The following is a 125995-nucleotide window of genomic DNA, read 5'->3' on the forward strand; positions in this document are numbered from 1 at the left end:
TATTATCTCCATACTTTTTTCTTCCAGTATAGGAAAGTTCCACAAAGACACCTAGAAAAATTAAAAATTTGGTAAAGAATTGTTTTAGTGAGAATTCTCAATCTTTAATTTTGTTTTAGAATGGACTATAACAAATGTTGCAAATATTTCAAGGACTGGAGACTAGGTATAATTAATCCAAATGTTATTTTCAAAATACTTTTAACTAATTGGATTATTATTGCACTACATCCACAATAAGCTGACGTAAAACAATCTTTTATATATAAAATGATAAAAATAGTCTTATATTAAAAAGGAAACAAGCATCTAGACTTTATCTAAGTTTTTTTTTTCTTATATAAACAAATCATTAGATTTAAGAATTAAATAAATATTATAAAATATTAGACTATAAAATTTTATAATGGATAGATGAAAGAAATGTGTATAATAGATAGACAATATTTATAACTCTGGTAATAGTAAGATTTAGACTTTTAAAGAGGTGATATATATATATATATATATATATATATATATATAGGAGTTTAAAAAGTATTATTTGAATACTTTACAACTTTTATTTCACTATTATGATATAATATTATGGATACAAGATTGATAGCACCCAAGAAAGAAGAATTAGTAGATCTATATGACACAATAAACAACACACAATCAATGGTTATCTTTCAGTTCTATAAACCAAGTTTAATTCCAAAAATAAGAACATGACAGTTAATCTTTATTGAATGGAAACCCAACCATAATTAAAATAAGACTTAAATAGAAATATTGGACAGAATATTTATAAATTAGAAGGATTCTTATACATATTAAGGATTATTTTGAAAAATAATTAAGAAAATTCAAAAGCTTTAAAATTATTCTATACCCAAGGTAATGTCATTGATTTTAACCTCCTAAGTAGTGGCAGAAAACTAAGAATAAATTAACAAGATATATATATATATATATATATATATATATAGCAAGAAATTACTAAACTTTGAGAACAAAGAATAGAATCTAGCAAAAGAAAAATAGAATTGCATTATAGAACAAGATCATGAGTTTGATTTGTTCAAATTTTGATCTAAAATTATTTAAAAAGAAGTAAGTTGTGCTTATGTGGCTAATTTGATATAAGGGCTTGGTATTTAATACATAGAGGGTTTAAAGTCACCATTTTTATTTTTTTATTTTTTAAGCCAAGTTTGCTTCTCCAAATCCTTAAAAATAATATTCATTTGTTTTTAGAAATACAATCAAATTAGCAAAATATTGAATAATCTCTCTTTTGCACAAATTGAATTTTGAATATAGGTGTTGAAGGCCTTCAAAGATAATCACAAGAAACTGGACTATCTTTGCAAGATCTCTCCCACCTTAATTCAATTGTTTTAACTTTATTTGATATCTATCAAAGGATCTAATTTGTGGTATATTTGGATCCAATAAAATTCAAAAGAATTTAGATGGAAAGAATAGAATGATATCTAAGTTAAGAAAATAATTTGGACAAGTATCATAAAATATAAGAAATTGTCATAGAAAAAAATAAAAATGAAAATACAGATGAAAAACAACCAAACCATAATTTAATCTCTTCAAATAAAATAATAAAAAAATGGAATAGGTTATGGATAACAAAGAAAATACTAGGATATAGAAAAAATGGTGTAATTAAATGAAATGATGGGATTACACTTAGTGGGATCATAGTCCATTTCAAACTTCACTTGCTATTTTAGTAACATAATTAATTTTGTATATTTTACCACTCTATTATCTACTTAATAGAGCAACTATTTACATGTAAAAAATAAAATAATGATTAAAAATTATTTATTTAAATCAATGATTCTTTGATACCATATTGTTAAAATTAAATATTCTTAAAACAAGTTTTATATGCAATGTACTACAAATAGTATTTGTAGGTTTTCAAATTTTATTTTATTTTGTTATATAAAGACACCAAATTTCTTAATATTACAACTTTGATATGTTTGATTGTTTTCTTTTTTCTTCTTTTAAATTTTTATTATCTCGTGTTTAATATATTCATTGAGAAGATTTTAAATGATTTTGAAACAATGAAATATTTGCGGCAAGGACTTCTAACACTTTAATGGAAAGGCATACATTCAGAAATAACTGTCAAATAAACCAATTATCCCTATTATTATTATTATTATTATTATTATTAAATGCATAAAATCATTTCACTTGACCAAAAAGATAACAATTAACCAATTTTGTTTTTTTTAAAAAAAGCTATACATTCAAACAAAGTTATGAAGAGCCTCTAGTGTATATATATATATATATATATATATATATATGTATAATTGCAAGGTCTAAAATTAGTGTGATAGTTGTTCAACTAAAAAAATGACTAGTTTTTTTTATTAAAAAATAATGATAATAAAATATATGGTTTTTATTTCCTTGTATAATTTAAAAGCACTTTTGTAACGGATTCCTTGACAACACTTTCACTTGCTACTAATAACAATCGTTTCTATGTGAGTATCATTATTTTGTGAAGCATCCAGAGTGTTTTTCTATATGTATATGTAAATATATATATGCTCACACACAAGTAAACGCTTAAACCATTTCTATATCTCTTGCTGATCTACACCTGAAATAAATGCAACTTTAATCTCCTACATAGAAAGTAAGGATTCAGTACTGGTCATTTACAAAATATATGGAAATTTTACTTGTGCATGAGTATGTGTTAGATTCAGGGCTCTCTTCAAGAAGTCTACCGATACAACCACAGACCGCAACGTTATGACTAAAACGCTTGCCAGTGTCGGGCTTGCATATTGTAGTCTACAGTAACGCTCGACCAAAAGATAATGTAGGAGTAGGAATTCAGGAAAAATCAGAAAATTCCGATTCTTTTGAGTGATGAATGAGAATCTAGCAGCGTATTTGAGAATTTCGGGACTGGTGCCAAACCTTATCTTCCACTAATTGATATAATTATGCTCAACGTTACATTTCCTTGACGCTGATAAAGAACGTTGAAGTTGCCAGATTCTGCAAGAAAAACGTCTTTGTAACCACTGTAATTAAGTTGCAATAAATTCAGTCACAGACTTGTATACCAGATTTTTGTAGAAAAGACTTGTCAACCATAATCTTGAAGGTGGGCGAACATCTACACCATCACCTAAACCTACTTAATAAAGCTATGTCTGCATGATAAGAGTGCCACTAATAAAATATGAACTGCGAATCAAAAGTCGGTATGATATAGACACACTAATTGAGGGTGCGTTACAGGCGACCGACAAAGAGGACATTCAGGCTTCTCGTTGCACCACTCTGCCACGCAATTCCTGCATCATGAAATGCGTCTCGTTAAGAGCATGTAAGCAGTTAAATATTGACATCGACTTAAGCATGGAGATCCTATAGGTTGGGATTAAGTTGGACGTATTGAACTTTCTAGTATATCAATCCGTTCTGATCATCTGCTAGGTTAACACAAGTTCGACAATAAGGCAAACTATAAAGTTGAAAAAAAACCAACCAACAGAAAACATGACCACACGGTGTTGCAGTGGGATGTTGACGTGGGCTAAGACAAAGCGGACATTTTCTCCTTCCACCTCCCTGCGCACCAAATCAACTAGACCACTGCTGAGTATAGAGTAGCTCATTCCAAGTCGTACGAAGTTGACAGATTAATCCATCCGGATTAATTTATCCAGAATAGTAGGTTAGGCACAATCATAATCAACCCCTCTGGGGATCCCAACACCAGGTTAGCAAACAGCCAAATGAAACTGACCCAGGCTCATCTATTATGGTAACTAATTAATGTGCATAAAGTCGTAATTTCAGAAAGGAAGCACTCGAAAACTAACCTCAGCATCTCCGGTATTGGCAGCTAATGTCCAGTCATCTCCCACTGATTTCATCTCTTTCTTGAAAGTATTGGTTCCATCAACATCTAAAATTGCTATACTTTGTCGTCCTGCACAGAAAAAGTACCAGACATACATCTGAATATTTATTCCACACACACATACACCATGTCAACATGCAATTTGTGTCGCTACTTCACCTGAGGACACTGCTGAAGGATCCCTTATTCGAGATCTCATAGACGTAGCCAGAGCAGGCAGAACACTGCGGCGCAGCCAGTCTCCACCTACAATGCTAAGCTGTATTAGCAGAAACATACCAAGCATATGATACCTGCAGCACAGCCCAGAATCAATGAACAAATAGGGAACGCCAGCCTGGAAAATTCAAAAGCTAATAAACCGCCAATAAAATAAAATTTCAAAAGATTTGTGCGATAGTATACAATGTCTTTCTATTCCACACTCAATACATATTTGAAAAGCATCCTAAACAAATGACACTCAATAGACTCCGAACATGTATACTGTCATACTCAGATATTTCAGATGGCCCGTATCTATAAGTAAGACCTCGTAAGGCGATGTGTCACCTGTTCATGACGAGCACACAGAAAGTGAATAAGCAACTAACCTTGGCCTCTGTTGTGCAGGTTTACCCATGAATATGTATTGTATGCCAGCAAAACGTTTCGCCAAATGGTAATAAACCCCTGCATATTACTCAAAAGAAAGCTGTCAAGACTCTGCATCAAGTCAAATACAATGTGTGGAAAGATCAGCCGACCAATATCTACTAAGCATCTTTAGACAAGGTATGCTTGCCAGATGTATACAATTTCGTCATCCTTAATGAATAAATAAGCACATTACATTTACAAACGGTCCAAAACCGCAAGATGACAGCATGCATCACATGAATCCAGTGTGCAATGACGACACCTAAGACCTCACAAACACCAAAAATCCACTGTACTAACATACCTTCAAAGTAGAAAAGCATGAGATGGGCCCTCAAAACAAGCAGAAGGGCTTCTTTTACGGACGGAAGAATCTGTGAAAAAAGAGTCCAGAAACGCTTGAATAAGCCTCACATTTCCAATTATGCAAATGCTCATGAGAATACAGATGAACCACCCCCTCAAACCCGTAACTCCTCAGAAGCTCGACTGCTACAGAAACCAGTTCACTTACAGTGGGCCATTGTTGAAGAGCTGCATTGTAACGTTGACTCATTCTTTGAGACCAGGATTGCCATATTTGAATGATACTCCGTCTTTGACTCAAGACAATATCCTCGCCACCTATCTCTGACGTCGATTCTTGAGTAAAACCGATTCCTCGAAGCTCTTCAGCATTTGCAAGTGCATTACCTCTTGCAGCAGCCCGAGCACTAGCACAACATCCACCAAGATGGCAAGTTAAATCATATTTACATCTAGTTCCAAAGGCACGCATCGTTCTGCTCGAGACAAATACGCTAGGAGATAATGAAAAGTGAGGCAATTATAGACCATGTACCCCTTGCAAAGAAAAAAAAAAGAAAAGGGGGGGGGGGGTGTCAACCGTGTCTTTTAGTGAAATTCATTTACAAACTCGCCAACAATCACCCATCCTCCAGGGTAGCAACAGGAATAAATATGCCGTAACTTTGTCATGGTTTAGACAACCTCAACCAATTACCAGAGTTTTTCATCAATCATAAAGAGGCGAGCATAACATAACTAAAAACTACGTGGTGCATACTAATGCTCGCCCACCCAGGGTCACAAGAGAATGTTGGAGTTGATTATTGTCCGTCTTCACATTTCTCACCTAAGACGTTCTGTCAGATACGGCAGCACAGTCTGGTAGAAAACAAGAAGTGTCCTGCGAGCCGGAGTAGCTGGAAGTTTTGAATTCACCGCCACCTACCAAAGAATGAAAAAAAATGACAAGATGAAATAGAAAAAGAATATGGAGATTATAACAATACCACTCATCAATCATTTGAACCCCAACTGCCAATGAATTCCCTTATTAAAAAAAGGGAAACTACGGTGATTGTGATTAAAAATAATTCAATCTCGTACATTACGAAACAACTCACCTGTGATATATCGCAATATTCCTCCCCAAGAGTCTGGAGACCTGCGCCAGTAGTTAATAGATAATATAGCACCCGACCTGCAAGTTTTGTCTGCAAGCATAAAGAGCTGTGACTCATCAACTCAATCTTTATCCCCTGAAGTATCACCAAAATGAATAACAAAAATGTACTCCTGCACCCGCCTAATTTGGATAAAGACGATGCTCAAGATCTGGGTGCTACATCTCAATTTCCAAATCCAAATGCTACCAAGACCACGAGAAGAACCACGGATCAAAGTAATGACACCAACCTCGTTTTGATAGGCCACAGCAAGTCGTGTTCCTGTTAAAAAAATAACAATTCACTTCAATCATGAAAAGGATGTTCAAACAATCTTGGCAGGCACGCCCATATTAGACGCTAAAACACTTGGAGCTGAGACAATCACTATGAAGCTTTCATACCAATCTTAGCAGTTGCTGAATTTTGCTACAACTTCCAGGAAAGAATTTGCAAGCCACGGGGGGTCAAAGCTCCATTCAAATCCAAACGCTCAAGCAAAAAAATTGGGAGGCGAATAAAATGAACACGATGCCTACACGATTTCCACAAATTGGACGGACAATTAACTTGGTTTGCACTTCAGAATCCAACAAACCCTTTCAAGGATCCCCGAACCTGAAGCGCCTGTACCAAAACCTCAAATCCCATCCAAATTCGCTCCAAACATTGCAAAATCCCAAAATAGTGAAATGTTGGCTAACCGAGTGCATGGCGAAACGCTTCATGAGCAGCATCGCTCAAGCTAGCAACATAGTGCTCATCTTTCTCCGCAGCTCGCATCACTTCCGGTTGCGCAGCTGGCGGAAAGAAGAAGCTCGGCAGGGAGCCACTTCGGCCGTTGCCGCTTCCTGCCGAAGCAGCAGAGGAGCTCTCCGCGATATCCATCAAACCACCTCAACCAAAATTCACCTGATTTCAAGCTTTAAAATCCGTCCACCAACCAACCGACCAGCCGAATTGGAACCTACTCCTTTCATACGAATTAAGAACCCTAACAGTGGAATATGGCATTAAACCCTGAACAACACCGCAACTCGGCAAATCTCCTCACATGAAACGCATCACTGAGAATCCCGCTGCCTCCAAGTTCGAGGCCACAAATCTCAGCATGGCGTCAACAGTGCAGTCAACAATTGGCAAACTCCGCAGCTAATTAAACACTAACAATTCGTGTCACAAGCTTGGGAAGATGATCTCCAGCACGTTGCGAAGGCCCTGCTGCAACCGAAATGCTTCCCCCTCCCCCTGCTACAATCTCGAGCCCCTATTCCTCAGGGAGTTCACGGGAACCGATGCCCGTGACTGAAGACCTGTTTCCGACCCAATTTGTCATGTCTGGATGTGGGCTACCACCTCATCTCTATTTCGCTTGGTCTGTTCGCCACGTGGGCGCCGGGATGGTCGTCACTGTTATTCTCTACTCTTAATTGCCACGCTGGACAGTTCCTGAAATCTTTGCCCTATTTTTTCATTCTGCACTTTGACTCGCCCTTTTGTGGGTAAAATGATTCTTAATAGACCTTGGTCGTTGTATTATGAGCAGAGCATTTGTGATGTAAACAATGAAAATTACTTATTCAATCAACCTTTATTCCCAAGATTCAATATTAAAAAATGAATAAAGTTTCTATTGGTATTGAAAAAATATTAATTGCAGAAATTATTCCTTTCCCCGTATTAATCCAAAGTCCAAGTAAAAATTAGAATTTGGGTTTTAAGGAGTTCAATCATAATTGCAGATGAGTTTATAAGGTTTTACTTAAAGTTAAGAAATGCTACATATTGTGTATTTTATGTATAAATATTTAAGAACATATATATATATATATATATATATTCATAACTTGCAATGTTGATAAACATGTAATGTAAGCATACATATATATATATATATATATATATATATATATTTCTTAGTATGGTCATTATTTTGAATTAGATATTTCACAATTTTTGAGAACCAACAATCTACAAATTCAAAGTTTCTCAACCAATATTAGAGATGCAAGTGATCAAAAAATATTTTTTCAAATAAGCTCTTGACATGAGTGAGACAAGATATGAGACATTTGTCATAAAGAAGGAATGCCTTTGATTTTGAATTAGAAGTAAAATATTTTTTCTCTAAAGAAACGAAAAATCAACTGCTCCCATGAGAGATTAGACACTCAAAAGTACTACTTCAAAGCCAATTATAATATTAATGATTATTTCAAAATGTGTAAACATCTTTTAAGATATGTCTTAATTTAATTTAATTTAATTTTTATTTCTTTTTGAAGACTTGAAAAAACAAATGATGATATTTAGAAGAAGATATTCATCACTACCTTGTATTAGAAATTAGTATCCAGAGATATTTGAGGAAATTTATATAATTCCATGAAAGATATGACAGAGAAAATTTTAAATATTTTACAGATTAACACAATTATGATATTCATAAGTGTTTATATGACTTAGAATAAAAATTAGAAAATATACACCGAGAAAGAAAAAATAAATAAAAAAGGAAAAGAAAAAGAAAAATTATATTAATGATTGATGCAACTATAATAAAACCAAACATTAATGTTAAGTAAATTATTCCACAGGAAACATTATTTTTGAAATTAAAAATAAATTTAACAATATGATTTACGATTATAACACAACAACATGAAAATTTCTAGTGATGTTTACAGTTTAGAAATTAAAGCATATAGATATTGAGACAAAAGATCTCAACTTTGAGAATCGATTTTGTTAAGAACTGTTAATTTTTAATCTTTAAAAAAATAATAAAATAAAATAAAAATCTTTAGAATGAGAAGATAAAAGTTTAATTAAACATATTCGAAATAAAAATAATTAATCTTGGTTGTCTTTAGTAGATCCAAAAAACAACTCAACTCTATATACCACACTTCTAAATTCATACCTTCTCTTCTTTCTTCTCCATTCCACATCTTTATCAATTTTTTGAAACTTTATATCTTTCTAATATGGAAGCTAATATTTTTAAGATAATAATGTTGTTGTCTAATTTGTCTTCTTTTGGAACCACATGCTTTTCCTATCAATAAAAGTAATACCAAATAAATTTTTATAGTTGTTAATCTTCAAATTATTGCTAATATAGACCCTATTAGGAATCAAATGTTAAATGAATTTATTTTGTGAATAACAAAACATCATAATTGATTGGTTTTTATTATTTTTTTATATATAAAAAATAATTCAACAATGACTTCAATTTAAACCTCTTATATATTGTTATTATTTTCTTTGAGTAGAATGATGGATGCAATATTTAACAAAAATATTTGCAATAATAATAATAAAGTATATTATATGATAATGATAGTAAGATTAATAGGCATGTATATTTACAAGAAGTATGGTGGTTGTACAATGATGTCATATCTCATTCTCTTGTTGCAATTATTGTTATTTATTTATTTAGATTAAAGTTGTGTATATTATTGTTTTCTTAAATTGATATTTTTAAGATAAAATATTTAGAATTGTTTGTGATATTGTATGAGTTTTTTGTAGTTATTTTTATGATTAAAATTGGAGCAACAAATAATGTGTAGGATTTGCTAAGGCAACCAATTCAATGGCTTTTGCCAAAGTAAACTTAGGCTTACTTTCTGTTAATAAGGTTTGTAAGATTGCTGTGTAGAATAAGTATATACTAAATTAAACATATGCATGGATTTAAAAAAAAAGAATTCTCTATTGTTTTGCAAGAAGTCATTTGATTAGTTTCCCATTAAGAGTTTTCTTTTAGACTATTGAATTGGTTTATGTTTTAACATTGGTTGAAGGTTTGGAAATTTAGAACAATTGCTATGCTTACAAAAAAAAAGGTGATATCATAATTAGCAATTCTTATTATAAGAACAGCAATATTTATATTTTAGAATGTCTGTAAAAGAATTTGTTATTGGTATAGGTTTTTGATAATTTTACATACTTATAAATTTAGTTTATTGACTTGATAATGGTAGATTATCTTGTAAATATATCTATTATGTTAAACTTAAATTTTGAAAAAAACATAATATTTTTAAAAAAACTTCTGTACTTTCAAATATACCAAACATGTTTATCAACTTGTTGGAAGTAATAAACACAACAGTTTTGCCAAGATATGTGAAAGATATTAGCAAGTTAAAAAGACCTTTAATTCAAAAAAATTGTCATTTTCAAACTAATCAATAGAATCTTATATAAATCACAAATCTCCTAACAATGGCAAGTGGATAGTGAAGAACCTGGATAATACATCAAAAAACAAAATGCACGATCTTGTCGTAATACACCAAGATTGGCAACAGTAAAGCTTGTTCATTATGGAGGAATAATCTCAAGTTCTACATCAATTTTTTACTAAGATATCAACTTCCTAGGGATATTGATGATTTTGCTCCAACATTTGATGAGGACAAAGCCCTCACAAAGAACTTGAGTTTGGGGTTTTTGCATGGTGGTCATATATTGAAAGAAAATCTGCGGGAATTCAAGCTCTTTTGTAGGGCTTAAATGAACTTACGAAAGTTTTTCCTATTCGAAGGTAGTGCGACTTGAAATGCAAAACTGCAGAGAATTCCAAGAGCCCCACTTCAAGCTCTCTTTTTAAGCAGACAAAAGGAAACTGGGATTGCTTCTCTAACGTAATGAGCAGGTATATACAGTATTAAAAGAACAACGGTGGCCAGATTTGAAGCCACTGTTGGAAATGCCAGAGGGAAGAATCTAACGTTGAATCGACAGAATGACACCCATCACCAGACCGGAGCTAGCCGATTGCTAGCTCGGAAAGAAGTAAGAGAGGAGAAAGGAAAAAAGAAGAGCAGAAAAAAAAAAGCGATACACATCTTCAATGTTCGCATGCAATCAATCTGCTAAAAGAATTTCTCACCGTGGCATCATGATGCGATCACGAAAGCATAAGGTGAAAGATGCCGAACAAACGCACCCCAGCTATGGAACCCACACTGCGCAAGCGGGGCAGTGGCGTCACCGAACCCCGCCAAACCCGCAGCCCCGATCGCTCACACAAATCTCCGTATAATCCATGCTGAAAACTGCACACAGGCGGAGTAACATAGTTGATTGCGGTGGAGATCACGAAATCGGAATTACCCACAATTTCAAACGATGGAATTGGAGGTGCAAGGGTGTGGAGAATGGCGGGAGGGCCGGGGCGGGAGAGCGAGGGACGGGAGGAACGGGATGGATAAGGTAGCCAGGAGAGAAGAGGCGAGGGGAAGAGTGAGTCTGTCCACATAAGCGTGACACTCGCATTGCAGCTACCTCCACGGACATTCCTTACAGATCGGTTTGGAGCTGCGGGGCTTCCTCGCGCGGTGTCTGACGAGGCAAGCCTTTTGGTCCAGTCACCGGAATCTTAAACACGAGGTGCGGACTTTCAAAGAAGAATTTGAGAAGCCCACACACCCCTCCCCTACTTTTTTGATTTTTTTATTAATTTACATTTACATTTTGTGAGGAGATTGATATTTTTGAAAAGTTTCAGGACAAGCTCGATACATTGCATGCTTACCCTCCGAACTTTAATCGGAACCGGGGCATCAGCAACTCGATTTTTAATATTTTTAGTATGAAACCGTATGCTATATTCGGAGACACAGAAGAGAATATGCGTTTCGATGAATTCCAACTTGCTCAAGTCAGCAGAGCTTCGAACGCCATCTTTCTCAACCATGACTGCACAACGAGTGTATAATAAGGATTGGAAATGTTCACAAGAGTATTTCGAGACTCCGAAATTCTGTGATAAAATATCTCCATCAATTCAGTTACTTATTTTTGGGTGCACATACCAGATTCCATCGCAGGTTGTTGCTCATCAAGTGATACAGGAGTTCGCCTCGGGACACTGCACAAGCTTCATGCCTCCACACGAAGCACAGTGTTTTTCTTTTGTTATATATATATATATATATGTATATATATTTTTTTTCTCTTCTTGGGGTGGCGAAATTGTTGTTGAGCAGCGCCACAGACCCAATGAAGAGGGAACCGCAAGAGGACGAATCAACCAAGCCACCTTGACCCAAAGGAGAATTCACTGTTGCGGTCCCCAAAAGAAGGGCCTACATTCACGCTCCGGGTACAGCACCAGAATCATGCGGAGGAGAGCTGGCGCGGGCACGGACGACGACTTGCAGGAAGGCAGGCAGGCAGGCAGGCAGGTAGCAGGTGTGCAGGGGCCAGCAGCACCACCACCGCGACAGAAAGGCCACCCTCCCCCAGCGAAATCACTCACCCCCAGCACCCTCCCCGGCATCCAAGCCAACTGGACGGCACCCAGCTGCAGCACCCTCCACCCCGGCCCCTTAGGGTGGGGTAGCGTAATTTAAGAATAAAGTCCAGATGATATGGGAAGCTTGCGTAACCTCGGGGAGAACCTCATTGGCAGTTGTGATACAGGCTAATCCCCCCCCCCCCCAACCCCCTCCATCCTCCAAACGAGGACCAGTAGTGGGGTGAGCGTTACGGTGACGTGCCGCGTGATCGTTGGATGTGTGACATGCCCATAGTCGACGCATCAATTTCGCTATCGGCAGCAGCACAGCGCTACAGAGTGCGTGACACAGTCGCAGGCAAGGAAGGGCAGGCAGCAGGAGCGTCGAATTCGACGGTCGTGTAGTCGTCACGAATATTGGTATTGGTTGGGGCGGGGTGGGTGGCAATAGTACCTAGAAAACTGCAACCAGACCGGTGGTGTGTAGCTTAAGTTAGCCCCTCCCCATCCCCCAAGATCGCAGGGTAGGAAGCATCTGACGAATCTGCCTGATATTGTGGTGTGGCGCTTCTTGTGGGTGTTGTGCAATGCCACTTCCCCACCCCCTACGACTTTTCAACTCAGATGGACCTACGGCACTGTTCCAGGAGTAACTGCTCCCCCTTGATGAGCTACGAATTTATCAACACCCCCCCCCTCCCCCCGTCTCTCGCAGAGGCTGCCAGTTGAGACCCCTGGAAATAATAAAAATCGATAGTACCTGACTGTATGTACGATCCAGTATGTGTGAAGGGTGGGTAAACCTCAGTCAACGACCACGCAGGAACTCGTTTCAAAAGCGGTTCTGGTGGTGCTGTACGACGCGCACTTAGAACGGAAAAAATACCAAGCAGATAAAACAAATACGCTGATTCGTAAGGGGGGGGGGAGAGGCTTTTTGTAGAGGTAAAAGAACGCAAAACGCATTCACTGACTAGAAGCGGCAGCAGTTCGACGTTGCAGCATCGCTGCAATGGGCGGCGAAGTGGCGGAGGGATGGCGGTGATGATGGTTCGATGAACGGTGTGGGTTGAGCGGATCAGCGCGATCTAGAGTCGCCGAGGAGTGGGGAGGACGCAGCAGGGGAGAGGTGGTCCGACGATGATGGTTGGAACTTGGGGTGGGGTGGAGTTGGGGAATGGGTAATAATGATGGTGGGAGGTTACCAATGGCGTAATGTAGTGCGCATGGCAGGGCGGGGAAAAGGGGGGAAGAGAGTATGATAGACCCACGGAGCTGCAGCTTTCAAGCTCGGGAATGGGGGGATCCCACGTGGGACCAAGGGCTAACAACAAGCTAACACTGCTGCTGCCTCCTTCCTTTCGGATCGGCAGAAAGAAGGTCCCCCCCAGGGACCAGGTGTAGAATTGTAGTTGTCACGATTACTGACCGGCGTCACATCCGAGTGGTGGGATGGGACGGCTGGACTGACGACGCTGCCCCATGTTCTGGTCCTTTCCGGTTGTGCAGCAGGAGTCATGCCACGGCATCACACCACCCACTCCTTTCACGCCAACCCACCGAGCACCCCGAGAAGCACCACTACTACCATACCCTGTCGCCTTTCTCTCGCTTCACCTATTTTCCGTGAAAGCCAACCACCATTCCTCTTTCATTTCGTTTCATGTAGTTTATGGGCCATCAATAATATTCACACCTGTGGTTGTAGGTTGACGATACCGTAAGACCCGTGCTGCTGCCCCCTTGTTACGAGCTTAGTTGTGGTTTTTGCGCCCGTTTAGTACCCGTGATTTTAGTAGTTTTCTAGGCAGTTCGCAGAGTTGGAAAAGGGTACCTTAATTGTTGAAACCCCCTTCCCTCTCCCGTATAGTGCGAAAGTTACGCCAAACACATCCATGGAAATGCGAGGCTGTTGGTGCGGGAAAGATCAATTGCGCTATAGTATGCGGTGTTAGAGAAGTTCCTTCGGGTGCGCCAGGGGAGTTGGTTTCGCCTTCTTCGACGCTCCTCTTGTTACGGTATCTCCCCCCCGCTCCCCAGAGACTTTAATGATGTCTGTTTTTTGTGGAGGCTTTTGTCATGTGGTTACTTGGCCCGGCTTTGAGGAGGTCAACCAAGGGCTATTGTTATCAGGTGCAGCAAATTAGGGTTACGGGGTTAGCGGGGAAAGAGAGAAACATGACTTCGACATACTCCTCTTATGTTCAGGTTGTGCACTCGATGGTTGTGGCTGTCCTCTGTTACTTGGCACGAACCGCAGTGAGGGTTTTCATGGCTTTGTAGGAGTGACTTCACAACATTTTTTGAAGGATTTGAAGTACAACTCATGACAGCATGATTCATGGCATTGTATACTGTACCTTAGGCTTCTTACGTTGCTGTCTGTTCTCAAATGGCTTTTAAGGAATGATCTGTGTCGTTGCCCCTCAGCCTTTCGTGTAATTTGTCACGGGTCGTCAGATGCTTCAGTTTTTTCCAATTATTACGGACAATTGAAACCTTTGCAAGTATCGGGATTGAAATCCCTCTCTCTCTCTCTCCCTCTTCTCTCTCTCCATTTTTAGGAACTTATGTTTTAATATCAGAAAAGAAGGAAGACCGCTCCAATTTGAAGCTGTCTGACCTGCAAATATGGCTGTTAAGGAAATCGAATTGTACGGACAATTATAACTACACAACAGGATGACTATGAGAGGGTTTTTTTTCAGTGACATGAGACTGGGTGCTTCAGTGGTTTTATTTGAATTTTTTATTTTTCCAGTGTAGTAAACTTTTTCTGCGTCGCCGTTGACATTGGATGACAGCTAAGCATCCATAACGCTCACAAACTGCTTCTCGTAACTACAGGTCCAGTATCAGCTGAAGAGAAATCGACAAGTCTTAGGAATTCAATTTTACGAGCACTTAAGTAGGTTATTTCCATGGTGAGACTTTTGAATCTTGAATTTTATGAAGGATTGCTGGTTTTTTGATCGAGGCTTTGCGTTACAAGCAGGATATTACACGAAATGGAAATTGGGAAAAGTAGTGGTGGGGGTTGTTTGTGACATGTCAGCGCAAGGGATCAAGGAATTCTAGCTTAGAAGTTTACGCTCCTTCTGTGGCTGGGATGGATATTCTAAGACGCCGAAAGTGCATTCTATGGTTGCTTAATATGGAGCTTTTGGCGAGATCATGCTTGGTCAGCCTCGCGACTTGAAATAATGTGTGCATTGTGCTCATTAATTTACTGGGCAATCACAGGAGTGGTTGCCTTCAAAGATAGTGAAATGACCTGTGCATTTGGAAAAGGAAAACTCAGTAACATATATTTCGAGATACATGTAGCTTTGGCCCATACATTTGGGCTTGGGTAATGGGGGCATTTGAGAATCGAGACTTTTTCAGGGGCTGCTCTACTTCATTAGAGAGTGGAGTCACACGTCGGAAAGATAGCTTGTTGGAAGCGCTGTTGGTGTAATCGTATTTGGCGTTATTAGGATTATTATCGAATTGCAGCATGCATCTTTAATGATTTCATGATCAGCCTGCGCCGTTGTATTAGCTCTGAAAGAGGATGACCTGAATATCCTCATGGACCTCGTTTTAGCCATCACTCTATGTCCTGATCGACTTGTGTGTAATTCGACTTGGTCGAAAACTATCTGAAGCTTATGTGTAACTCATTCACGAGAGTGATGGATGGTACAATGTCTAGGAGTTGATTGAATTTGTGAGATTGGTTTTTCGAATACATGGTATCAAGTTTGATGAATGCGCGTGTCGGGTCTGTGGTTTGAGTTAAGTCTTGATGTCTTTTGTTGTGGGCTGATGAATCATAATTTAATAGCGCTTAGAACTTGCAGGTGTGCGAGGGTCTAAACTTTTTGACTACATTGTAATGTAGTTAACTTGTTTAATTTACGGTGATTGATTTGTGGAATTTCTCCATTTTCCTGTTTCCGTTGACGTAAATTACTTATATCAGAGAATGTGTCGACCAGTTCTGGACATAGATGGAGGCGCTTGAGAAGCCCAAGGAAAAGCGGACGAAGTCTGGTGGACCTCATGGGATAAAAAGTAAATCTGCTACGGTGGATCATGCTGCTACTCATCAGCATGTAAGACTGCGCATCAAACTCCCAGTCTCGCCCGCAAGAAACTTGGCTGGGTCTACGAAGGGTGCAAAGTCCTCAACTGGTGCATCTGTGGCTACCAACCATGAACCGGCTACTTCAGATCCCAGTGATCACAAGTCGGGTGACACCGAGCCTACTTCACCTGCCCCTGAGTATCAGGACTTCTCAAATACATCTTTGAAAGAACTTCGGGTAACGTTAGATTTCACTCTTTCAATGCGCATCTTGAATAGAAGTTTATGCATGGTTTCTGTATATGAAAAAGTGTCTAAGCAATGGATTTTCATGAAAAGGTCCGGGGTTTTATTGTTATGGCTAACGTTGTCTAATGAGGAGGTACGCATTCAAGTTTTAGTTGCTAGGATTGTTCGCAACTGATTTGTGAAGTTTTCTACTTCTCATGTGTATATCGTGTGTTCCTTTAAGCAATGTTCACAAGAGCGGAACCACTTTGTTGCATTTCTTGGTTTGTTTGTTTTTGTTTTAATTTAATTTTAAAGATTTTTTTTTCCTTGTTTAATCATTAAAGCTAGGAAAACTGTATTGTCTTTTGTTATCACAACAATCAGTTTGTATTATGTGAAACATTTGAATTTTGGTACTTCATGTAGTATTTATATCTTACCCCTGAAAAGTAGTTTCATTTTGTGCAATATAATAAACGAAGGTATTGATTTTGCCCTTTTGGGTTCAGAGACGATACGAGGCTAAGTTTGGGACAGCTACACTTTCCAACAATAGTGATTATCTCAAAAGGAAGCTGGCGGGTCAATGCGGTGGGTATTGTTACGTACTCACGATGTTTTGCAGTTTTTACTGCTGTTCCCAGTTAGTTTTTTGCAGTTTATGATTGTCTTTACTTTGCATTGCTCTGAAAGTTCCTGTAGGTGTAAGAAGCTTCTTAAGTTAGTCAGTGGGGTTTTATGTGTACAGGTCCCCCTCGCTTACGGAGAACAAATGTGGAACATGACGTGACAGTCGAAAAATCTCCAAAGAAATCCCCGACGTCTAGGAGACGGTAATTCCATTTATCACGGGCACGATTTGCTTTTCGTTTTGTGAAACATGAATTTGGTTTTTGGTTTTTAAATGTATGCTCCTTTTTAGACAGTCAGTGCTATGTTCTTTGTCTGTCCTTCGATGACCGCTTGTCGACACCGTTCATCCGCTTTTATGGATTTGACCATCGTAATATTCGGAGTGTTTGCTTTTCGGTTAGTTGTGGTTGTAGGAGTGCCTGTTCTGTCTTGAAGTGGATTTGCGCAAGTTTTTTTTGTACCATGTCTTCTAACTGAGACATGGTTGTATTGATATTTTGTTGCAGGAAGGTGGAAGACATTTTAGAACCAGAAGCTCGAGTGGTGGGAGCTGAGGAAGATATAGACGTAGATGTAGAAGTTGCCGATGGCGAAGACGAAGATTCAGATCCAGACTGTGGTGTGCAAGATGGAGACGCCTCTACTCCTTTGAAGAAGCAACGAAGTGGTCGGAAAGATGGAGGTGCTAATCAGTGGACAAGCCAAGCTGAAGAGATCCGGCGGATAGTGCGAAAGAAACGGCGCAATAGAGCATTTCCTCCACAGACACTTGTTTGGGCTAAACTTGAGGAACGTCCATGGTGGCCAGCAAGGGTATGTCCATGGTTTAGAATGTTACAAAGTTCAAATTTATGATATAGATGCAGTTCTCTAGCTCATTGTAACGTCCTTAGCTAAATTATCAGAGTATGCCCTCACATTACGTTACTTGTTTTCTGGGTCTGCATATATGTTTTTTCCAACAAGAATTACATCACACTTTTTCTTAGGTTCTCTTAAATCCTTGCGTATTGTTGCTTGCTTTAGTGCAATCAAGATCGCAGCATAGCTGTATACTTTCTACCGCATCACCTGGAATGGTTGGGTATCAGCTAGTCCTAAGCTTTTACGGTATTTTGAGCTATAGGCCAACCTGGTGACATTTATATTGGTGATGCTATCTTGGACTTGAGTAGTAGGAATGTGGGGACTTTGCGGTTTCTGTGATTTTACTGTATCTTTCAAATATTGTCGTCGCCGTGTTTATATTTACAATTAAGGTATTGTAGCCATCTTTCAGGCAGTTTACTGAGGACTATGTAAATGAATGTGTTTGTTACTGTGACTTACAGGTGGTTAATCTTGAGGAGTTGCCAGAATCTGTGCTAGAGTAAGTTAACTTCTGGGTATTGGTTCTTTGAATTGTACGTGTTATGTAGCATGTACGGATAAGAATCGTTGTAAGTGTGATTGGTTTGACCATATTTGATTCATTTTTTGGCTGAGCTGTCTATTAATTTTTTCTACACGTGGTAATTTGTAGGAAGAAACTGGTGGGATGGACATGCGTCGAACTCTATGGTTTACCTACTGATGAGCAGCGATTGTATGTCACGTACTCCTTAATAAACTATTTTCTTTTAGATTGTTTTTCTTTTCTAAGTCAATGTGCAAGGAATGAAGGATTTATCTTTGAATCCCTTGAATCTTCTGCAGCGCTTGGTTGCAAAGGGAGAACTTGGCCTCGTACAAAAAGTTTCGAAAGGATTTCAATGAGCAGGTTGAATATCCCGTTCACATTTCATTATTAATGTCTTTTTTGTGCTGTTAATCGCGACTCTTGTTCTTGATACGCTCAAGTGAGTGTAAAGTTAACTTTACTAGAATTAAATCGTCGTGTTCTTATTTTTTAGTCTGTAATTTTAGTTTTGCTACATTATTTGAGCTGATGCTGATGTTTTTTTCATGCATCTGCAGAAGTTTCCTGAGCGTTTTGAAGATGGTAATTTTCAGTTAGCACTCAAAGATATTTCCGATGAAGCGAAACGCAGACGAACTGCAGATAATACAGCAGTAGGTACCAAGTCTTTGAGAGAAGAGAGGGATTCATCCATGGAGGTGCGTTCTTCCAACAGTTCTTCCAGTGATGAGGATGAGTCAGAAGCTCCTTTACGTTTGGGTAAAGAGACCCTCGACACTGGGAAGAAACACTTAAAACATAGGACGGAGATTGGCCAAGGGAAGTTGAAGCAGATGCGAATGAAGAAAGTTCATGGTTTGCAGGTTGAGGACATGAAGCAAGCAAGATCTATGTGTTTAAGCAAAGGGGAGGAGGATGCAACGATTTCGAAACTGAAGAAGACAAAAGATAATGGTGGAGATATGACCAGGAAGAGAAAAAGGCTTGTTGCAGATGAGCAAATGAAGGATGATTCACAGGGTTCCTCCGATGAGGCCGAGGACGTTACGATCCCTGAATCCCCACCGACAAAGGCAGTGAGTGACTCCAAGTTGAATCGGCAGAGCATTGGGAAGAAGCTGAGTAGGAGCCTTTCAAATGCTGGAGATTCAGTCAAGGTCGACAAGGATGGGTCTCGGAAACCCAAGAGGACTGGTGAAGACGGGGTGAGCCACAATTTTTTTCAGCCAGCATTGGTAAACAAAGCAGACAGTACCTTCTGGTTGACCACACCCATGTTTTAAAAAAGTTCACCTACTTTCATTCTTACGTGTCTCTTTTTGTTGTCGGAGTGTGATTATGGGCAGAATGTGGACAAAATTACTTCTTGATCACTGGTCGACATTAAATTTTCAGTGGCAATATGAATCCTAGCGAATTTAGCGACGATTCGTGTAATTTTTATAATATTCATGAGTCTTTGTAGGTATTGATTGGTTTAGTGGATGCTTTGTGGACAGTATTACTATGACTGTGAAGTTTGCGGTATTGGTGGTGAATTACTTTGCTGCGATCTTTGTCCTCGTGTCTACCATCTGGAGTGTTTGACGCCTCCTCTTAAGGTACCATTCTATCACTACTTTTTACTTTCTGTTGCAGAGGGTAACGCATGAATAGGCAGTTCCAGCCGAATTTAGTAATGTCACAAACTTCACTATGGATAAGTATTGACTCAAAGGGTGTGATGAATTTGATTTTTGTGTGTGAAGCGCACTCCTCCAGGCAAGTGGGTATGCCCTACATGTCGTGACCGATCAGGGGTTGTGAGAGCAGCTGGCAATTCCTTTGCAGACGCAAGGCAGCAATCTAAGGTCAAGGGTGTTGAGGATCCTTCAGCACGTGCTGGCAATAAGGTGTTTTTGTTATCTAGGATCTTTGTTCACCATATGTTGATCATGACGAGAAGCGCACGAATTCATATTCCTACTTGAATTTTATTCTTATTATGAATTTTGTGTTTATAGTTGGAGGTGTAACTTGCATATCATGGTATTGACAGGTTTGGCGGAAAGAGAAGTCCATAGGCCCCCCTGTCGTGTCGTCCGAAAAAATTTCTAAGAGAAGGAGGGAGGATGCGGATTCAAAAAGGCGGAGGAAACGTGCTAAATCCAAAGGAGAAGAAGATAGTGGTCAGAGAAAGCTCAACTGTGGTTATTGTGGCGTTGAAACTTTTTCATTACGAAGCTCTGGTTTGTGTGACAAGTGCCATCCTGAAATCAGGGCGGGCACTGTTGATGATAATCCTTCTAATAGCACCCCTGCAGAATGCGTGGAAACGATCCAACTCGAGAAAGACGAACTGGTAAGTGTCACAACTTAAATTTTACAACTGTAAGGGCATTTGCTATGTTTTTCTGGCTTAAATGTCAAATTTTTTACGTTTTGTTTAGTCTTTTTTTATGCCTCGTAAGCTTATAACTAGATTGGATCTAAGATAGTTGCCTCAGTTTAGAATTTAAAACAAACTCGGCAGCACTTGAGTGATTTGAGTGAGATAAAATACCAGTGTAAACCAACATTGTGGTGTGATAATTGATTGTGGTTTTTTAGCCATACATGCTGTGTTGTGATGAGGTTCGGCTCTGCGTTGAAGCGCTCAGAAGTTGTATACTGTCATTTAATTCCTCTATCATTTTGTTCAGAAGTCCGGAAGATGTCATTCATGTGGAGAGCGAGGTGTTGACTTCAATTGTGGGAACTGTTCTTGTGCGTTTCACAAGGATTGTGTTGTTCCTCCTCTACGGGTACAACATGACTTTCATTTATTTGTTTTTATTGTTCTCATTGGGTTTCTTATTATTCAGTTGGTGAATTGTTTTTTGGTTAGGATTTACCATGTCAAGTCTCAGTTAGATATGTGCTTTTGAGTGGTGACTGAAAGCTCAAAGAAACTTTTATTGGCGTATTTTCAGAGTTACTGATGAAGGAAGATGTGCACTGCACTTTCCTAAATTAGTCTATATTATGATGTATCTTCGTTCACGTTGTGCAGAGGATGCCCAAAAACCCATGGTTCTGTTCTAGTTGCAGTTCAGGAGGCGATCATGACCTTGGGGATGAGCAACCTTTTGATGCTTTATCTGCTGAGGTTGGCGTTTTACCTGTGCCGTAATTTGACTACATTGTTGCGTTTATTAGTTGCGTTTGCCAATAACTTCATTTATCTGTCACCTATTTAAAAATTCAGAGATTAGAGTAGTGCATTGAACACTCATCACTGATGTGGATATTTGGGAATGATTTAAAGCAGGTACATTGTATCCTTGGTTGCCGAGTTCCAGCCTGTCAGGGCTTGCCTACATCAAGATGTGTCACTGAAATGGACAAAGATAGACAACTGAAGGTTTATCCTCAGAAGGTTGAAGAGGGCAATGTTAATGGATCCTTAAAAAATATACTTGAGGGACCTGGTGATGCTGCAGGTATGGAGTGGAAGGTTGTGAAAAGAAAGCAGTCATCTGATGTGAATCCAACTGGAGGAGCACAGACGGCTGTGCCGATGGAAATAGATTCTCTGTCAGGTGCTGGTGCCGGAGCTGCTATATTGAACACAGAACGGAAATCACTGGACTTGGAAGAAGAGGAGCCGGAAACTAAAACAGTTGTGTCTGAAATTGAAAGTGTCAAAGTGAAAACATCTGCACTGACTAATCCGAAAGAAAAAAATTCCTCTAAATTGTCAAGTAGTGGTGTAGTTCAAGTCGAGGATCCTTCGTTTGTGATTGAAATTGGCGGTCACTACATGAATTTGAATGTTCAGTTGCCACTCGACAGTGTTACAAAGACCGACGAGAATGCCTCGAATAAAGAAATCGCGTGTGGTGGATTGTCTAATTCCCTTTTACAACAAAGCAAGGACACGACAAGAAAGATCAAAGAATTTGAGAATGGGAAAATCACGTCCTCAGGTGTTGCCCCTACAGAAGCAGCTGAGAAGAAAGGAAATCCAGATTCTTTGTGTGATATCAACGCTACGGGCACCGATGGCCAAGTGAACCTGTCTCCAAGTCTGGAGTTTCTTGTGAAATGGCGAGACAGGTCTCACATACATAATGAATGGGTCAGTGAGGAGAGGCTGCGAACCATTGCCAAACGAAAACTGGAAAAGTATAAGCTTAAGTACGGGACAGATCCCTTGATCTTAATGGATGACGAATGTTTAAAGCCGCAGCGAATCCTAGCCACTAGAGTAGGCAAAAATGGTTCAGCTGAAGTATTAGTGAAGTGGCACAGCCAGCCGTACGATGCATGCACTTGGGAAGATAAAGGGCATCCTGTCGTTGCCAAGAATCTTGAGCTTCTTCAAGTATTTGAGCGGTTTGAGGCAGCAGCCGTCACAAAGACGTCCAATATGATGACTAACGAAAACCGTCCTTCAGGGATTGAAGAGCTTACTGTGCAGCCAGAGTGGTTGAGAGGAGGAGGGATATTGTTTCCTCATCAGCTGGAAGCGCTTAATTGGCTGAGGAAAAGCTGGTATCATCACAAGAAAGTGATTCTGGCAGATGAGATGGGTTTAGGCAAGACCATATCGGCATGCGCATTCCTGGCTTCCCTCTACCGGGAGTTTCGTGTGAATGCTCCTTGTCTGGTTCTTGTGCCACTTTCAACTATGTCTAATTGGCTGGCTGAATTTTCGGTGTGGGCTCCTTTTCTAAATGTCATTGAATATCATGGTTCTGTGAAGGCTAGAGCTGTGATTCGAGAGTATGAGTGGTATTCCACGACTACTGGCAAATCAGGAAATGAAGGGAAGCGACCAGATTCCCAAATAATCAAGTTCGATGTCATGCTTACGTCGTATGAGATGGTGATTTCTGATTCAAATCAGCTCCGCTCGATTCCTTGGGAAGTTTTGATAGTTGATGAAGGTCAGAGACTGAAAAATTCAGAAAGCAAGCTCTTTACACTTCTCAATACGTATAAATTTGGTCACCGAGTTCTTCTGACGGGTACTCCACTTCAGAATAATCTGAGTGAAATGTACAACCTTCTCAACTTTCTGCAACCAGAAACGTTTCCGTCTCAGGGTGCATTTGAGGAGAAGTTCGGCTCTTTGAGTACAGCTGAGCAAGTGGATGAGCTGAAGAAGCTCGTTGCGCCTCACATGCTGCGTCGATTAAAGAAAGATGTTATGCAAAATATACCGCCCAAAGCCGAGCGGGTTGTTCCTGTTGAGCTGACACCGGTGCAAGCAGAGTACTACCGTGCTCTTTTAACCAAAAACTATCAGCTGCTAAGACAAGTAGGTGGCTGCAAGCCAGGTGGTCAGAATCAATCGTTGCTCAATATTATGATGCAACTACGAAAGGTTTGCAATCATCCGTATCTCCTTCCAGGATCGGAGCCAGAGGGAGGAAGTCCCAAATTTTTTCACGAGATGCGCATCAAAGCGTCAGCGAAATTGACACTTCTGCATTCCATGCTGCGGCATCTAAAGAGGGGAGGTCACCGTGTGCTGATTTTTTCGCAGATGACTAAGCTCTTAGATATTCTGGAAGAGTATATGGTGTTCGAGTTTGGTGCTCACAGCTATGAGCGAGTGGATGGATCAGTACCAGTAGCTGAGCGACAGAAAAGTATCTCTCGTTTTAACCAGGATCAGTCTCGGTTTGTGTTTCTCTTGTCCACACGCTCATGTGGATTAGGTATTAACTTGGCCACAGCAGATACGGTCATAATTTATGATTCGGATTTCAACCCTCACGCAGATATTCAAGCTATGAACCGTGCACATCGGATTGGACAATCTAAAACCCTTCTGGTTTACCGTCTGGTCGTTCGTGCAAGTGTTGAGGAACGGATCCTTCAGCTTGCAAGGAAAAAGTTAATGCTGGAGTACCTGTTTGCGAATAAGTCTGGCTCTCAAAAAGAAGTTGAAGATATCATCCGATGGGGTACTGAGGAACTCTTTGCAGGAGATAGTTTGGAAGAATCACGTGCTTTGCTGAATGCTGAGGTTGGTGCCACTGAAGAAGTCAGAAGGAAGCCATTAGATGAGACGTGTGGAAAATCAAGTGGCCTCGATAGAGAGATCAAAGACGATTGTAAGGACGGAATGTTGTCTCAAGACAAAGTTCAGAAAAAAGCGAAAGCAGCTAAGGTGATCTGGGATGATGTTGCAGTCTCCCGGTTGCTGGACAGGTCAGACCTGGCAACTACCAATATGGAAGTGGCTGAAGGAGACCAAGGAGGTGACTGGTTGGGTTCTCTCAAGGTAGGTTGCGTTCCTCACACAGTTGCGACGCTATTCAGAGTGCATGTGTAGCAGTAACTTCAGAGTTACAGATCGCCCTCATGCCCTATTAAAATTCCTTCTTGAAGGATCGGAGAATGTTGTTTGTGTAATTTTGGGAACTTTGTAAATATTTATCTTCATAATTTTTTTATTACCAGTATTCATTTCGTCGATTCTGCAGACTCTGCTTACATTTTTCTTATGACGGTTGTGGATTCTCAGACCTGGACCTGGAATGAACAAGATTGTGGGGAGCAAATGGACAATGAGGAAGATTCTCCAAGGGATATTGAAATTGCAGAAAATCCTCTTAACCCAAGCGTAGAGCAGAATAAATGGGAAGAACTTTTGCGATTAAGGTACGAGGATTACGAGGAGTACGAGGCTTAAACCCTTCGAAACGTGTTTAGGACGCTGCAATAAAGTAGGGCTAGTTCATGTACTGATTAAATTAAAAAAGTATGTTATACCCATTCTTAACCATCTACAATGGCAATGTCGCAGATGGGAGAAGTTACAAAAGGAGGAAGAAGCCGCACTAGGTCGTGGGAAGCGGACGCGGAAAAATGTTCTCTACAATGAGTCCCAGGTTTTGAAGCTGGAAGAGGAATCTTCGGGTGTAAGTTTGCATATCAGGAAGTACCCACTTAGTAGCATTCAACAAGAGTAATGATATGTTATCATTACATTCTTTACTCCAAATTCGATTGAATTTGGTCGAGCTTTGCTTTCTTATCAAGTAAATGATATCCATGAAATTAAGATCTGTAAAAATTGTTGCGTGCAGTATTCAGAGGAAGACTTGGATAGAGATCATTCATCTGAGCCTGTGTCTAAGCCCGTCCCTCGTGTCAAGCAGCCTCTGTAAGTATTCATGTCCTACTCAATTATTTTTCTTACATATTTTTTTTCTGTATTTCTCCCATACGTTTCTTGGGTGTTCTGGTTCGGTGTTGCTCCTAATGACTTTAACCTTTTTAATAGTAAAATTATGTCTTTCTAATTTTATTTACAGGGGAAAGGTTCGAGCTGACGATCAAGATTTAAATATAAAGGATGACACTCAGTCAAGCTTTGCAGATGAGGGCAAACCTGTCAGTGGATCCTTTAAGACTCCGGCTTCTTCGTCTTCAAATCCACTGACAACTTCATTCTCACAAATCGCAGCTCATGAGACAGAGGAACGGAGCCCTACTTTTCAGGGCACCCACCGGAGTAGCTCTGCTAAAGTCAACACCATTCAAACTCCTATTACTATTGACCTTGAAGATACACCAAGAACGATGCCTTCCATCAGTATCATCAATGTCGAGCAATCGAGGAATGGCAACGTATCTTATCCTCATAGAGTATATACTGTGCCGGGAACACCAGTTAGAGCAGCAGGAGAGCAGTCACTTGTCAGCTCTAAACACCATGTTCCATCCCCACTGCTGTCCAGTGAACAGATTGACCCAGATTTAAGTACCCTGAGAAAACAATTGGACAAAGGTCCGCAAAGCAGTTTGAGTTCTCAAGCCATTCGGCAGCTTTTATCACCTGCGATTCAAGGATCTAGCGGTCAATATGGAAGCGCTGGACACTCAAACATCAGATCTCTTGTGTTTGATGGTGTATCTGGATCAAGAGTTCCTCAACCAGTTAGTGAGGAGCGTGTCTTTGACAACCCTGGAAATAGGAGGCACGATGCTGATTTGCAAGGACTCCAACCAGATCTCTTACAACGAGCCTACGCAAGAGAAGGACAAAATTCTGCTATGCTGGTAGGTCGCATCTTAACTGTAAAATGTCAGCAACGTTTGCAAACATGTTTGCAATAGGAATAAGAGATACATTGTTTCTATGTTTCATGTGGACATCAGACCTGCGACTTGGGTTTGGGAGCAGTATTTTGTGATATATTTGGAGGTTGGTTGTTTCTGCATATAGTGAGTTGATATTAATGGTTGTTAAATAGTGTGTTAACACTGGTGGTGGTGGTGGTGTATGTCTTGTAGTCGACCTCTGGGGTATTTGATGTTCCTCACGCAAGTTCAATAAAGGACTCTCGAGATGCTACGGGATCAGTAACTGTGTCTGAATTACTCAGACGCGTTTCTAATAAGAAGGGAGGAAGTATGTTACCCCCTGCGTCCTCTGATGGAAGACATTCCTCCCAATTCTTATCAAATGATGTCTTACCCAATGTCCTGGGGACAAATCAGTCTAGCCAGGGTTCGCCAAATCTCTCCATGTCTCTGGGATTTGGGGGCTTAAACCTATCTGGCCAAGACCAGGGTTTGCTCGTGAGGGCACGAGCAAGCCATGATTCTCAAAAGCTCGCCCGGTCGCACAACAAGACGGGCACTTCTTTAGGGGTACCCAGTTCTTTATGTGGTAGTGGAGATGTCACAAGAGTTCAGGGGGGGGACGCCTTATTGGTCTCTGGTGGCAGCGATCACCATGAAGGGAGATCCTCAGATGGGTCTTTACGATTGTTAAGTGGCTCACAAGACATGGTCGGCCTGCCGAGTTTGAACAAGTATGAGTTAAGCAAGCGGAGTTCGCCCTTTGGAGAAACTTATGCTAGGTTCAAGCAAGGTTCGCATGTTGAACCCTGGACCGAAGATGAGCTTGACTCCTTGTGGACAGGTACTTCTCTTCTTTTCCTGTTCTATGATTTCTACTGATTGTGTATTATCAGGCTTTTGTTATCATTCTTCCTACCCTCATAGACATAGTTTGCAGCATGGTATTCGTGGAACTTAGTTATTAACAATGCAGCATGTGTTTTTATTATTTGTAGGTGTGCGTCGTCTAGGTTGTGGCAATTGGGCAGCGATGTTACTAGACCGTCGCCTGAATTTTCACAAAAGTCGTACTGCACACGATTTAGCAGAGCGATGGAGAGAAGAACAAATGAAATTGTTTGGACCTTCACCCGCTGATATCGAAACCAAGCCAGTAAGACAAGGCTATAGCCCTCTGTCTAGTGCAGAAGATGGAATCGGTCATAGAAACCGGGACCACACTTCGGCTGGTGAAGAAAGTTATGTTAAAAATAGAAAAGGAAGTGCAGACAGCTTCGAAAGGTTCCCAAAAGAAACCATAGACTTGACCGGTACCTCAACAATTATTAATCAAGCCATTGATAGGAAGCAAGTATTGGAGACTTTGCGGGCAGTAGATTTGTCGTATCGTAGGTCATCTGGCATGACAGGCAATCCTGCCATTGATAGGGTGGAGTATTCTAAGGTCCCCGAGTCATCTTCTGCTTTGGATCTGGTCAATTCTGTAAGACCCCAGGGAAGCGCTGTTCGTGAGAGTGGCAGTGCATCCAGATCTGGGTTGGCCATGGAGGGTCACTCTATTGATTTCGACAAGTGGGAAGGAACCACTAGTCGAAGGCGTATCGACGTTCCAAAAGAAATGTTGCGGCAGTCACAACTGCCAAAAACGAAGTTGCCTGCCTCTTTTCTGGCAAATCTCTCAGCTAGTCAATCGATTGATGCTCGCGAGAAGCAGTCTCAAGAGTTACGGGACCAACATACTCTCCCTTTACTTCCACAAGTGTCAGCACCTGGCTTGGGGTTATTAGATGCAGGGCAAAGCTCCAGTGGATCGTTTCCTCACAAGGCGTCATTTAGCCAGCAGATGCAACAAGACAATATTTCACTGAGGGGGTTTCATGATTCACCAAGAAACCATGATTCAAGGGCCTCTTCCTTATCTTCTACTTTTGCGGAGTTGGACAAGAGGAGGTTGAAGATAGGGCTCGGATCATCCAAGAATTCCGACGCGATGGGTTCGAATGAAGCTAGCCAAAGCCTGCCTCATTGGTTGCGCGAGGCCTTTAAACCTGATCAACCCCCTCCCCCTCCCCCAAAAGTTGCCACTGTATCTCCCATGATTACCGCCGTTGCTCAGGCAACCTCGTTTCTGTACAAAGATTGTGTTCCCTTTCTTACGCCTTTTGTACACCCTGGGACCCTGCCCGCACCCCCAAGAAGAGCAGCGAAGAAAAGAAAGTCGGCTGCTGGAGAGGCTGAAAGTGGACGTGGCACCGAAGTGGTTTCGGTACGAAATGAGCTAAATTTTCTCATGTCTGGTGTTGAATCCACGAACCCCTCCCTCTCTTCATCTTTGCAACAATTTGCATCAAGCTTGAATGCGGGATTTAACACTGGGGGTCAAACAGCAAGTGCTCCTTCTACCTCATCATTCTCAAAACGTCACGTTGATTTCTCTGCTTTGCCTTCACTAGATACACCTGCGCAGCCGTCTTTTTCGAAACCCATTCCTGCTTTAGAAGAGTTGATGTCTCTGAAGAACTTACCATCACTACCCTCAGTAGCCCCGCCTTTAGATGACACTGTCACAAGTGGATTAGAAAGAAGTTTTCTTGCACAAAGCAGTGCCCAGGTCCTTGACACCACATCCGCTGGACAAAACATAGTCTTCTCAAGCAGGAGTGAACGTCACGGTGCTAAAGATGGTCGCCACCGAAATTCCAACTCATTCCCTGTGAACAAGCACTCTTTATCGTTAAGAAAAGGTGACATTGGAGCCCAAGAAGTTATCCACTTAAGACGCAGACACGAGGCCCGTACCCGAAAGCGCAAGTCTACTACTTTCTCGTTTGCATCAGCAAAGCTGCCCAGCTACGAGGGGTCTCCTGACTCCCCTCACAAACATCGCCAAGATGGAAGTGGAGAGTCGCAGTTGCCCGGTTGGATGATTGCCGCTGATGTTGGAACCAAGAGTCGGCAGAAGGCATCCTCTAAGAAAGGAGATGGCAACTCCTCCAGTGAAACAGAATCAGATCCTCGAATCCGTGGTGCAGCAGGAATGGCAGGGGCGGATGACGACGATGCATCATCAGATGAGACGGTGTCGGATGATCGGACACAGTAGAATGTAGACAGGAAATTTTTAATTTTGACTTAATTTGGTACTTTTAATTAGCCATGTCATATGTGAACAGATTTTTAACAACTTCAAGAGAACCCTCATTTCTATGCACATGGCCCGCCATCCACTCACTTACTGAGTTTGATTGTATAGTTACTCATGTATTGCCAGGTTCTGGAATTAGATACTAACTCCTCCATCGAACCATAGAATTCTTAACATGCCTAATCAGTGAAGAGGCGGAAGAAAATGACGTCTGTTGTCCAACTCACAGGCGTATTTTTCTTGGGTCACAAGCAAACTCCAGCCCTCCTGCTGGAGATATGACATCTGAACTTCAATCCTTGATGAACGCATTATTTAAGGTCTTCATCTTCAATGTGGTTTTCCCAATCCACAGCTTAAATGAAAAGCGACTCTCAAATTAGTTACTGCGTTACCTCAACAAGGTTTCTTGGTGTGCTTCTCCATTCGAGCAGTACGGGACCCTCAGACATATTTACCGCTTTCGTAAGCGCATTCTGAACTTGATTGATGCTTGCCGCAACACTTAGAAACTAATGGTTCATCGACTCAAAGTTTGTTTTGATGATCTCTTTTAGTGAAACGAAGAATGTTTCCTATGTTTTTCCTTCCCCTTTGCACGATGGAGATATTTCTTGAAGCAACAAGAGATGCAGCCACCAAATAAATACAAATGGGCAACTTCTTAAATTCGATTGCCTGTAGGGTAACCCAGAACCAGAAAGTCATCAACCAATACTTGCTATCTTCATGGCAGAGGCAATGCTTGTAGCTTGAAACCTAGACTCAGTATGTTAAACATACTCCATCAATCTAACTTAAGACATTTAGTAAAGAGTCAATGAAATACATTAAGTAATCAGCAAACAAGGGTTGGAAGAGACTATAGCAAGCCATCATTGATTTTACACTAAATTTAAGAAGAGAAAAGGAGACCTAAAACTAAAGGTGGGGATTTCATGAGACAAGACAATAAATAATGAACTAAGGAACAATTGAGATGTTCTAAGTTGCAAAAGTTAAGTTGTTCAAGGTCAGAATAATTCAATATCCCTTGTAAATCAAAACATCTAATGGAGTGAGTGAAGATGGTGAGTATGTAATAACAATGGCATATGAAGATAGTAAAGATGAAGATAGTAAAGATGCAACAATAGTTTGAACAATGTAAATATATATGCAATTGGAAATCAATGGAGCTTTAATTGAGAGTAGATGTCAATAAGCTCATGATGCTTCTAAAACATTTGTCTAAGCACTTGTTTTGTAAAAATGCCAATATGTTGTTCATTGGTTGTGATACATGTTATGATAATCTTTCCTTCCAAAAATATTTCTTAAATGAAATGATGTTTAGTCTTAATATATTTAACAAAAAAATAAAATATTTGATTATAAGTAAGATAAATATTTCTTTGGTTGTCATAGTGTAGATGTAGATCTTAAACCATGGGAAGATATATCTCATGTAAGTCAAAATAAATAGTAGAATTCTTGCATCTCAATAAAACATGAGATAAGAGAAGAAATTTAAATTCAAATAAAAGTTGTCTTAAGTAAATATCATCCTTTGTAGTTTAAAATAATACTTCACATTTTGCCTCAATAACATTGTCCAAAGTTGTAGCTTGTGACTTATCTAACTAAGCAATTGGGCATAAACTAAGACAAAAAAAAAAACAAAAAACAAAAAAACATAGTCCTAGATAGATTGTTTGGACTCCAAGCATTGAAGGTAATTAGCAATTTTATATCTAATTAGCACCATATTAGAGTTTTAGACAAAGTATATTTTATAAAACATGATTTTTTTTACACAACAAAAAATATGCTTTATTACATCTAGATGTTCTTCTTAGAGGCAAGACATGTATCTTGCCATAATATCCACCACAAAAGATAAGTCAAGAGAAGTATTAATCAAGAAAAGAGCCTGACTTATAATCTTAAAAGGATTTGTGATGCCAACAAATAGAGTACTAGTTTTTTTATTATATTATATATTCTTTTCAAAATAAAGTATGTTTGAAGCAATACTCTACTATTTCAAAGTTGGCTAGCATTTGTCAAAAGAAAAATTATTGATGTAGTAACATACCTTGGCTATTTAACAATAAAATATTTTTTAATATCAACCAAATCCTTCATCTTATATGTATCACTTAATTGTTGTATTATAATAGCAACTTACAATGAATTAGATTAGATAATTGACAAGATATGAATATAAAGTAAAAATATTACTATGAAAAATCCTTCATGAAAAAAAATACATATTAGGATCTACTTAACTTCCTATGTATTTCTAGGTACAACTTGATGTCCTCATATCAAGCACAAGGAAACTACTTTAAACCATATATTAATTAATAGAGCTTATACACAAGATACTTTAATCTTTTTTTCTTAGATCCAAGAGGTTATTGTGTATAGTTGTTCTCCTTCTAATTAGAAAGGCTATAACAACATCAATATGATCAATTGATCATTCTAAAGCAATAGTTAAAATAATTATTAATTAATAGATTAATCATCATATTGTTATAACAAATATATTATTGTTGTCAATCTCTTATTATTGTTCAAAACCTCGAGCTAAAAGTCTTATGTTGACTTTGACTTAAGTTGGATTTGATCATCATTCATACGTTTGGTCTTATATATCCACTTTGGCAATATTAAATGTTTGCTTGGAAGTAGCATTGTAAGTTTTCAATTATCATTTTTGACAAGAGAGGTCAATTCTTTTATTATGGTTAAAAAAATCAACTTGGATTGTATAGAGCTTCATCAAAGTTGATATTTTTATTTATTTAATCCATGGTCTTTACAACACAAAGATTTACATCATCCTCATTGATATAAAATCTATAATTATGTAATTTTAATGAAACATGACAAGCACAAGTTTGACATCTAGCTAGTAGATTTGGCTATATATATAATTGAAGCTTATTAAACCTTTTGATAATTACATGAACTAAATCTAAATTAATTGTATATAAAAGTGGTAGCAATTATAAATTATACTCATGAGTTAAATCATCTATATTGAATAGTAGTAATTGAATTCCTCCTTCTAGTTCTTAATAAAGAAGTAAAGAAGAAAAAATACTAATGATAGAAAGAAATTTATTAAAATAGCTAAGTAGATAGGAACTAAATGAATAGAAGTTACTTAAGAAAATCTTCTATAAATGTAATATTAGCACTAATGAGAGTTTTCTTTTGATGAAGGTCATAGTAGCATTAACTCTTTCTATGCTCATTATATTCCAAAAATGAGATTTTAATGGCCTTAATTTAAGGCTTGGTGTAGAATTCAAATGAAATATAAATATAGGTAGTATATTTAAAGACATAAAGATAAGTAGTATATCTAAGAACATTAGTTAGGAATTTGATAAGACTAAACAACAAAGGAAAAAGCTAAGAAACAACCAAGTTGTTTTAAGTTATAAAAATCAAATTGTTCAATATTGTAATAAATGAAATACTTTAACTCTAGTCTATGCACAAAATTGAAGACCAAAGGCAAAGAGTTTGGTCTTCTTTATGCATCTTTGTCAATGTTGGGCACCACAAAAGTTTTTGTAGTAACTTTCTTTATTTTATATTGGACACATTTGAAGGCTAATCTTGTGCTTAAGCAATGAATCTTTGAACATGTCCAAATTTCAAAGAGTAATAATATTTGAACAATAAAAGAATACTTTTGTACTTTATTCAATCCAAACTACAAATCCATTTTATGGATACAGACTATATTTGGTGATTACTGACAAGATTTGCAAAGCAAAACATGAGACTTCAACGGCTTCACAACTGTCAATGGAAGATGAAATTCTCTATTTCAAAAGAACAAAGAAATTGTATGGGCAGAAGTTCCGCTTACCATGTGAAACGTCCCTGCCTAAAAACCTGTTGTCCATGCTCTTGAAGTGACTATCAAATTAATCTCATAGAAGTCCAAAATTGTGTGTTTTCTTTTTGCATACGTTGAGGGCATGGCCTCTGGATCTACGATAGTCGACTTTTGTTGACATTCTTAACAACCTTGTGGTAAGCTCTTGTACTTTTTTGTACACCCTTGAGAGTTGCTACGTCTCCATTTTTCGTGTGTGGTAGTCGGAGGTTTCATTTACATGATTTGTTTCCTTATTGCTTACAGCAATTCACCTACGGAACTCCAAGGCGTCACACTCTGCAGTTTCAATCTAATAATGCTAAGCAACACTTCTTAAGAGCTAGCCAGTCATCTCCTCATTGTCTTCTCCGCTCATAATTCTGGCAAGGTTGACTGTTTCAGGATAAGGAATTTTTTGACCCTAGGGTGAAAGTTTCGTCTGAGAACACAACCCTGGGAAGCTCTTTAGCTCTTGTCTTTACACAAGGGATTCAAAAGAGTTCAAATTAAACAACAAAGGTTTAATCGTGCCATTGCTTACAGGTCAACCTTCAAGAGCAACACTTGAAGTGCCATTGCTGCAGAATGCCATGTACATGATGTTAGAACATTCATCCTCCTCACATCTACCTATGACAAATATTGTAGAATAAATCAAGGTCCAAAAATCACGTTGGATCACTCAGAGCTTAGGTCAACAGGTTTGGTATTTATACCTGCGACTGCAACAGTCGCAAATAAGTAGGTGTGCACCATTTTCTTATTTCTAATTGATATCTTTTTACATTGTCATTGTCATTTCCTCATGGTATTAGAGCAATGTATCTCTTGTTGCTTATTCTTTCAGTTGCCTTGTTATCAATACCTCAAGAGTTTTGAGTTTTTTGAAACTTTTTTGATTTGATGGTTCGCTTCTTTTTCTGGACAGGCAATACAACGTCCTGCGGTTTTTTTTCGTATTCTGTTATTATCAACAACCAATAACTCTAGGTAGTTTGCTTGGTACTATTCCACTAACGCTCATGTGATCTAGTTTATAAACAATATGAATAACCTCGAAAGCACCTACTTGCAGGAGACCATGTTTGCGGGACCAAAAAATTACAAGCATTGGTCCATTACTCTCCAAAGCATTTTGAGAAAGAAGATTTGTAGGACCTCATTGAACCACTAGCATCAACATCATCATCAAACACTGCCGCTGATCCACAAGGCAAAGCTGAATACTCCACTCACGATGGCAAAATCAAAACTGAACTGACTTGGTGCTGCAAGCGTAGAGCGAAGGCCATATTACAACTTTCATTCATTCCAAAATTGCGACAAGACATCATTGACATTGCTGACCCTTGCAAAGCGTGGAAAACACTAAGCACAATGTTTCATACCAACACCATATTAGACATCATGGTCGTTCTAAACAAATAGAAGCACCTTCACATGACCGACCAACAGGATGTCTCGACCTTCATGCAACAAGTGAGCAACATACTTTGGAATCTGAAAGAAATCAATTAGATACAGTCTAACAAGGTCATTGTTCACAGAATTTTAAATCATCTACCGCGCAGAATTGAGAAGATTGTATTACGGATACAATCAGAAAAAAAAATATACCAAGAGCTTTAGAATTGCATACACATATAAGAAACCAATGCGGTATTTAAACGACCTCATGAGACCTCCGATGAAGCCTTCTTGATACGCATCATAAATGTATATAACAAAAGATTTAATCGAGCATCTATGTCTCACACATCCTCGGGACCTTACTGGAGTTGGCCTCCAACTACATACCAACGACACAATTCGGCATCCATCATCTACCATCGATGTGGGAAATTGGGGCACACCTCCTGATTCTACAGAGCTCCTACATTGTTACCTCAACAACTAGCATACACATACAGCAACATCAGCAATCTGGAAGGTAGTTTCAACAGTTCGAGGCATCACAACAATAATGTGTCAAACGTAGGAGTAAACATCACAGAAGAAAATTCTGGTGAGCTCTACTTACCAAATCTACCCAACGATGATGTTATATTAAACGCATCATAGCTTCTAACACTAAGCCACCCAAACTGCGATTGGATCCTTGAGTCTCTGATGACTACACAGCTTAAGTGAAATAGACCCATCCAATAGCACCACACTAACATCCACTAGAGGTCACTCCTATGTAATACCTGGACAAGGGTCAATTGATTTATCCTTGCCAAATAGTGAAATAAAATCTTTCAAGAATATTTGCTATGTTCTTGGATTGCAAAGAAATATACTCTTAGTAGGACAAATCACTAATTTAGAAAATCTTTGCATTTTTAGTTTAATACAATGTAGTATAATCTTTCTAGAAAAGCTTCATCAAATAGTAGCTAGAAGCTCCCTAGAACAAACTAATAGCCTCTACAAACTAGAATACCTAGCACAAGACTTTATCTCAAATTCCTCCTCATCAATATTAAGTAAAAAATCACAAACTAATACTAATCTTAAATTAAATAGTATAAATAATACCCATACAAATCTATTAAAATTATTGCACAAAAGATTAGGTCATATAAACTTTAGAAGCTTAGTAATGATGAATTTATAAAATTTAGTCATAGGAATCCTATCATCTTCTATAAAAAAAATTAGAATTATCTTGTCTGCCATTATGGCAAACAAATTAAAAAATATATATATTCAAGATATCCTTTACACACACTAATAAGCTACTAGCTCTTATACATACTGATATTTGTGGTCTACTTCCTATAAAGTCACTAGACCACTTTAGATATTTTATTCTATTCATAGATAACTTTAATAAATATTCATGGATATACTTCATAGCTACAAAAGTCCTATCTTTAGAAAAAAATTAGCAATTCTATGCAATAGTTGAAAAACAAAGTGGACACAAAATTCTTTGTGTAAGATTTGTTTGAGGTAGAGAGTATTTGTCAATTGAATTCTCTACATACTTTCAATATCACAAGATTATTTGACAACTTACAATTACAGACATACTTCCCTAAAATAGTATCTATGAAAGGAAAAATTATATTATTATGAATAGAATCCACACAATGCTACTAGGTGGCAATGTACATGCCTTCTTCTGGATGAAAGCAGTTCATACTATTTTCCACTTAGTAAATTGTAGTCCAACCAAGTTCAACAAGCATTGAATGGTGCTTAATATTTTCATTGATAGTAAGTCTGACATCAACAATTTCAAGGTTTTTGGTTGTTTCTACTATGCAAGATAAGATAGTACTTAACATATCAAATTAATGTCTTGATCTATTCTAGGCATCTATCTCAACCTAGATGAAAACTCAAAGGCCTATTAAATCCATTTTCTATTCTACAAAAAGGTGCATTTCACTTATGTGGTATTTAATGAAAACCAATTTCTTACAACCTACAATACAAATACAAAATCTATTGCATATTCCTTTGAAATATTTCTAGAACAAGATTTGGATTCTAAAGATGTCTTTGACAACAATGAAACACCAACAATAATATAAATTCAGTACTAAGAGATCACTCAAATCAACAATCTGACCACAAGTACATCTTATAGATACTAGATTGAAGCTTCTCAATCATCTCCTTGATACTAGCTCTCTCTAATACAAAATTCTTCATGACTTCTTGAATTTTCATCTTCGCATTGAAATTGCTATGAATCTTTTTAGTCACCAGCATCTGATCAATGGCCACTAATACAAGAATATAAGGGGATTGAACAATCTCTCAATTGAGCTGCTCTAATAAAAGATCTTCTAGTAGCTGCAAATTTCAAAATAGACAAGTCCTGCCATAACTAAATTCATGGTGACTACATTCTTATATAAGAGTAACTGAAGCAAAATTGCTCCTAGGAATATTTACTCTCAAAATTGCAACATTATCTTCAGAAGATATAAAAGGAACATCAAAATTTTGAAATTTTGCAATATGATATGATTCCTAAGAACAAAAATTGAAACTCTTCTTAATTCCATTGCCAAAGCCAACATCTCCTTGTTTCTCTTCCATGAACAAATCATTTGCACAAAGCAAAGGAAATTGACCTAGATCACTAAAAACAAAACAAATAGGATTGGCCAACAAACTATGTCATAGGAAGTACAATTGAAGCATTGCAAAAAAATATTCATAAATACAAATTGAAGCAACCCTACAATGAATTCTATGACCTCCATCAATCCAAAATTTTGTGTATTTCTTCTTTTTCTCTTCACTATCACTCCTCTAAAAACAATCAAACTTGCTAGTATAAAATTAGGGATTGCAATAGATTTCATTGATACAATTCAACAAATGACTTTGTAGTAAGAGAGGATGTTAGAACATTCATCCTTCTTGCATCTATCTACGATGAATATCATAGAATAAATTGAGATCCACAAATCATGTTGGATTACTCAAAGCTTAGATTAATAGGTTTGATATTTTTACATGCGCCTACTACAGTTGCAAGTGTGTAAGTATATACCATTTTCTTATTTCTAATTGATAGCTTTTCATATTATCATTGGCATTCCCTCACATAACAATCTATCAACATGAATGCTCGCATGAAGCCACAAGTTCAAATACTAAACAATGTGATATACATGGTGGATTGAGCTTCTTATTGACATCAGGGCTTAGTCATGATGGAAACAAGAGGTGAAACCTTAAGTTTTCTAGAGCCATGAAAAACAACAATAAGATGATGCTAAATTACACAAATTAAAGAGACACAAGAACAATGTTTTTGCTATATATATGCTGATATGATTAGTTAATTACTTGTTCGATCTGCTATGTCCTAGAATAATTAAAAGAATCATTCTTAATGAAGGAGTTATTATGTGAAATAATTTTATTTGATTTTTTGCTACACTCATTCTTTGTATAATTAGATGGCAATAGTTTTATGGATGGTTGGTTATTATTTATTTTTCAAATAATTTTCATAATTCAAAATTATCTTATTTTATGATGTAATAATTTTTGATGTAGTCTACATATATACAAAATAATAATAATAATAATTATTATTAAATAATTAATAATAAATAAATTCATAAATTTTTTATTTTCTTTAAAAATTTAGAATTTGTAGATATGAATGAAGGTTATGATTTTAATATTTATTAGATATAAAAGGTCCAAATATTTTTGTTATATCATTCTTATACAAAAACTATAAATATTTTTATTTCTCTATTGAATAATGTAAAATACATAATTTCTTATATAAAAAAAATATCTTATGCTCTATTATTTTATTATTTTTTTGTACAAACTTTTAAACTTAATTAAAATATTTGAAAACTAAAATTATTCACACAAATTATATAATATTTGAATCTAAATATCATCCAAAGTTTGAATTTCTATATCTAATAATAATAATATTGTTTTAAGTGTCTTTTAATTATTTTCTAAAATATAATGTAAATAATTGTTAGTGAATTTGTCTAAATTTAACCATAAGTATTATTCTTGGAAAATATTTATTGACAATTAAAAAAATCAACAACAACAACTTTGGAAACATATTTAAATTAAAATGAATTAACAAGAAAATTATTTTCACAAAACTTTCTCTACAGTACCATGTATTGGCCAACTATTCATTTACACAACACATACCACAACACCATCAAAAAATAATAAAAATAACAATAACAACAAAATGGAATCAATCGGACCTCAATTTCAAGGACGAAAGACACGAGGTAACGACAGCATGCCACGCAAGACGCCACGCGGCAGCCACGTCGGATTGTGCTTTTTGCAGTACGACGAGCTGGTCTGCGATCTTACTAGTAAGAATGTGGAATGGGCGACCTCGTGCGACGAGACCCGAGCCCAGTTTCGATGCGATGCCCCAGTCTCGAGCTCGGAGGATGGCAGTGCTGTTACGGGAGCGACGATTCAAGCTCTAATGTCGAGGTGGGATCCTAATCGAGGCACTTTGTTCCGCGCGCTTCTCCACTGCTACTTTAGAATTTCCCTTCCTCGGCTGATTTTCGCAGGTTTCCACTCGTGAATTGGATGAGGAATGCCATGTCTGGGACCAATCCATGTGCGTGTATGGTGCGATTCCACGAGCTTCGATCGTCGGTAGGGTGGAATGTTATGCAGAGGCGATTGGATCGAGCTGGTAAGTATGCCAGGGATTATGCAGCGGGTTGGTTCTAGAGCCCGTCGCTATTCATGCGTCGAAAGGGTGGTGGTTGTTGGGCCGTTTCGAGAAAATTCCCCTGCGTGGAGCTTGTTGTGGGGTTCTGCGTTTTGCGCGTTGCGCAGAGTTAATCCTGCTGTTGGATAGTAATTCTGAGTTTTTCGCTGGGAGCGTGATCGGATTAGCGATTAGGATAACAATGGTGAAAGAGATTGTGAGGTTTGTGTTTTTTTAGTGTTGAGTTGGTTGTGATAAGCTTCAATCTAGGGAGGCATGCCAGGGAAGAGGATGAATTGTTGTCATTTTGGAGGAGGCGTAGAACTCGGAACTTTACTTGTGAGGAGTTGCTTGTTCGGGAAATGTATCTCCGTCTGAATCTACACTACCGTAATTACATTTTCTGTCTGTCGAAGCAATCGTGAACCCTAAATCTCAGTGTTGAATACTCTTCTATCTCGAGTCAGTTCTGTTTTTTTATGCAAGTGGAGGTTGTAATTAGATTTGTGTCATTTGACTTGGCGCTCGTTGGCGTTGATTCGATAACTCAGAGTCTCTTGGCAGCGTTATTCTTCAGGATAGGGAACGGAACTAGATTGCAAATCGGTACAAGCCTTGAGGGTACGATGAACGTTGTATTGAAGGTTCTCTGGGGCCTAACATGTCAGTTGTCTCTGCTCTGGAGATCTTTTATGACGTTAGGGTTCAGAGTTTTTCCTCGTCTGAACTGCTTCTATAACATTTGTTTCTTGCAATGAAGGGATGTCAGATTCGATTCTGCAGTTCCGTGATATAGACGATGGAGCGAAGATCGACTGTTTAAATTTCTTGTATTGATAAACAACAAGCTTAAGTTTTAACTGGAGGGTTAGAGTGTTCTATGAGCGATGGCGATCTCAATCGCGGCCGAATGGGAGGCCCTGTACAATCGTTACTACCGGAAGCTGGAGGTTTACACTATGTGTTGGAACGGTATTGATTTGAGCCGGCACAAAGTGGCATGTGCGAGGTTTGGAGGACCGATTGCCATGGTGCGGGATGAGTCCAAGATGGTGCAGCTGCGAGCTGAATCTGCTCGAGCGAAGTTGCTCTTGTTCTCGGCCTCCGGCAAGCTGCTCTCTTCCGTGCCGTGGGATCGTCCGGGCGGGCGTCTTATTACCCTCGGGTGGACTGATGAGGAGATTCTTCTGGCCGTTGTGCATGATGGTACTGTCTTCCAGTATAATATTCATGGCGAGCTTATTCCAGAGCAGCTTTCGCTTGGACAAGAGTGCTGGGATCAGGGAGTGGCGGATTGTATAATTTGGGGGAGCGGCCTTGTGGTAATCACAGAGCAGAATCAGCTCTTTAGTATCCCGAATTTGGAGACAAAGAAAGTTGTCAAGCTAGCCGATCCTCATTTGGAAGACCCTCCGCATTGTATGGCTGTTGTGGAGCCGCAGTACACATTCTCTGGAAAGTTGGAAGTCCTCCTAGCCGTTGGACCTTCTGTTCTGGTAGTAGATGAGGATAATTTTCAAGACCAGATGGTTGATTTTGGACCAATACAAAAGATGACTCTTTCGTCAAATGGGAATTTTTTGGCCTGTTTCACACATGATGGTCGTCTACTGGTTGTGCTCACGGATTTTAGCAAAACATTGCTGGAGCACACAACAGAGGTGTGCTGGCTGCCTCCGCTACTGTCGTATTGGTGAATGATGGGTTTCTTGCGCATCAAGTTTTATTACAATGCTGCATTTGGGGGACGCATAGCGAAATCTTATGTCCAAGTCAAAGCTGGATTCCCTGCACCTGATTACATACATTTGGTTTGGGCTGATTGAATTTCTGCTTACGGTTCTTGTATTATTGATTTGCATTTTGCAGTCAGCTCTACCACCAGAGCAGCTCGTGTGGTGCGGGGTTGACAGTGTTCTCCTCTATTGGGAAGAGCAACTAGTCATGGTAGGTCCTTACGGTGATGTAGTCAGATTCTCGTACGATGAACCTATCGTTCTCACACCTGAATGTGACGGCGTCCGCATACTGTCCAACACGTACATGGAGTTCCTGCAGCGGGTACCCGACTCCACCGTTTCTATCTTCAAAATTGGCAGCACTTCTCCTGCAGCCATGCTCTACGATGCTCTGGAGCAATTCGACAAACGAAGTGCGAAGGTGCCTCAGCAGCACAGGTCTTTGTTTCCGTTTTTGCCACATGCATTTAGCGTGAGCGAAGCCCTCATGATCTAACATGGCTGTATCTTGCATTTTTGTCGTCAGGCGGATGAGAACATCAGATTAATAAGTGATAAACTTCCAGAGGCTGTTGGAGATTGTATCGATGCAGCAGGCCATGAATTTGACATCTCGCTTCAACGCACTCTGCTGCGGGCTGCTGCTTATGGCAGGGCGTTTTGCAGGTTGCCTCCTTGATTCTATTTGTATTGACATAACAATTGAGTATTTCATTGAACCCTCGAAATCATGGAGATAAGTGTCACTTCCAAATCATTGTTTATGTGTTGTAACTTCCATTTCTAAATGTTGGCTCTCTTTGACAAATCTAAAAAGAATACAAAACTAATGTGTGTCATATATTTGGCAGGAAGTTTGATCGAGATCAGTTTCAGGATATGTGTAGGACCCTGAGAGTGCTGAATGCTGTACGTCAGTTTGAGATTGGTATACCTTTAAGTATCCAGCAGTTCAAGGTGTGTCCGGAGACTCTCTTTTGTCGTAGCTCTGGTTTATTCAGTTCCTGTATATCTAGTCCATTGGTTCATGTTGTTCGTGTCCCGTGGATATTCTTACTGCATTGTTTTTTGTAGAGCCTGTCTATCTCACATAGTTGTTGCATTGTTTTATGATTCTATCACTTTTCATCACTGCATTAAAACTAAAATTTTCCGCATGTATGCTCGGACAACTTTGTACGTTTGTTCCAGGACCTTACAGCGCCGGTTCTTGTAGCACGGCTTGTGAATGCCCATCGACATCTACTGGCTCTTCGCATATCTGAGTATCTAGATCTAAGCAAGGTTTGTGCCTGGAGTGGACTCTGCCGATTTGTGAATAGTACTGCACATTATGCAATGTGAAATTCACTATTTTAGAACTGATTTTTCTTTTCTTTTAACGTATAAATGTATTCAGCTGCTCAAAGATGGTAATCTTTGTTGGTGTTGGGCAGGAAGTTGTCCTGGTACATTGGGCATGTACAAAGATTATTGCATCTAGTGATGTTCCGGACGCAATCCTTCTGGACGTATTATTGGAGAAGGTATTGTTTTTTCTTTGAAGCTTAACCTTAAACGAGGTTTCGTTGAGTAACAACCAGAAGCAACTGAAATTGACATAGTGAACTTGGTTTACGCTAATCCAGCTATGGAACCATTGCCTTTCGATATATTCGCCTGTTTGCTTGACACGCGTATGGCTTCAGTAATTGTCTTCTCATGTAAATTACAGCTCAAAGTGTGCCCGGGAATTTCGTATGCCACTGTGGCTGCTGATGCACATCGAAATGGGCGGCAAAAACTCGCTGCTCTTCTTCTGGACTACGAACCACGTGCCTCTGAGCAGGTAAATTTTGAATTTTCGAGATTTTATTATCTTCGGTGTGGAAATCGTTTCAGAGATTGTATTTTAGTAGGCTGGATTCTCACTTGTCTTTCTTTGACTATCAGGTTCCTCTCTTGACAAGTATGGGTGAAGAGGAGAGGGCGCTTGTGAAGGCCATCGAAAGTGGTGACACTGACTTGGTTTATTTCTCAATTCTTCACATTTGGCGCCAAGTGAGTTCAAAATCTCTGTAAAAAAATGTTTGTATTGTAATTCTATGAACTTCATGTTTTGGTATTAAAGCAATGCTTTTGAGAAGTTTTGACATGGATTAGAGTGAAAGTGTGGGTTGGAGTCTTTTGTGTTTTTCTTATGCTAAGACCCTCACGTTCATGAGAAACATCTAGGAGCGTATCTTGGCAATCAGATGAAATTGATTTCTTGTCATGATTAATTCTTATCATTTGTATATACGACATCTTATAACATCACGGTAATGGCAAACTCAGAAACCTCTGCCAGATTTCTTTCGCATCATCCAAGCGAAATCTCTTGCTCGACATCTGTTCGTTGCATATGCCAGGTACTTAAAGCACGTTTTTCGTTGGTAGCCTCGTAGCTGTTAAGTTAGGTCGCACTGTTTTTTGTAATATTCTTGCTGATAGCTGGTTTCATTGAACTGTCTGGTCATCTATGAAGTAGACAGGGTTTGTTTAGATTATAAGTTTAGGTTAGAAATCATTCAGCTGGAATTTTCAGGGTGTCATTAGCATTTTCTCTACTTTCATGCATGCATGGTCTCTTAAAAATATGCATATTTGAAAACATCTGGCTGTTGATTCTCTAATTCATCACAGGCAAAATGATCCGGAGATTTTGAAGAAATTCTTCATCTCAATTGGACAACTCCAGGTATCAACTCAATTCCTATTATCTGTAGTACATTCTGTGCATACCATAGATATTCTTGGATTCCTGGTATGTCTAATTTTTGTTATCGTGTAACATTCCAGCGAACGATCTGTTGATTGTGCAAGTGGTGTGATAGTCAATTGAATTCCTCAGAAGATACATGCAAAAGGTGGTGGATGTAAAAGTTAAGTTTCAATGGAATCTGATATTTAACTGATATCTTCTGCCATGGAATGGTCAGAGCGCAGCAGAAGTCTTTTTGAAAGAATCGTGGTCTTATTCCCGGAACATGGGAACTCGTTCTGGGTCAGCTTTGCAAGGGCCTCGCTTGAAAGCAATAGATCAAGCAAGTGAACTTTATGCACAGACCAAAGAACATATGTTTGAAGCTAAGGCCGCTGAAGAACAGGGAAAACTGCTCAAGTACATTTCTTGTCTTAAAAATACCATTTCCTTTTCTACAAACCTGATGGTAGTAATGAAATTATCTGGTTCCTTTGTCCTGGTGAGTTTTGCAGGACGAAAACTGTATTTTGTTGATTTGAGATATTTTTTATGAAGCCTGCGCTGTTTGCATATGGGTTCCTCACAGGTTGCAGCAAGAGCTTGAAATTTCCACAGGACAACCCATCTTTGTGGACTCCAGTGTCAGTGACACAATACGCACGCTGATCACTCTAGGCAATCACCGAGCTGCTCAAAGAGTGAAAGTGGACTTCAAGGTACTTGTTTCTTCCAAGTATGCTACGTTTGAGGGTTCCTTCTACTATTGAGTAAATAACATAGGTGCCATTAATTATCTGTGTTTTGTTCAAGACTTGTTGTAAGTGAGACTTTTAAGACTCACCATGATTGTCCATGTTCTTGGTAAGTTCGCCTCTCATGAGCATGGGACCCAATCCCCGAAATGAGCATTCACATGGTTTAAATGCCCTGGAACTTCCATAGTTTTAGATGTGATGCCTTGTGTTAAGTTCTCATCTTGCTAGTTTTTCTTGTTCAGGTACCTGACAAGCGCTACTACTGGCTGAAAGTGTTTGCACTTGCAACTGCAAAGCAGTGGGACGCACTGGAGAAGTTTTCAAAAGAAAGGAAACCTCCCATTGGTAGGATTCTAATCAATTTATCATGTTCCACACTTTCTCGTGATTGATGACCAACTGTTGCAAATCATATTCAAGTTTTGGATCTTCGTCTGCACTGCAGACGTGAAGTAGATACTGATGCCTTATATGTGTTCCGCTCGTGTCCATGTAGGATACAAACCGTTTGTGGAGGCATGCATAGAAGAGGAGGAAAACCAAGAGGCTCTGAAGTATATTGTAAAGCTTACAAATCCTGAAGAGAGAGCAGAGGTATTTTCCATTGACATATTTTTGCAGTTCTTGCAGGGACGACAAGATTGTGTTATTATCGTGTAAATTAAAATTAGCAAAACTTTGTTCGAATTTCATTCTCTGTTTTAAAAAAAATACTCCAACAAAAACTTCCTCTATGGGGATAAAAAAATTGACTGTATGTTGAAAAATAGTTGTAATCTTAACTCGTACCAAAACTTACTTCTAATGATGATAATGTTGATGTGGAGCTTCACGGAGCCCAAAGTTTACTTGAATAACTTCCACTAATCCTCCACTATCTGAATTAAAAACTTGGTGTTTTCAGGCATATGCACGTATTGGCATGGTAAAAGAAGCAACTGAAGCTGCTGCTCAAGCGAAAGACAATGAATTACTGGGCAGATTGAGATCTACATTTGGTCAAAATACGCCTGCGGGGGCTCTTTTTGATTCTTTACGTGATCGCCTCTCATTAACTTAGTCCGTGCAAAAAAATTATAAACTAGGTTTTGTAGAGATTTGAAACAGGTTTAGATTGTTGCGTTAGACTTGTTTTTGTGTACATTTTATGTATTTGATTCTTCTCGTATCCATGGTCTTGTTGGAGTTGTTATCAACTCAGGGCGCTCTCGTAAAGATAGAATTGGGACCCAACCTTGCTGTAAGAGGAAAAGGAGAATTCTGAACAGAGACATCCAGCCAACTTTCACGTTGTGTCAAATGATATGTAAAATGCAAAGCTTCTGGTTGTAAGATTGTGAAAGATGTAGGTGTACAACAGAACATGGAATGACAACCACGGAGAAGACTTCTGTAGACTGGTATTCACCACCCCAAGTCAGAAACAGTAATTTTACTGTGATATTTAAAGTCTACAATTTCGCCGATGATATATCAGCTCTAATATAATAATCATCGTAATGTATAGGTTCTGAGTTAACCCATTTGAAGATAGTCAAAAAGTAGTAATGGAGTTGAAATACTAAACAAAAAGGCATGTATCCTGTTGATAGGACCAATCCTGTTGAAATTTTGCATACCTATACAAAGACACAACATAATACTCCAGAATATTTACCAATGAGACTTCGTGTCATGGTCACGATACATGAACCACACCCAGTGGGAGATGCAATCATCGTCCTTAATGCTAAATTTGTGTGCCAGCCTCTCCTTCGAGATTGTAACCATAGCCAGGTAAACACCCGCGTGTACTCATAAAAAGAACAAGCTAAGAAAAATTTCGATGCACGGGATGAAAATAGAAGAAACTTTCGATAACAGGAACAAAGACTCGATTTGAATAAAGACTTGGCATCTTTGACTTTATTCAGCATTTGTCAGCTCCTGCACTGTGAATGCAGAAATTGTCGACAAAACACTAACCCATCAACTACACGACGTAGGAGCAGAGCCCTTGGTGATTAAATGACTAGGGTAGGAAAGCTGAGACTAAGGTTACATAAAACCAGATCCTCAGTTGCGATTGATAAAGTCTCCAAAGCTATGGTACTGTGGTTGCCACTCGACCATTTCCCTTGTGCGATTGTTGTTCATCTTCTTTCCAAGTGGCCCCTCACTTTCTGCACAAGGTTACAAACAACACTTGAATATTAGAAATCATTTTCTTTGCCACCTACAAAGCAAACTGGCCATTGACATGCAACTTCAACGCGGAAACAACTGTTAAATTGTGAATGAATACATTTCACCGCAGGAGATCACTTTCACACAGTAAATCGCTCCAAGCATAAAATGTGATGTATGAGATAAGCAATGTAATGAAGCTACTTACTTGTGAAACCGCGAAAGCCCCCTTTGAATTTACCACTCTGCAAAGTAATATCCATAATGTCCTGCCTGCAATTCAGAAGCAAGCAAATCACTCAGCAATATCCCGATGTGCCCTATCAAATATAAGCGCGCAAAGCAGTTGATACACTAAAGACTTACGAACAAAGCCAACGAGCACTTAATGTGGCAAGGCCAGGCAACATTCGACATTTTATAGTAACAGACCTGGTAACCGGAGTGTTATCACAACCCATAAAAACTTGCTCACGTATTTTCTTCTTCAAAATTGCAATGCATAAATCAGCTGCATCCTGGAAGACGAGAGACGTATTAGCATCATGAGAGTGCAGACTACAGTAGTAAACATAAACGCAGGTACAAAATACACTTGTCTCACGATCCTTAGCAGTGATGGAGACGCCAGACTCCAGATGTTCAACGTTGATCTTCGGAAACTCCAAAAATTTAGAATCAATGGATACAGCTTTCATTCAATCAGCACATTAAGACCTGTTCGAGTATAAATAAGAGGTGAAAAATACTTAGAGGAAGTCAAGTCGACACTAGACCAGTTAGAAATGTCTACCTCATAATGGATAAGGTTCAAATAATGATCTGGTCTTGCATCTACTGATCCTTTCTGAAGCCAAAATGTGTGAGCCCCACGATCCCGAGTGTGCACATAAAGTCAAGGAATTTATGCTGTACATCAACCTATTAACACAGTCTCGTGACTAAAACCGCTATTAAAGAAATCACAATAACCTCTGTAACTTCAAACAAAGACTGCAAGAATGCGTCGCGAATAGTCCACCTCCAGCAACAAAAGATAGAATCCTTGACACTTCAGTTCTACGCTACTTCAAATGTTAATTAATAAATAAAATTTGATTAATTATAAAAGTCATTCATATATTTATTCAACATTATTTAAAACCTTCTAAGTTCAAATAAATAAACAATTACCCTAAACGTATGTTTAGAAATACATAAAAACACAAAATACAAAATACAAAAAATGGTTAGTCTACGTATGAAAATGTCCCGGGGCAAGGATATATATAAGCCTGCCAATCGTACAACGTTCCCACCGACCTTCAAAACTTCTTCTTCAGCATTTAGCAACATATCCAAGCGAGGACTTTTCCCCTTTTCGATTATTGGCGCATTCTGTTTGTCAACCGACCCGCAGAACACATCAAGAATAATTAAAGCAATCAGTTTATTTGCAAGCGTGCTTGAGTCCGAAAACCTCGTTCCTTCACCTCGACCATGATCGTATGACAATGAATCAAGGACTTCATAAACTGTACCAAGCAACAACATCAACAATAGCTGCACATGAGTACCATGTGAGACACTAGGGAAAAAGAGAGCACAACTGAAGCAGAAACGGCGACCTCAGAATAATAGAAGACACTTACTTCGTCACAAAGACCATTGTTATGAACGTCATAAACACCGCTGCTAGACGTAAACAACAACGATCCTTCGCCATCCCACCTCTGGGCTGCTGCCCTGCATAGGCGATTGTTCAGAACAAACGGCGCAGAAGGTGAACTATCAGAACACCTCCAACCACCATACATGTAACTCCAAGAACTGAAACAAATCGGTGTCACAATGGTATCTGGGTCTATCTTCGGATCAGAATTTTTAATACCTGACTTCTCGTACATAATCTTGACTCCCAGACGGTGGAGCACAGAATATAACATACGGATACTTATCTCCAGATTGCATGTCCTTTGTGATTGGACTAATGCCGAGAGACAGTAATTCTTCGTGTCGGTTGGTTGTATTTGTCTGACCAACGACTTTGCACCCTTCATATTGCTGCACATCACATCAATGACGAGATATTAATGAGCCTCCTTCATCACATTATTCCTCGAAGATACTCAAACCGCACCGTTCTGCACTGGAGTTAGATCCCTGATACAGTTCATTGCAGCAGGAGTGTCATAATTGTACTGAACATTGTCCTCCAACAACAGTATGTACCACCGAATACACTGTTATACAACATTCAACCCGTAGAATCCTCGCTCAACGAAAAACAGCCTCAACATATCTCTCATCATCATGTAAAAAATAGGGAACACTCTCGAAAAACATGATTCAAACAGTGCGGCTGAGCAATCAAGCGTAATCAGAACCCGTCATGACCGAAACTTTAACTCCAGGAAACAAAGGAAATTAAGAAGTAAAAAAATAAAATGCTCTCGTACTTGCATTACGTAATCAATCGAGGAAAACGGATAAAATTCCACTTAACTCCCAAATCCTACCTCGAGCCAACGTCGACCAACAAGACTTCCCAACACTCCGGGACCAACAACCAGCAAATTCATGTTGTTCATTGTCGCGCTCTTCTCCAATGGAGACTCCTTCCCAGCCATTGTTGCATCGCACCGAACATCACGAAACAAAACTCCGCAACTACTCGCAATCCTCGAAACACGCAGAAAACGCGATTGCTTCACAACACCGGCCGAGCTCAGAGAAGATATTCTTCTAATAGGCAAAGAGGACGTCCTCGTGCAACTAAAAGCACCACCAGGCCAGGCGATCGCAGTAGCCATAGCTACAATGACTATAGCTACAGTTGTGGCCGCTCTTGTGTCGCAGAGGGTTCGGTATCGCCTCGCCAAAGAGGAATTCGATGCAGAGCGGGGCCCCGTAATGCTCCTCACAAGCAGGTCAAGAAGGATTCAGCCGCCGCGGAATAGCACTCGCGGAACACGATGGCAAACAAGCGATGGAGTTGAGCTGAAGAGCATTTGCAAAATTGATCCGCAGCAACTGCGCTCCGAAGCAGGAGACGAGGCTCAGGGTTTATCCAGCTTCTCATACCCGGATGGCATTTAGGTAGTAGGTGACAAAATACCCGGATTCGCATGGGGGTATAGATCAGACACCACCGGAGTAGGTCATTCTAGGACTTATTTCCAAAGAAAAGCTTGGAGAATGATGGTGTGAAACTGATTGATAGAGGAATAATAAAATTATCCGTGATAAATTTTTTTAATGATCAATAAAAAATTAAAAAATAATTTAAATAAATAAATGAGATGCAACTCATTTCTTATGTTTTTTTATGAGCTGCACATATAGATGTTTCCTAGTTAATTAATATCTATTAACTAATATTTCTTGCTTACTTGATAGTATTTGTTGAAACGGAGGTCATTTCTAAGTCTGAAACTACATCTCTTCACTATTTCTCACACAATTTTTAAGATTTCCATTCACTAAGATTGTGAATTAAACTGGGTACATCTGAAAATGCTCAATCATATTTTTTTCGAGTTTAAATGAGAGCATCAGCGAAAGAATAAATCTGTGTATCACACCCACATGTGTATGCATGAGCATGATTTTGGATGTTCTTTCATGATTCAGCAGTCCATATATTTGTAGTCACGATAAGTATCATTATGAACTCAATCCAATCGATGACTGCGCGAATCATCCAAAGCGTAATTAGCGTAATTAGGATGAAATTACTAATTATCTAACATGTTTAATCATAGTGAGGATGAATGTCATTCGCCCAAACCCTATGAGCGCATCGTTTACACAGGGGAAGGATGGTTAGCCTCAGCCCAGGCAATCGTGGCTTCTTTTTGCTTCTCTTTGGCTGGGTTTTGCTTGGAGCACCCTCGTCGCACTCAATTCTCCACCATGGTATCGCCGAGTTCTCTCATTTGTGTCTCCTCTTTGCAAACACAGGTCCCGTTATATATTGCTCATCGTCTGTCTCAAACCCTAATTTTACAATGTAGACGTGATCAATTTTATTTTCGCGTGTGCAGGCGGACGCCGCGGAAGTTGAGATTGCCCAACCCAAGAAGAGAACATTTAAGAAGTTCACCTTCCGAGGAGTCGATCTCGATGCGCTCCTTGACACGAGCATGGATGAGCTTGTCGAGCTGTTTCACGCTCGTGCACGCCGCAGGTTGGTATTTCTCGGATTCGTTTACGTTCAGGGGAGTTAGACAAGGGTTTCTGTGAGGTGTGTGTTCAGAGATTTATATTGTAGCCCATTTTTCAGCGTTTGTCAGCTTAGATGGTTTTATTTGAGTGATCTCCCGAGAGTACGTAAATGATTGTAGTACGCTCGCTACAGACTTATAGGTGGTCTCTTTTGGCGAATTGCCTCGAATTGCCATTGATGTTCTTTTTACGTAGCACCTCTTGTTCGGGGTTACAATATCGGACAATTGTTTATGTTGTAGTCAGGTACAAAGTCGAAGGTGAACAGTGATGTGATTCATGGAAAAGATGTAACTAGCTTGGCAATTCTAGTCTTTGTGAACTATACACGGCTGAGCTTCAGTGACATAATCATTGGAAAAATACTTAATACAGCACCTTCCCAAAATTTAGAATTTCTTCTGTAGAATTCACTCCATTGGACTTCATCACGACTACTGGGTTCATGATTTTGATGGAAAGATGCCTCCTTCATGCTTATATCAATTGCTGGTGATGCTTATTGTTCGATTGTCCAGGTTTCAGCGTGGGTTGAAGCGTAAGCCAATGGCTCTAATCAAGAAGCTGCGCAAAGCAGTATGATAGTCTTTCCGCTTTTTTGTATCTCGTTCTAAAAGAGTTGTGTGAATTACATCGACTTCAAATTGTTGACATTTTACCGACTTTTTCAATCTTGTGCGCCTATTTTCGTCAGGTCAACATGCAGTGTTCTGATGACCTTACTCTACTTTTTACAGAAGCGTGAGGCACCTACCGGTGAAAAGCCCGAGCCTGTGAGGACTCACCTCCGTAACATGATCATTGTCCCGGAGATGATTGGTAGCGTCATTGGTGTGTACAACGGCAAGACCTTTAACCAGGTCGAGATTAAGGTAATAATATATTTATTATGATCGACCCAGTAGTCTGAAAATTCTTGATGAAGAGTAGTTCATCCTGTGAGAGTATCCCCTCCCCCTAGTTTGGCATGGTTATATAATCTACTCAGGATTCTCACTTTGATGTTTCCGTGCAGCCCGAGATGATTGGACACTATTTGGCTGAATTTTCCATTTCGTACAAGCCTGTGAAGCACGGTCGGCCTGGTATCGGAGCTACCCACTCTTCGCGATTCATCCCACTCAAGTAGATAGACTTGCAGGAATTTTGTAAACATGAATCTTGCTCAAGCAAGACTGTTGGTGTGAAGGATGGTTCAGAATGCATGATGATCATCATTGATGTAACTTTCATTTGGTGTAGATGGTCTTTCTGGCGCATCATTCCTCCAACAATTGTGTTAAGTCTTCATCTTCCTTTCAACGGTAACAGTAATTATGAGAGTTGTCGCATATTCTACTCGCAACTTACGACTGCATAATAGCTATTTCTCATCAACTATAGCTATATACCTGTTTTATGTAACAATCACGTGTACTCGCGCAATTCAAGTTGGAGTATTATTAAGGAATTATTAAGGAAGTGACTTGTCTACATCAGGTTCAGCCCACTTAACGTTAATATGTGTGCGTGCTCATTAAGACGGACTCTTCATAATTTCCATATACTTAAAAATAAGACAGTTAAAATGGCAGGTGCGAATATTCATTCTGGGTTTACAATTTACCATTTTTAGGTCTGATTAATATAAGTGAGCATGAAGTGCAAGATTTTCAAAGATGCTTATACATAACGTCAACTAATATCATTCCTTTCACAGTAGTTCTCTCTTTGCCTAAAAGCACAAACGCATACTGACAATGCACAGAACCCGATAAGGAGCAAGAAGACATGAATAATAGACTCATAAGGATATCCACATGAATTTCGTTTAATATGTCCATAAAAAAAAACATCTAATTAAATCCTCCATGCGAGATTATCGAAATCATCATCTACTCATCATCCTCCTCCTCGTCATCTCCCCCGGACGCCTTCTTAGATGCAGCCTTCATGTTCTTACGCTTCACCCTTCCCGGCCTACCTCCACCAAGTGGACTCGATAGGGCGAAATCAACGTGCTTTTGGCTGTCAACACGAACCATAAATGATGGCACATCGACGATCTGCTTCCCAACCCTGAATAACGAACGTAAAAGATATGATATACCCCGCAGTTATGGAGGATACCCCTCGTCACCTCCACTTCTTTAAGAAAATGCAACCTAATGATCTACAATCGACATTCAGATGCTGCAAGTTCATGTGCATTTTGAGAGGGAGCGAGAAATAGCAAAAAAATCTGAACAGAAAAACTAAATTCCGGCAGAGTGCGTCGAGTCATAGACATTGAAAGATCATTCCTTACCTCAAACCCTAACTTGAGACAACTGTGCCTAAGCACCGACTGTTCAATCAACCAAAAATCAACATCTAAAAATCGTAAACCAACCTGATGTGACGCTGCTTGATCAAAACTCGAGCATGATGAATAGACTTCGCCATGCCAGACTTGAAAACGATGGTCTGCAGCCGTCGCTCCAAGAAGTTCTCCACGGTGAGCGCGAGTACATAATCGAGCTTGCTCTGGTTCTCATCGAGAAGTCCATACCTGTTCATGCGTCGTAGCAGGGCCTCTCCCTCGAAGATACGACGGGTGTTTTTCTCATCCAAAGTAAGCAACATACGGGCATTGTTACGAATACGGCTTAGGGCATACTGAACCCTCCACAGCTCACGCTTGTTGCGGAGACCGTACTCTCCGACCAACTTCAGCTCCGCATCAAGACGCTCTTTCTCGAAGGGCCTACGGGGCTTCTTAAAAGTTTTTCCATCTATAAAAAGAACACGAGACAGAACCAATTACAAATTCACATTCCAAAGATTACCACAATCAAGCCCTAATCTACCTCAGAAATGAGGTCCAAAACCCTGAAAATCCAGATCACTCGTTGAAGGTCATGCGGTGACTCGATTCATAGGGGATTTTTAAAGTTCCAAGGCTGTACGGTCCAATTCAGATTTGTAGCAAAAAAGACTTTCCTAGGACCGGCGCAGTGTGTGTTCCACAGTGCACAGTACACATGTAGATGGCATTCACTATGTGATGATAACAAACACGAAGCAAACAGGCAGAGATGATCGAGGCTTACAATTGCGGAAGGAAGCGACGTGCACCATTTTGGTGTTGAAACTAACGGAGCTTCCACCTCGCAGGAAACGCAGGCGCGAAAAGGAGGATCCGTAGAGCTCTCGTCAGCTCTTCAATTACACGGACCCCAACCCACCGAGCCCTAATTCTGGGTACATCGGAGAAGACATCCTTTGTCCGTCCGATCAAGTCACGAAATCTACGGCTTCAAATTGTGAACGATAAATTGAGGATATCGTTGACGGAAAACGAAAGGGGCCGTCCGTATACAGCAGTTTGCGATCCGTCGGACGATTTTCCATATGCTTGTGGATGTCACACGAAAAAGGCCCCTCCCTGCTTTTACTGTTAAAGTATAACGAAAAAGGATTTATATGCCTTTTTTTTAAATATAAATTATAAGACTAGAAAAATAGGGCCCACACACACCCACCCATATATTGCTACATACACTACATAAAATGGCTTGGGTAGAGAATAAAAATGTAATTGCTGATATATATATATATATATATATATATATAAATTATGCTAGCATTGTAGGTTGATAGTAAGTATATCTGAGTTGAGTGTCAAATCTGTGCTTTTATAATATTGATTTATAAAAGTTGTACCTTGAATAAGTGCAAATTGTTTTTGGTGACATTTTCCTGAATATAATAATTATTATTTACTTATTTAGACGTGTATAATGACTTTAAATTATATTTTTTGCTCTGAGTATTACAATTTGTTGACGATCATTCAGAGAAATACCAATTTTGATACTACATCAATTACATCTTGAGAGCAAGTATGCATCTATTATATAACCACAATATTAAATAGAAATATAATATAGATATTTACTTATTTATTTATCCACAATTGCCCTGGAAATAATTAAAATTCAGTCTGGGTATTATATCTTTGAAATGTTCATATTGAAACTTTAATTTCAGTAAATTTTGTTGGTGACAATGTAATTATAGTTTAATTTTCAATTTAAGATTTATTAATAAAACAATTAGAATATTGTCTCTCTACAATAGGAAGAATTCAGATGTAATTATCAAATGAAACGTAATAATGAGCTATCTAAAGTCTTTAAATTGTGTGCAAATAAACATTGCTGTTACGTAAGCATCTCTCTCTCTCTCTCTCTCTCTATATATATATATATATATACATACATACATATTTGACTTGCAAGATGGTTTCTAATGTCTGAAATATACAATTATACAAAAGTGCACAACGGTATGTTGATGCTTTTATCTACAAATTGGATCAAATTAAAAATATTTATATTAATGTAATGTTACATAAAGAACACAAAAAGACTTGTTATTTTGGCATAATTGTTCTGTTTACCTTAATCTACTGACAAGGCTTTCAAATTTTAAAGTCTTAAAAAGTTGAAATATATACATATAGATAGATAGATAGAGAGAGAGAGAGAGAGAGAGAGAGATGGAGAGAGAGAAAACAAATGGATTGGAGTCACCAATAACATGTTGAAAGGTGTTTGAGTAATATATTACTAGATCCATGCCAAAACTTATAGTAATATCACAACAAAAACACATGAAAAGAATAAAATATTTTTTAATTTATTCTATATGATCCAATATTAAATCTTTTTTTTCTATGCATGAACACTTAACAAAATTAGTATTTTCTAAATGCATTTGTAACATGTATAGCTTTTGTATATTACATATTTTATGACGTATATCAAATTAGGTTGTAATAAAAGAATTATATTTAATGAGATCCACAGCAATAAGAATTTTTGACATCTTATTTTTTATTCAATCGGGTTGATTTTTTTTACTATTATAGTAACAAAAATACACGCGTCTTGTTCTTACAATAGTAAATGTTGCCTTTTGAGCCTAAGTATCTCAAAATTACAAAGAGCCTTTATTGCAAAGGGAAGATCTTCTGTCTTTCTATTTGGTTAATCACATTGGGATCTTTCCTTTTTCACTTTGACACTACTTTAAAAAAAATGTCGTAACTTCCATAAAAAAACCAAGACATATTTTAATGAACTTAGCAACTAAAGCCATTCAAATTCGTCAAGACAATTTTCAGTTCTCACTAACATAAATTGTTGTTAGTATATGTAGATATACACGTATAAGTAAACAAGTATGTTTTTTTAAAGCACGAATTCCTTGGATAGAAGTATTCTCGTAGAATGAAAAAAAGAAAAAAGAAAAAAGAAAAAAGAAATTCTATGCATCTAATGGTTCTTAAATAATGACAATAACAATATTTATAGTCAATGATTGTTTTTTTCTTTTTTCATCCATTAAGTACATGGATTTGGAGTTCATGTTATTTTTAAATTTAAAAGTAGCGAAAAAAATTAAAATATAGGAAATTTTAAAAGTTAAAGTTTCACCTCAAACTTAGTAAGTAAACAGCCGTCGGCGATAGGCAAGTTGACCCTAAGACCAATGGCGGAGGGGACCGACCTGCACCGCAGACCGAGGCGTGGGCATAGAGCCACAACGGTAAGTCAGCCACGTTCACACCGTCGACTCTGTGAGCCAATGGCCACAAAGCCAGGGAGAGGCGGGTGGACCCATGAGCGCACCCTGGCACCAACCCAACCCGGCCCAGCACAGCCCAGCCCCGGGAGGGTATGAACAAAGCCACAAAATAAGCTGGGCCCCACTTCAAACGTTCCCCACAACCGTGTCGTCCGTCGCCTCCCTCTCCCGCCATGCTCCCGCGCCACGCATTCCGTTCCCTTAGCCGCGAACTCATGTTCCAAACCCTCGTTCCCTCCATTCCGCAAGGGGGAAAGGGGGACGGGTGTGGTGGCCCAGCCCGGGAAAGAGAAAGAAAAAGAGAAAGGAATAAAAGATAAGGAGGGCGTGGAAGGAAGGAAGGCAGAGGGAGGGAGGCGGGGGGGGGGGGGATGGGGAGAGAGGGGAGAGGGAGGGCGAGAGAGAGACGGCCTTCTTCTGGTCCTTTCTTCCTGTTGTCTTTGTTGTGTGCTTCTGCAATCGACGTTGAGCCTGCACTCGCATCCCGGAGACGAGCACGCCGTGAAGGGGTTCGAGTTCGGCGTCGGCGTTGGAGCGTCAAAGCGCGCACGTGTAGGGTGTTCTTGCGTGGCCATCGGTGCCGGGAGGCGCGGACAGTGCAGTTTGGAGTTGGCGGTGGCGTTGGTTGGATGTCGCGTGGTGGACTTTTCCCCGGACTAATGAGGCGTGCAAGAATTGGAGTGGCATGGTGGCAGGATTTTCCTAGCGTTGTCGATTTGAGATAGGGTTGAGGGAGCGTCGCGCGGCGAGGGCGGGTGCTGCGATCGTGAGAGGAGAGTAAGAGAGCGGGGTAGCGCCTGAGAGCGAGCGAGTGCGGGCGTGAGGATGGGAAGAGGGGAGGTAGCGCTTGGTTTGATGGGAGTGAAATTGCGTCTTTTAAAGTGGAGGAGATCGTTGCGCGGCATCGCGCTGCTTTGAGAGTCTGATTCAGCTGCGGCGAAATCCTTAATGAGCTACTCTTGCGAACCATTCCGGTGAGTTGGTGCGCGCTGCGGGAATTTGCTTGATTTTGCGTGTGCTCGCTTTGATTGAATGTGGGATAGGTTGCGACAGCGCGCTGTGAGTAGTGGCGTGGGGAGGAAGTGGGCGTTTTCGTTGTCTTTTGGCATCGTACGATTGCATTCTCTATGTCACTACTTAGTTTACATTGCCATCAAAATGTGCAATCCACGTTTTAGTACTGAAGGGGCGTTTAAGCGGGGTATGTCATATGGAGATTTTTTGGTTCTATGTCGTCGACTTTGATGGCCTAGGGCCTGCTGAAAGAGATTCTGGCTTGAAAATTATTTTCGCTTACATGTTTACTACATCCATCAGGCAGTGCTGTCTGCACTCGTGTAAATTCGGCGTGTTCCGGGTTGTCTTTCGGTAGGGGATTCATGCAACAGCTTTGAAACATTTTTGAGGAACTTACAAGCTGCGCGACTCGACATTGATGTCGTCTGCGGCGAATTGCGACATTGTTGATGACAGTTTCTGTCACGATCGTATGCATTTTAGAGTTTAGAGTGAAACATTTGCGTATTCTGCCTTTTGCCAATCTACAGTTCTCCGCTGCGGATATTGACACCCCTACACTTAATCGAGAGTTTCAATATCTGTGTGCGAATTTGCCTAAGTTAATGTAGCTGGTCCGCTTCATTGCCCTTGAATTGGAAAACCCAAAACGCGGAAGCATTACTACGCAGGAACACTCGTGTTGCATTGCCGCTAGGGGGGGGGGGGGGGATGCTGTTTGACTTTTGGTCTCGAAATTTTTAATTCCGCGACCAAACCATCGATTGAGTTTTATTATCATATGACTGGTAGCCCATTCTAATCCTTGATACCGGAGGCTCAAGCTTGTGGTTGCCCAAAATTTGTGAAGCAGATTAGAGAAAATAGAATTCGTTCGCGCGTTCGGGATCTCAGAGAGCCGCTTGCTTATGGCGGCAGAAGAAGGGATTACAGATGTTGGCCAATCTCTTGAGACAATCACCTCCCCGAGTAAGCGGGAGCCATTTGAGGGTGCGGAGAAAGAACCTGCTCCATTGACTCCTGAAAAATTAGACATTGTTGATAAGGATACTATGGATGTAAGACTACGTGCAATTGAAAGCAAAGCTGACGGGAATCAGTTCTGTACCTCTCCACCTGAACCATCGATTCCTGACAGCTTGTCTTTGGGCGTATCAGAAGCCATTCCATCAGGTATGCATAACGTCTTATTACGTTTTTAGATTTATTCCATATTAGGTCTATGTACCTCTGATTTCGTTTCCGTTTAATCTCTAGGGATAATCTACAGAAGCACAAGTATAGAGTTGATTCTCAAGTTCAGAATTTCAAAGTTGTTATGACTATTTTGTTTCTTTCATTTGTGATATGAAATGAAATTGCTAGAATTAAACATTCCACAAAAGAAAACTCTTTTTATCCTATATTAATTAAATTATTCAAGTTTGAATTTTCTTTGAAATCCTAATTTGCTATCTTTTAATCTGTAGGTGGTGTTGAAGCAAGTGATTCTTCAACTGGAAAGCCCGAGGTTTGTGTGTTATCAAGAGTAGCGGAACGGCAGTTGGCGAAATGTAGTTTGACTGCTGAGGATTGCAATTTGAGATCCACACCTTTTGGAAATCGACGCCTTGTAAATAGTGTGCTTGCAGGTGGCCTTGGTGTGCTGGTGGAGGCTGCACAGGTATGCCCCATACGTGTATCGCGTTCGTTTGATCGTTTTTTATTTTTATTTTTATTTTTATTTTATTCTTCATCCCTGCCTGGTGAGTTTTGGTATGTGCTATGACTTTTCTCTGCACGGCTTTTCCATCCTCAAATCGTTTTTGAAACGTATTTCGAAGTCTCTGTACAAGTTTATTCGTGGGATTCTTTGCAGGTTGCATCAGGTTCTTCTTTTTCAGCCAAGAAGAAGCATCCTGAAGGACATGGTCATGTTGGGAGTTGTTACGGTGCAGTTTCAATGCCTACAAAGAGGAAGGCGTATGACAGACAAGTTGAAGTAGCAGTCCCCAAAAGAAAGGTCATAAGACGTGGCCATCGCAGGTCCTTGAGTTCTGGTATGGAGTCAGAGTGTGGTGAGGCAGCAGAAAGCGAGTTCTCACGGGCTCATGTATCAGTCCCTGTTATGCAAATATCGTGTCCATTGCGAGGAAGTTGGAATCCTCAGATCTTACCCAGCAAAGAGGATGGTAACAAGGATGTCGGTTCTGCTAGCAGCTCCCCTTGTAGTGCAAAATCTATATTGTCACCTGGTTTAAAGAAGGGGATTGGTTCCAGATGGGGTCACGACGAAGAGACAAAGCCTCCACGACCATCAGGTGTTTTGATAAGACAAGGGGATGCGGGGGTTGCCAAAGTTGCTGTTGCGGTCGTCGAAGAATCATTTGACTTTGACAGTGAGGAAACTGATGACGATGCACCACCTTCGAAGGCCACAAACGAGCCCAGCGCTCTCGTACAGTCGAAACGAGGACGTGCGCAGGCCTTGCCTTCAAGATTCAAAGACTCAGTGGTTGAACCTTTGAAGAAAGGAGCCAAGGTCGCGAAAGGCCAGTCTCACGACGTAGAAGTCCGGGATGGCACACCCATGTGCTTACCCCCAAATTTGAAGAAGCGTGTGAAAGGTGTCGGCCAAGAGACCAATGGCCCTGCTCATGTTCTGAAGAAGGTCCGCAAAAATCAAGAACACACGATCATTCCTGAGGTGTCCTTGGATTATCATGCATTCGGTGAGTTCGGGAACAGAAAGGATAGCCCGTCAAGATCATTTCAGGGACCTGGGGAGCTGGATGGTCTGGACTCTGAACTGAAAGGAAGCAGAGGTACCAATTCGTCTGATGCGTACAGTCTGGAAGATTTCGATTTAGGAGAGATTGTCTGGGCAAAGTCCGGAAAAAGAAACGATCCTGTTTGGCCTGCCAGGGTTATCGATCCATTTAGAGAAGCCCCGCCCATGGTCCGTGAGTTGTCGTTGCCAAATAGTCTGTGCGTCATGTTCTATGGGCCATCATCATCTAAAGGAAAACATTCACGGGTACGTATAATTATTTTTTACAACGTAGAATTATATTTAAAGAGCAACTTCATAGTAATGTGTATCGCATTTGGAAGGTTTTCAGCTTTAGCTTGAAAATTGCAGTTTTTTTTAGTGGGCAGATGGAGTATTGGTTTTGGTATTGATACTCACGTAGCTCTTATTTCTGCAAAGGTTATCTTATCTTGCTCAATGTCTTTTCTTCTATTAGAAATTTTCCTGTTTGCCTCAGGGTACAACTGGACTTTAATAAACGTTTTGATCACCCTGAAACAGGATTATGCTTGGGTGAAGCAAGGAATGATATTTCCCTTCAATGCCTATTTGGAAAGGTGAGTTGCTACGCTTGACAATATAACTGGTTCAACTGTCCCCTAGATACTCCTGTCTTAGTTAATGTTGAGCATCTGTCTTTCATGACATCGCAAACGAAATATAGATTGCGCACGTTGGTTCTTATCAGATGTGATTAGTCATGCAGTTGCATTTTCGGGAACTATCTTCTACAGTTGCACTTGTTTATATTTCTCTTTGCAGTGCATAATGATACTGCCGGTATTTTCAGATTTCAGTCGCAAACTCAACTGAATAGAAGTCGCCCAGTTGATTTCAGACAAGCCATTAGTGAAGCTAAACTTGCTGATCTGGGTTATGAGGAGGGCCACGATGCCTTACCAGGCAAAGTGCATCCTTCCATGGCTTCGACTGTGACTAGATCTTCTGTGTTGGAATCAGAAGAGCCAGAAGATGATGTTTCTATTGGGTTTGAAAAGTCGATGCAGAGTGCACCTGTCAAGGTACACCACAAACTTGCTCTAATGAGCAACAGTTGCTTTTGATAAGAACATAACATAAGAAGTACATCATTTGAAGTTCAATGTACGTGGATAAGGATGGTTAGTGCTTAATTTTATATTGCTTCCACTGGCTTTTATAATTGTACAGGCAACAGCTGGTAGTGGGAAAGCAAAACGAGTTTGTCCTGGTTGTGGAGTTCAATTATCCGTGGGTAAAAAGGAATCTGCTAAGGAAACCCCACTTTGCAAGCACTGCGTAAAGGTAAGGAGACCTTAGTACACATGAATATTTTTTTCTTCGTTGATTTCCCCGCTCTATATGATTGCGTACTTCTGCCTTTGATCACTTTCTGGACCTTTCACAATTTTTTACCACAATTTTGATTTAACTGCTTTCTGTGCAGCTATACAAGTCAAAGCAGTATTGTGGCGCCTGCAAAAAAGTTTGGCTTCCGAATGACAAAAGCAGCTTTGTAAGTACCGTTAGCTCTCAGGTTGGCTTTTCTTTCCTGTTCCATGTTCCCAATCTACATTGGGATATTTCTTTAGGAATTTAATTTGCTTACTCCTGTCATGTTTTGTGCAGGCACAATGCGATTCATGCCAGATTTGGGTGCATGCAGATTGTGATAAGCTTACAGCCAAAAAGTTAAAGGTTGGTAATGGTTGTACCTGCACATGGTATAGGAAGATATACTCACAACATGTCAGATGTTTTTTCTTTCTTCTGGTACTGCAAGAGGAAATGGATGATATATTGTTACGTCAAAGCTTATATTTTCAGATCATCTCATGCGACGTGCATGCCGTTCTCTTACCATATCTAGAGCCAGTGATGAGGAACTTCTTACTTTTTTGTCTTAAAGAAATCAGTGAAAAAACTTGAATTTTTTCCTGTGCAGGAGTTGGCTGAAGGAGGTTCATATCTTTGCCCAGAATGCAGAAAGTTGCATGGCTCAGGAAATTTGAAAAAGCGCAAATTAGCTGACAAGTATCTCTCTCCCCTTAATCATTTTGAGCTTCGTGGGAATTGTCGAATATATTATTGGAGTTTTTAGAGGGACCTGGAAGTTCGCTTCTGCCGAACGTTATAATAGTGATAGTAGGTCTGATTTCGGTAACTGTTTGTATTGAGTCTTTGCCTGGTGCTTCTTCACTGTACGTGGGTCTCTACTTTTTCATAGAAAGCCTTGTTGAAGTCTCTACTTTTGGTATGGCTGCTTTAGTGTCGTCTGAAGCTAAGCTTGAGCATGTGGTTGTTACTAATCTTGACTGTTCAGTATAGTTGACATCGAATATGCGATAATGAATCTTAATTGTAGGTGTGTTTAACGGAATAATTAATACTATTTTCAGGAACATTCTTATTGAAACTTAATGAATATCCCTGGAATGACTCCTTACATATTTGATTTTGCTGGATTCAGGATTGGGACAGGCCCTACCTCATATATTGTCCCTGAGAGGTTGGCTGTTATCTGCACGCATGTAGAGGGTGATTACTTGCCAAATAAGCACGAGTGAGTTTTCTTTGCAAAGGCTATGGATATGGAAGCTAACGATTGGCTGTATCTCAGGACTAATTACTGCTAGAGGATTGAAGTTTCTAGGCTCTTCCTAGCTTGAAGTTGGCGTAGCTATGTTTATGTGGATGCTGACGCCAATGTTTGCTGTTCTTAGACGCGACTGTAGGAAGTTATCACGCCGCCGTCCCAGTTCTACCTCTACTAAGCTGTTCTTTGCTTTGTTAATATTCAGGGTTATCTGCAAGTGTAGTAGCTGCCTGGGTACTAAACATCCCATGAGGCCATCGGAGTGGGAACGTCATACAGGATGTCGGAAAAAGAAGTGGAAAGAAAGCATTCGCGTGAAAAATCAGGAACAACCTCTATTTGCATGGGTGGGTTTCATGTTCTTCATTGTATATTTGAAATAAAAGATTGGATCATGGTTTTGTAACTTACTATAGAAAAATGGAAATTCCGGTTATCACAATGTGGCCTAACGTGCACAACATCCATATTGTAGGTCTAAACTTAGGCTGCAGACTCATGTTCATGTCTTTGTATAGCTCTCGTTTCAGGTTGAAAATCATGGCCTTTTCTCGAGTCTGGGTGAGCCTTGGGTTTTTATTGTAGGACTGCAAGCTTTATGAACTTATATTGCTGACAATTTCTTTGACGATGCTTCTTGGTTGACATGTCACGCAGTTGAAAGACATGTTGAGTAATGGCGCTATTGGATTGGCCTTTGAAGGACCTGATCTCGTTCCAACCAGAACCAAGGAGCAGGCACTGCTTGCCACTCTTGATCGTAGGATCACTTCTCATTACTTTTGTGAGCCTTAAATGTTTTATTGCACAACAGCTTGCAAGTACAGATCCTCTGGTCGCAGTTACAATAAGCAACCTTTCCCTCTGCATATTCTATCGTAATCTGCAATACTATTGCATACTCATCCATATCTAGCTTCGTTTTACGGGGTTCTAGTTTCATCGAATTTGTGCTTTATCTGCTTTCTGTTTAGAGTCGTTACAGTACTGTTCTACTTTGGCGCTAACCTATTTTAAGTTTGATCCAAGGATCATTATGCCTAAGAACATTCTTTATGCTGATTGTGTTTTAACAAGGATGTTCATTGCTGAACAGAACCGTATGAGCCTGTGGACACTACCTGGACATCAGAGAGATGTGCTGTGTGTCGTATGGTTGAAGATTGGCACCATAATAAGATGATTATTTGCAATCGGTGATACATCTTGTCATGCTCTTTATCTTGCTCACATGATCTGATTAATTGCGGTTCTGCTTTGTTTTTTTGAAATTTTTCTTCTGATACTTAAGTTATTTCTTTTCTTCGGTCAAGAAGTACAGTCAAAGTGGGGCATGCTAGCTTTTTGTATTTTTGTCCGGGTGTTGAACTATCTCGGTGGTTAAGCGCACTTGCTTCATTGTACAGGTGCCAGATAGCGGTACACGAGGAGTGCTATGGTGTAAGGGCATCAGATAGTGTAGGATCATGGGTATGCAGAGCTTGTGAAACCCCAGACGTTGAGCGAGAGTGCTGCCTGTGTCCCGTTAGGGGTAAGTGCCTCATCTTTCTGGTTTAATTTACTTAGTAGTACTTGGCTTTAGTTTGTTTATTCATCCCCTTATTATCTAGTTTTAGAAGTATGTGTTGATCGTATGCATTAAACTTCGAGTAGCTTCCCAATTGCGTATTTAGTATACGTGCACAAGTTGATATATTTGTTTCGTCAGTTCTTAAATTCATCCTGCTAATTGGAAGGTATGTTAGATATGACGGTAGTTGCACTTAGGTAGTAATGATAATGAAACATAGTGTGCGAGATAGTAGAAAAATTGTTTATAATTGAGGCAGTTGGAAGTACCACGTGACAATCATTTTCTCTTGACAGGTGGGGCATTGAAGCCGTCGAATACTGCGAATTTGTGGGTGCATGTGACCTGTGCATGGTTTGTACCCGAGGTGAAGTTTAAGAACATTGTTAAAATGGAACCCGCTGAAGGCCTCACCAACGTACATTTAAGTACGTTTCAGCAGGTAAACTTCTAGATATTTATATTAGCACTCCAGACTAGTATAATTCGTGTGTGGTGAAAGGTACAAACACACACATAGAATCAGATTGGGCATACTCTATTACGATTCAATGTAGGATAATTTTGTGGGTTCCTCAAATGAGGATTTTTTGTTACAAGCTGGTACTTGATTTTTCGATTGACTCTGATCTATTGAGTGCTTTTGCAGAAATGTGGAATATGTAAACAAGTTCATGGTGTCTGTGTATCTTGTGCCCACAAAAATTGCCGAAGATCGTTTCATATCATGTGTGCATTCAAATCTTGCTACCACATGGAGGTATGTTCTTTCGTGGAACATCTACAGCATGCAGTTCTTAAGTTTTATTTTGCCTTCTGTGTTCCTCATATCATAACAGGGATTTGTTTTGCAACAGATTCCACCTTTGCTGTAGCCATAGATTTCTTTTTGTTTGATTTTGTAATGAAATGATTGGGGCTCGTCTTTGTTTATTGGATTTATGGTTCTCTCTGATGCCAATTGTTGAGGAGGTTCGTCACTAGAAGTTTTTCTGTCTGCCAGTGTCAATTTCACCCGATACCATTGTTCGACCGATCCTTACATGAGATTTGTCTGCTAAAGATACCTATTCGGAGTCCCTTGAGATGGTTTTCAACTTCTCTTTGAACCTGAAAAATTAAGCTTTGTTTTTTTTTTTTTTTTTTTTTTTTTTTTTTTTTTGTTTTTTTTTGTTTTGTTTTGTTTTTTTTTTTGGCTTCTGTGAATAATTCAGATGTTTGTTGAACTTGAAGGCATTGTCATTGTATATGTGCAGATGAAGGCGGTGACTAAAAATGGACTTGAAATGACACAGATGAATCTGTTTTGCAGCATACACAGGTGAGTTTATTTTGTCTTTGATGATCAGGAAGGCTCGCCCTGCTGGATGTTTAGTTTCACTGATATTATGCACATTGTATGTGCTGTTCCAGTTCTTACTTCGCAGTTTGTCCGAGAGTTTCTGATTATTTGATTAGGCAGAAACTCAGATTTGGGTAGACTCACGAAAATCAGCTTTGCAGAACAATCACTGAAATTCGTTGCGGGGGTTACAAATGAATGTCCTTGAATGTGAAAGTCGAGCAGTTGTATAGAAGTGTGATTATGCATGTTTATGTCTCGAGTATTGCGTGGTGCAGGACTCCAAATCCAGACATGCACCTCATGTTAAAATCACCATCGGGTAAGATCCCCGTTAAAAGGGACGCGGCACATCCAAGTGGGTCGGAGAGTGTTGTTAGTTTATTTGGAGGTTATGCCTCAGGTACTGGAAACACATCGTTGGAGCACACCAGAAGTGTCACGAATTCAGTAGCAGCAAGATGTCTGCCTTATTCCACCTATGACGCGAAGGCCAAATATAAGGTATCTTTTGCTGGGGTCCTGACAACTCCTCCTCATTGACCTCGTTTTGTTTTTCAGACTATGTACTGAACTCTTTGGCTGTCAAGAAAATAAAGTGAGATGAAGTCCATCTCCGAATGTTTGTTCAACTTAATTGGATAATCTCTTGGGCCTCATCTTTCTAAGTGAGCTAACAGCTACGAGGTGCAACAGAAGCGAGGAAAAGCTATCGCATATCGAGTGTCGGGTGTCAGCTGGAATACTATTGAGAACATCAATAGTTTGAGGGTGAGGCTATATGCTTGCAGTTCGATCCTACTCAAGTTTACAGTTCAGTTTGCGTGGATAGTTTTGTTTCGAAGAAAAATATTTAGCCACAGTCATCATCAATGTGCTTTCGCACTGACTCTTTCCTAAACTAACACTCTATTCTTCTTCTTCTTCTTCTTCATTCATTTATTTATTTAATTGTAATAATTATTTTTCGTCTGCCTCCAATTTGTATATCCTTAGGTGACTGTATGTGTTTTTATAGTGCAGCCTTGAGAAGGGTTAACCCGTAGGACGTTACGTTGCTTAATATGTGTTGGCTGCATTGTAACAGGATTTTGCTGTGCTGGACCAGCGAAAGGTCTTCACAAACGAAGAACGGCTTAAATTCCTCCAGGTACCACTTGAGTTCTCAGACATTCATTTGTTGCAATCATAGGTGATGCTGTTTCAATTACTACTGCGTTACAATATTAAGGCCATACCCCAATGTATCTTAGTCTTGATACATTGAGAAACGTATTCGATTGCCGTGTTTAGGTACTGAATTAGATACCTAGAATCTGTTCCATGACACGTACAGTATTTTATTGCAATGTAGATCTGTTTTTCCTAAACAAAGTTGCAATAATGGCGGTATTCCTGATATGCTTTTGGTGTCATTGGTATGCTTTTTATCATTTTTTTATTTGACGGTAAGAACATACCTCTCTTTGTAGGTTCGATTATAATTTGAAACCTTGACCAGTTTTTTTACCCTAAGTAATGATCTTCCCGATCCTGGCATTGAATTCCTTCTTGGTACTGAACTGCCATACTATTTTGTCCTTACAGAAAACAGAGAAGAAAACTGTATGTTTTGGCAAGTCTGCAATTCATGGATGGGGCCTCTTTTCTCGACGTGCAATCCAGGAGGGAGAAATGGTAACTTTAAATGACTGTATTTTAGCTTTCCTATTCAATTTTATTCTAATTATTCAGAAGGTTGTGAGTAGAAATGATATTCAGCGATTAAGTGGTAGAATGCTCATAATGCCTGGTCCTTAAACCATCACCACCTAGGAGTTTGTTCGTGCATAAGCCATCTAGAACGGTTCCCGGTTTAAAGTGACAATCGCAGTACCTTCACCTTAGACACTGCCGTGAATAAGAGTTCCCATATGAACTTGTGTATTTTTCTTTTCCTGTACGCTTCTTTTCACATGTTGTAAAGAATATCCGTACCAATATATTATGATGTTCTTGGTATTTAGGTTATAGAGTACAGAGGAGAACGTGTGCGTGGCAGCGTTGCAGACCTTCGTGAGATCCGGTACCATAAGGAGGGAAAAGATTGCTATGTACGTTTTGTCGTTTACTTTCGATCTTATTCTTACATGTTACATGTTTTACCTTGTTTTCTTTTTTTACATTTGTATGATATAGGGGCCCTCGCCTTTTACATATTTTTATGTCGCGTTGGTGGGTGAAGGTTACACTTGTGATTTAGTCATGCAATTTTCTAGCAATTATTAGGCATGTCATTGATATGTTTCTATTATGAATTTATTCTGAAGTTTCGTTATTTTTCTTTATCTCTTTGTTCCAGTTGTTCAAAATTAACGAGGAGATTGTTATTGATGCCACCGACAAAGGCAACATTGCACGTCTTATTAATCATTCTGTAAGTTACTGTTAACTTATTACCAATACCACAGGATCATTAGATGTGTCCCTTTCTTTTAGGTTTAGGATTATCGTCAAGAAGGTATCTTTGGTGAGAAGACACTGAGGTTGTTTTATTTTGAAGTAATTAATTAATTTCACTTATCAGAGTATTTTGAGAATCGATGATATTGTCGCTGGATTTTGAAGTATGAGGACAAACAACTGACATGCAGTCCCACTAGTAGTACACAGTGTTTCATGAAACAGTGAATCAGATCATGCTAAGCTTCATAGGATGATGTGTATAATATTTTCTTTTTAATTTTGCTTTTAAAATAACCTCCCATGTAGACTGTTCAACGCTGCTCTCAACCTTGGTTCTCCTCAGTTTTGGTGTAGCTATGTCATCAATGTGATACCTCCTCACGTTAACATCATTTGCGAATATTTCAGTGTGATCCGAGCTGTTACGCTAAGATTCTCGACTTTCAGAGGGATGATGGGGAGGGAGACAGCCGGATTGTTCTCATTGCACGAAAATACATTGCAGCTGGAGAGGAACTGACGTAAGCAAATTTTATTCTCTAATTCCCTCACGAACTGTTGAAGTAGCAGCTTTCATCTTTCTGGATAGAAATTTTCATGTTGCCAGAGTCGTTTAATGTCTACATCATGTCTCGCATACAGTAGGTCATAGTTTTGAGCCTAGCTTTCCCAGTTATACCTTGGATGTCAATGACTGCCACATAGATATGTTTGGTTCTCTTTATTTACCTACTGGGGTTTGAGTTGTCTTGTTGCACATTTTTATGTCCGCTTTTTCTTACGATTTTTTTTGTCTGGATACATGATCTATGGGTTGTAGATACAATTATCGATTTGATGAGGAGGATACACAAAAAGTGCCGTGCCTTTGTGGATCATCAAATTGTCGAAAATACATGAATTAGGAGATGCACTTTCTTACATTGTTGATGGGAGACCAGGTTATTGCTTTACATAGAACAGGCTTTTTTTAGCATTCTTCTGTGGTTAGTCCTAGACATCTGAGTAGAAATAAGCAATTATTTTATAGCTTATCTTGCAGCAGATTATCATGTAGGCGTGCATGTTCTTTTCAGAACGACTTTGTGAGCACCAAAGTTCACGTAAGACAGTTCCATGCCCTTAGGAAACTTGAGTTGCTACTGGAACAAGACACTGCAGGTCAATTACCTCGCTCCACCTTTGTATACTTTTTGACCCCTGTAAATTCCGATTGTAAGAGTTGGGCCAGTATTGCCATGAAGTGGGTGATCTCCTTCTCCTATGTTGTACGCAATGATGACCCTATATCGCTTCAGAATCTATTTCATGCAACCGATGTCAAACAGGAAGTTGCCGGATTGAACCTTCCATGTTAACCATATTTTGAGTTTTGTATTTCGTATTGGTAGAGAGAAAATGAGCCAATTTCTTGTAAGATACTGCGCTACTCAAAACTTTCAGATAAAAGAAATGGATTTATGTTGGACCCAAATTGTTGCAGTGACACTAGAGGAGAATTTAGTGAGAATTCTTTTAACCTAAGTCATCTCGGATTGGCATTTCAAAATCACTTCCGAAATGATTTAGGCAAAAACAAAATTCTATAACTAAAACTGCGAAACAACTTCATGTTGTTTCCTCTTCATCTACAGTGTGCATCGCTGGCAAACAAACAAGAATCATCCTCTCGATTTGGTAATTTTGGAATAAAATTCATTTGCAACTGTGTGACTGTGGACGTATAATTCCAAGTGGAAGAACATTTCTTTTGTATTGGATCACTTACAGTTCCATTGCTAAATTTAAACAAAATCTACCGACACATCTTCAGAACTTGAGTGATCTCATGACTTTCAGAAAATCCACAATTGGACATTACAGCAAAAATACTGAACTTACGAGCTTAATTTTGAAATAAAAAGATGGTTCTTATTGAAAAATTGGTATATCTGTTTGTATCCACTTATATGTATATATATAAATATAAATATATATATATATATATATTCATGTTTAAATGTACTTTCAATCCGTAGTGTGATTTAATTTACGTACGTTGATGTGATTTGATACAATTAAATATAAGTCGGTGTAATATCGATGTATTGATCCGCTGTATTTGTCCATCCTTGTAAGAGAACATACCCATCTATCCAGAAATTCATTCATCAATTTGAGACAGTTCATTTATCAACACTGGGGAGATTACCCATCCTATAATTCATCCATCCATGGGAGTCTGGCGCTGGAGAGCAGTGCGTCTCCCTCTGCCCAGGCAGTAGAGAGGTATTGCGGTGTCGCGTGGCCACTAGATTTGTCCCTTGAAAGGCACAAGAGTGCAGCAATTGCAGCGTCTTTCTTGCACCGCCTTAGGGTTTGTCTCGTGCGATATGTGGTAGAGTCACTCAGACTTTCACCATGAGCAGCATTGGAGAGGGAAATATTACATTCTGGCAGAGACTGAAGAGGCAGAAACATGGGCTGGGCAACATGGCCCTCGCGGCGTCCACGCTGCTCCTCGCGGTGCGTCTCATCGACCAGGATAAGGAGCTGAATAGGATGAGAGAGCGCGAGTCCGAGCTGCTGGAGGCTTTCAGGTGTGAGAACCGGGACGTGCTGGAGCGATTTTCCAGGTTTCGTGCCTCTTTGGAAGAGGAAATCGATCGAGCCGGCAGTAGGTGAGTTCTGGATGGAGATGCTCTGCAATCAGGAGTTTTGGCGTTAGTTGCGTAAGCTTTTTTTGAGGGGAGGGGATTATAGGGATCAGGGAGTGCTGATGACGGAGATTGTGATGTTTGTATAAGGCGACGATTGGAGGTGTTGAGTCTGATTGAAGAGGTGACTTGAATCTGGAGCAGGTTGCCGCCGCTTTCGACCAGGTTACGGGAGCTGATAGAGAAGAGCAATAGGGAAGAGCAAGCTTCCCTCGCTAGTTTTGGAAACCAACAAGGTAAGTTGGGCACTACCTCCCTTTTGATAGATGCGCCGCTTGCGAAATATCCCTTTCTAGCATCTAAAATATCGAATACAACTTGTCAATACCATTTAATGTCTTCGGTAGGTCGGTTTCTTAGTACAACTAATTTGTAAAGGGCCATCCTCCTTTGGGAATGTGTTTGGAGTAGAAGACATCAATCTCTGTTTTGGTCGCGAAAGTGGCTTACATGTGTCGTCCCTACCAGTTGTTTGCTTGGAAAAAGAAGTAAATGTTGATTTTCTAAGAATCCTTAAACGTTTTTGCTAAATTTAGATTAGATCGAGGGTTTTGGATTAAGGTTTAGGGTTCCTGCGTTGGAAAGGGCTTGAGAGGGCTTTGCGCGTCACGGTATTTGTGACAGGGGAAGATTGGGTTACTGTCCTTAGGGTCGGTTTTTGAAAGCATTTGGAGATACAGACTTGTGTAGTGGTTGTTGGACTATGTCCTTTAGAATTTCATGTGCAAACGTGAAGATAAGGCTAGGAATTGAGATTAACTACAGACATACATCTTAAGAGCAATCTAATTGTGAGCTATCTTCAATTGCATTAGTTAAGTACGAAAAAAAAGTTTTCTTATCTATATATTTTTTGAAACTTTTCCGAGATATCAGTGGGTGATGTTTCTCTTGACCTATGCAGATCCAAATTTAGAGAAATTGCAAACCAAAGAGGCACTGCAAGCCAAAATCAAAGCCAGCTTCATGGTTTGATGGGGAGATCAGCCGAGGTGTGTTCTCTTGTTTCATCGGATTATTTTTGTAAACATTGGTAACTGGGAAATTTTCTCAAGGAATCTCCACATTCAGGCTAGATAATTGATGAAAATCCAAACTCCAACTACATTGATGTCAGCACTCTGAAAGGTCCTACTGATGGTTAAACATCATGATGGCAGATTGCAAGGCTGTGCTGATGGTGGGTGGAATGGGTCGATGCACATACGCAAAGGAATGAGAGCTCTTGTGAAGAAGACTTCTTACTCTCCATGTTTGATGGTGGCGAGTATAGTATTCATGGAGCTGTACATTTCTGGTGATGATAGAAACATATGCTCACATTGAAAGAGGAGGCCATTAGACATAGTCGATATGTTTCGAAAAGACAAGAATTGTTGGGTCGTTGAACAGGAATGAAATTCACAGTCCGGAATCAACATGAGGCACTGCAAATTAAGAAGTGAATATGGATCATTAGAGTTTCGTTCTAATTATGGCTTTGTCGCTCTGTACCGCAAGGAGGGTACGACCAGGTAATCACAGTTTTGGTTGGAGCACGAATAAAGCGGAGATCGTTACAGTTGAAATTTAATGCCAGACTTCTTCACATCTGAAAACATGACTTTATGTTCTATCCTACTTGGTTTTAGGAAGTTGGTGTTAGAGATTCCCATTTTCAGATCCTCCCAGAAACTGATGCTAGGACTGATTCCCCTGCGAGACGGTCAACACCAGTCAAACACCGTTTACGAATGGCCGCAAAAAATCAACTAGTTTCCCGCTGGAGGGATAATTGAAAGCCAAATGAGAAGCAATTGTGTCACAACTATCGTAGATGTTGTTTACCTGCGATATGTCATTGTTTACCTACTCATGACTTTACTTGTTTAGGGTATAGGGAGCTTAACGAACTCAGGTGGAGCTGGAAGAAACGGCAGTCAGTGATAAAGAATGAAATCTGATCGGACGGTTTTACTAAAGAACTAGCATCTGACGAAGTACAATAGAGCAGTCTACGTGAAACGGTCGCCAGACGTGAGGAATCATACACCTCTTATGTATGTACAATGTTTCAATTCTACATTTCCCCATCTGCTATCAGGTATGCAGAACTGAAAGGAGAACCGGCGACCCACCATCCATGCTGTCTTTACAATCGAACTCGATTTGTGCAATTTTATCAAATGTGTGCAATGTGCATTCTATCAATGTTAGTGTGTTCGAATGGTTGTGTCAGGAAAGATGATATCCGGATTGCGAATGTGAGGGTTCATTTTAGCTAAGTCTCGCCACTTCGCACCAGTTCCATGTACTCGTGCTGAGATGCTCCACAAAGTCTCCCCTCGCTGTACTTTTACCTGTGGCGCAGACTTAGGCTGAGACGGGGTCTTGCCTTTCAATGCCGGGTGTGATTTTGTTGATTTTTGCATCCCATGGGCAACAAGCCATCGCGTCCCTGCTTGAAGTTGTTTCTGGTTACCCCAGAGTTCTACCCTCCGATTGGAATTAGAGCTTTTATCCGTCTTCAACCCCGACACTGTGACATCCACAATCATGAATCGGGGCTTCTTAAGGTCCTCCTCTTCCTGGTCATCACCTTCGCTTATGCGCCGCCCCAGCTTCGGCTTAGGAGGAATCATCACCCTCTCCGCTTGAACAAGAGCCATCATGGGCGCCCCCACAGGTTCGTTGTTTCGTAACGGATCCCTAAGCTGCACCAACATGGCAAGAGTTATGGTATCCCCCATTAAGCCAGAGCTCGCATTCTTTCGGTTGTGACCCGTTCGTGAGTTCTGGGTCGCCACCTGATTGTCTTTTTGCTTCTCGTGAACCTTACTGTCACTCTTATGCGCAGCATTATGTGCAGCTATGACGGCCAGCGTTTGTTCCTCGGTCTCGCTTTCGCCACAAACTCCTGCATCGAGGCGCATCCACTCGTCCAAGGAGACCGCCATGGACATGAAGTTGACGTCCTCCGCACCTCCCTCTGGCAACGATATCCCAGTGGGCCCATTGAGCATGTTAACTCTGTTGCCTGCTCTCTTGAAGTTTGCTTCATCTGCCATGATTTCAATACCATAGGGTGCATCTTGGTCAGCCATTTCTGCTTGTATCTTCAAGCCCTCCAGAGCAAGAGCTTCAATCTTTAGCATGGCCATGGGTGCTATATCTTCAAGACCAATGTATTCGTCATTCGAATTTGCAGTAGTTCCATTCCGCTTGCCCCTACTTCCATTTTCGTAGGGATTTATTGCTGATAGCGTTTTGCTCGTCTTTCGTGAGGTAAGCGAGTTGCTTTCATCATACCCTATAGCCGCAACTCTGTTCACAGTGATTGATCAGTGTTAGCATGAGTTCACCAAATTTAGTAGCCCCAGGGAGTAGAATATAATTGAATTCGCTGCAAACCAGTGAAGTTCTAATACGCTAGGGGTTGTAATTTTACCCGTTCTGACAACTTTCAAGCGATTCTTTAAGGCTTCCAGGTCTTTGCTCAAATGAAATTAGATCCAATGGCTTTCCTGTGATATCCTCCAAGGGCATAGCCATTATTGCCTCGGCAGGCATACCCTCCATTCCTGCCACGGCCATTCGGCGCAATATGTCCATGGATGTTGCCCTCATTTCTGATGGCAGCACAACTGGATTAGATACTTGCATCACCAGCCCTCCACCAGCGCTACCTCCTTGAAAGTGTGTAGGGCTCATAGAACGCAGGGAGCCACCACTGCGAATATGCAGCACAGAACCTAGTCCGTTGCCCAACGGAGGTGGTGGCAGCAAAGGAACCAGAGCATGACTAGAATCAGGCGACGTCTGGGATTGAGGTGCGTCAAATGCTTTATCATTGAGGCCCCATTCTTGCATAAGAGCCTTGGTTTCCTCGTCCTCGAGCAGTTTAGCTCGCGCCTTGCTTTGCAATATTTGGGTTGCTTTCTGTAGCTCTGCTTCAGCGGCGTCCATGATAGCTGCAAGCTCCTCGTCGTCTTCGTTACCCCACTCTGAAAGTAGCACACAGCAAATTCCTCGCATCATGTCTTGAAATAATCACATTGTGGCTTAAGCTAAGTTGGAGGGGGGTGGGACAGCTTCCACCCAGTGAATCTAAGCTTCGACTCATTTCAGACCCGTTTCTCTAAAACCATAATTTGTACTCAAAACGAGGCTACGAAGTTACTTAAGTCAGAAAGAGTTAAGTCTTGAGGGCATGACGGAGTTGATTTTTTCAGACAACAACTAACCTGAATCGGCGATAGTGTCAGAGTCTAACGGCGAGTCCTTGTTGTCTTTGCGGGATGGGCTCTCATCAACCTTGTCCTGCATCCCGCCCATTCTGAACTTCGCATACTCTGGCAAGTGAAAATTCAGCTCTAAGCCACCTTCTATCAGCGCCTCCTGTTCCAACTGTTGTAGGAACAGAGCACGTGGGGAATAGTCTGCACTTTCAGAGCTGCAGGCTACGGAGCTCCTTTCGTCCATCAGTAAGCTCAAGAACTCATCAGCGACGAGGTCATGGTCATCCTCGTCGGCGCCAGCATCCCTACTTTCTTCCTTCGATGTCTCCTGAAGTTCGAGAGTTGGGATCGGTTGAACTGATTCAACGCTTTTGTCGTCTTTGACATTACTCTTTGAAACGGTGACATTTGTTGTCTTGTCTTCTTTGCTTTCTACAGCGACCACACTTAGTGTATTCTCAATCTCGTTGTAGGCTGATAAGGAGTCGTTTATGGTGTTAGCTGGTTCCCTAACCAACCATGACCGTGTCAGCTCTTCCAAGTCTTCTACGATGCCTTCATTCCACTCTTCGTGATCCTCAACTACACTCTCCTCTTGTTTCTTCTCATTTTCATCAGTTTTCATTGCCTCTCCAACTCCCTGAGGCAATTTCGCATCACCATCTTTTTCTGCTGGTCGTGGATTGGCTGGCTGCGGACTCACAGCAATTGGTTCTGATATTTTCGAATCTTCGTCATTAGAAAGAACCTCCGCGTTGTCCACCACAGCCTCGCCGACCTGAGCTTCAATAACTGCAGAATCCACCAAATCGACATCCAGAAGGCTATGAATTGGTTAGCTTGCAGCCTTCATGCAGAGTCAGTCAAAAAAGTAAGTGTTTACCCTAAATCTTTTGCGCAAGATCCTTCACGCCCATACTCAGAGATTCAACTTACTTCAAGACATGAAGAACCTCTACAAAAAACTGAGTATGATACTAACCGTCCACTGAGCCCCCGCGGACGTCGGCATCTGCATCCCCATCTGACAACCCTTGTACAGTGTCTTTGTCTGCTGCAGTATCGTCATTCTCCAGCGGAGGAGGACCAGGATCCACAATAGCACTGATTTCGCGACCCTGATACACTATATTGAACTCAGAGTCATCGTCTTCCTCGTCGGAAGCCTTGTTCAAGTCTCCTCCACCACGAGTTGCTGGTTGATTAAAGGACAGCTTCTTCGGCGCTCCTGGGAAATCCTCGTCATTTGTAAAACTGGGTCGAGATTGACCCCTTTGATTGGACTTTCCGGTGGAACGGTTTCCTTCATTAGGACTCTGTTCATCGTTTAGGTTGAGGTGCTCAATCTTCGTGAGTTCACTATCAGACGAAAGCTTGGACGTAGCAGGAGAATAATCAGCAACGTAGGATGACCAGTCTTCTTGGGTGGTTTCTTCCGGAGAATTTGGCAAGCTGCTGTAGGATCCGATGGGCTTGATAACGGGGGATTCAAACCTCGCACTTGACAAATTGCTCGTTGGTTCTGAGTTTTTGTTCAGCAGTTGACATCCGAATGTGAGAACTAGGATTCCGCCACTGGCCTTTCCCGCGAGCTTGAAGCTCGTGGTCCAGGTACGGTCATTCTCCTCATCACGACCCTCGGTGGATTTAGGAAGAAGCCGGGTGAGGTCCATTTTGTGCTTTCCAAGGGAATTCTCATCAACATCAAGGGCGATCACAGAGAGTTCGAAATTTCGGGGTTCGAATTTCATGCCTTTTGTGCCATCCTTGATGCCGAACACGTGTGTTTTTAACTTAAGAGTCTCGTCAAACTGTGCTACACCTTGGATAACGCGAGCCGGCATACTTCGTGTTCGTGTATCTTTTCTTTTCCACGTGACTGCGAGACGGAGCCCATGCATGACAGAGGGAAGGCTTTGAATCCGATGCAAACGCACAGTGAACATACAGTTGAATCGCTGCAGGCCAATGTGTGCTATAGCCCGAAAGGGTTTCCAGTTCCAAAGACTCTTCTTCTCCTTCGACGCTTCCAGGCGCTTGCTGAACTGCGTGTTACCTTCCTGCCACTGCGCGAAGTTGGAGACCTCCGGCAAATCTTTCTCAAAATCCTGTGAATGCCACGGCACCAGTCTCCGACCAGGTTCATCATCCTCAACCCTCTCGTTTCTACCATCAAGCGGGTATGCCTCGATCCTCTTTCCAAGGTCCTCAGACTGCGAGACACGCAACTGAGAACGGGCTGAAGTTCGTTTACCTGGGGTCCTTAAAGCAGCCGCAGCCGCAGCCAGCGTCTGTTCGGTGCTGTTCAAACTTCCTGCCGATCTCGTAGTCGTGGGCTCGCTTGACCTGGGAGATGATCCAAGTCGGGGCAGTTGTAGTTCCTTCCCACGAGACAATTGTGTAACCCCACCGTGATCCCTCTCGGCCACGGTGCCCATGTAGGGATTGTTCTCACTTTGTCGACTCTGCAGATCTGGAGAACCAAGCCCAAATTGTCCTCCCACATTGGAATTCTTGAGAAGCAGATTCTCTGCTTTTCGAGCCTCATGATAAGAAGGAGGTGCACCATCCACACTTCTCCGGGCGTCCACTTGTGAAGATTTGGGCACTTCATAACCCCTTGTAGCCATGGGTGGCTTGCCTTCTTCTGATCTTCTACTCCACGCTTTTGTGAAGGAAGCGCTCTTACCGTTGGTAACGATTCCATTGAGGCTCATAATTGCTGCGGTTTTAGTCTTGGTTTGGATTCCATCCGGCCCTCCAAGATAGGCGGATGCAGGACCTTTTACGCTTCTTGAGCTCAGGTATGGCGATGATGGCTGATATTCAGAACAACTGTCTCTCTCTTTCTTGTTGGAGTGGCCATTGAGACCTGTCGAATCCTCTTTTTGGTTTTCTTTTCTGTCGCCGAAGTTGGGCGACTGAGGTGGGTATGCCCCGCTTCTGAGGTGGGGAGACTCTGGCTCCTGTGATCTCCTCGGGCCAGGAAGACTAGCGACAAGATGAGACGCTGAAGTGTCTTTTAACGGTGGCCGACCATTCTGCAAGCCTGCATTGTAGAGTACTTGGCTTAAAGCTTCGAGCTCCCTCAGTAACTGTCCTTCCGTGTCATCCCTTCGGCTACCACCCCCTGGCGCTGGAGAAAGTGGCGTTTTCTTTCCCATTTCTTGAGTTCATAGATCTGTTACAACATGCGACCGGTCGACGGTCTCTTGCAGATCACAGGACTCACGAGTGCATCATTTAATATCCGTGCAACTAATAAGTTAAGATTAATTCGTAACCCTTTCCTCCCTACCTCTCTCTCCGGATGATGCTCCTGCCGATCAGCTCATAAACCCTGCTTTTCAGGCTCATGAATCGTGAGAGACGTTTCCCGTCGCTCCTATGCTTCTGCATCCATCCCTGTCCTCGTTGAAGGCTCACTTCATCAGTCTAAGCCCCAGAGATGCACTTCGACCATTGTTGCGATCGACATATCTGAAACTACCATGGCCCCAATCAAAACTGCACAATTAATACCAGGAGAAGTCATTTTTTCTGACCCAAGACCACCATGAACCAGTGCCAGTGTAGCTTGTCACCATGAGCAGAATCATCCATGAGAACAACAGATTCACAAATTTGAGCTGCAACGAATTTTAGTCACAGTTCTAAAGAAAGGCAGCTTGCTTTACCAACAATACTGAGAACACTCAATCCCCTCCAAAAACTCAATCTCTTCTCCCGTCTCTTTCCGGTCTCCACACTCGGGGAGTAAACTTACGAGAGCCATGGGACCCCAAGACCGGTAATCAATCGCTTGTATACAGCCCTTCCTACATCTCGGCCTTGTCATCGTATCTGCCACCATTACTCTCAGTCGACGGAACAAACTGCTCATCCACAAAGAAATTCCGTGAGTAGAGATTCCAAAATTCTAAGAATCTGCAGAGACGTTTGCAGCAAATTGCAAGCAATGAAACAATCCTAGATCCACTAAAGCACTGCATCTTCAATTCTCAGAGGCCAATTGAAAGCGGAAATCTAGATAGGCAAGCCTGGTGTTAAACCTCCTGGGTCGTTACTGCCGTTCCTCACCTTCTAGCCATTTCCGGTGGCGGAATTGCGAACTATGATCCTCCGATTCTTCCTCCTCGCAGAAACCTCAAAGCCTGGAACCACCAAACCCACTGAAAGCTACTCATTTCCAATCTTTCGCACGGCACAACAATAAGTTGCAAGCTTCAGAAATTAGTTATTCCTATACTGCATTCCTCATTTGCATCGCACTCCTACTACTAGGAAAAAAATAACACTAGTCGAAAAGACAAGTCGTACTACAGGAAACACACACTAGTCCTAGCTTCCTCCGTGACAAAAAAACCCATGGACACAACAAAGATTACGACGATCTCTTACAGTCGTACTGGGGTCCTGCGAGGCAGCCAATCCAGCTCATCTAGAACACTCCACTCTAGGACGAGATTATAAACCTTCGATCATTGATAACTCCGAAGGTGGCAGCGGCAGTGGCAGTACCAGTCTAGAGCCGGCTACGAGAAGCTGGAACTACCTCGTTCTAGCTGGATAAATGGCTCGTAAGCGGTGACAGTCTAGCATGAGATTGAGGATGATTGCACGCTTCTCGTGGCAGTGCAGCAGGAAGGATTGCGCAGGCAGGCAGGAATCCAGGCAGGTGCAGTAGTTCTGTGCAGAGAAGGTGCAGGGGATGACACTGCACGACTGAGAAGGGGAGGCGGGGGATATGGATGATGCGATCTCCATGTGATTGCGCCTCCTTCCTCGCGGATCTCCCCTTCCCACCCTCAGCCCCCTCCTTCAATTCTGTCCTGCCTCCCCTTCCTTCCCTTTTTCTTTCCCACTTCCCCCTCCCCTTCCAACCCAATGTAACTCTCGCGCAACTACGATCCGTCGCACGACCAAAATTCTACTTTTCCAAAGGTTAGCCACTTTGCCCACTACCGTTCATGATGACAACCATCGCAAAATAATACAACATTGTCAACTAGCAGACCTCCCAGTCTTTCATTTAAAAACATTTTCGTCGGGTCACGTTACATTGCCCAGCAGGAATAATGGGTTTGATTGCATTTTCCTACGGAGTGATACGATCGCATCTATTTTGGCCCTACACCTATTCGACAATCCGGTAAAAAGAAGACATAGCAAGTGATGGTGATTTTTACAGAACATCTCAGTGGTTTTTAGTTGGAGAATCATCATGTTTCCTGCGACTCGCAGGTCATTCATAAAGCTGCACATAAATGTGTTGAAGCTCGCAAGCGCCTATACATGGTCCACGGCGCTGACAAGTGCTCGTCAAGGTAGGATTTGTCAGATTTGCCGTTTTCACACCCAGCTAACTTCTCACCGTGCTGCTTAATCCTGGTAGCTGAGAAGCATTAACGACCCAAAAGCAACTCACTCTAACAAGAGCAAAGCCTGAGATGTAGCCTTGATTGATTCCTATGATTCGAGGCATCTGTCGACCTTTTGCTGGAAAAAGAAGGGGGTTTGAATGAAGGAGGGTGAGCACGGTGTTGTAAGACATGGCTCCCAACATGATTTGGTCACACCCTTCTTAATGAGCACTCCATTTATACTCTACCCCCTTCTCGGCAAGGATGTTTTCCAGTGACGTCATTCGCTTTGCACGCAACAGAGGGAACACTCCGTCCAAGCGATGAAAACCCAGCCGATGTGAAATCACGGCCCGGTAAGGGGGGCGGGGAATAACCAATCTGTTCTAAAGATAGAGGTTAAGCATGACAAATTGACGAAGACAAAGTTTTTGTACAGCTAAACGTTTACAGAATGTAATGCAGGATAAGACACAATTCTCAGGCAATGATGCAAGGTCTAACTGGGAAAGTGAATGGTGACCGTCGACCTGTGGCAGAGTTGTCTTGTTGCCTGTCCTGGGAGCTGGGCATGGATCCCGTCCAGTGCAGTCCATAAGAAAATTACTTTGGTCTCTGTCAGCGAGCCTTCGTGTGTGTCCTCCCTTGTGGTTATTGCCCCTGACCTGAGCTACACAGAACTAAGCGTGGTACTTTCTCTGAGAAAATCACAGGGATTTCTAATCCGCCAGACCTGATGTGTCACACACCTTGATCTCGACTTTTGTTACCCACTCGTTCCCTGGGTTTTTTAACGTTTTCTTCACAGGTAAATGTTAGGTTTCAGGGATGGGTTGAACCTGCTGGGGTCTGTGGTTCAGTTTCTGGTATGGTAAGCTAAAATTAAGGTTCATCAACTTGAAGTAATGGGCAATCCGTCGATTTGGCTCTGCCGGGACGGCCAAACAAGTGTCTGCTTTATCGCAGACATTCCGCCTGGCAATGTGCTCAGTTTCCGACTTAATGAAACTTATATAAGTAAGCGATCTGCGTAACCAATCGCAAGGGGCTGAAGAGAGCAGTATGATGGACAGTTTGGATTATAGCATCCTTCGGACGAGTGCCTGCCGTTCGTGCTTCTGAGTCAGAATCTGAACTTCCAAACAGTCCTTGGTGCACGGGGAGGAATTTGTGAAGAACAGTCTGGGGACCCCCAGTGCCAGTGAGTAACTTGCAACTTACAAGTCGACTGTTACTTGTGGCTTGGTTTTAAATTTCAAACAGGTGTTTGGAGGCCAATCCACTGAGTCGATCTGTGACTGAAGGTGGATCTAATCAAACATAGACAGTGCTGCTGCCTTCATCAACACATTGGCTTGACATCTGACAAAAGCTATCCCATCACAAAATACCCTACTCCCCTTCCAGCTGGCTTCAGGATAAAGTACAATTCAGTTTTATAAAAGACAGCAGTTACACTCAGATTTCGGCGACTGCTCCGAGTTAGGTTCTAAACTCTATGGTCATGGAGAATGAAGATGCTTATCGTCAGAATACAGTTGACTTGCTGAGTCAAGCGCTCAAAGCCCAGGGCTTAGGTGTCCTGGGCTTGTGTACGTTTGAAGATAAGACCAACTTGTACAGCAACTCTAACAACCCCAAAATAGCCAACATCTAGGTACCAGAGACCCTAGAGTATGCACCCATAAGTTCACACGGGACTGCAGAGCCACCGAAGCACTGAATTTCTCCCGAATCTTTGTCAAAATTACTACAAAGTGACAGCTTCTCACCACATGCTTAAAATCATGTCCTCGAGAAACCTTCAGGAAACATAATTTGCGTATACGTCAAACCCCACATCACTTATCCTTTGAAGGGTGATACCAAGAAGCAGGAAAACATACGCTGAAGCGAAGGCCAAGATAAAGCTCCACAGAGATTCCTATACATCAACATCGACTACACCACCTTCTCAGACACCACAACAAATACATGTTGCATCTGGTTCCACTTTTCGTAAGAGATATGCACAATGAATGCAGCCTCCAGAAGCACAATTAGCACCAACCCCTCTCCGCCCCAAAAAAACTGAAAAGGGAAAAAGAGTAGGAGACGTCTTTTAAAAGATGAATAATATAAAAGAGCAGACACATACAACCAAGAACTACACGTAGAAAGAGAAAAGTGAAAACCAATGAAAAGAGGTACATGTAGTAGCTACACGAACCATCAAAAAGATGATTCTGTTTTTCAGTTCAAAACCCCATTTTGAAAATGTGAAAAGACAAAATAAATACTTGTAAAAAAAAAAAAAAAAAAAACGAAAAAAACATGTCGTGAAAATATTAACTAAGTATAAAATATTTACTAGGATGTGTCTGAATCAAGCACTTGTAAGGTTGTTTTAAACATAGTTGCTGAGAACACTTCACAGTTGCACTGCAAAGTGAAAGATCGTTTTGTACATCAATGCTTAGAATGTATATATATTTTTTTATAAATCCATTAATTCTGTTTCTAACTTAGGAATATTTTAAAAAAACAAATGTATGATCTTGGTAATTGCAACTCATCATAGTTAATGAGCATTTGAGTATGCATTAAATTGTCACACATTCTTATTTAAGTCAACAATTCCACTAATGTTCCACAGATTGGACCTCTTCTAGTTTGTTTGTTTGTTTGTTTGTATTTTACATTTTTTGAAACTTATGCAGAACATTTATTTTACATATTTTTAAAAACACACTCTAAAAAAAAACTATAAAATCACTTTTTAGTTAAGTATTTGCCTCATGGGGTAGAATACATACCAATTCAAAATCACCTCCATTGGATTCAAACAATAAAATTATCAATAATATGCTTTTATTGTTATGTCATAATTTTACCATCATAATCCATTAAATAAACACATGTTCCCTCTGTCTATTTTTAAAAATGGTTATTAACTACCCATTTAGATTGGCATCTTTAATCAATTCGTTTGGATTACACTAAACATGTACTAATCCAAGATATCACATTAATCACAGCATCTAAAGCAAAAGCAAAAGAATGTATCATATGACTCCATATGTACCAATTTCAAGACACATGCATACAAATTGTTCATAGCAGAAAAACACCAGAAAAAAGTTTATTCTGCATCTTTTGGATTGAAGAAATGAAATATGCATAAAAAATGCTGCAAACATTACTTTATTCTCAAACTTTTAAAGCAATAATGGCATCAAATCATTTTATTATATATACACTATACTGATGATGATGCTGATTATTATTATCATTATTATTTTACAATGCTACAGAAACAACTTTTGGGCTCAGGGGCCATGGAAAACTTCAATACTAATGTCACAACATCAAGACCTCAGGTATTGATATCAAAAACAACACAGTATGATCCAGATTAATAACCTTCTGAAAACGGGTTTTTGACCCACACTATTTTATCCATACACTAATAAAGAACCACAATGCCTCACTATTTCCACAATCGACAGCTGAGAATGGTTGTTCCTGAGTTGAGAACTTTTGTTCCCGAATTGAGAACGGAGGGAACGACGTCTCCCTCGGACTGGAGATTCGACGTCGCCTGTCGGTTTTAGGGCTTGGTTCGAGCTTCTCTGGATCGAAGTTCGAGCTGGTGGCTTTGTTTCCCTTGCACTGGAACTGCATTGCACGTTGCCGCACTGATGGTGGTGGCTTTGTTTCCCTTGCACTGGAACTGCATTGCACGTTGCCGCACTGATGGGATCTCGAATTCCATTAGCTCTTGTAGCTGTGCAGACCCATTTTTTTCGCGAGGATTTTCATGGGCTCCACGTCGAGAATACTGCGAGCGGTACTACTTCTTGAGCATTCGTTTGCATTGGGGTTGAATTCGGCTGTCTGTGAGTTATCGAACTGCTCGAAAGATTTTGTATGGTTTTGGATGGGCTGCTGAGAAAGAATCGGAGAGAGAGAGAGAGAGAGAGAGAGAGAGATCGTGGCTATGGTTTTGGAGTATGTTTGAAAATTGTATTTTAGGAGATTGTTCTCATTCATAAGCTAGTGAATTTCTAAGGCGAGGCTGATTGGAGGTTGGTTGGAGACTTCTGGCGCACCGTTCGGAAGCAGTTACGGATGCATTGTTCGGTTTGCGACTTGACGTGAAGAGCTAGTGATGGTTGCGGTTTACATGAAGTGTGGAGTGTTGTAGCAGTAATGGTAAGTGATGCAACGGTCTAGGGTTCAGGTTTTTATTGAGTGGTTTTACACAGGTTTGACTTCTTCGTGTTGAAGAAATATCAGTTTGATTGCTGGGTTGTGCCATGCTGGGATTTTGCGGTACGCACCCGAGGAATTGCTGTATCCAGTTCCGGATTGGCTCTTTATTTGTATCGATCGTTATTTTATGGATTTTGTTCTTCAGGGTTCTTGTCGAATGAGCAAAGATGGCGTATGCACTGGTAGATGATCTGGACCCGCTGTCGAGCCACACTGTAAAGGATGGGGACATTTCCGTTGCCGATCGTCTTGCGCTAGTTAAGTACGTTATATATATATATTCGTTGGCTTTTTTTGTTTTATTTCGTGAGAATGCCACTGTTTGTCACCAGCGCCGCGTTTTTTTTATTTTCATATGTCTCCAGCACCTTAAATTGATCTCTGAAGCTGGGGTACAAGAGTGGGTATTCTGCGGATTCTTCGATGGCAAGCATTGCAAAAGCCGATAGGTTTACGATTAGGTGATGACAATGGTTGGGGTGTGTATGTTCATGATTCTGAATTTACATTCCGAGTTATGACAATACCGGTTCCTTTGCCGACTGTGCCTGGTCTATTCCAGAGTCTATAGCCACTATATGCGTAGTTGTATTATTATGGCTTAGAACGTTTGCATTTTATTGTCATGCGCATCTCACAGTTTTGAGAAAGTACTAGTTTTTGTGCATATGATTGAGGACTGAGGGTGGTAAAAAAGAAACAGTTATTGGTTGTGGGAAGGAGGAAGTATTTCTAACATGTGATGAACATCGTGGCAGGGTTGGGGTTCTGTTTAGGTTAGGATTGATAGAGAAGGATGGGTGACGTTTCCTTCTGAAGGAGGGGATTTGAGGAAAAGGAGGTGTAAAGGTAAAGGGTGGAAGAGAAAGAGAGATGAGCTTAGACGGGTCGGAGTCACCGGCACCGACATTATCACAATCATCCAGTTGTGGTGATTTAGCAGCTTTGCTTGACGTTGAGCTATTTGTACATGAGGAATCAATGCAGGCAGGAAGACGGGGATTTGGTGATCTATGTGAACATGAGCTCCTCTCCCTTTGAGCTCCTCTCCACTTAGGTTAGGTTCTGAATTTGAGCGTGTTTCCGTGGCACTTGGGCGATTTTCACCCGGTAGCTGTCAATTTTTCTTGTCAGGCAATAGTAGAAGTTATGTATAGGTTTTTGGGTTGTTTGTAACTTTTTGCTGTTAAGTGGCTATGTTAACTGGCTAAGCAGACATTCAACTGGGTTAAGAGTTGGGCTTATAAGCCTACGACGATGGTTTGAAGAGTGCCTGATTTTTCATCAACTATTCCTGAATACTTGCTCCCATTGGTAGCGTGAAATTGGTGCGTTGCTCCTACACACTCCTGTATTGGGAGTTTATAAAGTAGTTTGTGAAGCTTCTCCATGTTTGAGTGTGTACTTTAGTGGTACTCTTTTGTTGGTTATATTGTTGGTTATATTGTGAGCAGTCTTGGGAGACTTTGAATCCTAGTGAAGAATCTCTCTTGGGAGACTTTGAATCCTAGTTTGTGCATGCGGGTAGCATTGGCATCTAATGGGATTTGAGGGAATGTAAGAGGTGGGAATTGCAATCACTAGACATTGCGGTGGTTTGTAGAAGTCATTTAACTTTTTTGGATTATGATATAAGATAAGTAATCAAAGTTGTATCAAAGATGTACATTGAAGTGACTTTATTAAAATATGAAAGAAATCAAGTGTTGGTTTTAGGTTTATTTGAGACTGAGTATTTAGTTTTAGAATTAAGGATTCAATTTTTAGGATGGAAGATTGTATAGTTTGTGGGACAATATAAAAAAGAGAGTGTTTGAGAAATATTTGCAAATCTAATCAAATCTAATGTGTAATTTTCTATAGGTGTTGAGGTGAAATTGGAAATTAATTTTATTAATCCATTATGGAATATCTTTTGGAATCATTGAAGCTATATATATTCATGGTTTGGAGCTATTTCCATGGTCTTTTCATGCAAAGATCTTCAAGCATAGTAGAACAACTTGAAAGAAAATCAAACATGAAGGTATTTGTGGAGATATTTGGGAAGGATATGAAGTTTACATTGAAGCATTTAAGGTTTTATTGAAGAAAAATAACTTGTTAAATAGAAACCAATGTGCTAATTTGTGCAAGAAAATTGAACATGATACAAAGGTGTTCGACCACCTAATGACTTGCACTAATGATGAATTGGAATTTGGACCATTATTGAATGAGTTATTTTTCATATTAAACAAATCTTATATTTTAGTAGAAAGTTGTGGAAAAGAGAATTGGTTTGAAGAAGCGATCTTCCAATTGAATAACAAAGAGACTTTTAGAGAACTACTTTTGGATTTAAAATGTTGTTGTGATATAGCAAGTGATGTGCTTTTGAAGCATTATTGCAACAAAGTTGAAGACAATACCTTTGCCACTTTTAATGTTGCAACATATGATGAAGTGAGGGAGGATGTTGTGTTTCTACAAAAGAAGTTGATGCATGTAAATGGAGAAGAAGGTTTTGAATATTATGGATTAGCAAAGCATCTACTACAAAGATTTGAAGACTTGTTTTGTTGCTTTGTATAGAATGTGGAGAGTTGGATGATTTGAAACTATCATCAAACATGAAGAGGCTTAAAAATTTAAAACATGTAAATGAAGGAAGCTATGGTGAAGTTTATAAATCAAAGTGGTTAGGACTTGTGTGTGCGACTAAAAAGATGGATGTTGAATTTGATAAAATGTTTATCAAAGAAGTGAGCATTTTAGCTAGTTTGAACCATCCCAACTTGATAACATATTATTTTGCAATGAAAGATAGTGCCAATGGAAGTATTGAGTCTTTTGTAATAAAAGGCAAAAAAGAGTATTTTTATATTGGAATGGAGTTGATGCAAAACAATTTGAGCAATATGTTGGAAGAAGAAAAAGAGGTATCTTATATTTTTCTTATTGACATTATGCATTAAATTACAAAAAAGATGTATTACTTGCATGACATACACATTGCACATTGAGATCTAAATCTTGAGAATGTTTTGGTGAATATTATGGAGTCAAAGATTATGAATAAGATAATTCGACATGCTGTTGTGAAAGTGATTGACTTTGGAATGTCCAAGATTGAAATTGGAAGAAATCCAAAAGCCACAGAGAATAATAACATTTATGGTAGTCTTAGATATATGGCTCCAGAGGCATTAAGAAATAAATTTGAAATGATGGCAATGTGTCATTTTGAAGCTGATGTTTATTCATTTGCAATGATATGTTGTAAGATTCTTTCAAAAGAAGTTCGATTTTATGATGTTCATGGGATAAAAGAGATATTAAAAAGTATTGAGAAAGGTGAAAGACCAAACTTACTTTCAAATTGTGATGAATTGATTGAGCTTATTTAAGAATTTTGGAGGTTGAATCCTTTGCATTGGCCAAAATTTGGAAATATTTCTAAAAGATTGGAGTTATTAAAGAAAAAGCATTTAGTTGGACTTGGTGTGGCACATGCTCCAAACTTTAGAGCATCAAAAAACACTTATCATCAAAATAAAGAATTTTACCAAATACACCATGGAATGCCTTTGGTAAGACTTGTACTGAAAACTATAGAGATAATGTATTAAATTGATTATATTGATGGTATTTTGAACTTGTATTCACTCTTCTATGGCATAATAATATTCACATGTCTTAATAAAAATTGAAGTTAATAAGACTAGGTTGGAATATAGTATATGCATCATTTTGATTTTATTGTTGATTTTTGGGTGAATTTTCTAATTGTCGGTTGATATAGCTGAGGAAGAAATTTTTGGTAGATGAGAATATTTATCACATATAAGACAACAATGTGCAAATAAAGTGAAGGCATTGTATCTTGTTGGAATGCGTGGAATAGATAAGACCACAATAGCAAAGGCTATATTAACTAATGTAAAAGACATGTACAATGCCTCATGCTTTGTTGAGTGCATTGAAAGTGGTGGTGATTGCTATATAACTTCTTGCAATATTTTAGAACAATTTAAAGTCAAATCAAAACCAAAAGACATAAAAGAAGTTCAAGAAATGTTGAAATCATTCTTGAAGGAGAACAAAACCATCTTGGTCTTTGATAATGTGAAGAATCAAAGTCAAATTGAAGATGTTGTACCTATAGATGACCTATTTGCAAGCAATGGGAGCACATTGATTGCAACAACTCGAGATTCAAAAGCAATAAAGTATTGTGGTAAGGAAGTTCATAAAATAAATATTGAAGAACTTGATGAAGAAACAAGTATGAAGTTGTTTATCACACATTCTTATGGCCAAGAAAATCTACCCAATGAACTTATTGAGGTAGGCAAAAAAATTGTAAGAGCTTGCAATGGCCTACCATTGAGTTTGAAAGTTATGGGAGCATTTTTAAGAAAGAATAAGAGGTTGAGATGTTGGGAGCAAGCTTTACAAAAGTTGAAAAGGGGAAGAGAGTTGGATGGAGATGAAAACAATAGTAATTACAAGATTTGGAAGATATTAAGAGTGAGCTTTGATAATTTGAAAGTTGAAGAGAAGAGTATGTTTTTGGACATATGTTGTTTCTTTTGTAATGATGTGTGTCCACAAGGCATGTTGAAAGAAAGAGCATTGCGAATGTGAACCAATAGTCAAAAGAATATCTTTGGAGAAGATGTAGAATTGATGTTAGATACATTGATTAATCAATCATTGGTAAAAATAGACAAAGATGGAATTATAAGAGTATATGATCAACTACAAGACATGGATAGAAACATTATTGAAAATGAGATGGAGTATAAATACACAAGAATGTGGAACTTAAATGTAGATTCATTTCATGGATTAGCAAACAAGGTCATTTTACTTAACTATTAAGTAAATGACATGTAGAAAACTAATGATAATAAAAACTAAAGCTTTATTTAAATATTAGATTTTTATTTAATTATACTTATATAATGTTCTATTGATTGTGTTTCTGAGATGTATGTTGATGTAAAGTTATAATATTTGACAAATTAATCTTGTATTGTAATTAGATTTGTATGTACATTAGGTACATTTTTAATGGAGTAATTTTAATCTAATTGTGCATTTGATTGTGTTGATTTATAGTTGGAGGGATTATTTTGTAACAACATAAATAACTATAATATAGATGAAATAAGAAGTGCTTCTTTTTCATCACTTCGATTTTTAAGTTGTAATATTGGTGTTTTTGCTCCCGAAATTGTGATAAAGATTCTAAGCAACTTCTTTGTGTTGGTAAAGCATTCTCTTAGCGTAAAATATTTTTTATTAGACATGTCATGGGAATACAAATTAGAAGAAGAATTAGCAAATAAAGTATTACAAATGCTATATGATAAAGATGTTTGGATGAAGTTTGAGAGTTTAAATGTCATTCAATTAAAAAATTATTCTTTTATAGAGAAGTTTCCAAATTTATTCTTTAGAATTCCTACATTAATGGAACTTGACTTAGAAGGATGCTCAAACCTAACCATGCTACCAAATGAATTAGAGTATATGACTTCTTTGAGGATACTTAATTTAAAAAATTGTAGTAAGTTAAGATTATTACCAACATCAATAAAAAGTCTTCATGCTTTAAAAAACCTTAATATATGAGGGTGCATAAGTTTAACAACATTGCCAAATGAATTGGGCAACCTCACATCTTTGAATACCTTATATATGAAGAGGTGCATAAGCTTAATATCATTACCAAATGAATTGGGAAATCTCACATCTTTAACTATCTTGAATATAAGTAGATGGTCAAGCTTGATATCATTGCCAAATAGATTGGGCAATCTTACATCTTTGACTACATTGAAAATAAGTTATTACTCAAGCTTGACATCATTGCTAGATGAATTGGGCAACCTCACATCTTTGACTACATTAAAAATAAGTGATTGTTCAAGCTTGACATCATTGCCAAATGAATTGGACAACCTCATGTCTTTGGTTATTTTTGATGTTTTTTGGTGTAGAATGTTGGAATCATTGCCAAATGAATTAGGTGACCTCTTATCTTTGACAATCTTGGATATATGTTAATGCTCAAGCTTGACATCATTGCCAAGTAAATTTGGCAATCTCATATCTCTGACTACCTTATATATATATGGATGCTTTAGCTTGACATCATTACCAAATGAATTGGGCAACCTCACATCTTTGACTACCTTTCATATTGACTATTGCTCAAACTTAATATCATTGCCAAATGAATTGGGCAACCTCACATCTTTGACTACCTTTCATATTGACTATTGTTCAAACTTAATATCATTGCCAAATGAATTGGGCAACCTCACAGCATTGATTACTTTTGTTGTCAGTTGTTGTGAAAGCTTGATATCATTGCCAAATGAATTGGGCAATTTCATATCTTTGACTACCTTTGATATTGAAAGGTGTAAAAGCTTGACATCATTGCCAAATGGATTGGGCAACTTTACATCTTTGACTACCTTGAATACAAGTCATTGCTCAAGCTTGACATCATTGCTAAATGAATTAAGCAACCTCACAACTTTGACTACCTTGGATATAAGTGAATGCTCAAGCTTGACATCTTTGCCAAATGGATTGGATTCAAATGAATTAAGCAACGTCACATCTTTGACTACCTTTGATATTAAAAGATGTAAAAGCTTGATATCATTGCCAAATGAATTGGGCAATTTCATATCTTTGACTACCTTTGATATTGAAAGGTATAAAAGCTTGACATCATTGCCAAATGGATTGGGCAACCTCACATCTTTGACTACCTTGAATACAAGTCATTGCTCAAGCTTGACATCATTGCTAAATGAATTAAGCAACCTCACAACTTTGACTACCTTGGATATAAGTGAATGCTCAAGCTTGACATCTTTGCCAAATGGATTGGATTCAAATGAATTAAGCAACGTCACATCTTTGACTACCTTTGATATTAAAAGATGTAAAAGCTTGATATCATTGCCAAATGAATTGGGCAATTTCATATCTTTGACTACCTTTGATATTGAAAGGTATAAAAGCTTGACATCATTGCCAAATGGATTGGGCAACCTCACATCTTTGACTACCTTGAATACAAGTCATTGCTCAAGCTTGACATCATTGCTAAATGAATTAAGCAACCTCACAACTTTGACTACCTTGGATATAAGTGAATGCTCAAGCTTGACATCTTTGCCAAATGAATTGGATAATCTCACATCTTTGACTACCTTAAATATAAATGGATGTTCAAGCTTGACATCATTGCCAAATGAAATGGACAATTTCACATCTTTGACTACCTTAAATATAAATGAATGTTCAAGCTTGATATCATTGCCAAATGAATTAGGCAACCTCACATCTTTGACTTTCTATAATATAGGAAGATGTTCAAGCTTGACATCATCACCAAAAAAAATGGTCAATCAAATTTTTAAAAGATATCTTTAAAAATAACTTTAAAATAAATAGATAGTACATTGATATGTTAGTTAGAAATGTAGAATCAAGTCTCGAGAAGGTACATTTAAAATAAAATAATATATGGATTATATAGATGTATCTAGTTTTTTGACATTTGTATTTTTAAATTTTCACTTGATATATTGTAAGTCCCACCAATATAGATTAATTGGTGAAATTATTTAAAAAAAAAAAAAAAAAAAAAAAAAAAAAAAACTTTAAATTTTGTTTAGATGTAAACACATTAAGGTTATAAATTTTATTTAAATATTTGAGTATTTATTATGATTTAAAAGATTTTATAAATTAAGATTTTATAAATTAAGTTGAAGGTTATGTATTCAAAGTATATTATAGATGCAATAAAATTATTAAACTATGAACAAGATGATAGATATTGTAAATAAAGAAGTAATATTATTTTACTATTTATTGTAAATATTAGTGATATTTCTAATTTATTGTGTATAAACAATTAATATTTAAATCTAAAATTATTTATAGATATTAGTTGTAAAATAAATAGGATATTTTTATTTTGTCTACTTTGTAATATATTGCTTATGGTAATTATGTTATATTTTATAATAGCTCTCTATTCAACTATGGTATTAGAAAAATAAAAGCATGTAATTAACAAAATGTTTCATTTATAATTTGGAATTTAAACAATATTATGGATGACTTAATTTATTTTTATCAATTCATATTTTTTTAGAATGTTTTATAAAATCAAATATTATATATATATATATATATATATATATGATCTCAAAAATTATAGAAGATTCCTTTGCAAGACAATGAACAGTCTCAACACATTAGAATATACCTAATAAGTTTAAATGAGCAAAAGAATGAATTTATAAAGAAGACTTGCTTTATAAATTTTCTCTTTTTATCACTCAATTCTTTATGATGATCACACACACACACACACATATATATATATATATATATATATATAAGTTATGAATATTTATAGTGATCATGTTACCATTTTTGTTTAAGTAACTACCTCCTTTAATTATAAATTATAAATATATCACAGTTTATATGTCTTTTGATGTTATTTTTAACTAATTTTTTCTATTTCTATTTGTCCTCATGTATGTTTCTTTTAAAAAATTCACACAATCTTCAGAAAGTAAGTAATATTTTGATTTGATATGAGATGTGTTAAATATTTATGAAAAAGTATGTGTGAAATAATTGGTAATTTTTAAAATAGATCTTAAAATAATTTCCGATTACTCTTTTTAAGAAATTTCTTAGACACCCAAAATTCAACACAAATTACGATGTAACGTTAAAAAGTTTTTTAATCATTAAAACCTCTACAACATTTCAAACATGTGTCATGATTACTTCAAAATTTTGAAGTGCTTAAAAAAAATGAAGTATAAAAAATGAAGATAGAAAGATAAATGCATCCACCTTCCTTTTAATATGAATTCAACATGGTACTTCTATGCATGATTTGAAAAGGTGTGGATGATGATAATTGACACAAATCACAAAATGAAACAAAACACCAGTAATAACAATAACCAGAATAAACCCACCTAACAAAAATGAAGATACACAGAAGATGTTCTCATTTTCTGAGTTCACAATGAGGCATTGCAAAGGAAAAACTTAATCATCAAACACAGATGCAGTTATTCATTCAAAAGAGGCTAAAAAAACTAATGACCTTGACAATCAGAGCTCGACCAAGGCCACTGACACGCCAGAGTCAACGCCTCTTGCGAGGAAAAAGGGCTCGTACCGACAGCTTCTAGCAGGAAGCCAGTGTCGGCACGGGTCGGAGCCTGATGGATCGAAGCGTGTGATGCGCATTCTATCGAAGTGGCTGTGAAGGGAATTTTGCAGTTGGTGCAGCATAGTTGCTAACTAGCATGACTCTGGATCTAGAACTGGATTATGCTCCTAGACAAGCATGGATCCGTAGGTGCGGAACCGAATTCTGGTTCCGACGTGTAGACCCATGTGTGAGAGTCCGATCCGCTTCTCTTTTGCATTTGCATGCAATTCATCGAATCCTGCGGCTGCAATCAGTAGCTCCAGAGATCATTTCTGTCACAGAGCCACGGTGATGTGGACTGAGCTATGAACGTCAGGTGGTGTGGATCTGTATCTGATGCCCTGGTTTCTGGAAGACAAGACTGTGAAACGACGAGGGAAACGGATGTTGCGAGGAGCCAACTCAACTTGTGTATTCCACAATTCCAGCTTACAGACAATTTGTTCTACAATTCTGCAGGAAATGAGTGGAGTGGCAGGTGAGATCTGTTGGAGAAATCCACTTCAATTCAATGGATTCTGTCAACTAGTCTCGTAGTCGAATAGGCTCGTGAACGACTTCCGTTCATCCACTCTCTTGAATCAGTATATGTACCACTTTAGTAACATTCAATAAATAGTGTTGTTGTTGGTTGCTCCAGTATTGATACCTATGTATGTATTAGACCAGCAAGTCATGTTGTAAGACACATATCTATGTCGCAGTTTATTCTTTCATGGTATTCAATTAGTTTCCTTGAAAACAAGTTGTTTCCTGAAAAACAAATTTTTAGCTTTGTTTTGTTTTCTTTCTCATCTTTTTCTATCTTCCATTATAGATTAGAATTGTCAAAGACGATCCTTGTTCCAAATGAGATTTGACTTGCAGGTTCTTCCAACTTCCATTCATAGAAATACATACTAACTTGCATTGTCAAATCCAAAAGATTTGGGATATGCTTTCACTACCCTATCATAGCACCTCCTTGTGAAACAAGAAAGACTCTCATGACTTAGACAATGAAGACTCCAAAGACAGAACAGAATGTCTCATGTTTACAATCACAATGTCCATTAGATCAAGTCTACTTGTGATTTTGACTGACTGTTACAAACCCAAGCATCTTTGAGATTTTTTGAAGGGATCATTCAAAAACACTAACAACTATAAGACTAATCTTAAAAATACGTTACAATTTGAAACCTTCTCCAAAAACTTGGGAATTGAATAATAGTTCCTCCAATTCTATCAAATCATGATGGAACTCTCAATTCTTATGTCTCATTGAAATACAAATTATAAAAGACTTGAAGTGTGGAGGGAGTGTTGGAGAAATCCACTTTGAATCAATGAATTTTGTCAACTACACTTGTAGACAAGTAAGCTTGTACATGATTTCCGTTCATCCACTCTTTTAAATGAATATATGTACCACTTTAGTAACATTCAATAAATAGTATTGTTGTTAGTTGTTCCAGTATTGATACCTATATATGTATTAGACCAACACGTCATGTTGTAAGACACATACATGTATCATAGTTTATCCTTTCATAGTTTATTCTTTCAAGATCTTGATAAATTTCTCCTCGCCTTCATGCTATACTGATGATTCCAAGCCGCTAATGGTGGACATTAAGTCTCTGATTGTGGCCTGTGACTGGATTCTCAATTCCATTGACATGTTGGTATGTGTAATTATAGAGTGTGCTAACCTTATATAGTTTCTTATTATTATATGAATATATATTAAACTGATTCTGCCGAGGATTTTATTTGTTGTTGATTTATTGAATCATAGGTTGTAGGTGTTTGGATAAAGAACAATATTGCATTTAAAGGCACCTTTTAAGACATATTTTTATCTTAAATATTTCTTCTTTTTATTTTGATTCAGTGAATATTTTTTTTACATTAAAAGTAGAAAAGCTTGCTCAATTAAATGACAAATATGCAACAAAAATGATTTTTGAACTTGTGCCATATTAGTGTTCGATTGTGGAGATTTTTGTAGTTTGGGAGAAGATTCAATAATTGGAGAACAAATCTACTCATTGCAATAAGATCCATGATCCTTACAATCAATTAGTTGAGGACACAATCTCAATCCTAAAGGACCGTCTATGCTCGACTCAGAATGATGAATTCAACTATCTTTAAATGAAGCATAAGGAGAAGGTTTCTCTTACTATTAAAAAAAACCTTGAAACAGTAACAAAGTCCACTATGAAGAGAAGGAAGGGACTTGAGAGAGTAAAGAGATGGCCGGTCAAAGATAGTGATCAACAAATTAATTCTCAAGCAAAAAAAGGTCCAAAAAAACACAAGCCTTGATGTCTTCATGATTGTGGTAAGGTTCCATAGCTAAAGCTAATGCAAAGACAAGAAAATCCCACAAAAAAAGAAAACAATTTCAAGCAAATTGAGAAGAGTGTCATGTAAGGCTCAAAGCGAGAAAATCATCAAGTTTCTAAAAAATTAGTCAGTAGAGGAGATAGAACAACAAGTCACTACACACGTTGTCACACATAACAGGAATGTAATAATATTAATAGTATCAATTTTGTCATATTATTCTAATTAACTTACTAAATCTACTTTAGAAGCATAATTATTTCTTGTATTGTGATTCCAGCTTGTTTTTGTAACCTCTTTGTTAATCATATTATCATGTTGCAGTGGCTTTTGAATCAAGATTTTTAGTAAATGCCAAATGATTCATCTCAAGCACGATCTTCACTGCTCTTAGTTATGAATTGTCCTCAGTACCAAACTATCCAATGTTGTTCAATATTACTTTATATTTGGTAGATTCATTCTTTTAATCACGTACATAGAATGTATTTGTGTTAAATGTTTGTATATATTTACTATGTTGTAAGTATTTACTATATTATATGTTATTTGTATATATTTATTATGTTGTCTGTATATATTTATAATATTTACTATGTTGTATGTCTATATATGTTTTTGCTATTGCTACTACAACTTATTTTTATTAGTTTTTCAATTATTTTTTGAATAAAAAATAAAATTATTTTCACATAATTTAAAATATATGTATATTGGAATATTATAAATATGTTGAGTAAATAGCAAGTTATAGTGGCAATAGTGAAATTTGTGGTGACATGTGGTGAACAACAAATTTTGGTGGTAGTAACATAAATTGTGGAGGCATTAGCAATACTTTATATTTAAATCTCATTTTAGAGATTTTTTCATGGTTATTTGAAGTCTTTGAATGTACTATATAAAATCTTTATCAATGTAGAATACAAAAAAAATATAGAATTTATAAAAGATTATACGATTCAATCCATATTGGACTACATTTATAAGATTAACACCTTCAATAAAAGAAGGTTTTGTATGACATTTCTACTAAGTTTGGTAGCATATCATCTTTAAATTAATATCAATAAAATATCTCCATCTACTATTTTATGAAGAAAATCTTAATTTATAACTATATATATACATACGTATATATATATATATATATATATAATTTAAAATATATATATATAATTTAAAAATATATTTTTTTATATTTTTATAAAAAATTAATTATTTTATCTAAATAAAAAATGAACCTTTGTATTATATTTTCTTTGACTTAACATAAATTAACTCTAAAAATTTGTTGAATCAGTCCTTGAATCTTAAGTTTTTAAATAATTAATTATTTATTTAATATTAATATTTTAAAGGTGGCTTGATCATATTTTTTTTGTAATATTATCTATATATACTTAGAATATACTTAGAATCTACTTAATAAAGAAGAAGATTTATTTTCTTTCATTTTCTAACTGTACTTATGACCAATTTTAATTCAATTTATGCCACTTTTTATTAAAATTATTTTAACAACGAAAGAATTACTATTTATCTGTAAGATTAATTTAAATTTAAAATTGTCTTAAGAATACTTCAAATTTTAAAAATCATTAAAATTTAGAATTTTATTATAATTAAAAATATATTTTTTAAATTTTATTATTAAGACTATTTTATAAAAAAAATTCAATGTCCAATAAAAAAGAAAATGATTTGATCTCGACCAAAATTTGTAATACAGTACTTGCTAAGTATAAAGTGTGAAAATAGATTGAAAAAAAAATGACTTCAAAAATTAAATAATTAAAAAAATTAATGTATATAATAAAGTAATAGGGTTAACATAAATTTAATCTTTTTTAATTACTAAAAATACATTAATTTTTTAAAACAATATACATTGTGCTTTATAAAAAGAAAGAACACTGAATAAATAATAGTATGCATAAATATAATATCAGATATTGTTTATTCTTTAAAGAAATTAATTATATATAACTCTTCATAACCAAAAAAACTATTAGCTTTTATGAATAATTTTTTTTCTAAGGATAATAAATCAAAATAATAATAATAATAATAATAATAATAATAATAGATAAAATAAAAATTCATAGATCATATTAAAATTTTGTCAATAAATTTATTCAAACTGATCCTACAAACACAATACAAGCTTTCTTTAGCGAAAATTTTAAAATAAATTAAGACGATTTCTTAATTGAAAAAAAAAAAAAAAAAAAAAAAACTTCATTACATAATAAAATTACAATAAATTATTCTTAGTAGCTTTCAAAACAACCACAAACTACAGAAGGTAGTAATAATAATATACATTAAATAATCTATCTATTCGTGTAATTTATTTATCATTATATTAATTTTATATTTTATGATTTTTTAACAATAAAAATAAAAAATTAACCATGGATTTTTAAAAAGTGTTAAAAGATGTAAATTTAGTTTCTTCTTAATCTAAAAAAAGAAATAAAACTGCTAAAAGGATATGTCAAGGAGCTACAAAGTTTCTTAGTTTAGTTTAAGTTAAATTAATTTTTAAAATACTTATGCATTATTTTTTAATAAAATTAAAATATTCCAATTGTAATTAAATCTTAGTTTTACCATCGATTCAATAACTTTTTATATAAATATACTGTGAAAGTTGTAATGTAAAAGTTGTGAACTTAAACTATGTAAATAAAATAAAATGACCTTTGAGATAGAATCTTATATATTCATTACTTGATTTCTTTTGATTGGAGTAAAAAAATTACATTTGCAATAATTGGAACTTATATTATATTTTATTTGCAATATATATGTCAATCTTGGCAGTAAAGCTTAAAATAAAATATAATAAAATGAAAACACAGTAATATTATTAAAAAAAATGGTGCTGCAACAGAGACTTTAAGAAAAAAGAAAATAAAATAGAACCATCCATGATTGACATGGGTCAATTATTTGTCTCTGGATTAATTATAATTCACAAATATATCACCACCTGGTCTTCGACTTTCACGTTTTCGTTTTCGTCCACTTTATACGTTTTCGTCCGCATGGACGTTTCGTTTCGGTTTCGTCGACGTCCCCGCTGAGCATCGCAGCCAAGTCTTGCTCGCTCTGCGCCTGCGAAGGAGGCGAAGATGCTTCCTGAACCGGGCTTTTCAGATGGATCCGAATCGGTGACTCTGGTTTCGTAGCCAGTTTGCGGGCAATAAAAGGCTTGACGGAGTTTCGAAACCCACTTGGGACTTTCAGCCTTCATGTATTTTGGCATGTTATCTTCTAATTTTGGCACTTATCAAATCTTTTAAATTTTATTTTTACTTCTCAATTTTTTTGTTATGTAATTTTAAAATTATGTATAAGTACATTTAATCATGTTTTTAGAAACAACACAATAAGATAAAATATTATAATATTTATGTTGAAATATGCGAAGGTGTTGTAATCAATAAAATATGTAAATTTAAAAGAGGACTTGGTGTGATTAAGAATAGTCTTAGTTTTAATTTAAAGATAACTTCTACTTACAACATTAGTAGTTAATTAATTGGATATTTTAAAGAATAATAAAGGGGTACTGATTTAATTCTTATATATATATATATATATATATATTTATAATTTTGAAGTATTTTTTAAAATGCTTTAAAAGAGTTTTGCATAAGTCTACACATATTTAATAACACTTGGAACACTCTAGAGGAAATTAAGTATTCTTGCAAGAAAACATATATTATGTTAACAATACTAGAAAACTAATTTATTTTCTTAATTTCACATATGCTTTTGTGTATATATACAACTTAACTATGATGGTATTTTACATTAGTATCATATAATTAATCATATTAATATTATTAAATTTAATTAATAATGTACTTAGTGATTGCATTTAAAGATTTTTATTATTATTTACAAAACATATATATTGTTTGAAATTGATATTTTAATTTTAAGATTTATTAATTTAAATGTTTTGTATTGTATGTATGTATATATGTATTTATTAAACCATTTTTTAAGAGATAAAAAATAAAATAAAAAACCATACAATTTGTAATACTAAAGCCATATTTAATAACTATCATAAAACTACTTTAATGATTTTTTGATTGCTAAATATATATTATTTCTATAAATACGTGTCATAATGAGAAAAGCTGAAGTTTTTGTATAAGTTGTATAAAAACTCAAGTTTATGTCACATTGCTATTACATGTGAAAATGAAAAGACTTAATGACAATTTTAATTATATTAAGAAAAAAACTAAGTTTTAAAATTCATATAATAATAATAATAATAATAACAACAATAATACCTGTCTTAAAATCTAATACAAATATATGAGTTTTGACTAATAAAAAACTACCACCAAATTGGATATTAGGGGTAATGATCACTCATATGAGATGTTCATCTAAACAAAGAACTTGACCATGTGAAAAATTCTTTGGCAAAATTATAGCTTTTGATAGCCTAGGGATGATGATACAAGCCTAAAGATAGAACTAGCATAAAACTAAGATTATTTTAAAGCTAAAGTAGACCAACATTAGCTCCAAAAAAGATGTTACATATGAAATCAATGTTGTATTTGTACCACAAATAAATATGAATACAAGTAGCTAATCAAGTGCCATCAACTAAATTTGAATTTTAAACTTTTTTAGTATTACAAACCATTTATCTATATCTAAGAGAACCCTTGGTACATTTCTATTAAATATAGCATAAATTAATTATTCAAAGCAAGTTTTCTTATCTTGTTGACTACTTGCTTGTCCTTTAGTTATACTTTCAAATAAGTAATTTGCATTCTAGTTTACAACAAACAATATTAATAATAGGAACATTGTAGGTGGTTAGAAAAGTATTTAATAAAATCTAATAATTCTTTTTTTAATACGAACAAAATCTTTTTTAAATAAATAAATAAATAAATATATATATATATATATATATATATATACATATACATGTATAGCAAGAGGGAGAAAAGTTTTAAAAACAACAAACATATATATAATTCATGATTTTAAAATAAAATAAAAAACTAACTTTATATATTTTAATGTTTTATAATTCCATATATTAAAACTAATATATTTTTTCATTTAATTAATTTTTTATTTATTTCTAACTATCTATCTTCTTTTAAATATGGATTTAATTTAATAATTTTCTAATGTGTTTTGTAGGTGTATATATATATATATATATATATATATATATATATTGTTTGCAAAACTCTCTTTAAAACTCAATTTCAAGACTAAATATTGTCATGTAGATTATCATCTATAATGTAAATTTTAATGTTGAAATGAAAGGGATGTTATCTCCTGTCTTTTACCCACTCATTATTCTCAAATATTCGTTTTCAACAACTTCGTAACCATGCACACGATTGTTCATGTTTATCATACTCTGCAAAGAACTGTGTGCTGCATGGTGCACAGCAGCTTCATTTCATTGTAGGGACGACGCATTAGATTCCTAAGAGATCATCGACAAAAAGTTGAGTGAAAATGCTCACACAACGAAGAATAACTCACAGTGCGCAGGACGAAGGGTTGCACAGTGTGGCACATAATGAACCCGCTGTGGTCCAAGTGCTCAGCAATGCAACACAAGCGCATCGCAATTGTTGACAAATGCTGACGAGTTTCAAAGCTTGTGCAATCCTACGAGGGAGTTTAACTAGCACAAATCCTATCACCGCCATGGACCTGCTTTGCTCCTCCCTCCTTGGTGATTTCTCTAACTTGTGGCTGCCCACTTCCAGTGACTAAGTCATCACATCACTTGAATTGGGCTTCTAAGCTGCGCGAGCTTACTTGTCTCACTAGCGTCCTGGGTTTCGCTCTTCCTTGACGAACCATTAGCCATTGTTGAAATGTGCTTTTCGAGCAGCCTGTAGACCATGACCTTCATCCAATCGATACTTGCCCCCTGTTCAAAATTCAGCTCATCACGAAGCTCTGGATATCGTTTGAACCACGCGCACAGCATTTTGTATACGTGTGATCGAATCATGCGCTGAGGTATTGGGTACTTCTCACAGAGTTCTAAATATTCCAAAACTAGTGACGGCTCATTAAGTGAGCCTTCCTTGCTCAGCTCCACCAATCCCCCAGTGACAGCATCCACAGGCCTCATCCTGTGACCGCTGAATAGAGCAGGGTTCTCGAGTAAAGATTCTGCAGACAGCACGCCATCTACACCGGTCATCCTAATGCACTCATGCACATCTTCAAGCCACCGTATGTTGCCGTTTGCCAGCACTGGGATGCGAACAGCTTCTTTTACTGCTTTGATCGCTTCCCAGTCAGCCCTGGTAGTTCTACCATCCTTTTGATCCCGCGTACGACCATGAACAGCCAACAAAGAGCAACCGGCATTCTCCAGCATACGAGCATAAGCAAGCGTGTCTTCCAAGTCCGGAAATATGCGGATTTTGCATGAAACAGGAGTTGTCAGACTAGACACAAGCTGAGTTACCATTAATTGAATCAAAGGAAGGTCATCCATAAGGAAGGCTCCGTAAAAACCTCGCTTCGCAACACGTTGAGGGCACCTGCTCGAGAAAAGTATTAAAAATCTCAGAAATGTTTCCAAAGCAGCTGAAGAACCAACGCTGATCTCCTCTCTCTCTTTCGAAATATATATATACGCACTCTTATTAGCGACACCCTAGTCAAGGAAGATCCGACCGAGAGCGACACGAGGGGGTGTAGATAAGTACCCTAAATTTATGTCAACGTAATCGCAGTCTTCTTGAACAAACATGGCTGCTTTGACCAACAATTCCGGGTCATTCGCACCAAATTGTACGAAGAGTGGGCGATCCTCCTGCCATGTAACTATTGGTCAACGACCTTGATAAAAGGCACAGGTAATCCAAAAGAACAAGTCACCGGAATCACAACCGTGATCACATCGATTCTAATCAATAGAAACCGATCGCCCTTCTTAAAGTTAGCAATAGCGTGAACACCGACCTTATGTGCAATTTTGTGTGCAGATGTGCAGAATAGGGATTAAAATTGGCAAAAATTTGAAGTGTTAAAGATGCCTTCCTTTCAAGCAGCGTGTATAACCACCGGGTGTAAAAACAAATGAAGCGACTTACTGGACATGTGGTGAACTCAACTCGCCTATATCCCGGCTGCAGTGCAAATGGACGAGAATGAAACATAGGTGTGTACGCTGCAGTGGCACCGTATTTCCGGCACAGCATCCTAAACGGCAGCTCACTCTGATCCATCATGGGAGCTACTATCAACTTAGGTGCCCCAAGCTTATTCCAATGATCCCAAGCCTTCTCTAAACTCGACAACGCTGCACCACCACTTTCCCCATTTAAATTATTTGCCGAATTTGCATCTGCATTAACACTACCATGCATCAACTCCAGCATACCCTCAATTGCAACTACCGAATGTAACCTCTTTCACATATGCACAAGAGAATCACTAGAAGCCACAGGTGCCTTATCGTTCCCAGGAATCCGTGAAACATTTTCACTACTAACCTTGTTTTTCAATATTGTCGCACCAGCTGGTTTTTTCTACATTTGATACTCGTGCCTCTGAACAAGAAGCCCTAGAGTTGACGTCATTCATAAAATCTCCTCCCAGGAAGCTTTCTTTTCCTGCGGTTTTCGTGGCCGAAACTAGAATCCTATCTGTGGGAGAGCTTCTACACATAAATTTGTCTCCACAGGAGACAGATTGACCTGCGACATTTAAACCTGACTTCCAAGCCCAGTTACCATTCAGTCTCAAGCCATTGGCAGTCGGGCACGTAGACACTTCCACGCACACGGACCTATTCAAAAGAGAACCACAGTACATGATTTGAGACAAATTCGGGGTACTTGTGGCGTGGGAGCATGGAATTGATAACCCAAGTGTCTTGGCCATCCCTCACAAGCCGGATTCGACACGCTAAGTCGACTTCAGCAATCGCAGCTCAAACTTAGTCTCAGAAGGAACGACATTCAACTGCGATGCAACCACCCATTTTTTTTGATTGCGTTCCCTTCGACTAACTCGCGCAGGAGGCGGAGCTGGCTCATGATTATTCACTTTCTCGCTGCAAACAGAGATCTTTCAAGGCAATTCACAAGTTCCGCTCTGAGTGATCCCTCTTGCTTCCCCAATAACCCACCCTACAGCCCGTTCCCCGACACACCCAGCTCATCCACTGCAACAAATCCTTACGAAATCTACTCTTTTGCTGGGTGACTACGCTAATGCATTCGCAACTGTTACAATGGAGCCATAAATCAGCTACATTGACACACGACCCATAACGGCTTCACCGCCCTGCGTCGTCGAGCAGATTGTCTTATCGTTGCATGTGAGGTTCATGTCAGAGGAAATTGGCAATAGCGGGAGAGCGCATTAAGAACCTCCAATACCCGTATCCGGACTCTACATCGCGCACCCTGGGTCAGGGTCGGTTATATTAAAGGTCAGGGGTGCAAGGTGGGACAGTAAGGCGATTGTTTAACGTATCACGACGATGCACGACGGAAGCTCACCAAGGCGACGATTCTCGTCGCAAAATCGAACGAAATGTGATCGTTAACGAGAGTGTGGAGGTTGAGATCGAGGTGGTAGTAAGTTACCAAATTAGGGTAGGGGGATATACTAATTGGGGCTAGGGGGATGCCGGGTCAGGATGTCGGGCCGGGCGGGGAGACATGCATGACTCGCGTCGGGCGGTGATGGGTCCCCGTGGCCGCGATGGGGATCTTGTCGCGGCTTTTTGTGGGTCCTCGACGTTTTCCGCATGTCGTCCCCGTCCTCGTGCTGATTCACGTGCTGCGTTTTTGCGGAATGTTTCGCACCTTTCCAATGCTCCGGAACGTTTTCAAGCGGTGGAAAAGCGCAGAGATAAGCCCTTTCGAGTATAGTGTGAGTTGCGGCGACTTGGGGTGCTTAGTTTCGTCTCTTTCTCCCTCTCTTCGGGAGCACTGCCTGGGTCGCGCAACGAGTCTCTCATGTTTACCTTCAATTTGCGGTCATGTAAGTGCCTCTCTTTTGATTCGTCGTGTGATTGAGCTGTTAGACGAGTTGCTTTCAGGTGGGTGTCGCATTAGAAAGCTGTATTTCTGAGAGTGTGTTGTGAGGGGCTTGTCAGCCTGGTGTACTCATCATTGAATCGAATAAATGGCATTCGTTTTGCGTGTTTTGGTTGAGAGATCCCTGGACAATAAACTTGGGTGCCGTTTGACAGTCGCCAAAGTCGGGTCTAGGGTATTACATTTGTTTCCGGAATAGAAGCGATGGTATGTTGTAGAATTTTGGTCTTGTCGTTGCAGTACAGGAAGCAGTTGCGAAGATAATTGCAAACCGTCGTTCAGCTGAACTGGCCTGTTCTTTTATTTCATGAGGTATAGGATTGTGTGAGCTCAATGGCCTAGGATGGTGTGATGTTTGTTCGTTTGTGGCATGAAGATGAAAGATTCATACTCGCCGTTGAATAGTCAGGAATTCGGAAAGCAGTTGTGAACGTGGTTTACGTTGGCAGGCTTAGTGTGGCCTTGATATGAGTTATCAGAGCTGCTTTCGCAAGGTCGCTAATATTTGTCACTGATCTTGAAAGCTTGTTTCTATGATCTTCTTGGTTCAGCGTTGGTTTTTTGGTAGGGTTAGGTTGAGGTGATGCTCGTCAAGGTAGATGGGTATCTGATTTCATTGTGATCCTCACGTACCTAGCTTTCAGTTCCGTTTCTGAATGAATAGGTGCTGGCTTTTAGGATATACGCACTATATTGGAAGAGTTGAATCTAAAAGAATGAGGAGCATACTGAATTTGAATGAAAGTGATTATTTATTTGCTTCTGTTCTTTAGAGGAGGTGAATTGGGATTGTTTTTGTGCGAAAACCTTTATTTTTCTTTTTCTTTTTATTTTGATTGGTTGGGTGCTTAATCTAATTTTCTGACCATGTGAAGATTACGCTTTCTTGTGCAGTGCCGCAATTGTGGGCCTCTGTCTGTCGATCGTACGATATCGCATCGCTATCCACATGCTCTACCTGGCATCTTGAATCATTTCAGAGTCTAACCAGTAGTTCCTCCATCTGTTCATGGCTTACCTCATACCTTCTGAAACCTTGCCCTCTACGGGCGCTCGTTTCTATTCTACATCTCTTCTTCCTTTCTTTCTACTTCATTCTTCTCATATATCGAAGGGTGGGCCGCAAACGACATCACAATACTTTTAGACATAGAGTTGGCGCTTACTTCAGAGTGATACAAAGTTGCTGCATATATATTTTCTGCATAAATCTTGGAGTTCTTGCATTTTGGGTTGGAGATGGACTCCGGAATGGATGGTCTGATGTCCCCCTTGACATCGTTGTGTCAGCGGGTGCCCAGAGTGTTGCATGGGGTACAATGTACATGGCCACCGAAGAGGCGTGCAAAGAAAGGTGGAAAGTATTTCCACCACTCTTACGACTGTGGTGGATGGCATCTTTCCTTCTTTCCACGCTCACACTCCTCTCTTCAATCCTATTTTTCATGAGGAAGGGAACACATCTATGGGTTGCAGTGGTGGAGGTTGTCCTCTACCCTGCAGCTCTCTTTGTAGCGTGTGTTGGTCTTCGGGGCAGATCCGGCGTGGAGGCAATTCTTGATGAACAGATTGAAGAGCCCCTTTTGAATGGATCGCAAAATGAAAGTCCTGAGGAGGTGCCTACCGAATTATATCAGAGTGCGGGACTTTTGAGTTTGGCTTCATTAAGTTGGTTGAACCCTCTCCTCAGAGTTGGGAGGAGAAAACCCTTGGAGCTTTCTGACATGCCTCCGTTGCCCCCTGAAGACAGTACTGAGGCTGTGTATGCAAAGTTCGAGTGCAGTTGGAATGATTTGAAGCAGAAAAATCCTGAAGAGACACCGTCAATTTTCTTGGCTCTATTAAAGACGTTCCGGTTTGGCGTTGCTGTGAACGGAATGTTTGCATTTACCAACATCGTGACCAGTTACGTTGGTCCTTTCTTGATCAACGATTTTGTTGAGTATCTGAACGGGAGACGAAGGTTTAAACATGAAGGCTTGACTCTGGTTCTGGTCTTCTCACTTGCGAAACTGATTGAGAATCTAACACAAAGGCAGTGGTATTACGGTTGTCAGTTCCTTTGTTTGAAGGTCAGGGCAGCTTTAACAGTGGTCTTGTACCGGAAAGCGTTGCGGTTGTCCAACATCGCACGACAGAGCCACACAAGTGGTGAAATTATTAACTACATGTCGGTTGACGTTCAACGAGTGATAGATTTTGGCTGGTACATGCATCAAGTATGGATTTTGCCTGTAGAAGTGACACTCAGCCTTGGTATCCTATACAGAGTTGTAGGGATGGCATGGGTGGCGGCTTTATTGGCTGCTATCCTCACTCTTTTCCTGAACACTCCCTTAGAGAAATTGCAAGAGAAGTACCAGGACGGCGTTATGGAAGCAAAAGATAAACGTATGAAAGCCCTGGCGGAGTGCCTGCGTAACATGCGCGTATTAAAGCTTCAGGCATGGGAGCAGAATTTTCTTCTGAAAATAGAGCAACTACGTCAAGGTGAATACAACTGGTTGTTCAAGGATTGCATTGCCAGGGCTTTGGGCACTTACGTATTCTGGTTGTCTCCCATCGTGATATCGGTGGCGACGTTCGGTGCATGTGTGCTATTTCGCATCCCTTTGACATCTGGTCGGATTCTGTCAGCCATAGCTACTTTTCGGGTCCTTCAGGACGCCTTGAGTTCATTCCCAGAGCTGGTATCTGTTTACGCTCAGACCAGGGTACAGTGGCTCAATCCCAAACCTCTGCTCATAATATTTCCTTTCCGTATATTCTACCAAAGATGATATCATACCTTTTGCTAGTTTTCACTTAAGGATTTGTGTCATCGCTTTTGTAGACAATATCGATTTTCAAATTTTTGAGAGGAATTTCACAGCAACTACTTAACTGTCATAGCTGGTACGTAAGGCGACAAGAGATTGTATCATCAATACTCTGATATTGTCTTTGTATCGGCTTTAGGACCTGATATGTTTTTGAGGTTTTGTAACAGGTATCATTGGATCGGATATGGGTCTTTCTGCAAGAGGAGGAGCTACCCACTGATTCGGTGATTCATGTGCCAGTGGAAGAGAGTGGAGATACCGCTATTGAAATTGAAGGAGGCGAATTCAATTGGCACACTTCAAGCACAGAACTTCAGACATTGAGAGGCATTAACTTACAAGTTAAACGGGGATCTCGTGTAGCAGTATGCGGTACAGTGGGTTCTGGAAAATCAAGTCTTCTATTGTCTATTCTGGGAGAAATTCCAAAATTAGACGGCAAAGTAAGCGCCCTTCAAACACGTATAACTATCCAGGATTGGTTGACCGATTTCCTTAGCGGAAGAAACGGTCTCTGATGGATTGGTATGGGATTGGCTTAGTATCTGAAGAGGGCCGTATCTCCTGCTTCTGATTGCCGATTTTCCAAACACGAAGTTGTAATTCTTGTTTCCATGTTTCAGGTCAAAGTGAGTGGTACAACTGCCTATGTACCACAGTCCGCATGGATTCAGACTGGCAAAGTTGTAGATAATATTCGTTTTGGTAAACCCATGAATCGGAGTCGATACGAATCGATAATAGATGCTTGTGCATTGAGAAAGGACTTGGAGCTTTGGGCATTTGGAGATCAGACAGAAATCGGAGAGCGTGGTATCAATATGAGTGGGGGGCAAAAACAGCGAATACAGCTTGCACGAGCTTTATACCAAGATTCTGATATATATCTTTTGGATGATCCATTCAGTGCTGTTGATGCCCACACGGGCTCCCAGCTTTTCCAGGTTCTTATACTACCCTCAAGCACCTCCGTGTTCTCCTACCTTGATGTATGCTAATTATGGTAGTTCAGTGCTCACACCTACATAGACTTGTTGAAAAACTAGATTTGTCATATTTTACAAAAAAAATACTATCGAAAATGAGTGCTAATTTTGATTAATGTTGTATCTAACTACAGAAATGTATACTGGAAATATTGGCCGCTAAGACTGTGGTATATGTGACACATCAAGTTGAATTTCTACCTGCAGCAGATCTCATTTTGGTACGTCACTGCCATCCTTGATTCTTTTGACAAGCACGTTATTGTCTGCTCGTGAATGATTTGCGGGTATGTAAAGTTTCGTGATAGATTACGAAAATGGAGCTTCTTTCTGTAGCTAGGACAACGACTCTTTTAGTACGAGAGTAACTGAGCGACTTTTTGTGGAGCAGGTGTTCGACAATGGTTCAATTGTGCAAGCTGGAAAATATGAAGACTTGCTCCAGTCTGGCACTAATTTTCAAAGCCTAGTGAATGCACACAATGAAGCAATTGACGGAATGGAAGCTCATGAGCAACCAGAAGGTGTATAATCTCTTAGTTGTCTAAAGCATGATTTTGATGTCGCCTGCTTACAAACTCAACTCGAGTCTTTTGCGAGAATTGTTCATTTCCATTTTTCGTGATTGAATTCTTCAAATCTTTGAATGTCCGTTCTGCAACCGAATACTTAGAAGCCTATGAATCCTAGAATCTGTAATGTTTTGGCAACTGTATTCATCACTTCGGTTTTTTCATTGTTAGACCCGTCCTGCTAACCTATGTGTTGAAAATTACGTCAATTAGTTAAATCTACATTGGACCAGAATGTTGTATTTCACTGAGTTTCTTCTCTCCTTCGATATGGTTCTGCAGATGAAGAAGTGATACAAATGATGGACGCAGAGGTCGTCAACGTTGCTGGATCGTTGTGTGCGGATGGTCAGTTCCAGAAGCAGAGAAGTCTTCCAAAGTCCAATTCAGTTGTACGGAGGCAAGCCAGTAAAAAGGGGGATGAATATGAAGGAACTCAACGTCAACTCATCGAAGAGGAAGAGCGGGAGACAGGTAGCATAGGCTTTGGTGTTTACTGGACTTATGCAATCGCAGTCTGCAAGGGCGCCCCTGCTATTGCGGTTATAATGTGTCAGTTTGGCTTCATGGTAATCTTTCGTATTCCCTGTACACATTATGATCGTATGATTTTTCTTTTCTTTGGATATATTATGGTCTTATTTACAGGTAAAGTGTGATTTGCGTAAGTTGTTACTTGAAGTGATCCACCTGGATAATTCAGCTCATTAGCTTGGTTTGTTGACCAACTGCAGCTTGTTCAACTTGGGAGCAATTATTGGATGGCGTGGGCTGCACCAAGCACAGAGGGTGATACAGGGAAGGCGAGCGGTACAAGGCTCATACTTGTCTACACTGGATTATCATTTGGAAGTTCATTGTTTGTGTTAACACGCTCTGTGGTAGCCTCGTTGGCGGGATTATCTATCGCCCAGACGTATTTCCTCAGGATGGTTCGGTGCATCTTTCGGGCCCCAATGTCCTTCTTTGATTCGACGCCTGTGGGGCGCATTCTTAATCGAGTATGTGACATCCTCAGTAAATCATTTCTGTATTGTCATCAAATCGGCGGTCTTTCTCACAAATCTAGTTTGAGGTTGTTACATTCGTAGCTTTGGAAATATATAGATGTTGCTTCTGTCTTTTTCACTTTGTACCTGAGAAGCTTTACATGACTTGTAATAAAACAGGTATCCTCAGATCAGAGCCAGTTGGACTTGGAGATTCAGTATTCGTTGAGCAGTTTAGTGGTGGTCATCATCCAACTTCTGGGAGTAGTGGCAGTGGTATCAACAATCAGTTGGAGAGTCCTGCTTTTCGTTCTTCCAGTTACCGCATTGTGTTTATGGATGCACGTAAGCTTTTATCTTAATTTTTTAATTTTATTTGATTTCGCTTCTCCCTTTTTCTAGATGTGTGTGTGAAGTTTACAAGTTTACAGCAAATGTGTTGAAAACAAGTGGAATATGGTATATGAAATTGGGTTGGTTGTTTATGCAGCGCTACTACGTCGTATCGGCTAGAGAAGTTGCAAGGGTTATGGGTGTGGAAAAATCACCAATATTGAACCACTATGGTGAATCAATCCCTGGTGCAGCAACGATTCGCGGATTTGGTCAAACACAGCGCTTCATGGACACAAACATGCAGCTTTGTGATAATTACGCGCGCCCCTGCTTTTTAAACTTCGCTTTGATAGAATGGTTAACCTTCCGACTGGAACTGCTGTGTACCATCGTCTTCTCTTTCGCCCTAATGATCGTGTTATTATTACCAGCCAACGCCATTGATCCAAGTAAGTCAGTTGCCAACTTTTCGGGAAAAATGTTTACATCAAAAACATTTGGAACGTACTTTGCGCTTTGACAATTATTGCCTTTTTGAGTCTCATCCCACGGAGTCCTGTCGATAATATTGCTGGTCATTGAGTTGTGTGTGTTTTATGCTTGAAATAGATGTTTTGAATACTGATTACACAGGATACATGAGCTTGTCATGCGTGTAAACCTGATCTCAAGCTTCTGTTTTTTGTCTATTATTGTGCAGGTCTAACTGGTTTAGCTGTTACATATGGTTTGAACTTGAATATGCTCATCGGATGGTTTATTTGGAACCTTTGCCAAGTAGAAACAAAGATTATCTCTGTTGAACGTATACAACAATACACCCGAATTGAGAGTGAAGCTCCTTTGGTGATTGAGGACAAGCGGCCGCCACCTTCATGGCCCAGTCGGGGAACAGTGGAACTTAAACAATTGCAGGTCCTTTTGATAGTTCCTTATCTCATCTGGGGTCTTATTAGTTATGTGAAGTGTTTGTCGATTATCCATTCGTTTGAGGTTATCCTTGACAGGATAAAAGTCATGGTTGTTCCATATACATTAGCTGTGTTTGAACTCATTTTTTTCTCCTTCAGAAGGAAATTTTCGATATTGTGGGTTTAAGTTTCGCTTCTTGATGGACTTTATGCAGATCCGGTATAGTGAGCATTCGCCACTGGTTCTACATGGTATCACGTGCACGTTCTATGGGGGTAAGAAGATTGGAGTAGTTGGTCGCACTGGCAGTGGCAAGGTAATTTTAATATACTCCATCCTAAAAGAATGAAAATCAAAGGTGGCAATGTGCGATCAAGTTATTGCGTGCTGCTGAAGTTTAACATCGTGAATTCAATGGTTATTTATCTCTTTTTCTTGATTCTTATGTTATTTTTTTGTAAGGGTTTCACTTCTAGTTGGCAGAACTTTTTATTTGCAAGTTTGAGTACTTCCTAAGTAGTGAAAGGTGTAAACAGTCGACTCTCATCCAAGCCCTCTTCCGTATGGTCGAGCCGGCAGGAGGCAAAATCCTCGTTGATGGCTTGGACGTGACAACTATCGGATTGCAAGATTTACGGTCACGGTTGAGCATCATTCCCCAGGATCCGACTCTTTTCGAAGGCACAATTCGTTCGAATCTTGATCCTTTGAATGAGCACACAGATATAGAAGTTTGGGAGGTGAGTAGCAAATGAGTTTGTTGACAAGCTAATGCTACCTGATTAGTCATATCAATCGTCCGTTGCGTACATTTTATGCTTTTTTCTTCAGAATTTATGTGCAGTTTTCGATTTCAGAGCTTAACATACGGATAATCAAAACGCAGAGCATGCGATTGATTTTGTTGTGTCGTTGTGTCCTGTGTAGGCACTCAATAAATCCCAGCTGGGAGATGTTGTGCATGCCAAGGACGGAAAGCTTGACGCCACAGGTATTTATCGTTTCCAGTGTTTGAAGCAATCGTCTGTGTTTCTATGCAAAGAATCCCCAGAAAGACTGTTAGAATTAGTAATCGTTGAGTCGATCTGCGAACAGTACACTCGGATATACCAATTTAATATTGCTGCACCTGTAACTTTCTGACGGCTACTTGGTGATTGGGATGCTGATGACTTAGTTGGGGAGAACGCTGACAACTGGAGTGTCGGTCAAAGACAGCTGGTTGCCCTGGGACGGGCAATACTGAAGAGAACTCGGATACTCGTCTTGGATGAGGCAACTGCTTCAGTTGACAGTGCTACTGATAATGTCATTCAACGCACCTTGCGTACAGAATTCAGAGACTGCACTGTCGTGACCATTGCGCATCGTATCCCAACTGTTGTTGACAGCGACAGAGTGTTGGTCCTCAGTGATGGCAAGTGCTTAAAACTCCTCAATATGACTAAATCTTCTCATCTGATTTGTATTGCTAAATTTCCTTAGCAATTCTACAGCTTGTCAGGGTCAGACTCTTTATCTCAAGTATTCATGCAGTGTTTTGTGGACATTGCAGGACGAATTGCGGAGTTTGATGTACCGGTGATGTTGCTGGAGAATAAGAACTCTCTCTTCGCAAAATTGGTGGCTGAATACTCAGTGCGATCCACGAAGTAGCTATCTTAGGTTATTTTTACATCCGCATTTGATATTCCCAGTTCAGAAGCTTTTAGTTACAAGTGCAGAAGATTTCACTTGTGAACAAAAGCTTGAATGATCTTTAGGAACCAATTTGCCATGGTTCATTACTCTACACGCTATATGTAAGCTTTTTTCAGGTGCTTGCACTGTTTGTGATTTGTACATTGAGATTTGTGGTATGGAGTATTACTTTGGTATTCAAAGTACAGATATTCTGTGCTGTGCATAATATATCTGTTAACAAAATACAAGTGTAATACATTTATTTTGCCATGGTGGATTTGGGAATTAGGAGAAGAACATGTATGTCTATCTGGTGCTTTCCATGAACACACCATATCATGTTAGATGGAGTAGCAGTGACATTGTTTATCATAGAAATTGCTTTTTTATTATTCTTTTTGTTGAGTTACAGTGAAGCCTCATGTATGAATATTTTTTAACTGAAAATAAATGAATACAAACTGCACACATACACGTATTAGGAGGTGGTACTACATAAGAATGGAGACAGGTAGAAGGTTAGAAAGTGGGTAAAAGCATATAGACTAGTAGGAATTAGAAAAACAGTACAGTCAATGGTACAAAAGTTGCATATGAAAGAACTGTTGCATACTTTGTTAATGGATGTTAGGATATTGTGGTTTAAGTCTAGAAACAAAAATATTCATGAAAAGAAGTTAGGTTGGTAATAAATATTTCTTTGTTAAATAACCAAATAATATGTTGCATGATAAAGAAGTTGGATTAGAGTAAGTGCATGTAGGAGAAAATTGTGCAATAGCACCAACTTTAAGTGTTCCATGAGCTAAGTAATGATATGATTGTGTTAGATTCTAGTATGGGTATTAGTATCATTTTCTTATGAGCTTAACAACCATTTCTATAATCTTTGGATATTAGTATCATTTTCTCATGTAGTAAAAAATTTATATATGTAAGTAAATCTAAAAGTAAAAGAAATAAATTGGTTATGACATTGTGAGTACTTATAAAAGGTTTAAGATAATTTTTAATTTTTTTTTGTTAAGAACCAAAAAATGTTTTGATTTGTATTAGATGTAACACTGTTTTTTTTCAAAAAAAAATTGTTAGGTAGATATCCTTTTTTTCTTATGTAGACACCTCCTATTTATTGCATGGATTCTCTTCTTCCCCCCTCTTTTCTAATATCAAACCAACAATACAATATTACAAGTTATTCAACAAGCTCAAAACTAATGAAATTAAAAGGTGTAAAAACAACAACATATAACACATGAATATTAGCAATATTAAAGCTAATCAAAGCAAACAAAATAAATAATAAAAGGGAGGAATCCACCTCACAAAACTACTAAGTGGATATTACTATTTATTTATTTTCTTTATTTAGGTTCTCTATTGTTAATATTTTTATATTGTGTATTGCTTTTGTTTTATTGTTGTTGTGTATATATATCTTTTCACCTTCAATAGTGTCTACCTTGTTGAATAACTTATAGCAATAGTATATTGTTGATGTGGCATGAAAGAAGTGTCTGCATAGTAAAAGGGGAGTATCTATCTAGTGGTTCTCTTTTTAAATTAATCTACTTCTTTATTTAAATAATTTAATCCTATTGAGAAGTTATAATTCTTATTGTATTATAAAAAGAGGTAATCTTATTCTTTTCATATTAGATCATGTATCAATATAATATTTTGTGATTAATTTTTTCAAATAATATATCAAAGAAAATCTTTTTTTTAAAATTATTCATAATTTATATAAATGCAAGATAATAATAAAAATTATTTTGAAAATATATTCTATTTTATTATTGAATTTATATATATGAAACCTAATAACCTATTGTAAATATTTTTAATTTTAAACTTTTTATTTTTATAATTATTATTTTACAATTATATAATACATAAGAGAGTAAAAAATAAAATGAACTTCATAAGTTTGCAAAAATATTAAAGTACCTCAAAAAAATGAATCACAGTTAAATTTTATAGAAAACATCTTAGAAGATGAAAGTACAATTAATGGTTATAAATTAGACTTCAATAATTATAAGTTGTACAAAAGTCATATTAGTGATATATTAAATTATAAACTTAAAAATTATGTTCAATATGTTTATATTGAATAATTTTCAGCCATTAATAGTGTTCCATATTATAGTAGAGAAACCACCTTAATATTTGATCATTGTTGAAACCTTCATAACTTCTTTTCAACAAAATATTTGGAATGCTATTAAGAACAATTGCTATTCCAATAATATTACTAAATATTGGAAGTCTTTTCCATATTCGTGATATTAAATATATTATATCTTGTCATCTATTTGAAGAAGAATATGTTATTTTTGATGATCTTTATATCTATTATGTCATCTTGAAGGTTGTGACAATTGGAATGTCTTATCCAGTAACTCCACAAATGATAGTTCTTGAATTGAACCTATTGGTTGTTAATTCTCCATCTCTTTAGTATCTCAATTACAAAAAATTCACAAATAATGATAGAAGAAAAAATGAAATCTTTATTGAACCTAATTTGCTTTATAGCAAACATTTTTTTGACTCTTTAAGGTCAAAATCAAATCCCAAGGTGCAAAACAACATGTCTATGTTGTTTTTAAGGTTCTTTTGCTAATTAGAGAATAAGATTAAAAAAATACTTAAAGAAGATTGTTTGAGCCTTCATTTCAAATAATTAAGAGCTACGTGGAAACATTCTATATATCCTCTAACACATGTATAACTTGTGGAATACATATCTAACTTGTAAGACAAGTTTTTTACATATGCAACACATGGCCAATTTGTTGGCAAAGTTTTCAACATACAAATCACTCACAAATATGTATTAAGTTAAAACCATGTGTATAAAGCTTATAAGAAGTTATCTACATGATTGTGAGGCCAAATTTCACCACTAGATGAAACCTATGCCACACAACAAGTGCAAGAGGTGGAATTGGAGAGCTCCCAATTGTGTAATTGTTAGATTAATTTAAATCTTTATATTAAAAATTCAATTAGTTATAGGCCTTCTAAGCAATGGTTACCAACATTAAATTAACATGTTAAATGAAATTTACTATGCAAACATAGTAAAAATAATTAACTAAGTTATTACTATTAATTGACCATAAGAATAAAAACTTAAGTTTGAATTAAAATTTAAGTTAAAATTTAAGTCAAAAATTAAGATTAAAAGGTTAAGTTAAAAGTTAAGATTAAAGGTTAATTGAAAAGTTAAAATTAAAAGTTTAGTTTAAAAGTTAAAAGTTAAAGTGAGAATATTAAAGGTTAAAAGTTAAACTTAAAATTTATTAGCCAAAAAGTGAAATGTGGAGATTACAAGTTACTATGAAGATGATAGTAAAAATAAAGTAAGAGAGGTAAAAGTGAAGGTACCTTGACAACACGTAAGGATTGAAGGCAGCGACCCCCTTCTACTCCAAAATTTGCCAAAATTTGTAATCGGCTTCAATTTGAATGATTTTTAGCTTGTTGCAAGGATAACTTGAAGGCGCTTTTGATCCAATAATTTTAGTTGCAATCTAATGAACTAGTCGTGAGAATTCCTCCTTTGAAATTGAGTGATCCAAACTGCAGCGGTGACCAACCCTCTTCACTTAAAAATTCACTAAAAATTCAAATTGTCTTAAAATTAAAAAAAACTTGTGCCTTTCAGAGCTCAGCTTATAATTCTTGATTCTACCAAAATTTTAAATAAAACCAATCATCAAGCACTGAGAAATGCCTTTCCAAACTCGATTGATTCAAAGTGCAAAGGCAGTCGACTCCCTCAAACTAAAAAATTCACCAAAAATTCCTTCTTACTCCAAATCAAGCGAATCTTATCTTGTCGGAAAGCTAACAACAAAATCTACAAATATTCAGAATCTCACATTAAAAAAAAAGAAACTAAGTGACTAATTGAAGAAAATCCAAGGCCCTTGAAACCTTTGGAGTATTTGAAAGGCCGAGGAGATATCTACCTCAATGAAACATATTTTAAAACTTAATGACCATCCTTCACAATGCAAAATCCATACATAAAAAATCACAAGGTTTACAATGAGAATTAAAATCTAAATAAAATTAAGATTAGGATTTTGGCCAAATTTTGGCATGGCTCCACTCTTCAGCCAAAAGAGGAGAGAGAGAGGGCTTGGAAAACCAAGCCTCTCTTATACAATTGAGTGGAGGCTTGTAGAAGGGTAGCTACATCTTCACCCTTGATTTTTAAGATCCCTAATCTAGATCTATGGCCTTCATTCATCCAAGAGCCAATCTCATTACCAAGGTTGATGGCTCTTGTAAGTGGTCAAAAAAGCATTTTTTTTATAAATCTAACATCATTATTGTGTTCAAAACACCTTTTTAAGCTAAGATCGACTACTCACATGCCTCAATCCATGCTCAATTATAATTTTCATGGAAGTTTTTACTTACAAGGATCTTGGTAATTTTTGTGAAATTCTTCAAAATTAGAATTTCATTGCTTCTCTTGTATTTTGAAGGAGAGGTTGCTGATCTCATTTTTTTCACTCCACGAGGTAAATCTGGTGCTACCATTGCATTAAAAAAACTCCTATTAAGTAGAAGAACCACCATGCCACTTGAATTTGTCAAATTTGGAGGAAAATCCAAAATTAACATTGCTAACTTCTCTAAATCTTTTAGAGAATTATAATTCCAACTCCTAAATTATGTGAATGATTATAGATGCACTCATATGCTTTTAGTCAATTCTTATAGTAATGACTAACAACCTCTAAATTATTAAACTAATTAAGTTGCTATTCTAATTTTCTAATTCTTATTACTTTAGTCCTAATTAACCTAATTCAAGGAATTAGGCTATAATTTATACCATCAAGGGTTGTAATCCTAAAAATTCTATAAAACTAAATTCCACTTATATAAATCCTAATCTAACATGTTTAATTATCATAAAATAGAAAAATAACAAAAAATTTAAATTTTAGAGTATAATTGAGAGCTCACAATGATATTATCAAAATTTATTTATTTTTATCTACTTCTATTAGCAAATCCTAACTTACATTGCTTTAGAAGGATGAACTCACTTCTCGCCATCTTCACATGATGCAAGTACTTTCTTACTTCACTCTGTTTGATGCTACTATGCTATTGAGTTATCTTCTTATATCCACATCAAATTCCACATTCAATCATCAATCGTCCACATCAGCCCTAATACCATCTCATCTCTTTGTATCATGATGACTTATTTACATCATTACTCATACTACCATATCACTTCCTTGATATACTTAGGATTATGATAAAATTATGATTATCATGGAAAAACAGCTATAGTAACTCAATATATATATATATATATATATATATGTATATATAGTCTTTTGTATGAAATAAGATCAATCAAGTATTATTTTTGCAAAATTATATTAGAATAAAGTTAAGATAGTTTTTAGGTTTGATAAGTCTTACTTCCAATTTAGGAAGTAGAGAGAGGAAGTTGTAGAAAGAAGAAAGAAATTTATAAATTATAAAATTGTAATTGGAGAAAGAACTTAATTCAAGGAATATCCTATTACTTTTCTCCACATTACTTTGGAAGGCCTAGACCTCACATAAACAACCAACATCTTCAAAATAGACGTAGAAAATCTCCATACTTTATAATAAAAGGATCGTAAACTTCTACAGCTAGATTTGGACAAAATAGAAATACAAGATTATATTTTAGTAATATATATAAAGGATCTAATCACATTGCTTGAAATTGTCTACAAAACCAATACAATAATTTTAATATAAATTATATGGAAAGAAGTACTTACAAAAGTTTTGAAAAAAATACAAGCAAATTTAATCTTGTTGATAAGAATTGATATATCAACTTAGGAACCAACATTCATTTTATTGGAAAAATATCAAACCTTTAGTTAGTAGATGCATAAACTCCAAATAAATTAGTAGAAATTGCAAATAGAAACTCCTACAAGGTTGAAGCTATTAGTTCAATTCATATAATTTCAGCATCTCGTGCAATAAATCTTTACAATATCTCAGCCTCTGATTGCAATTTAATCTCAGTAAGTAGATTAATAAACCATAATAAGATATTTATGTTTACAAACAAACATTGTTTGATATTAGAATAAGATGGAAAACTAATTACTTTAGGAAAAAAAAAAAAAAAAAAAAAGATAATATATTTTATCAATTTTAAGATAAAAAATCAAATACATTTATCATTGAAGTAAATATAGTGATAAAAGAAGAAAATGCTAGACTATGGCATAACAGGTTTGAACACTTACATTATCCTATATTATAATATATTTCAAGGACTTGCCAAATACAAAGACTATTATTACTTTACACACTTCAAGAGACATGCAAAGATTGCCTTACTAAATAACAACATCAAAAAAGGTTCCTAAAGAATTTATTTCATCTAGCAAAACAAATATTGCAATTTACACATCTTGACTTAGTAGGACTTATAAGAACACCATCTTTGGGAAGCTCCAAATACTTTGTAGTATTTGTTGATAACTACTCTTAAAAAAATTGGATATATTTCTTACAAAGCAAGAATAAAACATACAAAAAATTTAAGGAATTTAAAAAAATATAATTAAATTAGAAAGAAAATAAATCAAGTATATATTTTTAGAATATGATGTTCAAACCAAAGCCTATAGATTATTTGGCCTCATATATTATAAAATTCAAATTAGTCAAAATATAATATTTAGCAAGATCTTAATAGGTTTTGAATATATAAAAATAAATACAAATCTAATAGATGAAGTAGAATTATTTTCAAAAATTGAGCTCTCAATTAAATATGAAATTGATATAATAAATCAAAAAAATAAATAATTAAAGCAACTTAATTTCAAGTCATGAATTTGAAGAAGAAGAAGGAAAGTATATAAACTTTAGAATAGATATATTGCAAGTTCTAGCAAATAACTTATTTGAAAATAATTTGAATGATGATTCTAATGTATTTAAGAAAGTTTTCTAATAAAAAAAATATAAATCACAATCTATCCAAATAAGAAATCTAATAAAAGATTCAAGATTGTTACATACTCAAAAATAAAATAGAGCTAAAACCAAGGAGCTATAAAGAAGGAATTCAATATTTTGGATAATAAGATGCAATTAAATAAGATATAGAATCCATACAAAAAATTAATGCTTGGACTTTAGTAAACTTACTTAAAAGAAAAATTCCAATCTTGGCTAAATGGATCTTCAAGATAAAATTAGAATCAACTAGGAATACCAAGAAACTTAGAGCTAAGATTATAACTTGAGGCTTTGAACAAGAAGAAGAAATAGATTTCTTCAAAATCATTGCCCATGTAGTTAAATTGACAACAATAAAAACCCTCATTATATTGGCAGTAATAAAAAATTAGAAACTACAACACCTAAATATTAAAACAACATTTTTAATAGAAAGCTTGAAGAAGAAATATACCTACTACTACCTCCAAATTTCAAAGAAAATAAGAGTGAAAAAAAAGTTTACAAATTAGAAAAGATATTGCATGAACTATGCAAAGCTTTCAAAGTCTACTATAGATGCATTGACAACTATATATAAGATCAAAATCTACAAAATAATAACAAAGATGCAAATATATACTTTATAATTTGAGACAAAAACTACACAATAGTATTTCTTTATATAGATGACATATTAGTTATAAGAAATAATATAAATTTTATCTAAATATTCAAAAAAAGACTTATGAATGCATTTGAAATAATAGGCTTTGAAAAGACAATACTTCATTTGAAAGTTAAATTGAAGTAGATTGCTAAAGGAATTTATTTTCATAAGCAACATTGGATTCAAACTCTATTAGATAAGTTTAGACTAATCCATTATTAATCCTCTTTAATACCAATGGATCCTAAAACACAGCTGAAAAAAGAAACTAAAATTCCTATAATCAATAATAAATTATATTAGAGCTTTATTGGAGGATTAGTCTATACTACAATTAGTTACAACATTTATTTTTGCAATGAATAAGATATTGAGGTATATAAATAGCATTCATCTTATTTACCTAATTGCAACAAAAAAATACTATGATATCTTAAAGGTACTTTAGACTATGGAATATTTTATCCCTCTAACAATAAAAGAAGATTCTTCATATATATATATATATATATATATATATAGATATGGATTAGATAGAAAATGTTGACCTCTATAAATCAATATTAGATATATTGTACAAACTAGGATCAACACTTGTAGGATAGTTAAGCAAGTTTCAACATCAATTACTTTCTTGTTGATAGGAGCAAAGTATTGCATTTTGTTAGAAATCACTTGCATTATTATGTACTTCTACAGATTACTCAAGGAACTTCACTCAAACAATAAAAATATCACCCCACTATTATGTGAGTACATAAGTAGCATTTGATTGATTAAGAATCTAGTCATTCACCAATATAGAAAGCACATAAAATTGAATCAATGATTCTTTGATATATTAATATAAAATATTATTCTATTATAATTATTTATAGTATATAAAAATTAACTAAAACATATAATATATTTATAAGTATTGATGTACAATAGAAAGGTTAGTAGGTTAATTTAAAGAGAGTTGATGTAAGAAAATTTATTTTGAGATCTACTTATGTTAATTATTATGTTTAAATTATATAGAATTTAGATATTTAGTATAAAACTTAGGAAGAAGATTGGGACTAGAAGATGAAGTTTCAAACCTCAAAGAAACACATTTGGAAGGATGAAAAGAAAGTATGAATGGATGAAGGCAAAAGGTAAAGATCTTCATTCCTATTGGTCAAAGGCTATGCCCAATAGGCATTCAATAGGCTTTCTATGACCATAACAAGGATTTTGGTGACTTTAGAAGGAGCATTTAAGAATCAAAAATAAGAGTTATAACGTTTAGAATTTAGTATTGAAGAACAAGCACTTTGAAGACATAATACTTAGCATCAACAAAGTTGCACACAAAGAGAGTATGGAATAAGATGTCTTTCACTTTCAATACCCATTACTTATAGGTAGTATTTGCTACCCTAAAAGACAACTTCTACTCTTTGACTTTTACACACGTGGCCCTAGGATCTTTTTGGCATCTCACGAGCCTTGACGGTATCCTATGACACATACTAATGACTCATACTTAGTCTTTGGATATTTCCTTGTTAATACTTTATCCTTTTGACTTTGACTCTTGATCCATGACTTCGTCCTATATCCATTGGATGCCCTTACCATATACCAAGAGTCAAACCTTTGACTACTAGCAACTTACCTAAGTTAATATCTTCTATAAGGTAATTTATTTTACTTTTACTTTAACATTCTTACTTTGCTATTGGTCAAATATCTTTTAATCGTAATGCCTTTGTCAACATATGGTGTCTATCTTTTACTAATGCCTTTGCCAAAAAATCAGCAAGCATTTCCTCCGTTGTACAATACTTCATATCAATCACTCTCATTTCAATCTTCTCTTTTATAAAGTGATATTGAATATCAATGTGCTTGGTCCTTGAATGATGCTTTGGATTCTTTGTAAATGTAAGACATCTTTGATTGTCACACTCCATTGGAGTTGCTTCTATTTTCACATTTCCAATGTCTTCCAAAAGTTGTCTCAATTACATTGCCTCTATTGCACCATGGCTTGCTGCTATGTACTCCGCCTCCATTGTTGACCTCGCAATTGTTGGTTGTCTCTTGCAATTCTATGAAATTGCTCCCACTCCAAAAAAGAATATATACCTCGTTGTTGACCTTCTATCATTTGCATCTCCAGCCCAATCCGCATCACAATAACCATGCAAACTAATGTTATTACCTCCAAGGCATAATTTGAAGTTCAAAGTACCTTTTAAGTACCTCATGATCCTTTTGATGGTTGTCCAATGTATTGGTCCAGCCTTTGAGATGTGTTGGCTCACAACACTCACTACATATGAAAGATCCACCCTTGTGCCAACCATTGCATACAAAAGTGAGCCCACTGTTGTCTTGTATGGAACACCTTGCATTTGACCTTCAACTTTAGTAAACTCTTCATCCGTGAGCTTCATCAACTTCAAGTTTGCCTCCAGTGGTGTTCCAATAGGCTTACACTCCTCCATGTTGAATCGTTTTAACTTTTCTTCAATGTACTTGCTTTGGCTCATTGTAATGGTCTTCTTAGCACGATCTCTTACAAACTCCACTCCTAAACAATAGTGAAGCTTTCCCAAATCACTCATTTCATATTCTTTTTTCTAATTTTACCTTCAACCAATCCATCATCTTCAATGTATTGGTTAAGATGATCAAATCATCAACATAGAGGATGACAATCAATATGAATCTATTTGATTGCATCACATATAACGAATGATCAGCCTCACTCCTTGCAAATCCTTCACTCACAAAGAATGTATTAATACATTGGTACTATGCCCTTGGTGATTGCTTTAGCCCATACAAGGATTTCTTCAACTTACAAACAAGGTGTTGTTTGCCTTCTTCAACAAATCCTTGAGGTTGCTCCATGTAGATGTCTTCTTCCAAACTTCCATTGAAGAAATCCATCTTTATATCTATTTGATGCATCTTCAAGTCCAATGCTACCCCAATTGCCACAATACTTCTAATGGTGGTGAATTTGGCCACGGGAACAAATGTCTCATTGAAATTCACATCAACAACTTGTGAGTAGCGTTTAGCAACCAATCTAGACTTATATCTCACAATATTGTCCATTGTATTTTTTTTGGTTCTAAATACCTACTTACAACCAATTGAAGATCGATTTGATGGACGTTGAGTCAATTTCCATGTTCTATTGTCCATGAGTGATTTGTACTCTTCTTCCATAGCATTCTCCCACTTCAACGCATTTGTGGACTTCATTACATCACATAAACTCAATAGATCAGTAAGAAGTGTAACATTGGCATGTTTTTCACTTACTTCACGAAAGATGTGGTCCTTCCACCATTCACCACGTGATTTTCTTTCTCTCAAAGGATATCTCCTTTCATTTGAAGAAGATCCTTCTTCTTGCATTCCATCCTTCTTCTTCCTCAATGATTGACTTTTCTCACTCAAAGGTTGCTATTCTTCATCATCATCATCATCACATTCAATATCTTCATTGTCTTCATTGTTGGTTCTTGCAATTGAAGGTATACTATGATTTACCTTCTTTGGCACTTGATCTTGACTTCTATTTCCTCCATCCTCAATGTCATTATCATCTTCTTCTTCTTTTTTCTTTGTTGAACTTGAAGATGTGTCTACAAACACACCTTCACTTCGACTTGGATACTCTTCCTAGTGCTCAAAAGCACTCTTATGCTCCAAAAACTCTATATCACGACTTTTGATGATCTTCTTCGTTTTTAAACACATTAGCCTATATGCTTTGGTACCTTCATAATATCCAACAAATACACATTTTGTACCTTTTGCATCAAGTTTGGACCTCATACAATCTGGTACCTTTATATAAGCAATGCATCTAAAAATCCTCATATGTGAAACATAAGGTTTCTTCCCATTCCAAGCTTTTTGCGGAGTCATTGATGTAAGTACACTTGTAGGGCACTTATTCCTTGAGTACACCGTATTTATCATA

General features: G+C 38.2%; 12 protein-coding genes, 2 long non-coding RNA genes and 1 pseudogene across 41 annotated transcripts; 9 read left to right on the plus strand and 6 right to left on the minus strand.

Annotated features, from left to right (window-relative positions):
* Positions 1-3037: 3037 nt before the first annotated feature.
* On the minus strand, positions 3038-7244 carry LOC112290871 (peroxisome biogenesis factor 10). Of its 2 annotated transcripts, none has more exons than XM_024537671.3 (11): positions 6708-7244; positions 6254-6285; positions 5962-6051; positions 5688-5782; positions 5067-5265; positions 4857-4926; positions 4507-4585; positions 4073-4206; positions 3873-3982; positions 3536-3618; positions 3038-3341 (listed from the first exon to the last, which is right to left on the minus strand). In XM_024537671.3, exons 1-11 carry the CDS (start codon positions 6889-6891, stop codon positions 3239-3241), a joined length of 1179 nt encoding a protein of 392 aa, XP_024393439.1. In that variant the 5' UTR covers positions 6892-7244; the 3' UTR covers positions 3038-3238. The 2 variants fall into 2 exon arrangements, with proteins under 2 accessions (XP_024393439.1, XP_024393440.1); XM_024537672.3 differs by having other exon boundaries at positions 3536-3634.
* A 3077-nt stretch (positions 7245-10321) lies between these two features.
* Positions 10322-12285, minus strand: LOC149987972 (uncharacterized). The gene is made up of 2 exons (XR_016506137.1): positions 11841-12285; positions 10322-11724 (listed from the first exon to the last, which is right to left on the minus strand). It is a non-coding gene; the product is annotated as an uncharacterized LOC149987972 (long non-coding RNA).
* Positions 12286-13502: 1217 nt separating this feature from the next.
* Positions 13503-29878, plus strand: LOC112290881 (protein CHROMATIN REMODELING 4). Of its 14 annotated transcripts, none has more exons than XM_024537711.3 (23): positions 13503-14283; positions 15113-15189; positions 16249-16575; positions 17078-17159; positions 17317-17401; positions 17708-18014; positions 18533-18570; positions 18724-18786; positions 18897-18960; positions 19158-19835; positions 20100-20201; positions 20349-20492; positions 20639-20768; positions 20904-20941; positions 21282-21383; positions 21632-21727; positions 21887-24856; positions 25100-25236; positions 25382-25496; positions 25665-25741; positions 25893-26640; positions 26875-27508; positions 27663-29878. In XM_024537711.3, exons 3-23 carry the CDS (start codon positions 16261-16263, stop codon positions 29768-29770), a joined length of 9033 nt encoding a protein of 3010 aa, XP_024393479.1. In that variant the 5' UTR covers positions 13503-14283; positions 15113-15189; positions 16249-16260; the 3' UTR covers positions 29771-29878. The 14 variants fall into 14 exon arrangements, with proteins under 14 accessions (XP_024393479.1, XP_024393480.1, XP_024393482.1 ...); XM_024537712.3 differs by having other exon boundaries at positions 21285-21383; XM_024537714.3 differs by having other exon boundaries at positions 19158-19298; positions 19464-19835; positions 20639-20941.
* A 9642-nt stretch (positions 29879-39520) lies between these two features.
* Positions 39521-46395, plus strand: LOC112290883 (protein VACUOLELESS1). Of its 4 annotated transcripts, none has more exons than XM_024537717.2 (16): positions 39521-39647; positions 40637-41537; positions 41746-42036; positions 42142-42281; positions 42467-42572; positions 42807-42899; positions 43052-43141; positions 43330-43443; positions 43548-43655; positions 43932-44005; positions 44280-44334; positions 44576-44757; positions 44927-45056; positions 45338-45440; positions 45592-45689; positions 46000-46395. In XM_024537717.2, the coding sequence occupies exons 2-16, from the start codon at positions 40764-40766 to the stop codon at positions 46153-46155; spliced, it is 2514 nt and encodes an 837-aa protein (XP_024393485.1). In that variant the 5' UTR covers positions 39521-39647; positions 40637-40763; the 3' UTR covers positions 46156-46395. The 4 variants fall into 4 exon arrangements, with proteins under 4 accessions (XP_024393485.1, XP_024393487.1, XP_024393486.1 ...); XM_024537719.3 differs by having other exon boundaries at positions 39536-39647; positions 40646-41537; XM_024537718.3 differs by having other exon boundaries at positions 39557-39858.
* Positions 46396-46968: 573 nt separating this feature from the next.
* LOC112290884 (uncharacterized) lies at positions 46969-50269 on the minus strand. Its single transcript, XM_073538020.2, has 8 exons — positions 49760-50269; positions 49132-49304; positions 48893-48986; positions 48527-48638; positions 48055-48143; positions 47694-47779; positions 47470-47534; positions 46969-47257 (listed from the first exon to the last, which is right to left on the minus strand). The coding sequence occupies exons 1-8, from the start codon at positions 50051-50053 to the stop codon at positions 47151-47153; spliced, it is 1020 nt and encodes a 339-aa protein (XP_073394121.1). The 5' UTR covers positions 50054-50269; the 3' UTR covers positions 46969-47150.
* Positions 50270-51116: 847 nt separating this feature from the next.
* LOC112290886 (40S ribosomal protein S15-like) lies at positions 51117-52738 on the plus strand. Its single transcript, NM_001378884.1, has 5 exons — positions 51117-51158; positions 51287-51429; positions 51986-52043; positions 52205-52339; positions 52483-52738. The coding sequence occupies exons 1-5, from the start codon at positions 51156-51158 to the stop codon at positions 52594-52596; spliced, it is 453 nt and encodes a 150-aa protein (NP_001365813.1). The 5' UTR covers positions 51117-51155; the 3' UTR covers positions 52597-52738.
* Positions 52739-53221: 483 nt separating this feature from the next.
* LOC112290887 (small ribosomal subunit protein uS4z) lies at positions 53222-54610 on the minus strand. Its single transcript, XM_024537723.3, has 3 exons — positions 54539-54610; positions 53839-54220; positions 53222-53525 (listed from the first exon to the last, which is right to left on the minus strand). The coding sequence occupies exons 1-3, from the start codon at positions 54564-54566 to the stop codon at positions 53342-53344; spliced, it is 594 nt and encodes a 197-aa protein (XP_024393491.1). The 5' UTR covers positions 54567-54610; the 3' UTR covers positions 53222-53341.
* Positions 54611-57502: 2892 nt separating this feature from the next.
* LOC112290882 (histone-lysine N-methyltransferase ATX3) lies at positions 57503-70063 on the plus strand. Of its 2 annotated transcripts, none has more exons than XM_024537716.3 (26): positions 57503-58054; positions 58951-59270; positions 59567-59760; positions 59956-61113; positions 61390-61445; positions 61679-61910; positions 62059-62172; positions 62315-62383; positions 62497-62565; positions 62813-62901; positions 63338-63430; positions 63669-63810; positions 64121-64223; positions 64560-64659; positions 64870-64994; positions 65330-65475; positions 65683-65793; positions 66290-66354; positions 66654-66879; positions 67072-67146; positions 67463-67525; positions 67963-68052; positions 68382-68468; positions 68717-68791; positions 69229-69341; positions 69641-70063. In XM_024537716.3, the coding sequence occupies exons 1-26, from the start codon at positions 58029-58031 to the stop codon at positions 69723-69725; spliced, it is 4026 nt and encodes a 1341-aa protein (XP_024393484.1). In that variant the 5' UTR covers positions 57503-58028; the 3' UTR covers positions 69726-70063. The 2 variants fall into 2 exon arrangements, with proteins under 2 accessions (XP_024393484.1, XP_024393483.1); XM_024537715.3 differs by having other exon boundaries at positions 57878-58054; positions 58948-59270.
* A 1104-nt stretch (positions 70064-71167) lies between these two features.
* On the plus strand, positions 71168-72962 carry LOC112290233 (uncharacterized). Its single transcript, XM_024536322.3, has 4 exons — positions 71168-71480; positions 71661-71752; positions 72421-72508; positions 72677-72962. Exons 1-3 carry the CDS (start codon positions 71221-71223, stop codon positions 72489-72491), a joined length of 423 nt encoding a protein of 140 aa, XP_024392090.1. The 5' UTR covers positions 71168-71220; the 3' UTR covers positions 72492-72508; positions 72677-72962.
* A 482-nt stretch (positions 72963-73444) lies between these two features.
* Positions 73445-80546, minus strand: LOC112290231 (protein PLASTID MOVEMENT IMPAIRED 1-RELATED 1). Of its 8 annotated transcripts, none has more exons than XM_090255416.1 (7): positions 80289-80546; positions 79814-79887; positions 79500-79608; positions 76716-79219; positions 75740-76525; positions 74944-75499; positions 73445-74819 (listed from the first exon to the last, which is right to left on the minus strand). In XM_090255416.1, exons 4-7 carry the CDS (start codon positions 78895-78897, stop codon positions 73709-73711), a joined length of 4635 nt encoding a protein of 1544 aa, XP_090111542.1. In that variant the 5' UTR covers positions 78898-79219; positions 79500-79608; positions 79814-79887; positions 80289-80546; the 3' UTR covers positions 73445-73708. The 8 variants fall into 8 exon arrangements, with proteins under 8 accessions (XP_090111542.1, XP_090111541.1, XP_090111540.1 ...); XM_090255415.1 differs by having other exon boundaries at positions 80255-80546; XM_090255414.1 differs by having other exon boundaries at positions 80209-80546.
* Positions 80547-84725: 4179 nt separating this feature from the next.
* On the plus strand, positions 84726-86661 carry LOC112290172 (uncharacterized). 2 transcript variants are annotated; one of them, XR_016506138.1, is made up of 4 exons: positions 84726-84925; positions 85136-85290; positions 85496-85612; positions 86109-86661. It is a non-coding gene; the product is annotated as an uncharacterized LOC112290172 (long non-coding RNA). The 2 variants fall into 2 exon arrangements; XR_002972070.3 differs by having other exon boundaries at positions 85148-85290.
* Positions 86662-87357: 696 nt separating this feature from the next.
* Positions 87358-89099, plus strand: LOC112290410 (light-sensor Protein kinase-like; annotated as a pseudogene).
* On the plus strand, positions 88821-90168 carry LOC112290171 (disease resistance protein Roq1). Its single transcript, XM_024536187.3, has 2 exons — positions 88821-88922; positions 89135-90168. The coding sequence occupies exon 2, from the start codon at positions 89224-89226 to the stop codon at positions 89977-89979; it is 756 nt and encodes a 251-aa protein (XP_024391955.1). The 5' UTR covers positions 88821-88922; positions 89135-89223; the 3' UTR covers positions 89980-90168.
* A 12201-nt stretch (positions 90169-102369) lies between these two features.
* On the minus strand, positions 102370-105318 carry LOC112290346 (uncharacterized). 2 transcript variants are annotated; one of them, XM_024536515.3, is made up of 4 exons: positions 104488-105318; positions 104086-104339; positions 103699-103805; positions 102370-103530 (listed from the first exon to the last, which is right to left on the minus strand). In XM_024536515.3, the coding sequence occupies exons 1-4, from the start codon at positions 104876-104878 to the stop codon at positions 102750-102752; spliced, it is 1533 nt and encodes a 510-aa protein (XP_024392283.1). In that variant the 5' UTR covers positions 104879-105318; the 3' UTR covers positions 102370-102749. The 2 variants fall into 2 exon arrangements, with proteins under 2 accessions (XP_024392283.1, XP_024392284.1); XM_024536516.3 differs by having other exon boundaries at positions 104086-104294; positions 104488-105307.
* Positions 105319-105752: 434 nt separating this feature from the next.
* LOC112290345 (putative ABC transporter C family member 15) lies at positions 105753-114629 on the plus strand. Its single transcript, XM_024536514.3, has 16 exons — positions 105753-105988; positions 106939-108758; positions 109034-109309; positions 109490-109810; positions 109987-110073; positions 110244-110376; positions 110707-110993; positions 111159-111425; positions 111594-111758; positions 111904-112198; positions 112450-112664; positions 112876-112977; positions 113198-113401; positions 113589-113652; positions 113839-114078; positions 114217-114629. Exons 1-16 carry the CDS (start codon positions 105964-105966, stop codon positions 114315-114317), a joined length of 4602 nt encoding a protein of 1533 aa, XP_024392282.1. The 5' UTR covers positions 105753-105963; the 3' UTR covers positions 114318-114629.
* The last annotated feature ends 11366 nt before the right edge of the window (positions 114630-125995 follow it).

Source organism: Physcomitrium patens, chromosome 13 (genome assembly GCF_059467195.1).
Source record: "Physcomitrium patens ecotype Gransden chromosome 13, ASM5946719v1, whole genome shotgun sequence".
Taxonomy (NCBI): domain Eukaryota; kingdom Viridiplantae; phylum Streptophyta; class Bryopsida; order Funariales; family Funariaceae; genus Physcomitrium; species Physcomitrium patens.

Coding starts and splice junctions, on each gene's coding strand:
- LOC112290871 (XM_024537671.3), bottom strand. CDS start 6,891: ATGGATATCGCGGAGAGCTCCTCTGCTGCTTCGGCAGGAAGCGGCAAC. Junction 6,286..6,707: donor AGCGTTTCGCCATGCACTCG/GTTAGCCAACAT, acceptor TTTTTTTAACAG/GAACACGACTTGCTGTGGCC. Junction 3,342..3,535: donor TGTGGTCATGTTTTCTGTTG/GTTGGTTTTTTT, acceptor TTCATGATGCAG/GAATTGCGTGGCAGAGTGGT.
- LOC112290881 (XM_024537704.3), top strand. CDS start 16,261: ATGGAGGCGCTTGAGAAGCCCAAGGAAAAGCGGACGAAGTCTGGTGGA. Junction 18,015..18,532: donor GTCCATGGTGGCCAGCAAGG/GTATGTCCATGG, acceptor TGTGACTTACAG/GTGGTTAATCTTGAGGAGTT. Junction 21,384..21,631: donor GTGTTGTTCCTCCTCTACGG/GTACAACATGAC, acceptor CACGTTGTGCAG/AGGATGCCCAAAAACCCATG.
- LOC112290883 (XM_024537717.2), top strand. CDS start 40,764: ATGGCGATCTCAATCGCGGCCGAATGGGAGGCCCTGTACAATCGTTAC. Junction 41,538..41,745: donor TGCTGGAGCACACAACAGAG/GTGTGCTGGCTG, acceptor TGCATTTTGCAG/TCAGCTCTACCACCAGAGCA. Junction 44,335..44,575: donor TCTCAATTGGACAACTCCAG/GTATCAACTCAA, acceptor TGGAATGGTCAG/AGCGCAGCAGAAGTCTTTTT.
- LOC112290884 (XM_073538020.2), bottom strand. CDS start 50,053: ATGGCTACTGCGATCGCCTGGCCTGGTGGTGCTTTTAGTTGCACGAGG. Junction 49,305..49,759: donor TTGGTCGACGTTGGCTCGAG/GTAGGATTTGGG, acceptor TGTGATGTGCAG/CAATATGAAGGGTGCAAAGT. Junction 47,780..48,054: donor TGAACCTTATCCATTATGAG/GTAGACATTTCT, acceptor CTCGTCTTCCAG/GATGCAGCTGATTTATGCAT.
- LOC112290886 (NM_001378884.1), top strand. Junction 51,430..51,985: donor CACGCTCGTGCACGCCGCAG/GTTGGTATTTCT, acceptor TCGATTGTCCAG/GTTTCAGCGTGGGTTGAAGC. Junction 52,340..52,482: donor TTAACCAGGTCGAGATTAAG/GTAATAATATAT, acceptor GTTTCCGTGCAG/CCCGAGATGATTGGACACTA.
- LOC112290887 (XM_024537723.3), bottom strand. CDS start 54,566: ATGGTGCACGTCGCTTCCTTCCGCAATT. Junction 54,221..54,538: donor CGTCGCTTCCTTCCGCAATT/GTAAGCCTCGAT, acceptor TTCTTTTTATAG/ATGGAAAAACTTTTAAGAAG. Junction 53,526..53,838: donor ATCAAGCAGCGTCACATCAG/GTTGGTTTACGA, acceptor TTCGTTATTCAG/GGTTGGGAAGCAGATCGTCG.
- LOC112290882 (XM_024537715.3), top strand. CDS start 58,029: ATGAGCTACTCTTGCGAACCATTCCG. Junction 64,660..64,869: donor AAGATGATTATTTGCAATCG/GTGATACATCTT, acceptor TTCATTGTACAG/GTGCCAGATAGCGGTACACG. Junction 69,342..69,640: donor GCAGCTGGAGAGGAACTGAC/GTAAGCAAATTT, acceptor TATGGGTTGTAG/ATACAATTATCGATTTGATG.
- LOC112290233 (XM_024536322.3), top strand. CDS start 71,221: ATGAGCAGCATTGGAGAGGGAAATATTACATTCTGGCAGAGACTGAAG. Junction 71,481..71,660: donor ATCGATCGAGCCGGCAGTAG/GTGAGTTCTGGA, acceptor AATCTGGAGCAG/GTTGCCGCCGCTTTCGACCA. Junction 71,753..72,420: donor TAGTTTTGGAAACCAACAAG/GTAAGTTGGGCA, acceptor TGACCTATGCAG/ATCCAAATTTAGAGAAATTG.
- LOC112290231 (XM_090255416.1), bottom strand. CDS start 78,897: ATGGGAAAGAAAACGCCACTTTCTCCAGCGCCAGGGGGTGGTAGCCGA. Junction 75,500..75,739: donor TGACACTATCGCCGATTCAG/GTTAGTTGTTGT, acceptor TGCTACTTTCAG/AGTGGGGTAACGAAGACGAC. Junction 74,820..74,943: donor CTTGAAAGTTGTCAGAACGG/GTAAAATTACAA, acceptor CACTGTGAACAG/AGTTGCGGCTATAGGGTATG.
- LOC112290171 (XM_024536187.3), top strand. CDS start 89,224: ATGCGTGGAATAGATAAGACCACAATAGCAAAGGCTATATTAACTAAT.
- LOC112290346 (XM_024536515.3), bottom strand. CDS start 104,878: ATGGCCAAGACACTTGGGTTATCAATTCCATGCTCCCACGCCACAAGT. Junction 104,340..104,487: donor CGACAATATTGAAAAACAAG/GTTAGTAGTGAA, acceptor GTGTTAATGCAG/ATGCAAATTCGGCAAATAAT. Junction 103,806..104,085: donor TTGAGTTCACCACATGTCCA/GTAAGTCGCTTC, acceptor GTTACATGGCAG/GAGGATCGCCCACTCTTCGT.
- LOC112290345 (XM_024536514.3), top strand. CDS start 105,964: ATGTTTACCTTCAATTTGCGGTCAT. Junction 105,989..106,938: donor TACCTTCAATTTGCGGTCAT/GTAAGTGCCTCT, acceptor TTTCTTGTGCAG/TGCCGCAATTGTGGGCCTCT. Junction 113,653..113,838: donor CGGAAAGCTTGACGCCACAG/GTATTTATCGTT, acceptor CTGATGACTTAG/TTGGGGAGAACGCTGACAAC.